At 40.2% G+C, this 144,179-nt stretch overlaps 1 protein-coding gene across 1 annotated transcript; it reads left to right on the top strand.

Moving 5' to 3' along the window:
• The first annotated feature begins 27,222 nt into the window (after window positions 1-27,222).
• LOC146520412 (protein shisa-8) lies at window positions 27,223-143,441 on the top strand. The gene is made up of 5 exons (XM_085156369.1): window positions 27,223-29,811; window positions 30,235-30,874; window positions 70,619-70,734; window positions 122,667-122,783; window positions 134,425-143,441. The coding sequence occupies exons 2-5, from the start codon at window positions 30,309-30,311 to the stop codon at window positions 134,919-134,921; spliced, it is 1,296 nt and encodes a 431-aa protein (XP_085012495.1). The 5' UTR covers window positions 27,223-29,811; window positions 30,235-30,308; the 3' UTR covers window positions 134,922-143,441.
• The last annotated feature ends 738 nt before the right edge of the window (window positions 143,442-144,179 follow it).

Raw genomic sequence — 144,179 nt, 5'->3', positions numbered from 1 at the left:
TGGTCCACCATACCATCACTATATATCTTTGCCCTTTAGTGAAACATATCTGTCCCGTGTCTTTAAATGATTTGTGGCATTCAATATATCCAATACCCTACTGTTAATACTGGAGGTCACACATTTCAACTATCAAGCCAAACATTCTGTGTTTCAAGTGTCCATCACATGTTCACTGCTTCACTGCCGCTTGTCAAGTGGTTTATGAGTGGTTGCAGACAAGCCAGCATGCCAGAAGGTGACAGCAGCAACCAGCTAGCGACCAAAGCAATCACAAGGAGGTTTTTTGGTGCAGCACTGTATACCTCTCTATGAGCAATTTCACGCTAGAAACTATCAGCAACATCCTGCAACCAGTGGCAACCTTTTTGCCTTTCTTGACTGGTGGTTGCCCGGTGGTTGCTAAGCTCTAGGTTTTTGTTACTATGGCCTTATACAGCTCAAAAAATAAAGATATATATTTGGAAAATCCTTTTGTTATAGCAGTTGAAAATATGTTCACAGTCCAGTTTGCAGCCAATCACAGAGCCAGCCTTCCTGATCAGTTTTCCAATTCAATCAGGTTGTTTTCACTGCTAGTCTCAATGTGTTTTTCTTTTAAGCTTTTTAATTGATTTCATGTTTTTTTAATATAATAAATTAGGACTTATTGGCCTTTATCGTAACCAGGCTATGCCAGTGATGTTCCTATTTACCACACCTGAGTCTTCCTCGGCCCTGTCCCTGTAGGTTCATCTTTTGTTGATCATTCATTCTCAAAATGAAATAAATGTAGCCAGTCAAGTGAGCCTCTCAGTCTTGCTAAACTTCTCAAAGTACAGAAAACTTTGAAACTGAATTAAGCTCCCCAGGCAAATCCCAGGGCAGCAAATAAGGAACAGTCAAGAAACAGTGGAGACGTGATGAATACCTCACTGAAGGCAGGATTTTCTGGTCGAGTGCATTAAATCCGATCACTGGCAAACAGGTGCAGTCAAACCAAAAGCTTCTTCTAGGAATTTTCCTCATTGTCACCTGCGTTATTTACTTGGGTTATTGTTTGTAATTTCCTCTTCTTACTCTGTACCAGTTGCAAAAGGTTTTTATTTTTGCTGTTTTGTTTGTTTGTTTTATTTTGAGATTTTCTTTGCTGTACTGTTTTAAGTGTAATACTTTCCTCTAAGGACTTTTAGTAATACACAAAATTATTCACACAAACAAATATTTTTATAGTCACAAGCTATAATTACAAAATTCTTTCATTTTGGTTCCTAGACTTGAGTTTCACAAATGAAGAGCACAAAAATTCAAGAATATTAAAAACATCTTTATCTTCAAGTTTTACAATATTAAGTGCACTGTATTAGATTTAATTACAAGTTTATATAAAAGCTCATCTGTCTGAGCTCATTTGGTGTGATGCAAAAAGACAGTAAATAGGCTGCTTAGACTGGCTTACAGGTAATATCATCCTATTACCTAACCTTAAGTAAAGCAAGTGAGAGCTTTAATATATTAATTTCAATTAAAAACTGCAGCGGCAGCAACATGCTCATGAGCTCTCACCACAGATAGGTGTGTACATTAAAATTAAAATTGGTAGCACTTTTTGCATGTGCTTCATGTCACGTAGTCAGTACTGAGACGAACATTTAAAGATATTTGACAGACACACACAGCAAAATGCAAATGACATGCAGCTGAATCAGTTTGCATCGACAAGCAATCAAACTGAACACGCTTCCACCTGTGCTTTCTCTGACACACACAAAAAGCTGACACAGCGTGTGCTGGGGGGAAGCCTGGTAATGGGGGCAGTGGGGTCGATAATAGAGCAACAAAAAAAACATGCATTAAAGCCGTTCGCATCAGTGTGACCCTAATGCATTAGAAAGCTGAGCTCACAGCTCAGCAATAGTATACAGAGGGTCAGGACATATCAGGACACACACAGTCAGTGAGACAGAAGAGGTTAGCGTGCTAGTAATTTGATTGTAATACACTAGCATGGCTATAGCGTGCGTCAATGCATGAGGTCAAGCACTTGGCAAAATGTACAATACAGTATAAAGCAGCCATAATCTATTTTTAAATGATAATGTATGACAACTTGACAGCAATATGTGCTGTGGGAGGTCAGCTGGTCTGACTACCCCTAGCACAGTTAGCAGCTAGCTAGGGAACCGAGCCATCTCCTGTATAATGCTTAAATGTTAGCAGAAAGAAAATTAAATTAAAATTTCACTCATTCCTCTCTAAATCCTAAAAACAAGTAAATGTTTGCTAATACTCTTATGCTAATGTTATGCAAACAGCTTGTTCCCATAGACAGTATAAAACACTCCAGGTTATAAAAACGAAGCCAGCGCAGAAGTGCCTTAAATTTGCATTCCATCTGACTGCCACCAGGGGGCGATAGCCGTGGTTGTAAAAATACTTCTCTCATTGCTGTAAACAGTTTCCTGAGGAGTCTTGGGCCCAGTCACTTATATTGAATAATATTTATTAAAAAATGGAATTTGTTTTGTAAATCTTGGTCATACCGTTTCAAAATAGAGGATGTGGTGTGTGGTATGAAACACACACACTCACTGGCTAAAACTTGAGACTGACAAGTTGTTAGCTAGTGAGTATGCAGTTTCACAGTCTCTTTCACAGTTTCCTCCCCCTTCCTGTAAATTCGAGTTTTTTACAATCAACTTAGCAACTGCAGAAACACTCAGTTTGTGGCTTCAGAAAAACTTCTCAAACCAGTGGGTGACAAGGGTCTGTCTTCTATGGTTATATGTCTGTGTAGGTTCTCAGTTATCCAGGTCATCATAGTAATCTAAGAAGCTTGAAAAGAAAAGCAACATACACACAGATGAGTACCAGTACTCTTTGACTCCCACAACCCTCTGAAACACAAACTTGGAGCAATCAGGATCCTGCAACACCGGGCAGAAAACATTCCCTCTAAGCCAGAAGCGAAAGAAAAGGAACACACATATGTAAAGAAAGCTCTTAAAACATGTGGTTATCCAAACTGGGCTTTCATCAAATCAGCAAAAATGCCTAGTAAAGAAGGTCAGACACCAACTAGGGGGTAACAGTAGGACAAACGGAAAAGCATTGTATTGCATCCCAGTGCACTTCAGACCCAGCCACACATTCTGACAAAAAACAGTTCATCCCAAAGGCAAAACTCCCAAACACAAGAGTGAAAAAAGTCATCTATGTTCACTGTGAACGACCATCTTTAAACAGAGGGGGTTGTTTTCGGCACCAACTGTCTGCCAACTACAATCCACTTTTGAGGTCCCTTCCCAGACGCCTTAACGCCCACTCACATCTCACATCAGTTGATCTCTATAAGTCACATGATAGAGTGAGGCAAGGTCTTGCTTTGGCAAGTGTGTACACTAAATTGGATTATGATACACAGAAGATTGACCCACACCCTTTTTCACACCTTGGCTCATGTGATGAGGCAAATGATCAAAAAATGGGTCAGCCATCTTCTTAAGGGACAACTCCCGCTATGGATTAAATACCTCGGAGTCTCCATGATTTGGATGAGAGGTGAGACGTCTTTCAGAAACTTAAAGAAGTCCAATTACTTTTTTTCCAAGCTCCTTATACTATGGCTGTTCCCCAACTGTTGCATTTGTATGTAATGTAATTGAGAATTCAAGGACAGTGAATGTTTATCATGGCCTCATAAAACGTCCTCAATCATATGATTATAAATTAACTATTACAAATGACTCTTGATTATTTTAAAAAGTAGTACTTTTTGAGGGTTTTAGTTATGAACTACAGTAGAATGTAAGAGAGCAGACAAGTCAGTGAATCACCACAGTCATCTGGATTGATCCCCATGTGACCGCAGAAGTCGAAACAAATTTCACAGCAATCCAAAAGGATCAAAGTGTTGGATTCAAACCGAGCGTCCCTGGAGCCATGCCTCCAGAAAAGCTAAAAGGATGTGAGATTTCAAGGAGGATGGATTGTGTTATATGTTAGAGAGATAAGAGAGTGTTAGAGAGAGGTGGGATGAAGAGAGAAAGAAGGGCGAGGTAAATTGCAGACGTTCTATATTTAGCAGAGGAGCTATTGTTTTCTGGCTACGGGGGCTGGAAAAGGCGGATGCCTTGCCAAACGGAGCTTTCTCACTAAACCTTTTTGCAGCGCACTGTTGCTCACATATAAATCCAACACATACAAACACCTACAACACATATACAAATGTCCCATACGCGCTGTGTAACAGCTCCACTCCAACAATTTTAGTCTCCAAAGGAAATGTCCACGGGCTCTGTCTCGTGGCTGGAACTCATTATTATGAACATTATTCAGATGCTGACCTTATCAGAGTGTGATTTATTGCTGACTCCAGTACAGTATTATTATCATCCCCTCCAATCTTACAGATTTGGTGGCCTGGCCTCTCTGCATCTCATCAAAATCTTCTAATGAGGATTCCATATTTCCATATTACTCCATATTACCCTTGCATGAAGATATGTTGTTTGTTTTTTATATAACTTTGTCGCGTATTTTCAGGACAAACAACTGTGGCTGGGACGATATAACCACTTATGGGTTTTTTTTCCAACCCTTGTGAAAAAGCCAGTAGCCTTGCTTCAGTCTACTGTAGCTCATAGCAATCTACTCGATGCTACTGTGAGTATGTTTACCTTTAAATCAAGATTTGTAGTTGCCACTGGCAACTTCTGAGTGACTTCTGGGTGACAATTGATAGAATTAGGAATAAGGAATGCAGAAAAATACCATCAGATTTTGATCCACAATGCAATACCATCTGGAAAGCTTCAGATTGGCAACAGCTTCATTTTTCAGTATGAAAATGACCACAAATGCACTGCCAATGGATACATGGATAGAAAAGCACACAATGGAACACTGTCAGTCATGGATTGGCCTCCCCAAGGCCCGGACGTCAACATTATTGAAGCAGTGTGGGATCATGTTGACAGAGAACAGAACAAAAGGCAGAAACATCCAGTGAAGAGCTTTGAATGTCCTACAAGAAGCCTGGAGAACTATTCCTGAAGACTACTTAAAGAAATTAGAAAAGCTAGCCCAAGAAATTTCAGACTGTGTTGAAGAATAAAATGTTCCCATATTTTTCAGTAAATCACCTGGTTGCTACGTTCCTGGCAAAACTTAAAGAAACGAGGGGTGGATCAAAACCTTTGCACACCAACACATTTAAATATACAACATACTGTATAGTGGTTGTGCAAAAGTTGTATCATGATTCATATGTAGTGTCATTAACATTGATGAGCGGCTGCAGTAGTCAATGGCCTGGTGGCAGTGGTGTGAGACTTCACAGCAGTCAGAGGAATCAATGGTCAGCCACAGCCTGATGCTACACAACCAGGCAGAGCTGTAGCAAGTACTCAGTGTTATCACTGGAGGGCTTTTATGTAATAGTGTTGTGTCTTAAAGCAGCACGTCTGATTTTGTTGACGAACCAATTAATGCCAACGGAGTCTCATTAACTCTGCTGTATCTTTCCATTTGACAGAGCAACCGAAACCAGCTGCTTTGTTGACAAGCTAGACGAACGTATGAGAGAAAGCCTGCTGACATTTTACAAATGTATGGCAAATGAGAAAAATTAACAAAAGCCACCAGCTTTCGACTGTTTTTGACTCCCAAATCATCAGTGAGTTGCCAGACTTGAAAGCAACAATACCGCAACTTCATGCCTTGAGGCAGAAATGCATTCCTAACATCCTGCTTAGTTAGCTCACTACCAGCATTTCCCTCTCATCTTGGAGCTGTCTACAACAAGAAGGCATGTAGCCTGAGGCTTTGGTGAGCTGCATGTTGGGGAGCTTGCTGCTGTTGCTTTGCTTTCCTCTTTTTTAATAACAATAATGATTTGAAGAGTGTTTGGAACAGGTGGCTCCTATAAATATACTTTTTCCATCTCTATCTTTTTGCTTAAATATTTTTTGGAAGCTATTTATACAGAAATAACATAAAGGGAAACATTCAAGTCAAAGGTTTCACGTATCATTTTATTTGTAATCAGTGCGTGTTACAAAAAACAAAAGACTAAAGCTGGACAACACATCTTCTTTCTTTTTTCTATTGTCTTGGTTTCCGTGGTTACCTGAAGGCCACCAATCATGTCTTGGCCTGGAGGGCAGAGGGTGCACTGCTTCCTCAGGTTGAGTCAGGAAGAGAGATGACAGATTCAGCTCACTGACCCAAACATGGAAGATACTTCAGCTGCGGTTTGCTCTGCAGAGCCACCTGGCAAAACTAGCGGCATTCCCATCAGGATCGTCTGTACTTTCTTAAATAACACAAACACTTCTTAAATATCAACCTCACATGTTAGCATTGCTACAGTCATGTTGGTATTTAGCCAGAGACAATAATCTTGAATAGGAAAAATTAATTACATAATGGCAAAGATGGCAATAATCTGTCTATTCCCCAAAACAGTCAAAACGAGAAAGCAGATCTTGTCCACAGGAGCGGGCTGTGGTGGTTTTTCTCTCTTACTCTGTGAGGATCATTTTTGCTCATTTGTGATGATGATAGCACTTGATTGTGTCGACTTTCGGGATTAAGCCGGTGACAAAGCCATATTGTCATGTAAGCCACAGAGGGAAGGTTCTCCATCCAACCCTTCCAAATAAGCCACAATGTTCAGTCTTTTTCTAAGTGTGCTGTCATGAATGTTAACATTTAACATGCTAACCGAGGCCTGTAGAGGCTACAGATTGCTGCTGATCACTCAATCAAGTGCATTTGATTGGAAAGCACCTGGCCGAGAGATTATAGAGAGAAGGACATGACTTTTTTTTATCCATTTTAAATATTCGTATTGAAATATTTTTATGTAAGCAATCTTTTAAATATTGAATGCTATGTCATAAACAAGAGAGAGAAGAAGAAATTGATAAGTGATACAAAGCCTACAAAACTCCCACTCTACTACTTCTATGAGACATGCCTATCAGTGTGGAGAGCCCCATGATCCTCCTTCAGTTCAATGAATCACATAAAACGATATGACTGAATTGAGTCCTCAGTATCAGTGCATTCGACACTGGGGTTCTTAATCTTTTTTTTTTCCAGAAAAGCAAAGCAGTAACCATTTTCTGAACCAGCCAATTCATTGTGCACTGACCCATTCATCTATATCAACCTGGTTATGCTGGCTGTAAAGCAGTCAGCAGAAAGTACCAGAGTGAGAGCACGGGGAATGAGATAGCTTTTAAAAATCAATGAGGATGTCAAGCAATATTCTGTTTCTTCGTCTTTTTCATTCCGGGTTTAATCTCGAGACAGAAATACTTAGAAAAAACCTTTGCAGCCTTGTTGGTCCTTAGAATGTCCTTAGGGGGGATAATTTGGGTGGATGCACAAAGAAGAGACATAAAACAGGATCCGTTAATAGCACAAATGGGCAACACAGTTCAATTACAAAATGTCTCTATCAATATCTATATCAAATTTCTTTTTCTTAGGTGCAATAAAGACAAAGCGCAGGCAAAAATTACAGAGAAAACACAGACAGAAATTGAGGGAAAGAAGGGTGCTAGAAGCATTTAATTGCTAATTAATAGGATAATGTTTGGGTTGCAACAAACTGTGAAGTCTTGTGGGACCTCTACAGTGGCTCCTTATGGCACTGCCTTTAAACTGCCAGTGGAACACTAATTAATTCACATCCTGCTGCTAATTAATTTGGCAACACTAATTAAACTGAAAGGCACCTTCTTTTCACCCAGTCCTTCCTCATCCCATAGCGCCTCTGTTCTTTTCTGTTTTCTCATCTCCGTGCCTTAGCCTCCATTGATTCAAGAGCTCTTCCACCAAGCTGAAAGCTTGCTTTCCCCCACAGTGTCTTCACGGCTGACAGCTGATGCTATTATTGTGTTATATGCCCCCAGCTTAAAGTGAAACATCTTGCTATTTGTACCTTTAAATGCTTTCACCACCAGGGGAATTGTTAGCAGGATGTCAAATACAATCACTCTCTAAGTCCCAACACCACACTCAGCTTATAGGATTCAGCCTCTTGTCTCCCACACTGACAGTCAGCAGCAACGCATGTGGGGAATGGCTCTCACAATTATGCAGTTATACAAGACATATTTTGCCCTAATGATGAGAAATGCTGCTAATTGCTATGCCAGAAACAAAGCTGTTTAACAGAAATGTCTTCTCACGTCTTGTGACTTTTATGGGAAGGAAAACCTTTACTTTTTGAGCCTGTAATTATTTTGTTGGACACCATCTCTGTAGTTAGCTGCAGCACACTGTGGTTCAACTGCAGACACCGAATGAAAGAAACCTACTGACAACAGCAGTCTTCAGTTTTGCACAAGAAAACCTAGATGCACGGTTGCTGATTTGTGAGAGTGCTGACTGGTGAGTCAGAAGACAGATGTAAGGGGATTGTCTGTGTTTCTGTGTGTGTTCACATTTTGGCTTCATGACTGTTGCATAGTTTCTCTTAAAAAGGTACAGTCAGTTGTTTTTTGCTGTTATTTGATTATTTTTTTTAAAGAGAACTTTGTACTCATAAATATAGATTGGTTTATGAGTAACTACATCTTCCAACAAACTGGTATTTCATAAACGTTTAATCCATTAAAAATACATAAGAGCAAGTATGGGTTTGTGGAAGCCACATGTTGCCCCCTTTTGAATAAGGTATCTGAGATGGCCATTGCCATTCTGCCCAATTGGGTTTATGTATGTGGCTAAAGACTGGACACATGCATAGTACATCTTATAAGTTATGTTATAAGATCACAGATGGCTCCTTCCAACGTTATATAACTATTGAGCATTTCTACTTGTATATTTTCATCCTCTGTTTCTCATTATGTCTTTCTCCTCCTCCTCTTCAAAACTACACCCTCTCCTCCCTCATTTCTTGCTCATCCTCTTCCTCCTCACCCCAAGCATCAAGTCCTGAACTGAAGTCAGGGCTCTAACACATGGAAGCATGCACAAACATGTATATTCATATTGCCACAATTAGATATTGTCAGGAGATTAGACATGTGACCCTCCAGTGTTCCTCAGATAACCAGTTTGATTACATTATCACATTGTATGACAGTTCAGTGTGTTCAACATGATATCCACTTCAAAGAAAGTTACACTAACTTGTGCTAACAGCTGCTAACAGCTGCTAATAGTGGCAAAAGCAGCAGCACTTACTAGCATAGCATGTGTCAAAAACTCAGCTCAGTTGCATTGTCATTAAACAAAAGTGAACACAGTCAGTGTGGGAGACAAGAAGTTACAGGGTAAGGAATGTACTGTACACACTGTAACTTGAATAGAAATGTACTGAATGCAAATTTGTACTGAATGCAAATTTGACTCATGTCCTATATTACACCCATCTATAGAAGTTCTCCTGGGCAAAACTTTTCTGTTTCAATATGAACTCAGACAAACTAAACTAAACTTGTCCATGTTTTAAAGATGTGCTTGTACATTTGGGTGGCTGTAACTCAGGAGGTAGAGCATGGCACCTAGGTTGGTGATTTGATCCCTTGCTGCTCCAGTCTGCATGCCAAATACCCTTCAGTAAGATACTAACCCCAAGTTGCTCTATGGTGCATCTATTGGAGTATGAATGTTGGACAGAAAGCACTTGCATTGAAAAGGATACAAAAAGGTGGTGGTTGTGTCAATTGGTGAAAGAGGCAAGTGGTTTAAAGCACTTTAAGTGCTCAGGTAGAGTAGAAAATAACTACGACTAGTTTACAACAACAAAAATATTTTAGAATAATGGGTTGAATGTACAGGGTGGGCCAATTATATGGATACACCGTAATTAAACAGGAATGGTTGGTGATATTAAAGTCCTGTTTGTGGAACATTAGTATATGTGAGGGGGCAAACTCCTCAAGATGGGTGGTGACCATGGTGGCCATTTAGAAGTCGGCCATCTTGGATACAACTTTTGTTTTTTCAATAGGAAGAGGGCCATGTGACACATCAAACTTATTGGTAATGTCACAAGAAAAACAATGGTGTGCTTGGTTTCAACATAACTTTATTCTTTCATGAGTTATTTACAAGTTTCTGACCACTTATAAAATGTGTTCAATGTGCTGCCCATTGTGTTGGATTGTCAATGCAACCCTCTTCTCCCACTCTTCACACACTGATAGCAACACCGCAAGAGAAATGCCAGCACAGGCATCCAGTATCCGTAGTTTCAGGTGCTGCACATCTCTTATCTTTACACCTTAGACAATTGCCTTCAGATGACCCCAAAAATAAAAGTCTAAGGGGGTCAGATTGGGAGACCTTGGGAGCCATTCAACTGGCCCACGACAACCAATCCACTTTCCATGAAACTGTTCATCTAGGAATGCTCGGACCTGGGGCACCCATAATGTGGCGGTGCACCATCTTGCTGGAAAAACTCAGGGAACGTGCCAGCTTCAGTGCATAAAGAGGGAAACACATCATCATGTAGCAATTTCAAATATCCAGTGGCCTTGAGGTTTCCATTGATGAAGAATGGACCCACTATCGTTGTACCCCATATACCACACCAAACCATCACTTTTGTTGCTCCAACAGTCTTGGGGGGATCCATCCAATGTGGGTTAGTGTCAGACCAATAGCGGTGGTTTTGCTTGTTAACTTCACCATTCACATAAAAGTTTGCCTCATCACTGAACAAAATCTTCTGCGTGAACTGAGGGTCCTGTTCCAATTTTTGTTTTGCCCATTCTGCAAATTCTGTGCACCGATCTGGGTCATCCTCGTTGAGATGCTGCAGTAGCTGGAGTTTGTGAGGGTGCCATTTGTGAGTAGCTAATATCGGCCGAAGGGATGTTCGACTAATGCCACTCTCCAGTGACATGCGACGAGTGCTACGCTGTGGGCTCTTGCTGAATGAAGCTAGGACAGCCACTGATGTTTCTCTATTAGTGACAGTTTTCTTGCGTCCACATTTTGGCAAATCCAACACTGAACCAGTTTCACGAAACTTAGCAAGCAGTTTGCTAACTGTAGCATGGGAGATGGGTGGTCTCGTAGGGTGTCTTGCATTGAAATCTGCTGCAATGACCCGGTTACTGCGTTCACCAGATATCAACACAATTTCGATCCACTCCTCATGTGTTAACCTCTTCAACATGTCAATGGCTGTGAACAAAGAGAAACTTGTAAATAACTTATAAAAGAATAAAGTTAGATTGAAACCAAGCACACCATTGTTTTTCTTGTGACATTACCAATAAGTTTGATGTGTCACATGGGCCTCTTCCTATTGGAAAAACAAAAGTTGTATCCAAGATGGCCGACTTCTAAATGGCCACTATGGTCACCACCCATCTTGAGGAGTTTGCCCCCTCACATATACTAATGTGCCACAAACAGGACTTTAATATCACCAACCATTCCCATTTTATTACGGTGTATCAATATAAATGGCCCACCCTGTACTTATATGGAGATCACTTATAGAACTTTTGATATAATCAAGCACAGTGGCCTGGTTAGCAGCTCAGAAGGAGACTACTGCAAAAGCACAGAAGCCACCAGTGAAGTCTTCGAGGCATACTGCAAGCAGGGTCTGCAACTATGAGGTTAGTGAAGTGAAAATATGATTCAGGACAGGATGCAGGGAACACAGGAGGCTGAAAATCAGCGCAGTTGAACATCTGATGGGTCGTAGCATTCTGGAACAGGTCAGATGTTGGTTGGGAAGGCAGATTCTGGTCGTGTCCAAATTCATGGGCTGCATCCTCCTGAGGCCACATTTGTAGACCGATTACGTCACAGCGACGCGCCGAAGGCTGTCCAAATTCGTAGACTCCTCTGAATGCAGCCGACAAATGCGTCCTCCTTTTCCCCGAATTTGAAGGATGGGTCAGGTGTGTCCTTCGTGGCCTACCATATCCCAGAATTCATAGCGCGGCCCAGCCAAACTCCAGTTTCCAACAATGGCGGCCGCTACGATTACTACTAAGTTTTAAAATTACTCTTACTAATCTTTCTGGGTCACAAAATAAACTTTTAACATATTTTCAGGCGAGAAAGTAGCTGTGTAAACATCAAATATCTGCTCGCTTTATCAAGATATCGCATATTTGCAAAAGTGCTTCGACGTTTTCGGAGACGTCTGCTACCCACCAACTCGATAGCTAGCCAGGAGCTCGAGGGTCACTGAAGCCGCCGAGAACGGCACAACTCCCGGCACATCATTTTCAGATCACCGCGGACTTTCGCTACTCGGGTTAAACGTAATATATAAGTCAATTAGACAACCTAAAAATGTTATTGTTGGGCTTTTTTCAGTGTTTTGTTTGTTCGTGAGTAAATCGGTTTGGCTGAGATTAAAGTTATTAGATTAGATTAGATAAAATAAAACTTTATTAATCCCCCGGGTGGGTTCCTCCTTGGTTTTTACACAGCTGACTAAACGTCAAACAGAAAACTGATTAAACAGAAGTGTGAGACGGTCGAGAATTTACGCCAGTTTCCTGTTACAGTGGGGCAAAAAAGTATTTAGTCAGCCACCGATTGTGCAAGTTCCCCCACTTAAAATGATGACAGAGGTCAGTAATTTGCACCAGAGGTACACTTCAACTGTGAGAGACAGAATGTGAAAAAAAAATCCATGAATTCACATGGTAGGATTTGTAAAGAATTTATTCGTAAATCAGGGTGGAAAATAAGTATTTGGTCACCTCAAACAAGGAAAATCCCTGGCTCTCACAGACCTGTAACGTCTTCTGTAAGAAGCTTTTCTGTCCCCCACTCGTTACCTGTATGAATGGCACCTGTTTGACCTCATCATCTGTATAAAAGACACCTGTCCACAGCCTCAACCAGTCAGACTCCAAACTCCGCCATGGCCAAGACCAAAGAGCTTTCGAAGGACACCAGGAAAAGAATTGTAGACCTGCACCAGACTGGGAAGAGTGAATCTACAATAGGCAAGCAGCTTGGTGTGAAAAAATCAGCTGTGGGAGCAATCATCAGAAAATGGAAGACATACAAGACCACTGATAATCTCCCTCGATCTGGGGCTCCACGCAAGATCTCATCCCGTGGGGTCAAAATGATCATGAGAACGGTGAGCAAAGATCCCAGAACCACACGGGGGGACCTGGTGAATGACCTGCAGAGAGCTGGGACCAAAGTAACAAAGGTCACCATCAGTAACACACTACAACGGCAGGGAATCAAATCCCGCAGTGCCAGACGTTGTTCCGCTGCTGAAGCCAGTGCATGTCCAGGCCCGTCTGAAGTTTGCCAGAGAGCACATGGATGATACAGCAGAGGATTGGGAGAATGTCATGTGGTCAGATGAAACCAAAGTAGAACTTTTTGGTATAAACTCAACTCGTCGTGTTTGGAGGAAGAAGAATACTGAGTTGCATCCCAAGAACACCATACCTACTGTGAAGCATGGGGGTGGAAACATCATGCTATGGGGCTGTTTTTCTGCCAAGGGGACAGGACGACTGATCCGTGTTAAGGACAGAATGAATGGGGCCAAGTATCGTGAGATTTTGAGCCAAAACCTCCTTCCATCAGTGAGAACTTTGAAGATGAAACGAGGCTGGGTCTTCCAACATGACAATGATCCAAAACACACCGCCCGGGCAACAAAGGAGTGGCTCCGTAAGAAGCATTTGAAAGTCCTGGAGTGGCCTAGCCAGTCTCCAGACCTCAACCCCATAGAAAATCTGTGGCGGGAGTTGAAAGTCCGTGTTGCTCGGCGACAGCCCCAAAACATCACTGCTCTTGAGAAGATCTGCATGGAGGAATGGGCCAAAATACCAGCTACTGTGTGTGCAAACCTGGTAAAGACCTATAGTAAACGTTTGACCTCTGTTATTGCCAACAAAGGTTATGTTACAAAGTATTGAGTTGTATTTTTGTTATTGACCAAATACTTATTTTCCACCCTGATTTACGAATAAATTCTTTACAAATCCTACCATGTGAATTCATGGATTTTTTTTTCACATTCTGTCTCTCACAGTTGAAGTGTACCTCTGGTGCAAATTACTGACCTCTGTCATCATTTTAAGTGGGGGAACTTGCACAATCGGTGGCTGACTAAATACTTTTTTGCCCCACTGTATATTTTAGATAGCAAGGAGCAGACGGCTGAGTTTATTAAACTCCACCGAGACAGCGGTGACGCTAATCAGAAGGCTAGACCGTCCAATTTCCCCAGCCATTTACTTCCGGCCTACCCGACCTTCTGAGGACCACGTAGACCTCAGGAGGATGCAGCCCATGAATTTGGACACGACCTCTAAATACTTGGAGGTCAGCTAACTCAGTTACAAGATTACTAACTCTTGGAAGTAATTTGTTGAAATCATCCAGCTCAATGGCAAGCTTGGTCAACTCTTGGGTATGGGGGACAGCAAAATCAGTCACTCATGGCTTTGGTGAGCTAGAAAGTTCACTGGCAGATGAGGATGCTGATAGTTAGTCTCAGACTTTTGTCAGAAAACTGCAGAGAGTTACCTCTAAGTTACCTCAGAGGGTTACCTCTGATGACCCGTAATTGTCATAAATGAGCTTTGATGATAATTGTCACTTGACTTAAGGCACACGTGTCCAGCTTGTGCTCAGTGTCCTTACATTTTTTAAAATTCCAGTAAAACAGGTCTCTCTACAGCAAGTTTCTTTTACAACTTTTTTCTTTTAGAATATCCAAAGTTTTGAATAATCAAGCTGTCCAGTTCAAACCTACTGAAATAGGTTTATTTCACACATAAAATCCAGAAAGCACTTATAGCCATGTCAGGTTTAATCTTTATATAAGACACCAGCAGAGTCTGTTCAGTACTGTAATTGGAATATTACAGTTTTCACAACGTATCCTCCCACCAAATGATCTTCCAGAAGATGAGTGCTGCGCTGTGCTTTAAATATCCATCCACTCACATCAATAACAATTACGACGATGATTATGATGATAAAGGATTGTGCTACAGTCCTCTCGGGCTATCGTGTGATTACATTAGCAATGACAAAGATAATGAAATTCATACACAATTGATTATATTTCCGATAAACCTTTATGGTGATGATGTCAAATTCAGATCATTATTCTGTATGAGAGAAAGTTTATGTGTGCTTTGGCTGACTGCGTCTCTGCATCAAATGTCACTACAGATATAACAATGGCCCGCTAAGGACTAATAATGATTGTATAAGTTAAGGGCTCGCAGCATGCAAAACGAGCTCTTCATTTGTGCATGCATCTGCTTATTTAATGCATTTTGAACTTCCTGTTAACGAAAGCTGGTGAAATATGACACATCCCATTCACAGCATTACACCAGCATCATACTGTACACTGTACAGACATGACATATGGTGGAAGCGTCTCTGTGTGAAGCTGTGTTTGGGTGTGAAAACTACCAGAAGTATGTGTGATAGGAATAATGAGAATTGCTATTTAAAGATGTCTCAAGTATAAAGTCAAGCAAATATTATTGTAAAGAAATACTATTTTTCATGTTCAGTTACATTCAGCCCTTTATGATGTGTCTGCACTGAGCCCGCTGGGAGATGTTAAGTCTGCATATAAAAAAAAAGCATCTGCCTTTCTATCGCAGATGTGGCCTGGATAATTTTTCTCTGTCTTCATTTTCAAAACACTGCAATCCTTTGGGGAGGCCTCATTAGCAATCTCACAAAAAATATCCTCAAAAGTTAAATAAGTGTCATCTGTGTTAAACATTTCTTTCACACACTCAGTTCAGATGTTATAAGACAACAATTGTTCTTCATAATTTGGTCTCAGTTTCATACATGTCAGGGGTAGATTGAGATATAACCAGTCGGCTGCAATCATCCATTGTAATCAGTAATAAACACATCCCGAGCCAGATGTTGTAAAAGAAAAAACCCTGTTGTGTTACATGTCTTATCAGGCAATCGTGGCTCAAGAGTTGGGAGTTCATCTTGTAATCGGAAGGTTGCCGGTTCGAGCCCCTGCTTGGGCAGTCTTGGTCATTGTGTCCTTGGGCAAGACACTTCACCCATTGCCTACTGGTGGTGGTCAGAGGGCCTGGTGGTGCCGGCAGCCTCACCTCTGTCAGTGCTCCCCAGGGTGGCTGTGGCTACAATGTAGCTTGCCATCACCAGTGTGTGGATGACTGGTTGTGTAAAGCACTTTGGGGTCCTTAGGGACTAGTAAAGCGCTATACAGGCCATTTACCATTTATTAGGGTAGCAAATACTTCTTTGAAACATGCTTTTTACATTTAACATTTTGAATTTTAGCCTATGATCTTTAAACCTCACCTAGTTCCTTTAGAGCCTAATGACCCATTCACTCTAGAGTAAAAGTAAAATAGGTGATTGCACTCAATTTATTATTTGTGATTGGCAAGTGTTTGCAAGTAGTTACAGCAGCTATGTTGTCCAGAGATTGAGTGTGCAACACCTTCAACTCTGGGTGACCATGTTTGATTATGAAGCAATCGTACAGGTCACCTGGTGGGAGGCTCCTGTCTCTAAACATTTGGACTCAGTTTAATAATTCTCTGACAGATTGGTGAGGGTTTTCAAATAATCACTAACTTGCAAATGCAGACAGATTGCCAGCATGTTGCAATCTCTCAATGTGTCTCTTTGCAACTGGGGATTCAACTCAACTGGTTTTATTCTGGTTGTAATTCTATTTAAAAGTAAGATTGTTGAGCAACTATGATACAGTAAAATGTTAAATGGCCTGTATTTGTATAGCGCTTTACTTGGTCCCTAAAGACCTCAAAGCGCTTTACACATTCAGTCATCCACCCATTCACACAGTGGTGATGGCAAGCTACATTGTAGCCACAGCCACCCTGGGGTGCACTGACAGAGGCGAGGCTGCCAGACACTGGCGCCACCGGGCCCTCTGACCACAACCAGTAGGCAATGGGATAAGTGTCACACAAAAGCCAAGACTGTCGGAGCCGGGGCTCGAACCGGCAACCTTCCAATTACAAGACGAACTGCCAACTCTTGAGCCACAATCGCCCACGTAATTCAATTATCATGCCTATAAGGGTTTGAGATAAAATAGTAGTTGTTGTTGCAGTTGCCTCAGAAGCCGTTCAATAAACAACACTTTTGAGATATGGGAGATGTTTACAGACACTGAAATGAAGAGGACTAACACTGAAGTCTGTTTATTCTTGATTGTGTCATTGCTTTGCTGTTTTGGTGCACATTGTTGGTCTGTGTCTTTGGCTGGCTTTTCCTGTGCTTCATAACAAACATCCTTTAAATTTTCTTCAGTTTTATTTATATAGCACCAAATCACAACGACAGCCACCCCAACGTGCTTTATACTGTCAGGTAAAGATGCTACAGTATTAAAGAGAAAACCCCAGCAATGAGATGACCCCCTATGAGCAAGCACTAGGTAACGGTGGGAAGAAAGAACTTCCTTATAACAAGGAACCTTGCTGAGAACCATTCCAATGGACAGTCGGGCATCTGACTGTCCATTGATCGGGCTGGGGTGTGAAAGAAAGAAGGAAAAAGAAGCGCTTTGTCAACCTGTGCATCACTGGTGACCTTTTATTTTTATAAATCTGGGTTTATCTGTCTATTCTCTATCTGCAACAATAAACTGATTGACTAATACAACCTGATATGCTGTCACCCTACTACCAGATAAATGGACTTGTGCACTGCTAACATAAATGACTCCAACTCAGGGCTAAACTGAAGTGTCAGTAGTACAGCTGAAGCAAGCGTCTGTGGTGAAATTTGCAGCTGCAATCTCAGGAAAAATTCATGTGGGTCATTTTAAGTGTTTCACAGTTATTCTGCTTGTTTAAGGAATAACTGTAACGGTCAGTAAACCTATTCCAGCATATTTACAGGGAATTAAACTGAAATGTAATAATGATGCAATTTTTTCTCCCTTAGCTGCGATTCAGATATTCCTGTTCGCTACACATGAGGACATAATTTTGATTCAGATTTTTATGCTAGGTCGAGATAGTTCTTGCGATGAACCCATTACAGAAGAGCTTTGAAACTTGAGTGGGATAATGAGGTCACTGCAGCAGGCTTTGATGACGACAGAGAAAACCTTTCTGTCGCTGTTTCTAGCTCTGAAGGATAATGAGTTCGCAATATGAAACACCAAAAGGAGACTTCACCTTGTAGGACTTTAATCCACTTTGACACAAGCTGGTTTGACTGTAGCCTAACTGTTTTCAAAGCTTTCCATCTGTCGGGAAAATGTGTTGTCAACATCAGGGGTTTATCAGAACTATTGTTCCAAGAAAGCTCTGATGCACTCAATGTGCTGCCAGACTGTTGGTAAAAAAAAAAAAACACAAAAAAAAAAATCTTTTTAAGGAAATGAATAAAACTCTTGGTTAAGTAGCTGTATTTGCTTCTCTTTAGCATTTGAGAGCAATAAGAAGCAGACATGCTTCGACTCCTACTGCTCACTGACATCAGATGTATGCAAAATATGTTGCCTAGAACTGTTAATTACACATATATCGTGACTAAATCGGGTCTGTCTCATTAAATTATATATGTTGGACCTCTCTGAATGAATATTTGAATGGATACATTAAATTATTTGGGGGTAATTTTGAATATTCCAGTGTACAGCTCAACCATTAAGCATCCTCTGATCTAACCTCTCTTACGGAGAAGGGGAAAAAAGTAACTCAGGCATTGCCATGAGCCTACTTCACTCTAGTTTCCCTTTGAAGAAGTTTAAAGAAGAGGAAGCCCTGACTTTAATAGTGCTATCTCAGCATGAACATTTTAGATTAGATCAGGAAAAATATCCCCTCAGAGGCAATTTGTTTTCCAATATGCTACATATTTACACACTATATGGGATTTGGTCTGGTTTACCCTCCTTCATGAAAGCTTCCAGGTGCTCATGTGCTGTTTATGGCATGTATGTAACAGACTGCACAAGAGCGGGAATGCGTTTCTGGAAGTGTGGCGAGATGATAAATATAGAGTTGGATAAACAGCTCTGAGGAGAAGCGCTGTGAGATGCATGGTGATGTCATAAGCGGTTCTTTTAGTTTAGGAGCCTGGGTGATGAAAACATCAGCCCTAAACTAGGCTAATCCACCGAAAGCCACAAATTCACTCACATACAAAGCACAGACGTTCTCTCAAATCAAACGAGTGCCTGCACAGATCCTTTCAAATTCGTTAGAGATTTTTTTTCACATGTGCTAATGCATGTGATTTACAGTCCTGACACTGCATAGCTTATCAAACATGCTAATTTAATGACTTTACACCTCCAGCCATGTGCGTGTGCGTGCACACATCACTAAGCTGCAATGAAAGTCTAGTGGATTTCACAAATCCGCTTTGTGTCACAAAAGTTTAACAGAAACAGAGAGCCGAGGAGCAGGGAGAGCAAGTCGGGGAGCGTCGACATTAGCTCCATCCAAAACGAAAAGATTCAAAATAAATGCGAGGGCGTTACGAAGACATGAAAAACGACCACAAAGAAATGCAAAATGACATGGGTGGATGTAGAAAGCACACATGCACACAAACCCTGGAGGTCTTTTATGAGATGCATAATGAAAACGAAGACACATAAAATGACAACATGCACAAAATAAGAGACTAAATTGTCTTGAAGAAAAGCACATTAAAACATTAACACATAGGTGGAAATCAATTTCACTCAAAGTCTAAAAACTGTGAACCTGATTAAGATGGATGGAAGTTTAACTATTTAAAGTCTGTTGGGGGTCTCTTCTGACATTTGTGCATCAACTCTTCTTTATTTCAGCCTCTCCTGCCTTATTAGTTTCCTTAACGTCTTTGTTCATCTGTAGGTGACCTTATTATCTTTTTCGCACACACACACACACACACAAACACACACACACATACAGATTCTTTCAACACCCCTCTTTACTCTAACCCCTTTATGAGGCACAAGCGAAGACAGATCACATCTCTGACTGGGTGATTGAGTTACTGTGTTTGTCCCCATTGACACATACACAAACACACACAAACACACACCCACACACTGTGGATGTGTGTGTGTGTGTGTGGATGGCTGTCCGGGGGATTCAGACTGCATTAGGAGGAAACAGGCAGACAGCTAATAATGACCTAGACCTCCTGTAGCGACGCAGCAGGATAATCCTCTCTGTACTGGCTGACTTCACAACTAGCTCTCGACCCTCGGTGCTCGTGTTGGATGATTAGGAGTTCTCAGTTCGTTCATTATTGATCACTGAGCAGCCGTCCAGTCATCCATTATCAACTAGAAGAGTCCAACTCACGAGGCATTCTTGCTGTGAAGGGCCAGTGCACGCTCAATACTTATGCTTTCAATCATTACTTTTGTAGTTATTGCAGAAACAAGCAAAGTTCAAGTTGCTGCTGCTCAGTCAAGAGTTAAGCTTGTATATTGCATCTGGTTTGAGTGAATGTAGAGTGGTGTTCAGTTAGCAGAACACCGGATCATTGATTATCAGCTATAACATCCAAATTTAGTTAATGCTACCACAAATAGTCAGAAAGTGATCTTTTATTATGGAATTCACTATAGTTCTCATAACTCCACGCTACTAGTTAACTGCATTGGAGCCAAGCATTCATGTTTTATTTGAGCTTGTTGTTGTCTCCATATTTGCCAGTAATATCTTTTGCCTTGTTCATTGTACATCCAGTGACTTTTAGGTTCAGAGGTCTTGATGCAGCTGTTTTGGTCTGTTAATGAATTAGAGTTTGAATGAAAGGGATTAAACACCACAAGTGTGAAAACACTGTAAGAGTAAGAAATCTTGTTAGGACGTTGAAACATTTTCACCGCAGGGGAACAGGGCTGGGAATTTATCTTTGTATCACATACGTCAGGGTATGAGGTGCCGTACAAGCCAAAATTCATTCTTTCACTCTCACACACATACATTCTTCATAACATACATGCACAAATAATAATTTGTGAGATTAAATGCATATTGAATGCATGTAAATGAGAGCAAAATGTAGGAATGCATAAATGAAAATGCATGTATGTTAGAGTGAAAATTTGTACATATGTACATTAAAATACATGTATAAGAGAGCACAATATTGCAATGTGTGTGTTAAATATGTGTAAACATGAGAATAACAATATCTAAATATAAAAATTTAAATAAAACTATGTGAGAGTGAAAGTATATGTGTGTGAAAGAAGAATGTATGTGTGTGAGAGTGAAAGAATGAATTTTGGCTTGTACGACCCCTCACAGTCAGGCAGTCAGTGTCGATACCTCTATAGTTAGCATGTTGCTAGACAATGCTTTCATAGTTGTGGGATGATGTTTATACAAAACCTATAGTTTAATAGATGAAGCATCTGTTTATTGCCATTTCTAAAAAAGTGCTGTTAACTAGAACCTTGTTGGCCCGAAGGATGACTGTGGTTTTACTGGAAGCCAGACAGGATGATGTTAATCTGCAAATCTTACAAAAACTGAACTGCGTCAAAAGGTAAATATACGGAAGAAGATAAGACTTAATGAATACATGAAACTGGGTCAGAGTGTATACTTTTGTGTGCTGGTTTAAAATGTTTTGCATTTCTCGAAAAAAAAAAATCAGCAAATATAGCATATACTCTGTGTGTGTATGTGTGTGTGTGTGTGTGTGTGTGTGTGTGAGAAACTGATCCACATTGTTACTGTGAGTTTAGCACAGGGCTCTCCTTACAGCGCAGACAGACAGGGCGAGCTCTCCACACAATTAGACCCAGCTGGTCCACGTGGGGGATTCTTCAACTAAAAAAAAAGAAGGAAAAAAAATACTTTCGGCTGCTCTCTTATTCACGAGGAGTCGCCACAGTGGGTAATTCCGTATATTTGATTTGGCAGATTTTTACATCGGATTCCCTTCCTGATGCAACCCCCAGAGGGATCTGAGACGCATTCTGCAAATAAAAATTTTATTCAAAGAGAACTGCAATGATGAGAGCAGAGAAAGACATTTAAACGTCCAGCGAGACAGTCTAAAATGTCTTATTTTTGATATTAAAAACTGTGAAGAAAAAAAAAAAAAACAGTAGAAAACTAGCTGTAATAGTAAACTGAAGAAAACTGAGTTTGTTAGCTCAGGCCGAATAACTGCTTATGGTGGTTTCAATTTGTGTAACTTGGAGTATCTGTTTTTCCGTGCATCCTCTCATGGCCTGGCCTGACTTGCTGTCATGTATCTCCATCCATTTACTCTGCCCTGAAATAATCCTTTGGGAGTGACAGTCAGTGACAGTGAGAGACTAAAGGAAGGATGCCTAGCTATAGCAAGCAAAAGAGGAGTGACACAGTGCCAAAAGAATGCTACATTACAAGGAAAAACAGAGTGGAACTGACAGGAGTGGCGTGGTGCTGCACATGCACTGGAATCTGAGAGACACGGGAGACAGTTTGATGAGAGGATAAGAAAGAAAGTGAGGTGAGAGATGGAGACAGACTCAGGAAAGGACAAAGTAAAAGTAAAGAGACGTGGTTTGAAGTGGCAGCGGAGATGGCAGGTGACAGAGATGAAAACCGAGGTTAGCTTTGAGGAAACGCTTCTATCCTCCTTAAATTTGAAATTAAATTTTGCAAAGGGTGAAGACAAGGGAAGGAAGAGAAAGTAAAGAACGGAAGTGAATGATGAGGAACGTAAGGGAGAAAAAGAGGGGATGAAAAGATAGAGGCAAAGAGAAAAGTGAGAAGAGATGACATTTCTGCTGTCTTTGAAAATGATGCTTCTGATGGACTTAAGTTCATTTCACTATAGCAGCAGTTCCTGTTTATACAATGCAAACCGGAGCTACCAGTAACAAAAAAACTTTGAACCAGATGTTATGAATTCTTTCAAAAATATGTGACTTTCATTGTGGACTGCACTCATGTCTAATTTTATTGACCACCAACAAACAAACCGACAAACAAATGAGCATTTGGAGCAATAATGAAAATGTGTGCTCTGCTGATTAAAACCCAAAATAAAAGCAAATCGAGTGCTCCCTAAACCGGGACCTGCCACCAGAGATGGGCAGTAACACGTTACTTGTAATGCGTTACTGTAATCTGAGTAAAGTAAGGGATTACTATCGCAAAAACGGTAATTAGATTACCGTTACTTTCCCGTAGGAACTCTGCGTTACTGCGTTACTAAAACTGTGATTTTTTCTGTAAGAATGTCTCATGACAGTGACGTAAGCGAGTGCGACGTTCCTGACAACAGCTGTGTGCAGATCAACAATGGATAATATATCGAGTACGGGAGAGAGTATGAGCGTGCAGCGTTTAAAGCGTGGAAGTACTGACCTTATTTTGAGCTTGATTCCATAAAAAGTGACAAAAACATTAGTGTCCGTTGTGCGTGGGAAGAAAACTTCTTTTACAGCGAAAAAAAACCCTAAACAAGCACCGAGTGCGCTACGACGTAATGGGAAATTCACAGAGAAACTGCCGTATCCTTCCACTGACCGCTGCGGCACACCTGCACCAGGACAAACCTCCGCCTACCCTACTCCTGCTTTACAGGTGAAAATAGAGCAACAGGACCGCTAGTCTTTGACTTTATTTATTTTCTGCTGTGTTTTACTTGCATTTATTTGAAAGACTGAGTGTAAACACAAAAGTTTTTTTATTTTATGAGCTGGAATGTGCAGAAAATAAGTTTAAATGTTAAACTAATTTCTTCAAGTCAGAGAATGTTGCATATAATTTAATTTTTACTTGATGCATGAAGTTAAAAGATTAAAACTAATAAAAACAAGTTTAAAAAAATAGACTTTTCCATTTGATTACATTTTGTATGATGAATTATGCAGAAAAAGTAGAATTGGGCTGAAAGATCTATTGCTTTATTACCTATTCAGGTTGTAAATCGTGTTTTTAAAAAAGTAACTAAGTAACTAAGTAATTAATTACTTTTGAAAATAAGTAATCAGTAAAGTGATTACTTTTTAGGGGAAATAATCAGTAATTAGTTCCTGATTACTTTTTTCAAGTAACTTGACCAACACTGCCTGCCACATGCCTGCATGTGCCGGTCACAGCTCTTCTCTACACTGTGCAGCTTGAAGTTTCCTGGAATTTTCTGGATAAGTAACACTATGCAAAAAGGCAGACATGCAACAAAAATCAAACGCCTGACACAACAGGTGAAGCGCTTGTCCCTCGAAGCAGATCATCATCTGTTGTCTGCAAATACTTTGGATTTAGCACAAATGAGGTTCACTAAGAAGAAATCATCTGCAAAGAGTGCTGCATGTGTGCTGCAGTGACATCGACTCAGACACCCATGAAAGCGAGCCTGTACAGCATGTCAGCGTATTCATCCAGCTCACAAAGACGGCTGTTGATTATTTTGCTTCCAGTTTCAATCACATCCATCATGCAGACACAATGAAATGAGTGAAAGACTTTATATTATTTGTCTGCAAAGACTATTTTACAAATTTTGCAAAGAGTATTTTAAGGAATTTAAGATACAAAGTAAAGGTGACAGAAGACTGAAGACGCTGCATTCTTTTTGGTAGCACTTTATAATAATGTCACACTTTTAAGCATTAGTAAGGTACTAGTAAATGTGGAGGGCGTGGTCTGCAGCGCGGCTGCGGGGAAGGTGGACGCACCTGAGCGGCATCCACAATCACGCTGGCTTAAAACAAGAATGAAGGTCTTGTGTTGTTGCTGATGTGTGCGCGGCTGGTGACTCTGTACAACTGGCTTGGGATTGAAAGTGTTCGCTCTGAGCTTGTGGGTGTTGCACTATCAACCAGTTGGTCCCACTCTCTCTTAACTCCTTCCAATTAAGAAAAACCAACACAATCACTGGGCAACCTTTGTTTCCAGTAATCACAAGGACATTGCCATCCTGTTTCTACTCTAGTGTAACTGAACGAAGCAGCTTATTTATACGATTGGAAACAATCAGGCTGCAAATTTTCCTAAGGTCTGACAGGTTTGCATTAAGCTAACTGTCTCCAATCAAAAGCTGATTTCCATGTTTTACACAAACTGCCCTGATTACTGTTCGCTGTGAAACAGTGTAAACAAAAAGAGCTGTTGGTTGGAAGGGAAAGAGAGGTTTCAAGCAGTGAGCAATGAGTGAGTTTGCATGAATGAATAAGGTTAAGTGATTAAATAAAAATTGCTGTTATTTGACTAAATCACTGTGCTTGCTTTCACAGCACGGTGAACTTAGTTTACATACACTGCTAGATCTAATTAATGCTAAGGAGATTTTTAGTTCACCGACCTGAACCGATGGTCTGTCCACTTAACACATATCTGTATGGTAGTTGATAATTAAACCCAAAAGTCCATGCGGTTACAAAAAATTGGCATCTTCAGCAGAGATGTGTTCAAGTTGTTCAATCAACACATTCATGCTGTTGACTTTCGTGCCATGTTACTTTCTGTAAATCAAATGTCTTTTGTAGAGCACTTAATTCTGAAAAACAGTTATTGTCCTGTAGCAAATGTGTGCGCTGGCATTCTCAGTATCTGACACAAAGGTCCTTAAATGTTACTGTAAGGCTGTCCTTGTAATAATACATGTCCTTGCAATAATACATGCGTATGCATCCTAGGTAACGTCACCAAAGAGCAAAACTATGCAATTCAGAAATGGGAGTCTGCATGCTGTCAGACCACAGCCATGCAGAAAAGGAGAGAGAAAGTGAAGTGATTTAAGATCTCCCATTCAATCTGTTCTCTGCCCTCCATCGTTCCCCTGGGGCCATCTTTGTACCTCTTCATCCATTTTCATCCCTGTTTGCCTCCTGTCCTGTTCTTCAGCCAACACGCTGTGCACCTATGTCTCACTGCCTTTCTGACCACTGAAAAGCAGCATCTTGCCTATCTGAAAGCAGACCAAGCTTTCAATCACATTGACTTTGAATTTTTTTCTTTCCTTTTAATTAATGACCTTCTTTAAATGAGAGAAAATATGCTGAGGACACTGCCAGACAGGAGGATGGAGGAGGAGGATTAGCTGATTTGTGCCACGTAGCGGTGGTGTGAAGTCACCGGAGCGTGCGTGTCGGCATGAATGTTTTCGTGTACCTTTGAAGTATGCACATGTGTGTTTCTTTGACATAACTCCTGACGCGCTTTGCCAGAGATTTTAAGCGAATATAGGCCGAGAGGGTTGGACAGAGTACACACAGCAAGAGAACATGAGCCTTGGGCTTGCAGGGGCAAAAAAAGAGAAAAAAAACAAAAGATAGCATGACTCAAACACAAGAGTCTGTAGTGAATGTGTGAGAGAGGGGGAAAGAAAATGGATGATAAGAAGATAAACAAAGATAAAATAGAGAGGGGGTGAGAAGGAAATTATAGGAAAGCTTTAAAGCTTTTATGCAAAAATGATGATGCTTGGCCCCTTCAAAGCCAGACCCAAAGGCACTACTTCTTTTACTTCTTTAAAAATCTGGCTCACATTCCGCATTAAATCTGTAAGTATTCAAAATTCATAATCGTCTGCTTCGCCATCTATCTTTGGTTCATCCTGAAAATTTTCTTGGAGACTGTCCGTCCCTGTTCCTCTCCTGCCTTTCCTGTTTCTTTCTCTCCACGCCCAATGTCACCTTCCCTTGAGATGGTTTTCCTCCTACCTGTCTGCTCCCTTCCTATGTATATCTTTCGTTCCCTCCCTCACTCCTACTATCCCTCTGTCAGTTCCTATTCCACTAGCTTTCTCCGTGTTTCTTAATCCCCCTCCCTTTCCTATGATAATTCCTCTTCTCTTTCCCTCCCCCTGCTCTATTCTGTCAAGCCACCCTCTTTCTTTGGCAGCCGCTGTCCTCTTCTCTCCTCCCCTCTTTTCTCTCTCTTCCTGCCTCCTCCTTCTCCTTCCTCTCTGTTTATCTAAGTCTTGTTTCCTCTTCCTTCCTTCCTTCCTTTCTTTCTTCCTTACTTCTCTTGCTCACTTCAACCACCGCTCGCTCTTTCCCTAAATCAGCCCTAATAGACTGCAGTGCCACGCATGGTCCAAACATGCTCACACAAAGACGAACTGTGCAGAGGTATTAGCGCAGTAATTACGCTGAGGCACAAACACGCACACATTGCAGATGAACACACCAGCATTCCTGCACATTACAACCTGCTGCTCAGTCAGCATCAATTCTGCCTATATGTTGAACTGTGGCATTTTGGAAAAAGGAAAACAGCACAGAGGAGGGAGAACCATGGAAAAATGGGCAAAGAGAGTGGATAAAGCATAGGAACAATGGAAGATTGAGAAAACCCAGGCACGGGACACCAGACATGGATAAAAGAAACTGAAAAGGTTAGAAAGACAAAAGGCAAACGGAGATGAAAAAGGACAGAAATAGAGGTAACCTGAAACAAAAGGGACAAAGAGTGAGTGTTGACGAGGCCGAGACAAAAACACAGGAAAAACCAGGAGGAGGGAAAAAGAGAGAGGGAGAGAGTGTCAGTGACACATAATGAGGGAGGGAGGAGGAGAGTGAAAGGGAGAGTCAGCAAGCGGGAGCTGTGTTCATTTGCGCACAAAAGATATCAGTGAGTATGGATGTGTGTGTGTGCATGTGTGTGTGTGTATGAGAGAGAGAGAGAGAGAGAGAGAGAGAGAGAGAAAGATGCTGAGAAGGAGGGGAGGAGTGAGCGAAAGAGGGAGGAGTGACTTGGGAGAGGGAGGAGTGAGAGAGAGAGTGCGCGGGATATTGTCATCCGGTCCTGCCAGAGCAGCAGCAGCAGCAGCATTGCGAGCATCACCAGTGGACGGGATACACGCGCTGCAAGCAGAGTGAGGCGACGAGGAAATGATGGAATACACGCTGATGAGGAAGCAGCAGCAACAACAACGGGGAAACATGGAATAAAAAGAGCATTTATAGCGTCTCCTTTGCTCTTCACTTCTGTTTGGAGCATCCCACAAGCAGATCACCAGTGAAAACACATACATATGATATATATATAAAATTCCTATACATATATATCAAATTATGCCTGTTTTCAAAGAAGCTGCAGCCGGACAAAGGACTTAATTGACAGCAAAATGCATGAAAATTGGGGGATAATGTGCAACATTTGCTTAAAAACTGTTGCATATTAATGCTTTAAGCTTTTTTTGTAATTCATTCTTTTTTTTTTTGTTCTCAGTGGGGGAAAAAGACAAATTTAAAAAATATATATATACATTGATGCTAACGGAAAAATAGAAAAACCTGCCAACTGAATAGTTGAACCAGCAAGAGCGAAGCTCTTCTGCTGCACGCAGCTCTATATTTCCAAAAGGGGGCTTCTTTTGAAAACAGGATATTTTTTGATCTGCCCTCGGTGCCACTCTGCTGTTTGGCTGTCGCATCTCCACTTGTCTTTGTCATCCAGCTGGGCTGCGGGAATATTTATTCCAGCAAGGCTCGTGCAAGTGCGCTGGCTGAAAGTGCAAAGGGCAGTCCACGGGCTCTCTGACCTCACAGTGATATTTCCTCAGCAACAACAAACAGCCCTACTTAAAGGCTGTGGGGAAACAGTAAGGTAAGTTGTGGAAGAGACAGAAAGAGGGAAAATGATAAAATAGAGAAGATAGAGAGAGATCAGAGCGTAAAGAAAGAAAAGAAAAGACTGAGCCAAACACAGGAGCAGACACAGCCATTAAAGAACAAACCACTCCACTCCTGGTCAAGTATTTCCGACAGGTTTATCTTTCTCACGGCTTCTCCAGAGTCTCGGCTGCAGCAGCACCAAGACATTAAGATCACAACATCAGCCCTCCCCTCTCTCCCCCCCTCTCTCTCATCTCTCCTCGCCTAAGCACTTGAAGGGCAGGATTGAGCGGGCTGATAGACAGAGTACCCAGCTGGTGTCCTGGGTCTGTTAGAGACCCTGGGATCCACGGAGAGGAGGGGTTTCAGTGGAGCACACACAGAGCAGCAGCAACAGGAGCCCGGTGCCCGCAGAGCACGAAAAACCACTGGACTCTTGTGGGTCGCTTAAAAGAGACTGACACTGACAGTGTGCTATCACCAGGAGGATTGGAGCTGTATGTGTTCACAAAGTGAATGTGAGATTACGTGTACGCGAAAACACGCCTCAGGTGCAAGAGGGACGCTTTTGGACTGTAATCACCACAGGATTTTAGCTTGACGAGAGCCTGGAGTACTTTCCCCCGAAAAACAGAACAGCTGTTGTTACCTGTTGGCTCTGACTGGAAATAGAAAGGAACTATCCAATACTGTCTTTAGTCATAAAAGCTGAATATTTAACATCACAAAAACTTCAGTGGATGAAAGACTGGAGCTGCGCTTCTAAGAGAGGAAGTAAACACCCACCAAAGTGGACTCAGGTGACAGCAAAAAGATGCCCACTACAAAAATAAAAAAGCTTTCTGTGAGCGCCGACGGTGAGAGTAAGAGGATGATGGATGCAAGTTAAATCTCAAGAGGGAGTAGTGGGTGACGAAGACAACTTAAGTGAAAAACTATTGATCAGAGTTTTTTTTTTATTCCCTTTTCTTTCTTTTTAATGATATCGCAACTGATTTGGCTCCATTGCTGAGCATTAGAGTTTTTTTCCCACACTGGAATATGAGTCCATCTTTGGAGTGAAAAGTTTTCCACGTGGGAACCCATGACTGCCTGCAGGTTTCAGAGATATCTGCCTTTACAGCTAGCAACATCAGGACCCCAGACTTTCCACTTTTTGCGGATTATTCGTTCACTCTGCGGGGGAGCTTACTGTCAGAAATGCCAGAGGCGAGTTCATCCGTAGGTAACGCGGCCTTCTAAACTGGATTGCCTCCAAGCCACCAGCTTTGGATTTGTCTACAACCGCCTCTGCTGTCTGCCGATGACATATGGCTTTGTAAAAGGTGACAGAAAATTTAGAATGCGCTTTGACACACACACCTACACGCATTTAACTGCCGAGGACTATCGTGTGTCTCTGCATGTGAGTTTCCGCTCACAAGGGCCCACGTTTACTTTAGCTAGGAGCATGTTAAAATGGGAGATCCTTTTGTCTCACTTGTTCTGCTCCCACGGTGACAGTTTAGTTTTCTGTAAATCGTAATTTTAATAACTAGTTAATGAATGCTTTTTTTTTAATGCTTCTTCAGATTATCACTCTGGGAAAAAACTCTTGATTTCTCCTCTTCAGCTTCCTGTTTCACTGATACTGTATCTCATTAAGTTGCACTGCTTGCACAGCAAAAAGATTCATTTATTTGCTGTAACTAAAAGCTCTGGGCAAGGAGGATATTTAACTCTCTATTTCTTTTATTTCTAACACCTAGGTGCTTTCAGTTGGAACTGTCATTAACTCTTACACATCAGGACTAACATCACAAGATACTGGAGTAAGACCAAGATGGCTGCCATCATTCATCCACTCTTGGTGAACTTATCTTTAGCCGTCCTCCTGGGTTTGATCTCTCTGGGAGGTCTGAACTTTCAGCCGTCAGGTCAGGCTTTGGCGCAGTTCTCTTCCAACAACCAGACAACAGAACCATCTACGTCACCAGAAGCAGCGCTAATAACCCCGACACCAGACACAGAGGAGCAAGCAGGTCCGACTGGGGATAACCGCTGTTGGGGTTACTATGATGTGATGGGCCAGTGGGACCCACCTTTTAACTGTAACGCAGGTATCTACCTGTTCTGTTGCGGTTCCTGCTTCTACCGCTTCTGCTGCCAGTTCAAAATCCACAGTTTGGATCAGACATCCTGTTCAAATTATGACACACCTGTGTGGGCAAACACGGGACGACCGGCGGCACCTGTTACAGAAGCCCAGGAGGAACCGGACCGGGATCGGACCCACATGATTGTGTATATTATCTGTGGAGTGGTGGCCATCATGGTGCTGGTGGGGATTTTCACCAAACTTGGGCTGGAGAAGAGTCAAGGAGGGCAGACCGACATGACCAACTCTAGGTAGGAACTGAGAAAAGTAAAACAATGAATGAAGTGATATGCAATAGATGAATGATACTGGGCATCGACTAAAGAGTTAAGTGAAAATATTTTTGAGGAAATTAAGTTTTTTGCCAAATGAGAGATAAATGTCTTTAAAGTTGCTAAAGCTAGCAGCCAGTTAACAAAGCTGCTTTTCTGGGTAGTATTCTCTATGTGAAGCTAAGCTAACATTCTACTGGCCACACCTACATATTCATACAATAAGTTGGTTCTGATTTTAGCAGACTATAGGGCTAGCATGCAACTCCAACAGAACCAAAGTAGCAGTGCAACCAAATTTTATTAGACTCATTTTGGTCATTTCCAGCTCTACATTTTATCCACTAAATCTACTAGCGTAGCTTTGCATGACTGGGTATTTGTGCAACTCCCTACCTAGTATCCTCTCTCTTTTAGACAGCACTCCCTTTAAGCCAGCTTTTTCCTGATTGGTTGCTTCTTGCAAACAAAGATTTTGATGATGGGTGGGGGTTCCTGTGCTCTCAGCCAGAGAGAAATGTCAAAATATCGAGTTGTATCACAGAAAAAGAAGAAAGTTTCTTTTTTGTGAGAATAACCCTGCTCATTTGCAAACATGTCTTTGAAACTCATTTCAATTCACAGCCATAACATCCCATCTCCGTGTTCAAGTCATTCTCTGAATGTTCAAGTATTTATTCTCAACATATGTGAAATGGGAAAACACATGGCTGAGAAGGTCACCAGCTTGGTAATGAATAAAGTGAGTGAATCACAGTGAGGTGATAATGGGTGTGAAGTTTGCAACCACGAGGGAGCAATGGATATGGTGATAGGGTGGGAAAGAGCGAAAGACCACAGGATGGAGGTCAGGCAGCAGGATGGAGATTCCAAAGGACAGATGATTTTGGAGGAAATGACAGTGAGGTTGCATTGTGTTTTCTCTGCATCAGTGTAGCTGTTTCACATTGATGGGTGATTGATTGCTGTGACACAACTATGACTGTGGCAATGTGTGGCCTCCAGAGAGCAATGAGAAGAGAGAGGGTTGTTTTTTTTTTTGGAAGGGTGGAATATTGAGCGGATCTGACTGGAATGCAGCCAGTGGCTAATTCTAGTGCAGAGAACGGGTGGGGGTGTGGGTGGGTGTATGTGCGTGGATGTGTGGGTGTGTGAGAGAGAGGGAGTAAGATAGAGAGAGAGAGGGAGTGCTTGGTTTGACCGGATAGCCTGTTGGGTGTTAAGAGTAAGAGCTTCTTTAAAATCCTGTCATCGCCGCATTTCCTCTCAACCTCCCCAAAGCATGATGAAGAGGAGAAGAGGAGGAGGAGAAGGAAGAAGCAGTAGACATCAGCACTTGTTAATGTTAAACTGCACCATGCCACCAATAACACAATGAAAGATGGCATCGCTTGGCACATTTTATTCCCCGAATCAAACAACTGCGTGGATTTGAATTCTTTAGTCCAAGGATTATTTGAGAAATCCTTCAGAAATCTGGTTGACTGTCTTCACCACATTCAGGTCATAATGTGAAAATAAATGTTCAGAAATGTTACGTGTATGCCTTTAATCGGCAGGATAGAAGTGACATAGGTTGATCGCATGGTATTTAACTGTCCATCCTATAATAAAGCAAACAGCTTCATGGTAATAGTGCAAATTTTTCATGTAATGCAAAATTTATTAAAAAAAAAAAAATTAAGTCAATTTTCTAAGTCTAAGCAAATATCACCCCAGATTAAAATACTTAATATTCATTTTCAGCATTTTTATTAACAAACAAAAAAACCACTTACTCCCTCCAAAATCAGAGAAGTGCCAATTAGATTGTTCATTATTGTAGGCTCATTATAAAATAAAATATCTCATTTTGTTAGTTTAGGGTTTTGCTTCCTATGTTATGCCAGGAGATGGAAACATACTCATTATAAAAGTAATTTAACTGTTTTAAAGTATTTCTACTTTTCGTCACAGTTTTGCCAGACATAAATCAACGCAGCAGATAAACATCAAACAAAGCTAATATCAGCCAAGACCAGTACTGCATACAGTATATATGTATTGTTACATAGACAACCAACAGAAGATTTTTAGATACTACAGCAACATCTCATTATCTCCTCTAATGCTTCAGTCCCTTTAAGAGTAAACATAGGATAACCTCCTTGAGACCAGCAAAAATAAAGGGTTGCCGGTAATTGCTGTGAATTGTTTTGCATTCGCCAACCCATTTGAAGTAGTTATGGTGACCAACTGTACATTTGCAAAGGCAAAGCCATTGCCCAGGTTGTCTAGTCTGACCAATCACGTTTTGACTTGGAGTGACTGGAATCACTCTCACACCGATTGCTAACATGGTGCAATAAATCTGAGTCAGTCTGTGTGGATGAGCTCAATGTGTTTCTATGCGGTCCCCAACCCTCAGGCCATCAACCGGTACCGGTCCGTGAGTTGTTTGATACCAAGTTATGAGAGTTGAGGCTCGGCTGTGAAATTTATGGTTTTCGGGGTTTTTATCGGTTTTTATCGTTAACTTGGTTTCCCTGGGTCTTTTCCCTTGTGTTATGGATAAATCTTCTCTTATTTCTGATTAATGTGAATTTATGTTTATGTGGATGGCCACAGATTTGCAACAGAAAGCAACAGATCTGAAGTTTTTGCACATTTATCACAGTTAATAGCTGTATCATAGCAAATACTGATTCTGTTGGTACTGTCAGGCTATCAGGTTGTTTCTATGATGAGATACAGTATATAGTTTCCAGTTCACAGCAAGTCAGTGAACATGTCACATCTTCTTCTTTTATCAGATATTTTATATGACATAATGTATTTATTTATCTTAGAGACAATACTGTATACCTTTTTCTTAAATGAAATATATTTTTATGTCATAATATGCATTTTCTGAACCGAATAATAATTATCCAATATTTTGCCTGTGTACTTCAACTTATCATCCTTATATTGAAATAGAAAAGTTCAGGAAATGTAATCAAGTATTTTATTAAGCTATTGTAGTGAGACAGTGTGCACAGTACTGAAGAAGATCTAAATGTAACTGTAATAAACTTTGTTGTTTTTTTGTTATGATGTTTGCTGTAGGCCCATGTTACTTGCATCTTTGCATTTTGGAATGAGGGCTTGTTGTTTGGTTGTAACTTTATGCTCAGAATGTAAAACCTTCAAGGGTTGTACATGATGATAGAGACAACTGAAAAAGACAGGAAAAGATATTCTTGTTTAAATGTCACATGAGTCTGACAGTCAGCGAGGAGATAAAATTTCCATAATAGCGACACAAGGTGAACATTTGATTTGCTTTCTTTAACAGATTCAATAGTTTTAAAGTTTCACACTATTGTAAAAACAAATCTGTCTTCATGTGTTTTTTGAAGCACCTGTTCATTCACCTTGAACATGCTTGCCTTTAATGGAAGCACAAAATGAATGCAGACGTCATGGATTCAAGCAAAGGTCTCCAAGCAAGCTTGTTATTAACTCAAAGGATGGGAAAAAGGTCAGAGACAGAGTGATGACCACTGCAGGAGAGGGACAAAACCAGGAGTGAGAAGATATCCAGAGGGAACAGAGGGATGATATTAAGTCACACCGGGGACTCACTCATTTTACTATCCCATTGTTAAACGCAGCTGTTTACCTCATATCTGCCAAAGTGTGTGTGTGAGTGTGTGTTGGTATAAGAGAAAGAGGAGAACCCGAGATATGACACATGAGCTGATGTGACCAAAGACCAGTAATGAAAGGACAGTCTGTAGTAGCATTACAATGGGGTGGATGGAAGAATGAGAGGAACAAGCCATGAGAAAGGAAGCTTTTCCGATGAGTGAAAGATTAATCCAGAGGGATTCCAAGACATTTTCACTCACAATGTGCCACAGAGAAACACCATATTTTAACACACAGGTACCTCTTTAATATCGACGTCCAGCTTGAGGTGGCATCTCCTACGATTTCACAAACCTACCATTCTTTTTCAGTTCTATAATTTCTATCACTGTTTGCTTTTCTGACATTAACTTGTTTACCATGACACTCTTTGGTTAGCGCTCCCTTATTGATGACACCAGCAGACCACTTTCCCCTGCGGTCAGATGTTAAGGGACTCCTATCGAACCCTATTGAAAAATGACACTGAAAGGGAACTCACTGTGTTACATTGTAAAGGAAACAGATGTGATAGTATGTGATAGTTTGGGAGTGTGAACAGGCTATGAGTCCTGCTGACAGTAGTAGCCACTATAGTATACCTTGCTAGCATCATGTTGGACTGTCATTTGCCTTTTAAGCTAATGATGTATTCAACAAGGTGCTGGAAACATTTCTCAGAGATTTCAGCCTGTGTTGACATGATCCCATCACACGGTTGCTGCAGGTTTGTTAGCTGCACATCAATGTGAATCTCCCGTTCCACCACAAGGTGCTCTATTGGAGTGTGCTGAGGCCATTTAAGTACAGTGAACTCAGGTTCAAGAAACCAGTTTAAAAATTATTGGAGCTTTATGACATGACATGTTATCCTGCAGGAAGCAGCCATCAGAAGATGGGTACACTGTGGTCATAAAAGGATGGACATATTCAGCAAAAATGTTTAGGCAGACTGCGGCATTAAACCGCTGCCACAAGGCAGTGCCAGATTCTGACCTTATCATCTGAATGTTGAGACCATACAACATTTTTCCAATCTTCTATTGTCCAATTGTTGACCATTCTGTTGCTCGTCTGTTAGCACAAAGCTCTCTGGCTTCTGACCTTGGGCATCAGCAAGGTGTTTCTGCCTGATAAACTAGAACTACTTACTGGGCCATTCTCTGTAAACCCTAGAGATGGTCATGCAGGAAAATCCCAGTAGATCAGCAGTTTCTGAAATACTCAGCCCAGTCCATTTGGCATCAACAACAATGTCACATTTAAAGGCACTTACATCACGTCTCTTCCACATTCTTAGACTCAATTTAAACTTCAGGTTGTGTCGAACATGTCTACAAGCCTAAATGCATGTAGAGATAGTTATTGGCTGATTAGATATCTGCATTAATTGCACTTGAACACTTGTACCCAATGAAGTAGCCAGTGAGTGTAGTGTCTGTTTTGTCTGTAAAAAACACTTTTCTGCCAGGAAAGGCTGCGCCTCTGTGAAACTGTTTATCACATCGATTGCATGTCCATCAACAACTGAAAATTCATATTCAGCCTGCATACATTTGACCGAGAGACACCTTCACCTGGTTGCAGGAGACAAATCTATGCGTGTATGTGAGTTTGGGTGCATGTGTGTGTGCAGTCAACGAATAACTCCAGCCACAAAGCTGTTAAGGTGGTAATGCGCTGAAACCCTGGGTCAAGCAATCACAACAGCCAGTGGTGCAATGATAGAGCAGAAGACACACATGTGCACCTGGGCATGCACACACACAAACCTCTCATTACGACCCTACAGTGAGCTCTCTCCCCCTCCTCTTTTGCATAGCTTCTCGCCCCCCCAGTGGTTCTTGGTATTTTTGTTTTGCCCTCAGTCTGTCTGTGTCTGCACCTGTTGTGTGGGAACTGCTGCAAAGCAAAATTAAAAATGAATTGTATCTTTTGATACGTGATTCATCTGAGGGAATTAAAATACCACATTAATAAGAGCTCAGCTTGTGATTTTGTGGACTGCAGCAGCCCTGAAGGCGCTGGAGGAAAATAAGTAGCTGTAGATAAGGGCCATTCATACCTGTACAAGATCACATTACCAAAAAAAAAAAAAAAACGCCTAAAGATATGTCTCCAAATAATCTATGCAGAAAGCACATTGGCTAACATGCTGATAGTGCCAAAATTTAGGAGGCACTTGTATTGGGAATGCCTTGTTGTAAGCCCACCTCGCACACTATAGTCAGTTTATTTGTACAGCATTAATCAAAACACAGTGGCGCATTAAGCAATTATCATAAAACAATACTTAACAAGCAACAGCATTAATAATCCGAGTGCATGTTGTGAATTAATGGCAGAGTTAGCAGGATAAGCACAGCATGAAAACAGGTCAAATAAAGTGTATTCAAACTCATAGACTCTCTCAACAATTAATACTGTTTCACAGATTTTTTTATACATATCAAGTTTGCTGGGACATTTATACTGGCACCACTGTTTCTGCCAATTGATACAACCTCACTGGTCTAGTAGTACAATTTTTCTTTTACTGACATCAAACACTACGTTTGATGTCAGTAAATTAAGATTTACTGAAACATGTTCCTGCTTCCTGTTCAGTAGCTTTTCTGCCAGTGCTGATTGGATGCAACGAAAAACCATTCATAACATTTCTGTGCCAATTTCGGTGAATGCTGGAAACAAACCAAAATAGAACTATTCTTATAACCTTTCTATAAAGTCCAAGTTGTAGTTGCATTAAGTAAGTGGGCTCTGGTCTGAATATCATTTAATGTTAATTTTAGCGAATATTAGAAATAAAATGAATCAACCGGTGTTTCATGTCATATGGTTATAAAGTTACAGGCACAAGAGTACGTGAAGTGCACACATGAAGCAACATGTTGCCCCCAATTTGTAAGGATGATAGATGTACTTACACACACACACACACACAGGGCACAATGCACCACTTATCGGAAATTGTTCCACTGGAGGGCTGCGTGTTCAAGGTTACAGGTGATTGAATGACACACTGGGGATCTAAACAACCGTTTCCGTCGGCCATTCTCCTCCTTTACAGTATTGTGTTTCATCAACAGTGCTTTCAATTTCAGTTATTGTTCAGGCACAGTGCCACTTTTTATCATTGCCTGACAGGTGTTTAGAGCCACTGGATAAATATGTGCACACAGCTCCAATTTGTTTTTCTGCTTTTCCTGAAATAGTTAAAGCAATAACCTGATGAAACGACACTTAGTGGGTTGTGGAGTGCAATTAGTGTAATTGGTTTGTTTCTTAGACTATAGGGTGATGATGAGACTTAAATTTGTTAAAATAACAAGATATATATTTTATTTATCCCCAAACTTAGGGCACTACAGTGTTACAGCAGCCAAAACATAAACTTTCATAGAAAAAAGCTCAAAAAGGTTTAAAAAAAAAGAGAGAGAGAGATTAATGAATACAAACCTAAATATAATATAATAAGGGGATCTTAAATCTCAAATTAATGCAGTTTTTGTTGTATGAGATGGTGAAGCTTGTGTGTATCTGTCCTTGTCAAAGCACTGCTGTCTTCATCCCCTCACCAACAGCCAGTCATAGCAGATGGCTGCTCTTCTATTGTAGGGTGACTGTTGTTGGCGCCATAGACATAAAACTGAATTGAACTGAATACTGGAGAAAGTGATCAGCTGCACATCCAGTAATTAGAATAGGGGGTAGTCAGGTGGATAAGCCACTAATCATGGCTACAGTCAGTTTGATGATTGCTGCATCAGCTGATGGAGGAATCCAAACCATGTGTTTATTCAAAGATGCGTCCTGTGTGGAGAAACTAGTTGCATGCATTGCTCAGGTTTAATTTTGGCTTCAAATCCTGAAGGTTCCTTCTGGGACAAGTTTTAGTTCTGCCTATAGATTTTCAATTGGATTCAGTTCAGGTGATTGGCTGGGTCACTCTAGCAGCTTCTTTTTCTTTCTCTGAAACCACTTGAGAGTTTCCTTGGCTGTGTTTGGGATTATTGTCTTGCTGAAATGTCTTCCCTGGTTTCATCTTCATCATCCTGGTACATGGGAGCAGATATTTATCAAGAAAGTCTGGGTACATTTTTCCATTAATCCTTCATTCAATTAGATGAAGTGCGCCAATGCTGTATGTTTAAAAACAGCCCCGCACCATGACGTTCCTGCCTCCAAACTTCACTGTTGGTATGGTGTGTTTGGGGTTATATGCAGTGCCATTTGAACTCCAAACATGATGTGTATTCTGGCATTCAAAGAGTTCAATCTTGGTCAAATCTGACAGACTATATTCTCACAGTATTTCCTAGGTTTGTCTAAATGTTGTTCAGCAAACTTTAAACACACTTTTTTAAGATTTTTACTTACTGATTCCACCTGGTCGATTTATAGTGAAATAATGTTCTTTCCACTTCTGGGTTATGACCCCAACAGTGCCATAATCCAGAACCTGCAGTAGTTTAAAATTCTTCTCTAATCAATGCCATCAGTATGGTTCGCAACAACACAGTTTTGAATGTCTTGGTTTTAACCATCATGAGCGGTTTCTTGTGTGACACCTTGGTAATAAGACACGTTTTTATAGGCCATCAGTTGGGACTGAACCAGCTAATAGGCACCTCCCTTTCTTCATGTGTTCAATACTGTTTCCCTGTGTGATTTCTCATTATTGTACATGAATTTATTTATGGGCATCTACAGCTTGGTTTCTCTGGATGTGTGGATTGGATGTGTTGTTACCGGGAGCTGGTGAGAATGTCATGTCAATAGCACCTTTAGAAATATACTTACTTAGAAAATTGGTGACGTGTTCAATACTAATTTTACTCACCGTATGTCTGGAATAACACCACTTTTCAATCACAACCGCTGCAATCCCTCCATATTTCTTTTTAGATTAACATCCCTGTCTTTCCAAAAGGTCCTGAAGCTATGTAAGGTCACACTGTGGTCTGAGAAGTGTGAATGTGACAATGTCTCGCCAATGCTCTATGACACTTCATGAAGCTCCATGATAAAGTCATTATAAATAAAACAACCACAATGGAAGCTGCTGCAACAGGCAGAACAACACCAGGAAAAAAACAACTTGATAACAAAATAATGTGTAAAGTAGTTACCATGAAGGCTTTTAGTGACGAAACCTGACAAACAAAGGGAATGCCTTAAAACCAGGTCCTTCCAATTGACGTGTCTGTAACTCATCACTGATGTAAAGCATGCAGCAGTGCTAATATCGCCTTTGTTGTCAGTGCTGTTGTTATTCTCACCTTTCATTAACATAAGCGTGTTTTGACTTCTATCTCAAAAACGCAGCAAGGCTCAGTTAGCTCATTAAATGCACGTCTCCCTCAAAGCTTAATCTGAAAATAAATTCTTTGATGCTGCTGCGGTATGAAAAATAGACTTTGCCTTTCCCAAAGAGCACAGCTAACTCAAACCAGCAAGGAATTATTGTTTATCCGTTTTATCGGCTTCTTTAAGGAGATGCTTACGGTTGTGAATATTTTCTACCTCAGTCTTGTTTGTGCCATCAAAGTCCATTACTGACTTCACTTTATGTTTCTGTTCTTCACTTTGCCACTAAATCCACAGTTTAAAACACATAACAATGCCAAAGTTATCACCAGCAGCTCAACTCTAAAAGCGGTGAGAATATGCAAACATAAAAAGCACTAAAGCACACGTTTTGCTTTTAGCTGACTCTGACTTTTATGTGCCAGCATTAAAAATTTCTTTCATGTGTTTCAGTTATTGAAATGCTGCTCTGGAGGATATCAGGTCCATGTGTTTTATCCACAAACTAGACTGACACATTCAGTTTTCTGGATATCACTTCTTTATGTGCTTATATTTCCATAAAATTATGTATGAATATCTTTTACTTGTAATAGAGTACTGTTTTGTTTTAATCATTGCTACTCTTGGTTGATGCATCCTTCTGGAAATGCTTATCAATACTTTGCATTTCTGCTTATATGGTGTGACTTTTTTACCTATTAGAGGCGGCTGTATCAGTTGCATTGTGATTGTAACTCCACACCACACCTCAGTGCAGCAGTGAGACAGACTGCTGCAGAGCCCTGAAGTTCTTAAGCTCAACTGTTGCTGCAGTGGCTGTGAACCACATCAGCCGATCGCCAGACTTTCTCCGAATCTTAAACGTCCCCCTTCCTTTCTCTTTCACTATTTCTAATTTCCTGTTTGTCTTCCCATTTTTTTCCTGTATTTCCTCCTTCTGCCTGGTTCCCCTCTCATGTTTCATGCACAACATCAACACTCTTTGTGCTAAAAAACTGGGCAGTAAAATGTGCATGATAATTGATATACAGTACTGGTGTGTACATTATGCACACTGTTAAAATACTGGAAACTGTTGAAAGAGTTTTAAGAAACGTATTTAATTGATTAGCAACAAAATATGTGAGATAATAAGATGATATGCAAATTCTGTACATCTTCAAAGGTGTAATTTCCACATTTTACTTTAGGTTGATCTTCATGCATCTTAAGTTTCAAGATGATACAATCTTTGTATACTAATTTCTGTTGCACTCAGTTATTTATGCCCTTTCTCCCTGGGTGTCGAGTTTTAGATTGTGTACAGACTGCTCTTTCTGATTGGTCAAGGTTTCTGGTAGATTAAAACAAAAACACTTTATCTATGTATGTTTCAGCAAACACCTATATCAAAAAACATCAATCCTACAGACTTATTTTCATTTAAATACGTGCACCAACATTACGAGAGTTTACAGCACGTTTACCATAAAGAGCTAAAGCACCACAGTTCACTGTCTGTTCAAAGAGAAACCACAATACAGATAAATGGAGTGTGATCGCTTCATAATGAGAGGTTTATTTTTGAGCCTAGCTGTGGGCTGTTAACAACAATCTGTGTCACTTTTGACTTTGCAATTTGGAGGCTCTGTAGGAGGTTTGTGAAGGCACAATTGCAAGTGGATATACTTACGTCTATATTTTCTCTGAAAGTACTTCAGTTAAACTCCGCTGACTGTGTGAGTCGCATTGTGTGTCTCTGAGCTTCTTTGTGACTGTATATTTGTGTGGGTATAAGTCTGTGTACAGTCTACATGGAGTTGGGAACATGCCGTCCAGCATGGGCTCTATTTTCACTCCAGTGATCCTAGTAATGGTCTTGTCCCACTGTAGACTGATGCTGGCTACAAGTCAACCTGACAGAATATCAACTGCTTACATGTAGCTGTTTGCTGAAGCGCACACAATAGAAAGCATTATTACTGCACCCTGTGCTCTATCTATCTATCTATCTATCTATCTGGGTTTATAGAATATTTACGAACTAACTACGGCATTTACAAGCATATTGCAACATGTATTTTTCAATGAAATAAATATGTGTGTTATCCTCAGTCTCATATTTCCCTCTTCGGCTGCTTCAAACAAATGTAACAGTACAAACAGCTTAATTAAAAGCTCCTTCCACTTGGCCAGCTATGATATTTAACTTCAACACTTAAGGTTTCAAATTGCAAAAGCCCAAATGCTGTCAATTTAAAATAATAAATAAGTATTCATCTATAACGCAGCTACTAAAGATTCCTATAAAGCAGAGTTCAGTATGCTTCGATTATGCACTTGTTTCAGCTTTCTGCAGGGCAAATCTCCATAAAGGGAAGGAAGCAACTCTGTTACATCGACTGAACTCAGCATCAGACCCTTTCAAACGCTAATAGTTCTACAACATCTTGGACCTCAGTTTTAAATACTAGCTGCACAATAACTGGCAATGGCCTTCATAACTGTAGGATGTCACAAAACACAGCCTGGGCATTTACCTGCAATTTAACAAATTGAAGGAAGAGGCTTCACAGCCTGAATGCAGTTAATTTCTTTTTTATTTAGTTAATGGTAGTTTCCACTGAAACAGCTGTTCATGGTGGTTTAATGAAAAGTTGGAAAGGAAGGCATCTGGATCCTTTGTGATAAATACTGCTACTAAACCACGTATGGTGATATTTAGGTCACTTTAGCTAACAGAAAAAAAAAACAGCCATTCATTTCTAAATGGTTAAAGGACAAAATCTGTATCATCCAGTTAGTTTTCTTCATGGGAGCTCTGTATTCGCAACTAGCTCACTACTGTGAAAATAGCCATCTGTAAACAGAGCAAATTTGAGTTGAAAAATTAAGCTCATCGAATGTTTACCAGTTGATGAGGCCCACATAGGTGATTAATTAGCATATTATAATGTCCTTGTTATAGGGCTGTGCGATATGACCAAAATCTCATATCCCGAAGAATTGTATCGTCCCAATAACTATATAAATCACAAAAATGTAACATTTTCTGTAAATTCTGTGAATCTCGGGCAGCTCGACTTGCGTGAAGTGTTTCCAGCTGGGCGTCATGTAGCTGGAGTCGAGTGTTTTAACCGATGCTTGAAACTACACATTTTTAGACATAAGTTGTAAAGGCCGCCGTTTTCTTTGTGAGTATTTATTACACGGCGTGCTGCGGGGAAAAGCCTGTTCTAACGTTTGAGTCTAAGGTTTATTTTTTAGCACCTGATGGGCCTTTTTTGCTTCCCATCAGTAAACACTGCATACTCTTTCACGTGATTCAGTTTATTTTGAAAAGCCTCAACAGGATCTTGAGCTTTATTGTGAGAGGTTTATGTGGAAAATAAACAAGCGGACACGCGATGGTTTTACCATCGTTGCTGCTAACAACAATGCATAAAAACAGGCGCTTGTCCGTCCGTAGTGTGGTTATATAAAATATAAGAGAAAGATAGAACTTTAAGAAATTAATATAGCCACTACAGTGACCATCAAAACGATGAAAAAATATTGCCGTAAACAGTTTATCTCTCAACACCATGAAACAAACGATAGCGTAAAATGAAACGATAGATGTTTTTATATCATCATCCGATATATCATTATATCGAACAGCCCTACCTTGTTACTATATCATCAATCAATAACACAGGAACTTCAAACACTTTTATCACTGTCCTAATTATCCTACGTGCATGTCTGTGTGGTTACTAATAACAAGCAATAGGGATATACACCTTATGCTACACAATTATTTCATTCAAGGTGTTGTATTCTAATACAAACTTTAATTTTCTTTACTTTTCCGTTATAAATTGTGAGATCCCAGCCACTATTTGGTGTTTGGGATGTCCAAGTGTTTTTCCCGTTCTTTTATCCATCTTTTGATTTCTTCCATGGCCCTTGTCCTTCTCAGTAGTCACCTTTCAGCTCTTATCTTACAGCCACTATCAAGCTTACACATCACAGAGGATAAAATAATCGAGAAGGACCTGTTCTCTGTGAAATTTATCGTTTCCCCTTCATCATTCTCCCACATAAACTTCCCACTGTTCCATTTCTATCTGTCCGTTTGCTTTATAGTCCCAAAAATACCTTCCTTCAAATCTTTGTGCAGTTTCAACATTGTGCAGGAACAGAGATGAAATAAAGAGGAAGATGAGTGGCACGGAGGGGAACCACAAAAGGAGGAATGGGATAACACAGCAGGGAGGAATTCACTTCTTTGCTTTGCTATCTACATTCATCCCCTTCTTGTTCAGCTTCCATTTGCTTTTCTTTTGTGTGCTCATCTCATTCCATTGTCCTCTCTTCGTCTCAATCTTTATCCTTTTCACTTTTGACTTTCTTTCTTCCGCTCATTCCCATTTATTCTTATTGCAAATAAAGACACCAATGCAATCATCATCTACTAGTGATTCTCTTAGCATTGTAGCAGAATCAAAAGACACAAATTAGTCCCATCTAACTGGCACGCCTCGCTTTAGAGAGCAGTATTGTATTGCTGCCATCTGTATTATACATGTGTTTTTTACACATGTTAATGAATGTGCTTTATCGTAACCGTGTTTGTTTCTTGTCAGCAGTAGCAAACACTTACATACTCACCCATTCCTAATCTTTATAACGTTGTTATATATTTAATGCAGACAAAGTGAGCATGCAAATCGATTAATTTCCCCACAGCATGAGTTATGCAAGTGCACCTGCCTACAACACACAAATATCTTGTTAGAGACCATAGAGAACGGCACCTATATATGTTCTGACCAATCTATCCAGTAGTTTCTCACATTTTTGACTGAAAAGCTGGGTTGTCCATCTTCCTCCCACAGAAGCTCAAATTCAGAGAAAGAGAGAGAGTGCGAGAAAGGGGGAGGGAGAAGTGGAAAGTTCCTACATTTTTCCAGTGCGGCAGTTTTCCTGGTATTTACTGCAGCTCAAGAAAACATGGTGTAACTATCAGTAAGATATGAATAAATCTGTGTAATATCCGCTTCAGACTGCTTCATTGCTGTAATCAGAAACAAAACACTGCGGCTGCCTAAATCACGGAGAACTGACCTAGAATGCAGAAATGAATGGACTGAAAGTGCTGACTGAGACTGTGTCTCACAGAAAATAATGACACGCCTCAGTCTGATTTTTAAAGTACATTTTTGTGCGAGATGCCAAATGCTGGTGCACTTTTGATTGTCGTTATGAGTTTGTGCAAAGCTAGATGGTTGGATATCTTTATAAAAAAAAGGACAGCATCATCTTTAACCTCCTAGGACCTGGCATCAACATATGTGGACATCACATGCTTTTGCTCTACAGGAGCCTGATATCCACCTACCAGAACATTATAGCTGCCACTGTTCTATCAAAATTTAAAACGAATGTTCTCATATGTGGATCTCATTTTTCTCAGAAACAAAAATCAGGTAAAAAAACCCAAAACAAAACAGGTAATTCTTTGTTTTTACATCCATCAGGTCCCAATTAGCCCAAATAACAAAGAGAAATTGTAGATCTATTCCATGAAAAAGTTCAGATCTTAGGAGGTTGAAAAGAGAAAAATGTTAATCATAATACTCTAAGAAAGAAGTCTCTTCGCCTGGAAGCCATGTTGGCAACAGAGCTTTGCAGTTATTCCAACAGTTAAGGAGAGAACCATTAGATTAATTGGTCACGCAAAGACAATGTAGAACCACCAGATACAAGTGTGATGTCTCTTTCTTAAAATATCTTTTAAAAAACATCACCAAAACCTTTCAATGTTGTGAAAACCTTAGAGATGATACAAAATTGAAAGAAAGGAAACTAAACAGGGAACTGCAGGTGACCTGTCTGCCCCCTGAGATCCTCTGCGGCTCTTATAATATATCAGAATATTTTCAGCTCCCCCGAAACAGGAAGCCTTGTTAGTGCTGATCCTAAAGAAAAGCTCTTCCTGCTTTGTCTATTAATAAAGCCTAAACCTTGCCACAGCAACACCTGCGCCCTGATATTCTTACTTTAAAAAGGAGTGCTTAGGGGGTTGAGATCAGCTTGACTCTGCTCAGGCTGAGGGAGAGTAAAATGTATGAATACAAAATGAGCTACATACATAAATACACGTCATACAGAATAATCAGTGTATTAATCAGACACATAATCACTTCTACGTCAAGCAAAGGTTATGAATCTGTTCAATTACCGTTAAGCAGCTTAATAAGAATTCAGCTAGAGGTTACTGGTGTGTTAAATAGCCATTCAGTGATGCAATGGAACTAAAAGAGATACAGTGTGAGGTCAGAATCATGTGAGAGCTGTTCAGGCTGGTTTTTCTTCCTACAGCGTGTTATTTTTCTGTGCTTTACTCTGTATATCAGAGGCGCAACATGCCGTATGATCAATGAGTCCGCAGAGTTTCGGGGCTTACAGTCGATACCACTCCTATATCATTTCTGTCTTTGGCTCCACTCCCTTTAACCTCTCCCTTCTTCCTCACACCCATTCACACTCATAAGAAAACAGCAGCGATCTACAGTAGCACAGACAGCACAGAGCTGTGTTTACCATTTGCACACTTGCCGTCTCCAAATAGAAGTTTCCTGTTTTACTAAAGGAAGCACTTTGTTCCTAAAAAAAAAGGAAAGAAAGAAACCAGGCTGGAAGAATACAAGCTGTTTTCCAGGGAACTGATACCTTTGCAAACTAGCAAACATGTATCTGATTAGCTCACACACTCAACCTTACTTTCTCGCTCTCTCTGCCTCTCTAACAAACACACACGCGCACAAACACACAAGTATGCTCAGCCTTTAAAAATGCCTTGAAAATGAATTTGTTTTTAAAAAAAGCCAAGATATAACATCTACCCCCGCCTCTTATTGTTTGTCACGCCCCACTTCTGTCACACATGCATACACAAACGCACCAAAGCACAAATGCCAGGAAGAACACTGGTTCAGTTTATGCTGAATTTTCATACAAAAATTTAAAAATGTACAAAAGTCTTCCACCAGACTTCAGCCAGCATTTTTTTTTACAAGACGTCAAAAACACCTTACAAACAAACAAGTGTGAGAAAGCGTCGCTGCCCTGCCCTGACCGGGGCTGCATGTTTTTTTGCACTCAGGAACAATAACACTGTGTCTGCGCTATAATGAAAATCAATCAGGACCGTGCCCTGCAGTTACAGCACATGACGACACTGTCATAATCCGCAAGAGCCCCTGTGAGCAGGAGCTGCCGTGTCTCTTGCTCCGGCTAATGAGCCAAGTATTAAATTCAGTATGTTACCTGGCTATTTGGAAGTCTCCCATCATCTCTGGAGACATGCCCAGTTCTCTAAAACGCTGTCATCTCTCCCTCAGTTTTTACAGCTATTTTGGTAGGCTAATGATAGCCAAGCTTGCAAAAAGCACAAGTGTGATAAATTTATCCCTTAAGCGAACAACTACTTTGAAAAGTATCGCATAAAAATTGCTGTTGACTTAATATGACTGTTCTGCAGATGTGAAAAAGCATACAATCGCACAGTCATATTTGGCAGCGGTGAAACGATTGATATACGTGTTCTAATTATACTGATGTTGTATCAACATTTCAATGTCAGCATGACGCAACACTGGTGCTGCCGGCCAAGGGAAACCTGGCACTGTGGGTAGAGCTGGGAGTGGAGTACAGTGGGAGACACAGAGAGTGAGAGAGAAAGTGCATATTGGCATTTAGATAGACAAGGGAAGAATGAGAGAGGAAAAGAGATTATGATGTCTTGCCCTTGAGCTGGAGTGAAAACAATATAATACTCCCCATGGGCAACAGTGAAATAACACAAAGTCAATGGAAAATGACAGGGGAACTGAGAATTGTCGTCCCTACACGACAGCCCTGATGGTCAAAATATAATTCACCTTATCCATCCGCTGAACTCGTTCTCCAGTCATCTCTTTTTCCATTCATCACCTTCTTCCACGTTTTATGCTTCTTCGTTCCCTCCTTTCCTCCCCGCCTCCTCTGTTATCTTTCTCATAAACTGTCTGGCCCTCTCAGGTGTCTGAGCCTGTATTACTTGCTAAAATGTCAACATTGAACTCGCACGATGCTCGGTAATCTTTAAATCTACAGCTGCAGCTGTGCCTCCGAGTCAGTGGCCATCCCGTGTCCGTGTGTTTTAACACGTTTTCGTCTTAGACGCCTGAATAAAGAGGATTTTTCACAGACTTTACTTAAAAATACGCAGATCAACACATTCTAAAGTCAAATATATAACTAAATGCACTTAATACACATACATTTAGCCTTGAGTTTAGCCACAGGAGCACAGACTGCAGACTGTAAAGTCATCCATCTGCACAGGACTCTCAGTCGTGGTGGCCTGTTGACAACTTAATTATGAGTTTCTTCCTTAACCCTAAGCCTTGTTCTTACCCATATGCTGATGACATCGCGTATCCACAAGAATCAGAATTTAAACATTAATCAGTCGCTGCACTCTCTCATGTCAAATTTATCCATACTCAGAAAACCTAAGTAGTTGTTAGGTGAAACAAGTATGCAGGCAAAAGTGCAGGTGACTCAGACTAAGCAGGCTGAGTTTAAATGTTTAAATTAATGGCATTAATTTAATGTAACTAAGGGCAATATTTGCATTTACACCCTTTCAACATTATATTAAGTACACCTTGCTAAGTACTGTGGAGGACCCCCTTAATGCTTGTGATGGAAATTTTAGTCCATATTTATACGACAGCATCACACACTGGCTGCAGATTTTTATGGATGCACAACCATGATGTGACTTCTCTGTACCATAGCTGCTCTATTGGACTGAGCTCTGGTGACTGAGGAGGCCATTAAAGTACAGAGAAGTCACCGTCATGTTCAAGAAACCAGCTTAAGATGATCTGAGATTTGTGACGTGCTGCTGGAAGCATCCACCTGAAGATGTCTACACTGTGGTCATAAAGGGAGCGACATGGTCAGAAACAATACTCAGGTAGACTAATGTGTGGAAGTAATGCATGATTACTTAGTGTTAAAGGCCCTGACCCTGCCATCAAAAGGTCAAAACAGAAATTGATGCTCATCAGACCAGTTTCATATTCCTGTACTTAGCTGACAACATTGCCACCTGGTGTGGTCTTCTGCTGCTGTGGCCCATCTGCTTCAAGTTTAAAGTTCTGTCTGTTCAGAGATGCTCTTCTGCAAATACCTCGGTTGGTTACTGCTGCCTCTCTCTCAGCTCAAAGAAGTCAGACCATTCTCATCCTCTGAAATCAACAAGTCATTGTCAGTTAAAGAACTGCTGCAGACCACTACAGATGGCCGTGTGTGCTGATCCCAGCAGATTAGCAATTCCTAAAATACGCAGGTGAGCCTGTCTGGCACTAACAACCGTGTTAAAGACAGTTAAATTACCTCTCTTCTCCATTCTGACACACATTTTGAACTTCAGCATCTCATGAGATGCTGATACCTAAATGTATTGCATTCCTGCCATATGGTTGGCCAATTAGATGTTTGCGTTAACAAGCAACTGAACAGGCTTACCTAACAAAGTGGCAGTTAAAAGTGTATATTGCAGCTGTATATAGCTAACTAAAATTGGAGCCCGCTGAGTAGAAAAAACACTTTTACCAGATCATTAACAAGCATTACTGGGCGCAGGCTCTCTGGCAGGCTCTGCTGAGGGCTGGAAACACAGATTTGAAATGCTTTCTCTGTTCCAGGTTCTGGTAACATCCAAAAATGCTGGAGGACAGAATGAGGTGCATACGCCTAAAAAGCATGTCTGGGACATACTCAGGCTGCTGTGTGTTAAGCCATTTGAAAGGAATTGGCAAGCAGAGAGGAAAATATTTGTCCAGATAGGGGATGCTATTTCTAATAAAAAGAAGAATTTTTTTAATGAAATTTTCTACATGATGGATCCAAAAATACTAAAATTGGCACAACTGTGTGTTTGAGAAATAATTAACAGTTTGCTCTCCATTTTATTTTCCATTTACTATGAGTAAAATAAAGCCCAACAGTGCGTCACAACTATTATACCACTCTACTGTGATGGGAATCTTGGCAGGCGCTACACAAAATCCACAAAGGTATGATATCTACGAAAAAAGCCCTTAATGTTATGACTGTCTTCTGGGTTTTGCAGAAACTAATGTGTGAAAAGCACTCTTGAGTGCAACTGCAATTCTCCAGCAAACAAAGACACTTCATCCAGCCTGCTTTGTCTTCAGGGAATGAATAAATACAGCTAAAGAAAGCTGCTAGACCCATAACCAATAAACCCTCCCCTCATTCCCAGTATTTAGCTTCACTGTTAAAACATACAGGGTCTTTATTATCTTGGTGGAAGTGGAGCACGAAGGCGAAGAAACACAGTTACATAACCCAGGACAGCCGACAGGGTGTAAGAGAGTGAGAGACTTTGGGGAAAACACAAACAGGAGGGTTTATAGGGAATAGAGAGATCAGCAACAGAGCAATGAGATCAGTGGGAGGAGAATTTAGGAACGAGCGAGCTGATTAGTAAAAGTGGCAGAGAGCATTTTGGTAAGGATCTGATATCTAGTAAATACAGGGCTGGTGTTAGCGATATCCAGGGTAGTACTTGGGTATTTATTTTTCTGACACCTTTTTTATTTCACACTAATACCTGTACTTTCTACAACTTCCATTTTCAAAACAGGCTCGTTCAAACATCAAACTTAATTTGAGCCTAAACAGTGAAAAAGGAAAGTCAGTCCTAATGCTGAATCACCAGAGTTATCAGAGTAAGGTTTTCTAAGTAGCAGGTCAAACACACAAATGGTTTGTGTGCAGTCTGCAACACACTGTGTCTGCTAGCTAAAGGTCCAGCTGCAAAAAAGAGAGCTAACCTCACACTGAGATAGAGAAAGATAAGACAGGAGAGGAAGAAAATAGGTTATATTGAAAGATAAGGACTGCTCAGTGGCATTTGATGAAGTGCGTGTATGAAATTTGCCCAAAAAAACATTGATTTGCCAAATTGTGTCTTTTGTTATACTGTAACTATCAAACATGGCCTGTCCAGCCTTTTTTTGACAAGAGGCGCGGTACATCCTGCAGAGCTTGTTAGTCAACAAAATGCAAGTGAGCGCAGGGTGCATGTTGCTCAGGAAGATGAGCGAGTCATCTACTAATCGGAAAGCAAGATACTGAATCCCAAACTGCACCATCAGGGTGTGAGTGTGAGGGTGTGCATGATAGAGCTTAAAGGGACAGAATAAATTGTTATGAATGGACGAATGAGGTTGTAGTAAAAAGTCCTTTGAGGTCTCTGTTAGAGTACAAAAATATTGGCAGCAGCAAATGCTACCCATCAGCCTCCTAGTAGATCCACTTATGGCATTAATCAAAATCCTAGATCAACCAAGGATAAGCGGAAGCGAATGGATGGATGGATGAACCCGGTTCTCAAGTTGTTGCAGTCAGGACATTTGACCTCTGACCTTGACCTTGACGTCACTGATTCTGGCATCAGTCCACTAGTCATCCAACATGCTGCAAGTTAAATAAGAAGCTTTTTCAAATCATAAATGATTATAAATCATAAATCATAAAATCGTCAATAAAAATGAACAGGCAACCTGAAGTGACTCTCCTGTCATCTCCAGCTCTTTCGCATCTACATCTTTCTACTCCCCCCCCTCTTTCAGAGCGTTTTCTCCTCTGCTCACGTTTTTTGCACATCTTCCGTTCACTCCCTCGGTCACTCCGTGTTTGTCAGTGGGAAATGTGCTGAGACATTGACATTCCACTTACGTTCCCACTCCTCTTCACTTTGGGACAAATGAATGCGATAAATCTTAAGAGAGAGAGGAGTGATATGTGTGCTGCATATGTAAAAAAAAAGGTATTAGAAAGCTTTGTTTTTCTTCCCGTAGGAAACAAAAATGAAAAACTGCAACCTTCATTGGGTCAAAGGATGCATACATATTCTCTCAGTGTTCTCTCTGTTGAGACTCTAAATACAAGACTGGGTTAAATTATCTTGAATCAATGTTTTTTCTTCAATATTTGCTGTTAGTTTTAAGTGTTTGAGTCGTGGATTAAAAAAAAGGTGCCCAGTCACTTGCCTTGCTCGCTGCATGTAAAAACTGATATTTGACTTGAATATTGTTAATGGGAAATGTCTGAAATGACTCACTGAATGCAACTGTCACCTCTCTGCCTCCCTGACTTGCCTTTTCCTCTTCCATCTCCAAGATACTTAAAAAAGAGGCCATTTCAAAAGGCACGTCCACCCTGTTGACAAACCTCCAATGCTTCTAAGAGCTTGGAGATGAAAAGAGCAGGCCAGCCAGCAAGATACACGACACTCAAAACATTATAAATTGTCAGTGCAAGAAAAAAAAAACAAACGCAACAAATGTCCAAAGCCATAATTACTCAGGGATTTGCAATTTTAAAGCACATTTAACCACAGTATGTTTGTGCATTGCTATGAACATTTTTCTACACCTCTAGCTCAGTGGAGACATCCACTACATCGGGCACGCCCCCTCACCTGCCTGTTAACATTAAAAAGTCTAATCAGCTGATCACAGCAACACAATGCAATTAGATGTGTAGACATGGCAGGGAGGAAAGGGGACTTGGAAAGTTTAATGACTACTGGAATTTTCCCACACAGCCATCTCTGTGGTTTACAAAAATGGTCTGAAAAAGAGAAACTATGCAGGGAGAGGCAGTTCTCTCAGTTAAGATACCTGGTTGTTATCCTGTCAGAGGACAGGAATGGCCAGTCAATAACTCAAATAACCAACCAAGGTATGCAGAAGAGCATTGAGGGACTGACTTTAACTGAGGCAAGCGATGGCTACAGCTCTTTACATGTTGTTTTGGGTTTTCTTGTGCCCTTCTTCATGAGTTGTCGTTGCACTCTTGGTGTCATTTTAGTATGCTCTTTAGGACGCCAATCCTGGTGCACTAATGCTCCACGTTTTCTCCATTTCTGTATTAAAGTACTGAAAATTTTGGTTTTAAACAGACCAAAGTAAAGTAAATACAGGACCGACAACAAAACTGATACCAACACTTGTAACGTCTTGATGCATTCTCAATCATCCAGGAAAATAAATCTCCAAAAGTTGATTCTGTTCATCTGGACATAGCGTTTTCTGGGAGAAACGTTTCGTCCATTTTTGCATAATTATGATTAAGGAACTGACCTCACAGCCCATTGTTCTTTCAGTGGGCTGGTTTCAGTCATTATGCAAATGTACTGTTTATAAGATTTGGGGAAACCTGCAGTCAGCTGAGACTGAAGAAGTCACTTGGATGAGTGACGAAACGTTTCTCGCAGAAAACGCTACGTCCAGATGAACAGAATCAACTTTTGGAGATTTATTTTCCTGGATGATTGAGAATGCATCAAGACGTTACAAGTGTTGGTATCGGTTTTGTTGTCGGTCCTGTATTTACTTTACTTTGGTCTGTTTAAAACCAAAATTTTCAGTACTTTAATACAGAAATGGAGAAAACGTGAACAGAATCAACTTTTGGAGACAACACTTGTAACCTGTCAAGGCTCTCGTCCTTATAAATTGGGAGACCAATGGGTCATGACTTATGAGATGAATCATCATTAATTTGAAAATTCTGTACAATAAATCACCCTGATTTTTATTTTCCAATATAACTACTAACACAACAAAATAAACTTCCAGCTTTTGATGTTTTTTTTCTTGGATACTGACCGTAAATGTGCCTGCGTCTTTAAAGGACTTTAAAGCTCAACTTCGGTTATGGGCTATAAATATGTAATAGACATGACAGTCAATGCAAAAAGGGTCAGATGTTTTTCATAGTGCATGTTTGAGGTATATTTTTTCATTATAAAACATTAATAATTTAACATAATTCAGCGAGCTACATACTAAACTTGGAGCTTAGAAACAAAATACCTATTGCGCTGCTATCAATCCTTTACCAATACCAGCACTGGTATCGATACGATCAGTATTTAGATTGTCCTCTAATGAACTTTTAGGACCAGGTAGGCTTGCAGAGGTTTTTTTTCCCCAATAAAACAAATCATCATTTATACTTTAAAAATTGTTTTTCACAGCACTGCAGTTGCTGGCTGATGTCATGGTTGGAAAAATTCACATTATGTTAATAAGTGTCCTCATAAAGGCGTTTCTCTGTCTATCAAATCTATCTTCCTTCACTCATCTCTACTTCTGTATAAGAGATAAGCATTTCAGACGGTTAGCTCATGCTAAAAGCTTCAGCCATTAAGGGGATTTATATCCGCCCTTTGCTCTGCCAGCTATAGGAACTTTACTACTACTAATCAATCCATTTCCCCTGCATATACGGCATGTAGGCTGTTTTGAGAGAAGAGCAACCATTAATGGGGTGAGCACAGCACAATCCCACATACACCCAGAAATGCTGACTTGACTCACTTCAATATAAATTGTTTAATTAAATAAATGATTTATTTTAATGAACACAATGATTAAATAAATGGAAATTGTTCCAAAGACTGAACAAAGGATCTGAAAGATTTTTATAATATGAACAAAGACAGAGGAGATTAAAAGGAGAGTAAAAAAGATTCATAAATGAGTTGTGATGGTGTGTGAAGCTGTAAAACAGACAAACAAGCTCCAGGACACTCACTCAGAACACAAGAATAGGTAACATCAGCGTACTATATGAAGTCTGCTTATAGCGACACAGCTGTACAACGGTACTACAAGAGCACTTCTTTCAATTTACTGTTTCAGGGGCAGTAACCTCAAATTTCTCAAGAGTAATTCATAAAGCAGACTCTAAAGGTGCCACTAGAAGTAGGCTGGAAATTGTGCGTCACATTATTATTGTGTGTATGTGTGTTTATCTGTGCATCATCAAATAAACGCAGGGAGCGAGAGGTGGTTAGGTCAGAGTTTGAGTCTGAGAAGACGCTGCATGCGTGTGCGCTTATATGCTCGTGTCTGTGTGTGCATCTGTGTGTTTGTATAAGTGAATCAGAGGGCAGTTTGTCATGTTGCTGCTCCAGAGCCTTGATCCAAGCTGACAGGTGAAGCTAAGCGCAGAGAGAGAGAGAGAGAGAGAGAGAGAGGCAGCAGGAAAGTCCAACAAGCAAATAAATGGAGAATTGGACAGAGAGTGTGGGAGATGAGGAAAGAGGGATGACAATAAAGTAAGTGTGAGAAACAGAGGAATAGTCGTCAGGGTTAGAGAGCCAGAAAAAAAGAAAACGAAGAAGTGGGAGATGGAGAGTGAACTGGGGCAGAACAGAAAACTTGGAAGGAAAAGGCTGGAACTGAGATTAACTGGTGAAAGAGATTGGTTAATTGGCATTTCATCAAAAGAAAGAACTGGGCGAGTTAATTTTTCATCCCCTCGCTCCATTAATCTGGCTCCCTACCTCTCCTTTTGAATGTTTTCCTCCTTTCCTCTCCTCTATTGTAAATGTAGGAGCAGATTCATTAACTGGTAAGCATTAATGTGATTTTTAATCAGCATTTTTTTAAATGAAAAAGAAAATGAGAAACTCATAAATAAGTCCAGAGGAGCTTTGACCATGCAATGCAGGTTACAAAATGTTTTAAGGTTAGAAAAATTGGTTTTTTTTTAAACCAGGAGAAGTGAGGTAGAGTGGTCTTCCAGGTTATCTTCCATAGTATGAGAGAGGGGAGAATTGGTAAATAAGGTGTAAGGGCAGAAGCAGCTTTAGCGAAATGGAGCACCTCAATGAAATTGTGAGACAAAGACGGGTTGGGTACAGAGGTACGCAGAGAAAGCAAGAAAGGGAGATGTGTGTGGATGGAATTAAAAGCAGTCAAGCTGGACAGGTTGATAGATTAGACTCATTGATGTGACCCACCCTGCAGGACGGCACTCAGTCATGTGAAGGGAAAAGTCAAGATCATACTCACAGACATGTTTGTGTCTATGCGTGTATGTGTGTGTGAGTGAGTGAGTGTTTGATTAATGACGAATTAGGGGCAAGTACTGGCTGTGAGAGCTGCTAATCCATTAGTATATTATACAACACTGTCAGAGTGCCCTTGCACTGTTTGTAGGTGTGTCCGTAAACCCTGTGACAAACTACGTAGTGCGCATAGCCTTGCCACACATGTGTTTGTGCGCGCGCACAAGGCTGAACTTTGAGTTGTGAAGGAAATATCTCTGCATGTGTGAATGCACTATGAGCAAAACATAGGTTGACTGCTGACTCCTGTTTCTGTTGTGCCGCTCTGCAAAGCTTTTTGTTGATTTCTGGTGTATTACAGCGCATTGCATCAAATATATTGAACAGCATCAAACAGAGCACTTAGTTTGTTTTTCAGTGTGTGAGCAACCCGGCTGCAGTCATCAGACGAGGTTAATTTAGTCTTTGGGGACTGAAGGCAACAAACCAGGAGAAGGTAGTTCATGTAGGTGTTATAACAAGATTACTAGGGAGATATCTGGTACACAGTTCAGGTTTTCCAGGGTGTGTAAAGCTTAGTCCATAAGCAATAAGAGTACGAGTCCAATAAACAGATGCTAGTTCGTGGAAACTAAAAGACTAGTAAAATATTAGAAGTTGATTGCTGAGGTTTTCCCTATATTATTGTGCTTTAAGGTTGACTGCTGTTGCAATTTGCCGTTATATACTGTAAATAAATTAAGGCTGGCAGCCGGCAGCGACATCTGTAACAGACTGTATAGAAGTCTTACACAATAAACTGAGTGGCAGGCAGTGTTCATGTGCTTCTACATGTAGAAAAAGTACATTTCGTGTCCAAGAAGAGAAATCAATCTATTAAATTTTATGATTACTTCACAAACTACCATGTGACTGTGCTGTCCTTGGCAGCAGCATTGTATTTATCATTAGCTGAGAGATTTCTTAATTATTGTTAATTGAAAAAGCATTTCTGAGAGGGTACGAATCTGGAACAAGCATCTGTGCATCTGGATCCAAGCATCAAGCATGTCGATTAGATCAGAGTGTGCTGCGTGCATGTCCATTGACAGCTCGCACTCCTGGCTAACCAGCTGCATCCCCTCACCCACAAATAGCGCCCATCTGGGAGGCGCGGCGCTGCTGCATCTCATTGCTCATGCAAAGTGCGTTCACAACGAGCAGAGTTAAGATTTGCCATTCATCCATCCGTCCTGTTGTGTTCTTTGAATTGTGCGTATCTCACCTTCATGAGCAGAGCACACAGCGCTCTGGGCAAACTGGCCATGCCAGTGCCATGTGTCCGTGCCTGAGGTTGCAATCCAAGGTCACTTAACTCCTCGGTTCACACGCATTTACTACAGCCTGTCACTGTGGACAGACGAGGGAGTGCTGTGGTGTTTCTAATTAGTCAGTGCTGCCTTAGCCGTGTCATATTCACAGTACATACCATGAACAGATGGGGCACTGCATTCATAGAATGGATAAAGGAAGACTTTATCCAATTTTAAAGGGTGGGTAGTAAACTCAAATGGCAGTTTTGCACAACTGCAAGTTGAATGTGCAGTTTAATTCAACCCTTACAATCGTATTAAAACCTCTTCATATGAGATATAACTGAACCATGCATGCAAATCTAAATATTATATAAGAGATTAAAAAAAACAGTACTGAATGCATATGTTAGAAGCTCCTGCAGTGAGTGGTTCAAGATGTTTAGACAGAAATGTGGCAGAAAAGATCAATACCATCCAGTCTATGTCCACACAAAGATGGCCGGCGCTGAGTCGATAGCACGCTAAGTACCTGCGTATCGTCGGAAATATTAAGGCTTCACAGGACGATAGGTGTTCTGCTGACAAACTGATGTGTGTGGATGTGTATTCATGCGTGGGTTATGTGTGCGTCACACTGATGAATGTTTGAGAACAAATCCCTTGAGGAGAGTGAATCTTTGTGTGTGCATGCGTGTGTGCGTACGTGTGTGTGCATGCGTGTGTGCGTTTTGTTGTTTCTAAAATAAAGATGGCCCAAAATAATGAGTGCAGGCAGTGACTCAGAGGCTGACATATGGTATTTTTCTGTGACATCATCTTTAGCAACACCACAGCCTCAGCATTGAGATGCTGCCAGCAACTGGTTCATGCAGCTTGAAGCAAGAGGGCTTGGATTTGATTCCTTTTTCAGTTTTTGTACTTAGTTTTTTTTATTGCCTTATCAAAGCACTTTAGCACATTCAAATTTAATTGTCAATAATCATATGTAGCTACCAGGAATATCTATATATATATGATGAACTGTATTTAAAGGCACCTCACATGAGAACTTCAAATTGTTGTTAATCAAAAACAAACTCTACTGTTTGTGGGTCACCACTCAGATAAAGAGGATAAATTACCAGCTCTATCAGATAAAGCTACTTGCTTCAGTTTAAAATTCAAACATTTCATTCAGCTCCTCCAACATTTCCTTGGTTACCATAGTTAGTGCCCTGCAGTTACCGCAGTTACTCGTTCCACCACAGGGATGACCCCTGCAGAGCACTTTTGCACTCTGGCTCATCACATCTGCTTCAAGCATTCAGGGACTCGTACTGAACTCTATCAGCTGGACCCACAAGTTGACAAATGATACTAATAATCTGAAGCTGACAGATTCTGACCAACACACACCATCTGGTGTTAGAGTGTTAGGGGTTCTGTCTGCGGTAACAGCATCAGCTTTGCCATTTCTTCCTGAAATTTAACAGTCTGAAGCTATATCTGACTATAAGACAGGCCTGAGCTTACTTAACTAGATGTGAAGCTCATGTTGATTAAGTAAGATGCGAGTTTATGTTTTTGAGTTATTTCATTCAGCTCATTTCTTTTCCTCTCGCTTTAGCTCTTCATTCAGAAAGTTTTCAGTTTATTCTCAAGTTTGTGTGTGCGTCTCCGCACTGTGGCCCCCAATAAGCTAAATTCCTGATTAAATAGATGTTTTTATTCAAAATATGATACTCATTAAAAAAAAAATCTAAGTGGACCAATGACCAGTGTGTGGTCGTCCAAATCTACGCACGCGCTCATGTAAGCGGATGAGAGCGCGCATGAATGCAAACAGGCCCTGGCACAGCAGGCACTCAGCCATGCCAAGGGACATTATTTGGCAGCTGTCAGCTCTAATAGGAATATAGCAGGGTGGGAGACAGATCCAGGCTCTGTACCAAGCCTACAACGGCGCACTATCTGGCAGCAACGGCATGTTTGTGTGTCTGCTGTGCGCGTGTATATCTGCTGTGCGCCTGTATACGTGCATGCATCCGTGGCTGTTTATGTGTCAAAGGTACTGGGTTATCAAACACCCCTGTGATAGGATACATGCTACCACTTATCCCACTGCAGTGGCCTTTATGTGGGGGATCTTGTCCTCCTGCGTGTGTGTGTGTGTGTGTGTGTTGTCTTCCTCTGACAGCAATAGTGGGATGAAGTGCTGTGAAAAACTGATGAAAAGAGACTTCAAGTGTTGACTCTGTCATTTCATAATGCTCCGAGACAAAGAGAAGGAAGGGTAGATGAAGAGGCAGATAAATTCATGCAGCGCGCGCGCACACACACACACACACGCACACACACAGAGCTAGGTTTGAACTCCAGTAAATCTAAATTTCTGCCTCCTCCTGTTAGTTTCAAAGGTATCATTTTGCATTTTTTGCTTTAAACAGCCGGTTCAAAGGCAACACTTTAGAAACAATAACTCTGAACTTTATTTACATAACAATCAGCTGCTTTAAAAAAACCTACCACTACAGCAAATGTGAAGGAGTGTGTACTGTAATCAATTTGAAGTTATTTTTCCCCGGACATAAAAAAACAAGCAAAAAATACACAAGCACATTATGTAATATTCATTATGAAGCTGGGAAATGATTGAGAAGTGGTTTGTTTTGTTTATTTTGAGGTCTTAATTAATAATGACTTGTGGTCATAAACCTGAGTAAACTCTCTTTTGTTCCGTTTTTAAATCTGTTTTCTGCCCCCCTGAAAGATTTCGTTTTTTGGGTTTTTTTTGTGAAATCATTGCTAACTACACACTTCCACTCGTACAATTCCCGCCTACTGTAACCTCGCTAAATTACCACCCCTGGGAATTAAGGGATGAGTCACATTTCTATGTGGCATCAATTAACTCCCCCTAGGCACAACTGTAGGTAGGAGACTGGCAGCTGCGCGCGTGTGTGTGTTTGTGTCTATCTGCATGTGCACAAGTGGACACAAATCAGTGTTTGTGTAGGTTAGTCAAATGGCACAACTGTAGGTGGCAAGCGCCATCACACACAATTATACAGCATACAGTCGTTAGAAACAGCAGGGCTTCAGCTCCATGCTCTGTTTCATGCTAGGTTACTGGCCCCTGGAATCATCCACAGGGAGGGGGGGCCTTGTAATATAAACTAACCTGCTGTGACAGTGTAGAGTGATTCAGCCACAAAATGCTGTGGTAAAGACCCAGGGGAGTAAATGCGTGCGTGTGTGTGGAACAATACTGAATGTCTTATTACATGACCGCGGGGTATTTTTCTCACTTTATTTTTAGCATCAAACGCTCTTTGACAATTGAAAACAATAGTGCGGATTTAGTTATACAACAAGGACTGGGCCACGGCAGGGTTGTGAAAAACAACTGTACAGATGCAGTGAATTAGTTTCACAGTGTTTGACTCTATGGCCCTGTTTCATATGCAATTTGACCATGAAAAAACAAAATTGGCCTTCTTCCTCTCGGTGGAGGGAAAACTGTTTTCCTGGAAGCGAGAGCCGTGGCGTTTTGCTGAAATTGCCTACAGAAAGAGTGCGTCTTCAATATTTCTTTTCTTTAAAGGTGGCAAATTGCACTCCATCGCAAACCACTTGTTAAGCTGATGCTACAAATGCCCACGTGCGTGCAGCTGAGTGATTGAGACAAGCAAGTCAGTTGTGGCTTGATCATTTTGGACTTTCTGTCATGACACAACAGCGAAAGAATAATTGCTTACAAGATAGGGCTGGGCGATATGACCCAAAATTCATATCTCGATATTTTTTACCTGGACGGCGATATAAGATATATATCTCGATATATTTTTTTAAAGCCATAAAGTAAGAACAAAAAGAGAGTTCTTAGTCAAAGCTGTGTCCCAGATGTCACACAGGCACTTTTATTAACATAGAGCGTAGATGTACATAAAATTTACTCAAAAATAAATTATCAGCATTTATTAAATAATAATGCTCCATAAATAAAAGAAAACAATGTTGTTTTTGTGCATAACAAAAAGCTCACAATTGTGCAGTCAAAATGTAAACTAACAGACGATGAGCATAGTAACAAAGACAGATTTCACAGCTGCTCTGTTCCCAAGTTCTACTGCGTGACTGACAGCCTTGAGTTTGAAATCCTCTTCGTAACCACGTCTCTTAACAGGTGCCATTTATGGTCCTTATACACAGTAGGGTAATATTACGTTGAAGCACAGTACGTATCACTCCGCGAGGCTCCTCGGTAGCCGTAATGCTCCGACAATCCATCAACCGGTGCAGCACCGTAGCTTACCAAAGTCGTACTAAAACATTTTTTGTCAGATTGCTGAGCGCTGTGTACCACATAAAATCGGTTCGCGGCCGTCAAGCACAACCAGAATTCATACATAAGGCGCGCTGTCAGCTTTTGAGAAAATGAAAGGATTTTAGGCTGTGCAGCGCCTCTGGGCTGCATGGCGTTAGCGTGGTTAGCTCGTTAGCGTGGTTAGCTAGCTAACACATTGATGGCGTCCAGCCCCACGAACGGGGCGATGCGCAGTAACTCGTTAACGGAGATTTGCCGTGTCCATCTTGTCTCTGCCTGCAGGTGAAGCGATGGGGGAGGAGGGGGAGTTGTGTTCAGTGAAGGAGAGGCGAGGCCGAGTAATGTTGTGTAAAGAGAAAAGTGGACGAAAGAGAGGCAAATTTGCGGCTCCACAAGTATAATTATAACGTAACATAGACTATATCGATATAAAGGATATTGTCACATCTTATATCTCGTATAAAAATATATCGATATTTTTTAAAAACTCGATATATCGCCCAGCTCTATTACAAGAGCGTATAAAGATAGCCTTTAGCCGCTCTGCTGCTTCATAACTGTACAAAAGTCTTGAGCTGCACATTGTTTCTTCATATTTTGTTGGAAAAATGGGAAAGAGATGCAGCAATTTATTAAAATATGTACACATGCACACAAAAGAGTGTTCAGGAATAGTTCTCCAGGCTTCTTAAAGGTAATTCAAAGCTCTTCTTTGGATGCTGGCTGCCTTTTATTCTGTTCTCTCTCTAGATGATCCCACACTGCTTTAATGCGTCATGATAAGGCTGATTACAGACCCAGTGAGCAGACCTGAACAGCAGACAGTTTTTGAAAGTTTACTAAAAAAACAACAAGAGCAGCAATGAGAGGGCACCGGAGAAACCACAGTTTTACAGATTTACATAAGGTGAATCTGTCAGACAGGAAACAGGGAGGTAACAGGCGATCAGAGGGAAACAGGCACAATGTGGTCAGTGTAATGATAGTCGCCTTTCCTAAGAGAAATGTGTGGGGAGAAAGGTCTGGGTGGCCCAGTGTGAGAGTGGGCAGGCCGGGACACAGAGAGGGAATACTGGTCAACTAGCAGAAGCAAGGAGAGACAAAGTTACTTTCAGAAAAGTTCTGGATGTAATTGAGTACACCTTAAGGATGATGACAATCTGACAGGGAACCACTGCAACGTCTCCAGAATGAGAAACGGGTGCAAAGGTGTTACTCCAGGATAGCCCTGCCCACAGGTGGACTCAGCAGAAGGACTCATCCTTTCCACCTGAGACTACAAAAAACAAAACGCAAGACCACCAGTCGCACCACAACACATTAATGTTGAGTTCTGGGCTCTGGGGAGGTCAATCCATGACTGCTCCCCTGTGTGTTTTTCTATCCAGGTATATTTTTCTTCTGGATTAGAAGTGTATTTGGGATCATTGATCATAATGCTGAAAAATTAAGCCAGTGCCATTAAGATGCTTTCCACATAGTGTTGTATGGTGGATCAATATCTGATGGTACTTTTCTGCATTCATAATGTTGTTGACAAGATCTCCAACACCACTGGCTGAAACACAGCCTCAAACCAAACACAGAGCTTCCACTGTGTTTTACTGGTCGCTAAAGACACTCAGTGCTGACCTCCTTGGTTAAGATTTGACCTAAAAATGTAAATTTAAAAAAATCAAATAGAATAGTTGAGTAGATAGTAGATAGTTTGTTGGTTTTTTTTTAGAACTGACACTTCTTTTTTGCCCTCCACTTGTCCAGTTTCCTTAATTTTTTAAGTGCACACTGTACACCACGCTGAGATGTGGCACACTTTTCAGTTAATATCTCTTAAAGAGTCACCGTGTTGGTGCAAAAATGCTATTTTATTTCCATCAAACTGTGTTATCTTTGGCGTTTTTATAGACTACAAAAATTCGAACAAGTACCAAAAATTCCATTTAAAATTGGTCTATTTGTAGGCAGGCAAACAATTGTAGACATGACACTAGTTAATATCTTGAATTGGTCCCTTTTTTATGCTTTAATGATTCAAAGCATTCCTCTGAAATGAGTCAAGTACAAGGACTGCGCAGAAAACGAGTGAAAAAGCAGCCAAGGTTCAAAGAAAACCTTTGAACTGACAGAACTTCAGAGATCAAAGAGCACTATCGCTCACTTTTAAAAAAGTGCCAATAAAGTCTGGCATTATATAAAGAAATTAGCGGTGCTCAGGATGTTTCACAGTATTATTAAACACACTGATATTTTAAACCCCTTTTAACACAAATCACATTTTATATTAAATCCAAATGTTTCTAATTCAACACATCCTGTGGGTTTGTTTGTCTTCATGTTTTGAGGATTTTAAGTTTTTTTACAGTTGAAGACCGACTGCAGGAGCGAATAGAGTAAAGGCAAGGCTGAGGGACAGTTAATCTCAAAATATTAAAAAATCTGGAGGATAAGTGGAGTTCCATCAACAGTAGTTTAATGCCATTTCAGGTAAAAAGCAAAGTGGAACACCTTTCATAACTGTTTCCTGATGAAATTACAGCTGTGAAAATGAATATCGCAGGGACATGAAAATTAATTCTCTCTGCCAGTGAGGTAAAATAAGGCTACTATTTGAGAGTGGGTTTTTTTCTTGGAAACTTCACCCACACACCCATGTGCTGCTTTAATTTAATAACTGAATATTGTGACACATCAACAGTGATGACCTAATAAAAATATACATGTTTTTATAAACTCGTGTGGCTTTCAATGCAAACCTCTTATCAGCCTGTCAGTGTGTCTCACACCAAGATGTGATTGGGTTTAGCTTTCAGTAAAACAACGATCTCTTTCTATAAGAAATTACTCACATCACACACTCCTTGGTGTTGTGAGGTCTCCTTGATTCTAAAGAACAATACCCTATAAAAATCACAGTACACATTATTCTATATATTTTTTTAAAGGCAGCTTTGTCAGTCTCCTCTGCTTTCATGTGTGTAAAATTAAAGAGAAAAACATTGTCAAACACACTGACTAATCAAGCGCCACATGTTTCACCCTTGAGAGGGTTCACGCTGCGTGAATATCAGCGCAATTTCCAGAGACTAATCCTTTTCCCTGCAAACGTCTGAATGATCACTAATTGCGCACGACTGAAAGGATTCTACGACGGTAGATGGCTGACTCCATTTGAAGCAATTACCGCACATATTATAATGCTTGACTGGAAAACACACTCGTGCTTGGTTGGTGGGCTCATAAGGGCTTTTAATTTGTCCCTGTTATCAGTCTCAACAGATCCACGCCTGCTAGCTTTTTAAAGTTGATTATGTTTTATCAAATATAATTTTGGGAGATATCAGGAGCAGCTTTTGTGATTTCTTACTCTGCGGTGTTCAGGAAGTCCTGTTAGGGAACAAACTGGGCATGTGGTGCTTTGAGCCTATCAGACTGCCTGGAGATGTTTCTTTGGAGTTTTCCAGAAGTTCTTCCAAACCTCACTGGAATAATCTGTATTATCTGTAGCAGATATTTTTGTGCATTCTGCTATTTTTTAAATAGCATGTGCATGAACTTTTATTTATTATTCAGGTTATATAACATCATGTGTTGCAGCGGAAGTCCATTTGGAGTGTATATTTGATAGCATAAAGTCCTGTATGGCTGTGTATGTAAGAGTAGAAGAGCACTATATAAACACAAATCCATTTACCAACGCCATGCCTCCAGAAGGACTCACAGCTCTAGAAAATGAATGAATGAAGGAGTTTAAAGCTCACATTTCACAGAGAATATTGGTTAACCTCCAAAATGCTGACTTTGGAAAAATAACCTTAATTGTTCTTATTCAATTACAAACTTAGGCAGGCACAGGATATAGTGTGTACTTAATGTGTGTCATGTGTGTAGGCCTACCCACATGCATATACCCAACTCTTACCGCTCTTCCCCTTATCACAAAAGGGCCAGATTTCCCTCAGCATACAAACTGGGGGGATGCTCTTCTGATTGGAGGTTTACATGGTATCTGAATTTTTTTTCCACAATTTAAGCATTTTTCCTCTACATTTTAGCCGTGCTGCTGTGACGTACCTCATACAGCAATGTAGAGGTAGTAAGAAGCAGTCCGATCAGTGTTTGAGCCCTTTTGTGAATCTGAATATGCAGCTCCGATGTCCTCGCATCACTCAGTCTCATTTCAAGAGTGCTAATATCGCAAGTTGGAATAGTTTGTGACAGGTTCCTCGGGGAGGGGAAGAAAAGCAAGGGAAGAAGGGCTGAGGATGCTAAAGGGAAAGAAAAGGCTGGAAAAGAAAGTGGGCCAAAGGGTGAGAGACTGAGAGACGGAGCAGACACAACGGTGAGAGAGTGCAAGACAGGCAGAATCAGAGGGCCGCGAGGAGAAGGAAGACAGAGACGATGGGTTGAGGAAGTGATACAGGGAGAGATAAAAGGCTCATAGCAATGAAAATAAAGATGTGGGAGAGATAACGGGTGTGTGTGTTGGGGGGAGGGGGGGGCAAAGTCAGACCCAGAAAGTTGGGGAGATAAAACAGAATTAGAAGAGAAGCGAAAGAAAGAGAGGATGTTTCCAGGGAGATAGGGGGTGCAGTGAACAACAAGTGCTCAACAATAGCCCTCATAAGCATTCTGCAGGGGGCTGAAGAAAATCAAGAGACAGTGTGAGTGGGGGTGGAGGGATGAAAGAGGAAGACAAATGGAGTAATGGATTGGAAGTGGACACATATTAATGAGAAAATGTATTAGCTAGCAAGCGGAAAATCAAAGGGCAATTGAGATGCATGTGTGGATACATTATGTGCACACACCATCCAGTCTGTGGGTACTGCTTATGCTTCCATGTCCCTTTAAGCCATCAGTTACACAATATCCCTGTGGGAATCTCATTCCTGTTCTCTAATTTCAAACTTTGTGTTTTTAGCCATGCTAGTTTCAACCAAATAATGCTAGAGATAAAGGTGTAAGCTAATAGTCATGATAAATGATGACAATTTAAGCAATAATTTCTAATAAAACTGCTGAGTTGCTCATTTCTTTCCTTTGTTGACAGTATGCTCAACCTAATCACATTCAGCCCAGAGAGCATGTGTCATATGTGAAATTCCACTAAGTTGAATTTAAAAAAAAGAAAGAAAGAAAAAGAAAAACAGAAAAGAAAAGAAACAAAAAGTTATTCGGATAGAAAATTGTCCAGGGGAGGTTTGCTGAGCTGGGTGCTTTACAGCAGCACCTCCCTTCATATTCACACCTGGGAGTTGCTGTCGTAGGCAGCCATCTTTAAACAACACAAAAAAAAGCCAAAATGTAAAAATTGACAGCTCTCACCTCTCTGTTCTAAGCTCCTCCCACCAAACAAGATTTGAGATGCTGTTCAAGGCTCAAGGACTGCATCTAACCTGTTAAGCCACCACAATATACTGCTTTAAATGCTTTTCTGGCATATCTGTCATAGTCTCATCTGGTCTGGTCCTGAGAGTCCTGTGATTGGCTAAAGTGTGCGAAACATCAAAGGTGAAGAGCAAGTTTTTAGGGTGATTTGCATATTAAAAGCTAATGAATAAATTTCAATTTAGATCACATTTCTGTGAAGTTAGTATTTTTGTTTGATTGAAATAGATTTTGCTTAAGATAAATAAACAGAAAAGTGAAGAATGTATTTCCTCAAGGGAAAGATGTAGGACTATCAGTTTTATAGATGTTCACTGTATGGCAGAATCAACATTACTGGTGACTGCTGACTCACTCCGACAGACCACAAACTTCCAAAAGAAAAAACAAAACTACTGATCCACAAATTTTATCAGTACAGTTACAACATAATGTCAAGTGTCAGATAATAATAAGCTACAGTATAGCTAATTTTATGCCAAGTCTCATAAAGGATTCAGGATCAAAGTCAGGATGTTTAAACAAACAGAATAAAACTGACCAGAGTTTCACAAAATCTGGAAAAGAAGTTGGGTTGAATTAAAAAAATCAGTAAAACATTCAACCAAAATAAATGTGAAAGGAAAAACAGGATACAAATTCTAAAGGAATAACTAAACTCTGTCACTTGCTATTGAAGACTTTTGCTATTACTTCTATACTTTGAAATTCTCTTTTGAGTACATAAGCGTGTTCTCTCTGTCAAGTGCCCAAGAGCACTCATAACAGCTGAGTGGAGCTGAGTTGTGAAAGCTCCATGTTTACTCTCTCAGTCCTCAGTTCCCCTCTCTCTGATAGCAGCAAAGACTTTGAAGGAACGTTAGCACTGATAATGCTAGCGAGCTAACAGCAGATTTTCTTCAGGCATTGCAGGCAAAGCAACACACTTTATGTGCTGTAGCATTAATTAGGTTTTCGTGTAAATGAATTTACATTCACAACACGCTGCAAGTGTTCCTAAAATGCAGTAGCACCACAATCACAGCCAACATTGCAAATGTTGCTGGTAAGTGCACAGTTTGCTAAGAACAACCAGCGACAGTAGGGTTGCCAAGTTTTTAGCTATCAAATAAAGGACACTGCGGCATGCCAGAAGCACAATGCACAACCAGCTGGGCATAATACAAATATGTACTGTGTGTTCATATTTTTATAATAAAAATGCAGTAAAATGTTGGTATTCAGTTAAATCAATACCTCATTTAAAACAATCAATATGGCATTTCCTTTGAAAAATAAGCAAAAAAGAAAAAATGTTTAAATAAAATACTGTAAATGGGGGATTCAGGTACCCTGGTTATTATGCTACACCAACCAAACGGCACCATATTTTCACAAATGACATATTATTTCACACATCTGGTGCACATGACCGGTGTCACTGAGGGCTGTGACACAAGTACTCGTCCAGGTAACGGTCAATATAAAAGGAATATTTAAGTTAGAATAAGGGACGAACCAATTTTACTCATTAGACGAGGACATCCTGGCTAAAACGGGACAGTTGTCAACCCCAAGTGACAGTAATGTTTAAATTCAAATAGGCAGGTAAGTAACTAGTGTGGGCTACTAGTTATAAGACTGATATACTGCATATACATGAACAGTGGATAAAGAAATAAGACACAGGTCACAGTAATGATGGTGGACCAGATAAACAAAAAAAGCAGGAAAAATTTATAAACACATAGTCATCACTCCATGTAAATGATAAATGGAGAATAGCCTCCTTCTAATATAGTGTTAAAAGCATTTTATACAACAGGTCGGTTCACCAGACACTTTCCACCTGACTATCTGAGATTTGCCTGAGAATAATTTGTTTATATTGAAGCTTTTATATCTCATTTGAATTGATTTTAAAGAACATTACGTGTACTGTATATGTAAAACTGCTTTACATAATATTTTTACAGGCCTCCAAATCTGCTACCAGAGATCAAACAAGTATTTCAGGGACTTTAAGCATCCACCAATCTGTGTCAACTGCTCAATTCAGATTCATAGAACTAAGTAAGTTTTCTGGATAATGGAATTTCAAAATCTCCACAAAAATGATGCATGAAAAAAATAATAACAGACATTAAAATTTTGCATAATTCCTATTAAGAAGTGCATCTTTCCATGTGACTGTCACATAAGAGTTTCCTTTTTTAATTAATAGAATTTAAATTTGATGAATTGAGTTTGAATGACCCGCAAAGACACACAAAGCTGGGTGCGTTCATTGCCTCTTGCACGTGTATTGTGTTTGATTGCACTATATTGTGCTGATGTTAATGTTTTCATGCTCACTGCTCTCATGACCACAGGCAACCATTTCACAGCAGGCTAATAAAAAGACAATTGCTTTAATGCATTTTGGGAGGCTGTGTGAAGGTTTCAACAGTGAGATTAACAGTGAGGAAATATTTATGGGTCTTTTGAAAGCAGCTCTGAGGTCACAGCTGATTTGTTGACTATGTCACAGTAATTTCCTTGTCAAAAACGACACGTTGATGGCGCGCTTTCTCCTGTCATGTACACAAAACACTAGAAAGTTTGTAAGAACCAATTATAGACGCCTAAGTCAGCAGTGGCATAGTGTATAATTCAGTGAGTGTTTCTTTTTCTTTGGCCTTATTAAAAGCAAATAGTGGATTTTAGCAATTAACGGTGATCAAGCGGGGCAGGAATTGCAGTTTTGAAACCAACATTTTCCATCTTCTCCGTCATTTTTCCATCTTCTCTGCCATTGCTTCTCCAAAAATCTTTGCTTAGCTCTTTCAGCCTGTTTGTTCCATGTGACTTATTCTGGACTAAACCTGTAAAACCCTCATTCTTGCAGACATTACATCACATAAGGTCCATTAATTTAAGTTAAAGTTACAAGTGGGATATTTAGAATCTGGTTAGGCTTAGCATTTTTAATGAATTAAATGTATGCACACCACTGAGAACAGTCTTCACGTATAATATACTGCATGTAAACCCTATAAACAGTAGTATACACGAAGCCCTGCCTGTCATAGCTGACTCAAGATGTTTTTTTCCAAATCAGCTGTGCATTTCAACAATTTTTACATACAGCACATCCTGAAGCAAGTAAGGAAGTACCCCCACGATGTAGTACACCCACATGGCCATTATCCAGTGTCTTTAAAACATTTAAAGTAGAGTAACGTCATAATGTGCATCAGATATAACACTCAGCCCAAGTCTCTGTTTGCAGCTGAAGTTCCCAAAGAGTTAAATCTGCAGGCCTTTTCCTGCCCGTGTTCCAGTTTTCAAGCGGCATCAGAACTTGTTCAAAGGCATCAAACAGTAAAAGACAGCAAGAGGGGAAGCTGTCTTATTTCTTATAAATGATTGACGCTCCCAGCTGGCAAACAACCAGAGACTCATCCTTTTTATCTTCACTTCCACTGTCTTGAATTGAATTCAGAGCATTTTGTGTTTTATTGATGTAAATAATCTTTATCCGCAGGTAAAGCTGTTGAGATAAAGTTGTTTTGCTAAAAAAAAAAAAAAGGCAGTTTATATTATATGCACATCCATGTTTTGCTTTGTTTTTTCCAATTTTTATTATCTTTCTGACAGTCCCAGCTAAGCAATCTTTCAAACATTCTCCCTCTGGTCCTCTTTGTTTCAGCGCTCTCTCTCTCTCCTTCTTCTATCTTTGCCTCATATCACACTTTTCTCCTCTCTTCTTCCCTTTTTGTGGATGTGCGTGAGTGCACTTGTGAAAGCTCGTTAGGCAATTTGTTTGTCTACTGTCTCAGATTGTGTGCAGGATGCTCAAAGTGTGTAAATGTTGTTTTTCTTCTTCCCTCCAGGACTTTGACAGAGCTTCTGAAGCAACCCGGGGAGGGCGGAGCAGTGGATGGTACTGGTGTTCATCATCCTATAGGCACAAACGGCATCTCTGCCAGAGCACTGCGCTCCAACAACGGCAAGTTTTGTTTTTTGGCATGTATGAGTTACCATACAAGCAAACTGAGCTGACAGAAAATGGCTGATAACATGATAACATGGCGCTACCTAACTCTTAGCGCTAGCTAAAATTTTCACCAATTCAATTTTTAACTATTTAGCTGCAATTTCTAGATTTACTTTGTTTTAAAGATTTGTACACACTTTGAGTTACTATTGATTTAGTGTTACGATTTCATTACCAGATGGAGACCCCAAAGAATTAACTACTAAAACTACTAAAAAAAACTACTAAACACAAAAACTACTAAAAGTTTTTTTTTCACTTACAATAGTGGATGCAAATAATAAATATGGCCATAGTTTTAAATAATGAGATGAGAATTTCTGTAATTGCTAAAGTCTGAAAGCTAAGATAAGATTTTTGCTAAATTTGGCTCTGCACACGGCAAAAATCCCTCCCACCGTCATCACTACTTTGTTATAAATTATCTGACACCAGAAACAATAAAAGTTGATAGGCAACACATTATAATAGAAATGGCAGATACCTTAGTTTTTTGGTAATGATACCTAAACCACACTGACTGGTTATGAAGTGTTAATACTGCTTGCCAGCAAGTGTAGCTAACTAGCTACAGTAACAAGTGGATTGCCGGTATTGTGTCACTGACTCCTGGATGAGCATGCTCAGTTAGGTCATACTCCAGCTAGCAGAGCTGAACACACTTCCTGCTCGGCTAGCTAACTTAACTAATGCTAAATGCCAGAATAATTTACATGAAATAATGTGATTCTAGGGGAAGTTGCATTATTACATCCTGTCTTTCTCCCATAGTTAAGACTAGACTCGCAGCATTTAGTTATTTAGCATTAATTTAATCATTATTATCTGCTCCACTCACTAGTTGGGCTAGGTTAGGCTAGGCTAGGTTGCTTTATTTGTACTGTAGGTAGATTTTTTTTCTACAGCAAGTAAGGTTATTTCATCCTCACATGCACATTTTAAAACAAACACAGACAATGAACAAAAGATAAACACGATGTAACATACTGAAGAAATAAATAGCAAATAATAACAGAGAACCCTCACAGCATCATGCGGGAGAGCAAAACCGTGATTTCTTTTCTCTCCCTGAAGTATAAATCTTTCATCATTGTCATTAGGTGTGTTTAAACTGGACTATGCTTGCCACTTGAAAACAGAGTGAGCGGAGTCAGGCAAAGTCCCCTTAGTGAGGTCAGGTCTCTCCTACTGTCATTGTAAACTTTGCACATTGCCTTTGCTGAAGTTTGAAGTTTGTCAGCCCTCAGGGTCTCCCGTATTGACCTGGGGCCCCAAGTTGTTTGTCTGGTGGCAAGCAGTGCTTCTGGCTCTGCATAATGTCAAAAAGACCAGAAATCTTCAGGGAATCTTAGTCCTTCTCTGACTGCTGTTCAACAGCAAGGGTCAACCAATCAGGTAACAGAAACTGTTTCAGCCAGTGGATAAACTAAATGTGGATTATTCTGAACCATGAACAGTACAAAGCTGCTAACTACAACTAATACAGAGATGGAAATGAGCATAGTATGTTTGCACTTCTTTTTCTTATGTTGTGTCCAGAGCCATACAGTATATCTAGATCGATCAGATGTTTTATTCAAATGTTATCCTTTTTTTAGCTAATCATTGTTATTCAAGTATATTGCCTAACAAGTTCCCTCTAAATTACAAGTATGTCCAGGGGATTCAGAAACAAGGGGCTGGATCAACTGGAAGGATTTGAACAAAGTTTAACACTGACTGTGGCACTCATCATCCTCAAACACACAACAAGCTCAGGAGACACTGAAGTTCATCCTTTAAGCACAAAGTTCATGGAAGCATAAGTATACAGATACACACACACATGTTTACATTTCTGTGCTGCTCTTAATTTCAAACTAGTGAACAAGAAAAGACACTTTACTCTTATACTCGCACTCTCAGCTGGTGCGTCTTCATCACACACATAAACACATACATGTCTTTCATGGGCGGGGACGTGCAGGGACAGACAGGTCATATTTAATTAAGATTTAATTAGCTGTTCCAGCTCCAGACCCACAGAGGGAAAACTGTGTGACCCATCTGTCTGCCTTCTTCTCTAGACACTTGGATCACACACAAACACACACACACAAAACCACACAGTATACATGCTTAATATAACCCTCTGCTTCTTCAGTGGGTTGAGACCTAAATTAGTGGACATATTTCCTGAGGGCTCATTTGTGACAAGACTGATGGCGTGTTTAAAGGACAAAGGTCCCTGTTGGCTCACAGTTCTGCTCTCACTGTCGAACACAAAGAGAAAAATTTGCCTTTTTGTCCAGTTGTATTTATATGCAGGTTGGCTCTCTGTCGTGTAGTTTTGCACCAGAGGCAGATGTGAAGCCATATGATGATAATAAACACAACTCACTAATGATGGCTGCTTCATTGGATGTAAAAGCGTCTATAGGATGTCCCAGATGTTCCTCTCTGCTCTAGTTCCCATCAATTATTTGCATTTCAGAGTAAAAGTCTGTTTGTTTCTCTCACAAACCATAGAGGCAATATTCATCCACACAGCTACAAAGGGGAATTAGTGGGACTTCTCCCTTTACTTTCATCTTCCCACCACTGATGTAAACAAGTTTTAGCCATCTTTTTCACCACATACTGTGCTTATTAACTCTCAGCTTTATTCTGTCACCATCGCCTCCTTCTGTGACTGTACTCTAATACAACGAGAGACAAGCAAATGAACAAACACAAATACAGGAAAGCACTGGATCACCTTGAGAACACCTACTGGTTTTGTAGACTCTAATATTTATATTTTAATCTAAATGAGATCTGAATTCAAAAAGTGGACATCATGCTGTCTTAAACCAGTGATCAAGACTATAAAGGCATCAAGACAGCATCTACTAAGATCATAAATCCTGTAAGCAGTAGGCAGTAGGACTTCACTCTACAGTGGGATTTCTTTTAGTAACAAGACAGTTTGCCCCTTTTTGCTATTTTTAAAACAATCCAGGTTTATAAGGTACTTCTGTACTGATATCAATCTTCTTTTATGTAACCTGTGAGATAAATACAACCATACAACCAACTAAATGACTTAAAGACAGAGTGCAGGTGTGAGCATAAACCAACTTTAAACCACATGACAGAAGAGATGTCAAACATCTACACAGGCATTTTGACATTCGCCCGCTCATATTAGCCACACTCTTTTAATATTTCATGTGTGCAACATCACGCACAGCACCACATGTTTTAGCAGCATTTAAAACATCATTTGATTATCAAGGAATAACAAATACACATACAATATGTAGAGCACCAGTGTTTAACTTCGCGTATTGCACTGGTCTCAGTTTTAACTGTTTTCTGAGTGTTTTTGCTAACTGGTAACAAAGCACACACTTTCAAATCAACCCAAAGTGGTTGACTCTTAAGGGAGTGAGAAATCATGTAGGAAAAAGGACAAACCAGTGAATCAGAGTTTAAATTAGACAGCAAGCTAACAAGGGGAAGGGAAAGAGAGGTGTGAAATAAGCACAGACATGTGGAGACATGGTGTATATCATCTAGAATGGGGTACAATAAAATAAAGCCTTCCTGATCCTGCTGGGTCAGCTGTCACATAATCACCTCTTAATTAAACACTTTTAATCCTCCCGGCCACTTAGACAGGGACAGCGACAAAGACAGAGAGAGAGAAGGGGGCATGAAGGAGACAGAGAGAAACTGGGACCGGATGCTTAACAGAGGTGTGAAAATTCATAAGAAATTACTGGAAGTTTGAGTAAAAGAGCTTTCATGTATAATAAAGCTATTTTGTTTCATGGTTTGAATTTTGTGGAACATTAATAGAGATTTTCATTCCAATATTATTCAATCTGCTCCTTTTTCACTGTTATAAAGAGCCAATCACCACTCACACAAACAGAAAATAAACACAAAGTTTATTTGTAATCAAATCTAATCAAATTCATTAGAATGTCATCTGTATCCAGCCATTGAAGCATTTTAGCAATGACAGCAGTCTGTAATGTTGATTCATTGAGTGGGTCTATCACTTTGCACCAGAGTGAAATAACTTGACAGCTTTTTTGTCCCCCGTGGGCTCCACTATAACCTTTTTGTGACCTTTGCTGTAGTGCGTTTACTATACTCACATATCAACTTGCACAACTAACAAAATCCTGTGTCAACATTTATATCTGCATGGAACTGCAGATTTTGAACTTTGACAGAAATTTAAACTTGACACAATGAATAAATAAATAAACTACTGTGAAAAAAGTCTCAAACCACCCCAAAATTCTTTATATTTTGCTTCCAAGTAGTCTGACTTTCTTGTGATTTCTCCAGGCTCTCTGAACTTCTTTTGCAGGCTTTTGTCATGATCCTGGGCCATTTGACCCAGTGTTTTGAGTTTTAATATATTTTGATGTTTATATTTTGGTTTATGTTTAGGCTCATTAGGTTCTCTAAGTTCATTTCTGTTATGCCTAAGTTGCCGTTATTTTTCATTCATTGTTTCTTAGATTCCCCTTGTGTCTTGACCCTCTGTGTTTAAGTCTCCATCGCCCTTCGTGTGTTGTCATGTCTGCATCTCATTATGTTTCCTGTTTTATTTTGAAGAGGTCTGCTGTCCCATGTTCGTTGTGTTTAGTTTCGCTTCCCCTGTTATGTAATTATGTTCATTTCAGTCTGCTGTTTCCCCATGTGTTTCCACTTTCCCTTATCACCTCCTGTGTGTATTTAGTCTGTGTGTTTTCATTCATTCCTTCATCTGTTGTTTCACACCATGTTTCCAGGTCTCATGTATTCATGTCCAGGTTTGTTCACGTTTACGTTCACTTTCATCTTCATGTCAGGGTTCTTCATGTTGTATTTTAGTTCACCCAGTTTAGATTAATATTTAGTTTTGCATGAGTGTGCGTTGCCCTTTGTTTGTACCTTTTTATCAGCCTTTTTAAAGGGCTCGCCTTCTGTTAATTCGAGGTACGTTCCACGGTCTGCGTCTGCGTTTAGGTCCATTATTCACACTCCACACAGTCCACTTCCACACACTGTGACAGTTTTCTTTGGACACTGGTTACGTTTTCAATAATGAGAAATTATTTTTGTTTTTTATTGATACACCAGTCAACACTTACCTACGAATCATACAGTTATAAAAAAGACACTTAAATCAAGACATGAACCAATATCATATCTACATATAACAGACAACTTAGAAAAAACAAACAATTTAAAAATGTTTCTTTACACGCTTTGTTTAATAGCAGCTTATTATAATCATTTGTAATTAGAATAATGTAAAATAATACAACGTGGCCCCATTGCTTTCACTCTTGACATGTTGTGCATCGTGTCTTAAACAAATTGAGGAAAACGAAAAAAGGAAAAAATCCTCCAAAGACCTGACGCTGATCCGGAGAGATGCATCTGGACCTCAACTGGATCCATCTGCTGTTCGGTGAAGCTTCAGCACTGATGTATTGTGGCTGTACTTTCAGAGTGCACCTGAATACAATGCTAATGCAGCTAAATCATGTTTTCTCCTCTACGCTTCCTCATTTTCAATACAGTATAGTTTTAATACCATATAAGTCATGAAGTAAGACATAAAAGTGTCAAGATGTAAAGTGAAAGGCTGCTATATTTGAAAGGAAAGAGGAAGGGGAGGGGGAGAGGAGTGTCACGGTCTGTTTTCAACGATTGAATGAGTGAAAGTGCAGAGTAAAGAGTTCCTGTGGGGTTACCAATGACAGCTGATATTGCGGAGGGAAAAGAACAAGAAACTGCTGTCACTTCTTTAATTTATTATAGCAACACTGTGCTATAAAAAAAAAAACACAGTATTGTAACATGTATTATAGCATTCAGCAATAAAAAGTCAGGATTATGGTGCAGTATAGAAGTTTAGTTTGCCAGTAATAGACCACAGTTGTTCTGCATCGACGCTTCAGTTTTCAATAAGACTGCATCTGAGAAAGAGTTCTTCACATTAATGTTAATAAAACTATCTGAAAACTGCAGCGATGTGCTATAAATAACAATGGGTACTTAATAGTAATGGTCCACTGTTAATGTCTAAAGATTCTCCTCACTACAGTTTCAGTAATGAATAAAATATAACAAAGTCTACGCCCTGTCTCAAAGTATCATCGTAGGCGTTTAATGGTAATATCCTGAGCTGCCTCCCAAACCAAATGAGACTAAACATGTGAAACTAATTGAAATTAGAAAAAAAAACGGATGACGTGAAAAAAAAACCCGTCTTTGGATTTGGTTTCTCTTTTCTACCTTTTTGCTTTTTCTCCAACATAATCCCAGTGAAGCACCTACAGCACGTAACTCCACTTAAAATCGCCTGAACTTTCAAATATCATTGAAGTCACCTTGCTACAGTTAAAAAAAACATGCTTGGATTGTGATATCTCACAAAACAATCTCAGGGTCTGATATAATCAGAGCGTATGGTGGGGGGGCTCAGAAGCGACTGTTATCATGGTTTACAATGCAAGTGGAGCAAAGGGAGTTTGTTTACCAAACCCATTTAATATTAACGTACTGAACACAAAACAGAGCTGTGCAGGTTTATGAAAATAGGGTTTGCAACATTTAGACATGCTCTGCAAGCTGCTTGCACAGATCACACCAATTACAGTCAGCAGAAGGGAAACTTAGATCTTAATAATCTTAATCTGAATGTTACCGGCCTCTTCAATTGATATTATTTTTCCAGTAATATGTAGCATCTCTTTCCACTCCTGCAAGCAATACAGTCACCTGTTGTGTGTGTGTGTATTTAGCTCGAAAAGCATCATTACTTCCTCCATTCAGAAAGGGTGTTACATTAGTGTTAGTATGTGTAGTTTTTGAATGTACTGAATGAGATTAAGAGAGGTCTAAATTAGTGTTAGCATCACCGTGACAGAAGAAGAAAGGAGGATGAACACTAAATGAAAGCGAGAGGTTAGAAAATTTTGACAATGAGAGGTGTGTGTGTGTGTGTGTGTGTGTGTGTGTGTGTGTGTGTGTGTGTGTGTGTGTGTGTGTGTGTGTGTGTTTGATAATGAGAAACAAAGCCTTGGAGTGGAGAAACTAACAGCTCTGTGGAGAATAAGGAACTATCCAGTGTACAGTTGGGTCAGAACAAGAGTGAGAGCAGAGGCTAGTAAGAATAAGACGGTGAGAGGTAAAGGTAAAGAAAGGTAGAGGAAGGAAGGATGAACACAGTGGTACATAGAGAGAACAGATAGAAGAGACAACATGCTGATAGCTGCGAGGGGGACAGCTGGTCAGCTGCTGTTCTGCTCTGTTCTGGTGTGGAGAGCTGCCCTGAGGACAGTCACCCTATTCTGCACACACACACACACACACACACACACAGGGCATGCACAGGCAAAGCACATACATGGCTTTGCACGTCATTACAAACGTGCGTACAGTCTGTGCCAACTGAGCATATACCGATGTACCCACTGTGGTATGAACTTTCATGGAAATTGTTGGTTGGAAATTCATTGTTCATTGGAAATTTTCTTTGTATTTACTGTAGAGATGATGAGCTGACTTGGAGGGAAGACGGTGGTTAACAAATTGGGAAAAGAAAGCGAAGAAATAATGAGTGAAGTGTTGAAGAAATGAGGGAGAGGACAAAAAAAAGTGGGGAAAGTAAAATGAAAACATAAGGTGCGTGTAAGTGAGCCAGTGAGTGATTATATAAGAGTGAGAACCAGAGTGGAGAGGGTATCAGGCGATGGAATGTGAATAAGAAAGTGTGGCAGGGGAGGAGGAGTGAAACAGGAGCAGATGGCAGGGAAGAAAAGGAGGGAAGGAAGATGGAAAGCTGGGAATGTGCGTACACTCCCTGATCACTTATAGCTGCTGTCAGCCATGCAAATGTTGCCTAACTGTAACAGTGACTGCAGCACAAAGAAGTAGAGATGCTTCTTTTTTTTTTCTTTCTTTTGTTCATCAAATTGCAATCAGCTGAATTCAGCACCACTTAAAACAGCATGAAGCAGGAACCAGTCAGCTTCAATCTAAAGCATTTAAACATATTATACATTTAGACTTTAATTTACAGCATGTCTAAGAATTTTACAGAGTGGAGTTTATTGTGTTTATTGTATTTTGCATGTACTATATTTTCTGGCTTTAACAACAGAACTTATCCATGAGAAGTAAAAGACTGGCCCATAATAGCAACAGATACGGTTTTAAGCACTCGTTTTAGCCCCCATATTTCTTCCAATAATAGCATGACTGACATAAAATTTGAGTCAGCAAATGTCAGCCTAAGAAGGCGAACATCATTTCTGCTTAGAATTGCATTTTCAGAAACCTACCCATACAAATGGATTGTTGCGCCATTATAATAGAAACATGTGATTTGTTACAGCTACAGCACTGTACAAGGTCTTTAGCAAGGTCTTTTCTTTCTATTTTGCTAGGAAAAATAGAAAATGGGTCCACTGATTTCCTAAAACATGCAAACATATATAGACTTATATAAGGCTAAACAAAGTTTGCACAGTTCTGTGCTTGAAAGTCAACATTTGGTATGACCACCTTTATTCTTCTACACAGTCTGAACTGTCTTACGCAGCTTTCTTGTTGTTTCTTTAAGTGGTCCTCAGGTGAGTGTAACAGGACACAAATCATTCAGAGAGTTCAACTTTTATATAATCATAATATTTTCCCAGAAGTCTTGGAGATCATCAAGATGTTTTTTGGCAAATGTGAAACGAGCCTTTGTTTTGTTTTGTAAATATAAGGAAATGAGGGGCGACTCAAGACTTTTGCACAATATTGTACATATCTGTAATGTTACACCTGCTTTACAATAATTATGTCCTACAATTTCAGACTTTGGATGACTGATGAATCTGTGCAAACACACAAAAAAAGCCACATATGTCTGTGCTCTACTTAATATTCCAACACGCTTTTAAAACACATTAAATAATCATGCTTTGTTCCGTCTCAGTAATTCAAATGCACACATGTGATTTTTTATTCAGAAGTTCTCACAGGTAACCTTGTAACAAAAAAACTCCCTGTGCTATAAAAGGGGAAATATCTAAGCTCTTCTTCTCCACTGGAGGTCTCTTCTGACATGGGTAAGGTTTTGCATTTGTGGGGCATAATTTGCATGTCAGTAGCCTTCAAGAGAGGCCCCGAAAAAAAAGGGAGGGGGAGGCATAGATAGGGAAATAAAAACATTAGAGGGAAAGAGGAAGAGAAGAAGAGTGAGAGAAAACTGAGAGAAACAAATGGAGCAGGAAGAGAAGGATTGTGCTTTTGATGCAGAGGGAGTGGGAGAGCAAGAGAGAGTGGAGGAGGGAGAGATGGGATCAGCCTGACATTGAAATCAAAATAAGGAAATGGTTATCACTGCAGCCTGCAGGATGGGTGCTAAGTGAAAACACATCCTATAGAGGCAGGGGGATCGTGTGTGTGTGTTAGCATCTGTGTGGGTGTTTGTTTACTTGTGTGTGCCCTTGATTTCTGTGGATCGTCACTACAGTGCCACATGGGGATGGTGCCAATTATAACCGCGCTGAGCGTCAGCAACACACCACCAGAGACGGAGCGAACGAGAGAGGGGGGTTAAACACAGGAAAAATGAATTAAGGCTATATTAAGAAGTACATGCGTCTGTATGAGTCAATATTCATACAATCACAGAAACGCGCACTCGTGCATGAGTGTAATGTACCCCGTGTAGATCAGGTGGAGTTTTCTTTTAAATTAATTTGAAATATAACTCCTGTCAGGCGTTGTGTTCAAACACCTGACAGGATGTGCACGTGAACCACAAAGTTCCTTGCTGACCTTTTGATGACTGCTGTAACCTTTGACCGGCCTTCAAGTTCGGACCTCATGCAACCAGATTTAATCCTGAAGAGTAACACATTTTATGAGATCTGGAATATGTCTAATCAGGCTTGGCAGCAATAATACAGGAACAGAAACGGCAACCCACTAAATATTGCTGAGGCCTGTGCACAACAAGTTAAAAGGATCTAGTGTAAATTTGCATTCATCTGCCACTTCATTAGGTTATCTGGAGAGCTCCTCATTAATGCAAATATCTAAATAGTCATATAGCAACAAGGTGGACATTGTCAAAATAATCCGATAAAGTTTAAAGTGAGTGTCAGGATGGAGAAGAAAGGTGATTTTAAACATGGCATGGTTGTTGGTGCCAGAACGGGCCAGTCTGAGTATTTCTGAAACTGCTCACCCTCTTGCATTTTCATGTGTCGTGCATCTCTGAATGCACAACACAAGCAAATGGATCTTTGTCAGCTAAGAACAGATAACATAGGCTACAATTTGCATAAAAGTAATAGTACAATCAATACAAGGTTGAATAAATTTTACCTGGTCTGATGAGCCTTAAAAATTTGAATTTGGCATAAAAAAACAGCATAAAAACATGGATCCATCATGCCTTCCACAGTTCAGGCTGGTGGCGGTGCTAGAATAATGTGGGCACCTTAGCACCACCTGAGCATTGCTTAAACGCCTATCATGTGATTGCTGGTGACCGTGTCCATACCTTTATGACAACAGTGTACCCATCTACTCATGGTTGCTTAAAATAGGACATGTGGATGTCTAGAAGTTCAAATCACCGCTGGGATGTGGTGAGAATATGACATTTTGGATCAACTATATGATGCTGTCATGTTGCTATAATGGACCAAATCTCTGAGGAATGTTTTCAGCACCTTGTTGAATCGATGCTGTGAAGAACTGGGTCACTTGTGTGGAGTGTGCACTGTGTTGCATCAGGTTCAAGTCAAAATCTGAACTAAAAAATTCCTTACATCCTCAGCTGTGCAGTTTATGAATAAGTAACTTGATAAATAATGTGATAAAATTATGAATATCACGTTTTAAAAGTGAAAGGAATCAAATATTAAAATGAATTTTTGATTCCAAAACCTGCAGCAGGAACACAGCACAAGCCTTTTGCTGTATTATCCATGTCAAACCTGTTTATTCCTATATCTGTATATGAATATACTATTTTCTTTAGTCATCTTCATTCTCCCAGTTTTGCTTTCGCTCCTTCTTACAGCTTATTCATTCTTCTCAGTTTTTCTTTCTTTCTCTCGACCTTCACATGGTCGAGAGAAAGAAAGCAATGATCTATTATTGTCTGCAGAGAAAGAGGGTTAGGGAATGTGATTCTGCATTTCCCTTATACAGAAACTTCGAACGCCTCATTTTCTCTCCCCTCGGGCAAAATTTTTTTATCTTCCCCTCAAGCTGAAATTATACCGATGCTGACAAAACTGCCCGTAATGAAGTACTTGAAAAGAAAAATCCCAGTTATATTTTCAGGTTGCAGGTGGTTTCATGAATTTATTGAACATATTGACTTGAATGTCTTTTACACTGACTTTCACTGTTTTGTGAAGAAGAACTTTCCCTTCTTGGCTGTTTCAAAAGTGTTACTTATCAGTCTCTGACTTATTTTGTTAAAAGGTGCACAGCAGAATTAAGATATCCTCCCTGATTGCTGGGCAAATCAGGTGTAAATCAGGCTAATAATGCAATAGTGCTTCAGTCGCTCTGCTCTTCCACTGCAGTATCATTTTATCTATCTCAGTATTTCCAGTTCCCTCTCATTAGTTGCCAATCTTCTCTGATCTCCCGCCTTCTTTGTGCTCGCAGTCCCACTTCCCTCAAGGCCTCTCTTTCTTTTTTGGTATTTTCCGTCACTTCTCTGTCCTCTTCGCCTTTATCTCATTCCTCTCCCTGCTTCGCTCTTTTGCTCTCTAAATCATAGCCTCGGTGTCTGCAGACTGAGCTGTGTTATCCGTCATTTTCTCACTGAATTCTAAAGTCACCCAGAAATGATCACAGAGCTTCAATAAATAGATCTGATATCCCCTCTGGTGATTTCAGATGTTCTGGAGTTGAGTTGCATGGAGTTGAAAGCAAATTTGTTGGGGGGGGGGGGGGGGGGGGGGATTACAGGGCCAGAACCTGAAGGTAACAGTAGCAAAGCACTGGGATAAAGCAGAAGAAAAGCCATGAGTTTGTAGGAAACATGTAGTATTTTTGGTTTATCTCATTTAAAAGGAATATTGTTTAAAGTGGTAAAGTGTAAAATTAATATATCTAATGAAATGAACTCATATAGCAAACATATGAACAGGTTCAGTAGCCTTATTCTATCCATTCTAGTTCTGTGTTGATCTGTCCGCTGACACTGCTGAAAGTCAACCAACTCACAGAGGAGAAATATCCAGAATAAGCTTATTAACAAGCCAGGGTAGCAGCAAATTACAGCTTTAGCGAACGGCCAAAACAATGACACAAAACTGACAAACAAAGTCACACAGTCGGATAGACAGAAACCCGTCCGGAGGGTCAGTGGTCTGAAGGGAGAAATGAATACTGTGTGGTGGAATTCAAATCTAAAGTTAAAGTTTTATAACTATAAATAACAACAAAATGTATCCTACATTTATTTCTTCATTCTGTATTTCTAGTTGCTACTAACACATTTGGAACTTTTTATGGCATCCTGTTTTAATCTTCTGCACAGGTTAGGTTTTACGTTGCCCACAAGATAATTAACAGTAATTCAGTATATGCATCTCTAATGACTTCTGATGTGCAAAGCCACCATATAATGGGGAGAACTCAGCTAATGAAGTTTTAGTTTCAACTCAAAATTTCTATCCAACAACGAATTCATCGATTTTCTTTACTGGTTATCCAACGTAGGGTTGCAGGGAGGGTGGAGCCTATCCCAATCCCTATTGCCAATATATGGTGAGTTTGTGCAGCCACAGTCTTTACACACAGATGAATTTGAGTGAGTTATCTAGATTAATACAAAGGCATTCCCGAAATGTTCGGCCTGTTCACGCTGCTGGAAAACTGTTATACTTGTTGCACTGAAAAATATGTGCTTTAGATGTGGTTTATATGCTAAATTGATTATTTAGCTCATCACTAGGTAGCTGCTACGCAGTGTAATGGTGGCCAAAATATATCATGCCTTTAAAACATATAAATGATATGATGCTGTCAACATGATGACATCATAATCTCTGATATTAGTATGATCCTTAAGGGGCCTTGCATCTATCTGTGTGCCAAGTTTTGGTACTTAGCACTCAGTGGTCTAGGAGACGTTCTCGAACAAAGGAACAAACACACAGACGGGTTTTGTGTATTATTGTAAGGTGTTTCCCACAAAACTTTCACATAGGTGGTGTTTTGAACTACATACATGCAAAGATTTGCAGACTAACATAGTGGAGATGTTATCGGGCATGTTGACTGTTTTCACTATCTTAGGTTAGCATGTTAGTATGATAGCATTAGCGAATTAACACTGTTGTGTGCTCGCTGACCAGGTGACTTTAACTTTGGACTTCTGACAACCAAAGTTGGGTTAAGTGAATAAGGCCCGAGTCACACAGGATTAGAGACCAGTCTGCAGCCAATGGCAACCACGTGGTTGTGAGGAAGAAATGGGTATTCAATAATCAGTTGAATATTCATGACATTTAAATCAAGTTGGCATCTTCCATCGAAACTATGGGCAACCAGAACAACTTTTTAGCAACCAAAATAATCATAAAGAAGTTTTTTGTGCAGTGTCCTCTTTGGACATGTTTTGAAACACTTGGTAACCAGTTGGGTAATACACATGTATCCCTAGCAACCACTGGTTGCATCACGTCGAGTATGAAAGACATCGCATGTTAAACCTCATATGATGATTAAGGACGCTGTGAAAAAGCTAGAACAAAATTTAAAGGTTCACAGGAGCCGTTATTCGTTAAGACATTTTACACATTACCAACATGTTACCCTCAGAAAAGAACAAGTTCACTCCTTGATATTTAACCATACAGGAAACCAAAAAGTGCTTATGATGTCCAAACAGCCACATTTGAAGCTGGAGTAAAATTCAGCTGCCACAAAAAGAGCAGAGACACAATATCATTTAAATCAAATGATAAAACATTTTTCAGTATTTGCTGACATACACACTGTAAGTGTTGTTGTACTAAAATTCTATTACACTCAGTTGTTTATGTAAAAAAAAAAACAAGTAGTAGTTACGCAATGAATGAAAAAAAAGATCCCGGGTTATTTTCCCACCTTAGTTGTGTGCAAATGGGTGGAAATTACAGGTTATCATTTTCAAAAATAAAGAGAAATTGCTTTGTGTTGAGTGGTGGTTTTAGAGGCTTTTCAACCCTGAAGCAGAGGTCCGTACAGCTTTATAGTGGCACAAAAGAAAACATCTGTAGGACGCATGCTCTTGGACGCCATCAGTGTCTGTACAAAACTTCATGTTAATGTAACGTGAGTGGTTTTCTGTGTTCTCTGCTTTGAGTACGGTGTTCAGGCCTCTGTAGCTGCTGCAGAGGACATGTGAATATAGAAATGTATATAGCACAGGTGGGGGGGTTGGGGGGGGGGGTAATGTATCTTTAGACACATCTCTATTTTCCCATGTGTGTGAAGAGTGAAGATGCTTGTTTGTGTGAGTGTGTGCAGCTGTGTGGACTGCTCCAGTGTTGTGCAGTGGACTTTTTTTTTCATCTCTGTCATTTGAAGGACACAAGAGTCCACTCTTAGCCACCACACACCGAGCAATCATAACAGCCCCCTTCCACACGCAGACACAGCAAGGCCAAGCATCGTGGGTAGCGTGGACAGACGTTCTTATAAATTGGAGCTCAATGGAGACAAATGACAACACCTTGCCAGTGTGTGCTGTCTTAATGTGCAGTTTATCGTGCATGAGTGTGTGTTGAGTATCAGAAATGTCAAGAGAGGCTTAGGGAGGCTTTGTTATGTCTGTCACCACCTGCCTCGAGCCATCCCTGGGGTTAACCATTATGATTTGAAACATTTTTACACATTTGACCTTAGAAGAAGCGCAGCAGTGTGAGTTAGCAGTGCTGCATGTGATGACTTGTGGTTGTGTTGTCCGTATTTGTCTTAACATTTTTCAGTATTCAGTGGATGTAAAATCGTCTGTCTGGTTTAAGTGAAACAAAGCAATCGTCATGACATCATTTTTGGAAGGCTATTAAATATCAGCAAACCTTACCATTGAAGAAATTGTGAGAATTGTAACGTCTTTGTGTTTCTAGGTTTTATTTGCTCAGTGAGCGTGCATGCAAAGACACCTACTGTAGCTCTTCTTTGTAAGCAAGAAGTGGCTGTTTTCTATGTGTTAGGTGCAGTGGGGAGTAAGGCAGATCAAAGAGGGATGCATGCATTTCATGGATGCAAAGAGCTTGTGAATGTGTGTGCATGTGAGTATTTGTGTGTGTGTCTGTTGGATACTGATATGAGCCTCTGCTGAGCCCCTGAGTGAGGTGCAGTGTGTGGCTATACATTAAATAGCCAGGATTAGCCGTGACTGCTGCAGGCTCACTGATAGCATTACTGTTATGTAGCGACTGGAAGGAATCGGACTCCATTTTGGCTCTGTTATTCTGTCATAATGAGGCATAACCCCTGTCAAAGAGGACTCAGTGGCTTCCTGGTTAATGCATTAGGGCCAAGTGCAGCTCTGGAGCTGGCTACCAGAATAGGAGACGACACACGCTGAAAATATTCCAGCAAAAAGAAATGAAAAATTACAGGAAGCAAATATATATGCTATTGATGGTCCTTATAATTGGAAAATAATTTTAGTAATTTCCAAGTGTGTTAAATTAAACTAAAATACAATATATACACACTAAAAAAAGCAGGCTAAATACTGAATTTGGACACTGGTGCACAATCAAACTTAAGACAAAATACAGTGTCTGTCCACACCTCTGCAGTGAGACACAGAACTACTTCTTCTGTTAAGTGGAAAACCAATACAAATTAGTTACAGTTCATTAACACGAGCAGTTGTGCTCAACATCCTCCTTATGCAAACTTTGTCTCTCTTGCATTGGGCACAGGAAGTGTAGCATCACCTGCTACTTTTTATGGAAGACTTTACTGAAAGGTTCAGATTTGGAAGATTGGCCATCTTTATTTGTTTTTTGTTCTTTTTATTGGACATGACAACAATTGTGCAACGAGGGCAGCACTGAGGACTTACACGGGCTGCTTTGGAAATAAAATATGTTTAAACAGTTGAATATTAATCACAAATTATGAACTGATGTCTTCTCAGCTGTTTATCATCACTTCATATGTTAATATTTTAAGCCTGATTATATTACAATTTTAAAAATCTATGGAGAGAAAATTAAACATGAAACTGAAAAGCATAGTTTCTCCTCCTTAATTCCTCTAAAAACTGCACAACATTATTATTAAGGGCCCAATGTGCAGCAAGACCAAGATTTTTCTAGGTTGGATGTTGAAACACACAATTTCATAAATTATACAGAATACACAGGATACTATGATGACAAAGATATGTTGGTTTCATCACTTGGTTCCATATCTATCTATGGATGTTCCCACAACCAAATGTATTTATTATTTAACAATGGAGGGCACCAAAAGTAGAAAAGCAAAAGTTACAAAAAGTTGTTTATTCTCTAGAGCAGGAATATCTTCATACAGTATACACGCTATCAGGACTTGGGTTTGAAGCGCCTTGAGGCGACATTTGTTGTGATTTGGCGCTATATAAATAAAATTGAATTGAATTGAATTGAACATATCAGGAGAGAATTTAGAAAATAAAATATTTAGCTTTAAAATTGGGCAAATACAACCTCACATGAATGACAAAACATGTTATTATTTCTTTAACAAAGTCAAAATGCAGAAGTCGTGTGAAAAGCTAATTACAGCCCGTGATTCGGTAGCTTGTAGAACCACCTTAAGCAGCATTAACTTCTTTATTAATCGCTCACATCGTTCAGGGTATTTTGGGACACTCTTCTTTACAACTATGCTTCAGTTCGTCAAGGTTTGTTTCTTAAGGTCCCACTGCAGCATTGCATTCAGGCTGAGGTCTGGACTGCCACTGCACCACCTTGATTCTTTTCTTTTTAAGTCATTCTGGTGGAGATTTGCTGCTCCTGTTGCATGACCTAATTTGGGCCAAGCTTTAGCTGTCAGACAGATGGCCTCACACCTGACTTTAGAATATTTTAGTATACAGAGGAGCTCATGGTCAACGTAATGACTGCCAAGTCCCCAGGTACTGCTGCAAACTTCCACCACTGTGCTCAAGTTGTGGATGTATACTATGATGAGCTAATATTTTTTCGTTTTTTTTTTTTTTTTTCAAACATGGTGATGTGCATTATTGTCGCAGGACATGCAGTTTCTCTGAGCATTGCACAAAATTGCAGATTCCCTGCTACTAGGAAGATAAATTCCGAGTTAAATGGTAAATGGACTGATTCTTATATAGCGCTTTTCTACTCTACCTGAGCACCTAAAACAACATGGCCAATTCACACAAGCACTTTTTTTATAGATGTAAGTGCTTTGAACTTAACATTCACACTCCGATTGATGTATCATAGAGCAACTGTGGGTTAGTATCTTGCCCGAGGATATCTGACATGCAGACTGGAGCAGTCAAGGTTCAAACCACCAACCTGCTGATTAGTAGATAACATGCTCTACCACTTGAGCTGCTCCACAGAGTAGAGGTCAAAATGCAAAACACAGATAGCATCACTGATTCCAGTTCAAACAAACTAACACACACACACACACCCGACAGTCACTAGAAATGGTGTTGTAGGTGAGCTAGCAGTGTTGGGAAGGTTACTTTTAAAATGTATTCCATTACAGAATACAGAATACATGCCCCAAAATGTATTCTGTAACGTATTCTGTTACGTTACTCAACGAGAGTAACGTATTCTGAATACTTTGGATTACTTAATATATTATCATGCTGTTTACAACTACATGAATGTACTATTGCTGTGATTTATTACTGTTACTGAAGGTCCGCGGCTCTTAACCGTAGTAAAGGGACCTCTGGCTAATACGTCAGGTTCGTGGCGGGTTCGTAGCCGAAAACTAGCTTTACTTTGTTGTCTGGGTCAACTTTGCTAGCGAGAGACAGAGAGAGGCGTTGAAAGGCTGCTCCAACGGAACTTATTGTTTCGGAGGAAAACACGAACACGGTGTACAGTCGAGTCTTAATAGCTTACTTACAACTGGGCTTGTCAGGCACTCTTCTTGGCTGCAGTGGTTATTATTATATTTACATGCTTCCAGCTCCCGTTTTTGCTCGATGACAGCTCGTACCTTTCCTTTTTCTCCCTCCCTCGCTCACAGACACTTAACAGGTATGGCAGTCCATTCTCCCTGCAGCACGGACTACACTGCCCATGATGCTACATTCTTTAGAGGTATACTGGTAGCATTCTGCCTATTAGCTTAGCACAACAACAACAACAAAAAGGCCTCTCTCACCCAGGAAACACGCAGAGAGAGAGCATTGCCCTGTAACCATGGCAACCGTAACGCTGCCACCTGGAACAACAGAACGTAGCTGTCAGACAAAACCCAAACAGGCCTGACCCGCCACAATATGAAACAGGGAAGTACCGCCGTGTAATCCATTTATTTCAACAAAGTAACTGTATTCTAAATACCACCTTTTTAAACCGTAACTGTAACGGAATACAGTTACTCATATTTTGTATTTTAAATACGTAACGGCGGTACATGTATTCCGTTACTCCCCAACACTGTGAGCTAGCTACCACCAGATGCTCTAAGGTGTTTGTGGAAGAGTGTGAGTATATTACTTTATTCCTGCTGGCCCTGATAATGCTTTAATTATCTTAAATATAAGAACACTGGTAGGGTCACCAATAAGAAGGTTGGTGAATCGATGTGTGGCTCCTTCTGTCCAGATGTTGAGGTACCCGTGGGCAAGATACTGACGCATCCATCAGTGTGCGTGTGTGAATGTTAGCTTTTATTAATCTATATGCAAACAGGTAAAAGACACTTGCAGTACACAGTGCTCCCTCGCTCTAACGCAGTTCACCTTTCACAGACTCGCTGTTTCGCAGATTTCTTTGTGTGCAATTTTGCATGTCTTTTTTTTTCTACAGCGCATTGTGTTGTGCATCCTGATTGGCTGTAGACCATTGTCAATCAATCTTGTGCCGTGTCTCCTTGTCATATTTACATAAATCTTCGATTGCTAGCAGTGTGACTCTGAAGTGCAGTACCGTATGTTTGTACGTTTTCTCCCCAACAGACACAACAATGTTGATGAAACGTTTTGCACCATCAAAGGCAACCGTGCCTTTGGTTTCATTCTATAATACTGGACTTATTTTTCCACGAAGGTTTGAACTTTGAAAGTGTTTAAACGAGAGAGAAAAGTGTGAACACATTCATGCCTGTCTGAGAAAAGTGTATAAAGTGTGTAGTGAGAGGTTTTAAGCCTTAAAACATCTATAATTACTGTAAAAAATAAATGACCTACAATGACTACAATGACCTGGATGACTGAGAACCTTCACAGATGTAAAAAATAAAGTTGGCTACTTCGCGGATTTCACCTATCGCGGGTTATTTTTAGAACGTAACTCCCGCGATAAACGAGGGAACACTGTAAAATGTTTTCTGGGCTCAACTTGCATAGAAAGGCATAATTTAAGTACCAGATGATTAACATTCACCCACCATTCATTCAGAGTGACAGAGGGGCCACAACATTTGGCTGAACTAATCTTTCAGATGCAATCCCACCCTTTCATATTACACAGAAACATATTAAAATGTAAAAGCATTACAGTACATAAACAAAATTACACCTTTTGTTTTGTAGGGTTTTCTACCAGTGCATTCAGGGTTTTTACCCTGAAGCACATGTGCAAACTGTTAAACACCAAGCATACTCATTACGATTATGATTCTGATAGGATGGCGACTATAGACGCATCTACTCATCTGCCATACAGCCAGTTAATTTCCTTTGTTCCACATCTCTCAGAAAATCTCTACATGCATTCCTGTCATGTTCGCTGCCAACAAGAGTAATTTTTTCCTAGTCAACCAGCAATTTTGTACAAGCTCGAAATGTTGATTACAAGCTCAAAGATAAGATCAGACGAAAGGACAACCTTGTATCTCGATTCAGCGCCACCATACATCATTTGGCTTAGTGCTGTAGCTATATCGCATTTTGACGGAAAAGAAATTGTTACAGCAAGATTAAAGGTGTCATTTTTTTTTCCACAGGACACGACTGATTCATAAGTAGAAGTACGCAAACAAAACCAATAAGAAGTAACACGGGGGGTGTTTCACCGATAACAATGTCTCCTGTCTGTGAAGGTTGCTCCCACTGTGAGCTTAAATTGCCGTAGTTATCACTAAAGAAACAGTGGCTGATCTGAACTCTACATGGTGGCTCTGTGTCTGCATGTGTGTGTGTCTGTTTGTGTGCATTAGTGTGTATGTGTGCCTGTGTGTTTAAGCTAAGCCAAACAATGCTGTAACATAGCTGATTGAAATCAGTCTCACACCCGAAACCCAGAGCTCTTGGAAACATGGGAGCCCTTGGACCACACACACACACACACACACACACACACACACACACACACACACACACAGAACAAGAGTGAGGAATCACAATCAGAAAAACACACTTTAAGGGCCTAAAGACACACAAACCCCTCTTTGCACACGTGAGTCCATCACATGAAAATGACAGCACACATTAATGACACATACTCTTTCTCTCACACACACAGGCTCACGCACACACACACACACACACACAGTGCCACATCCCATCAAGTCATTTCAGAGAGCGTGTTTAACCTAATCACACTCAACCATGCGTGATCCTCAGAGGGAGAGTCAGGTCTGTTATGACAGCCGATGTGCTGTGTGACAGCCACAGGGTTTAGAGAGCACCGACCAGCAGCCTGTCTTCAATACACACACTGGCACAGTGGCTTTACATACACATGGCAAAGGCCTGTGCAGGATGACAGCAGAGGCGGACATGTGGACGGACAAAGAAGAAAGCTGAACAGACAGGACTGCAAGGCAACACTGAGTGACTAATTGTACGCTTCATTTCAATATCACTAACCTGCGAGCAGACAGACATCAGGGCAGCAGCTCTTACGTCTGATCAGATTTGTCCCGTGGAACTTCACAGGGGTTTCAGTGGATTCTGTGTGTTTACCTGTGGGGGAGATAATGGGAATGAGACAGGAGCATGCATGTCTTACATTGTAGTCTATCTGATGTGCTATTTCCTGATGATTTCAATCATGAAAACAAGTCCTGAGATGAACAATATAAAAAAATAAAAAAAATAGATAAATACCCAGAGATTCTGCTGTAGATGAGAGCGAAGTAAATACAGAATGTGTCCAGACCACTTTTAGATCAATCAGCTGCATTATTAACGACAGCCTGTGATGTGACTGACGATTGATGTCAGAGGGACACACAACCTCCACTCAAAGCCAAATGACACCCGTTTCAAAAATATAAAGAAACCCATTCATACCACTGACGTATGACTGTGGTGTAAGTTATGTCCCCGTCACATCATGAGCTTGTTTGTATGGGCCTCTGGTCTGTCACAGTGCATAACAATCATCCCGCTGACGGTTCAATAGAAGCACTATAATGCTGGACCGAATATGTTTAATGCAACAGCTGGTTCACCTTGTTAGGAACCTTGTTAAGGTCAAACGTACAGTCACTGCGTGGTACATTCTGTTATTGTTCACTCTGTATTTAAACATTTACCCATTAAAACAACAGCTGGGCATCTACTACACTTAAACTTTAGAATAAAGTTTAACCCTGTCATGCCAAGTGCTTCATATTTGATACTTGATTTTTTTGTGATCACTACATCATCAGTGATTTCTTTCTCTTTTTTTCCTGAAAAACCTGATGTGTGTTCAGACTAATGCGGCGCTACTGCAAGCAATAAATGTCAGAGGTAGAAAAATGACACGAATTAAAGCTCAGAAATGTACATTTATATTTAATAAAATTTTCTCCTAAATTTTCTCAGCAGGTTCAACAAACACTCTATTTTTTTAAAAATAGAATTTTCTGCCAATTATTTCATGGATCAGCCGTTAGAGGGTTAACAAGATTTAAACCAGACGTCTAAGAAAACTGCTCTTTGGCTCTTTGTTAAACTTACAGAAAATCTATGTTTTGCCAGGATGATTTTTTTCCTCGAGCATGCAGCTGCTGCTCATCCTTATTTTATTACGTTTGTGTAACGTCAGTAATATTGACTTATTAAACTAGCATTAAGTTATTTTTTGGTCACTTGAGAGCAGCAGAGACATGAACAAAACACCTACACACGATTGTCTTTTGAGATGATACAGCGATACAGCAGCACAAGCATTCATTCGAGGTGAACGCATCACAACATTCATTAATTTTCTATTTTCTTAGTTATTTTTTGTTTGTTTATTTATGAGCACAGTTTTTGAAGCCTGTTTCCTTTCTACTGCTGCGCTGTGTTGTTGTTTTTGTTTGGGTTTTTTTTTTTTTCCAGGGAGTCCTCTCTGTCTCTATAAAGCCGTATTGACTAGTTGGGTTCAGTAGTGTCACAGATACTACAATAGTTACATCAATCACTGGACTGAACCTTCGCAGTACACATGCGTGTCTGTGTATAACAAGCAAGGTGAGACTGTCATATAACAAAGTGAAGCCATACAGCACTGCCAGTATACTGCTGTGTAAATGACAGATATCATTTATCTCCCAGCAGCCGACGGCGAGATGTTCGCTCTCTCGCGTTCTCTCTTCCCTGTCACAAACACAGACTCGTAAACACTCATATTTTCACATCCTTATTAAAATTAAATCTCTCTCTTAATGGATATGCTAATTAACTACCATTAACTTAAAGCAACATTCTCATCCCAACACAATCACCATATGTCAGAGTACACTGCTGCAATCCCAGCGTGCCAGTTACAGATCTGCAGCACAAGGACAAATCACTACATCGCTTATTTTATGCCCCAAACAGAAAAGTGTTCTACATCTGGGTGCAATTTTGATAATTAGCTATTAAAAAGTCATCCTTGTGTTCACACCTGGAAATTATATGCAGATGATACCTGCTACCCTGTGTTTGCTGTTTTTGCTTGAATCCAGATGACAGTACGGTAAAACTAAAGCTGTTGAGATAAGATTGTTACTTTATTGCTGCAGCCATTACTGATCAGCCATCTGCTCCAAAACAAAGATATAGTTGTCCTTCTATTAGCACCACGCTGTCACTGTCATTGTAATTCCTGTTATCAATCATCAGGTCTGTTTTGTTGGCTCTAGTCAAAGAAATTTCTTAGCAGTGTTTAAACACTCACGGTATTTGGTGCCACGGTTACCCATGGCACCAAAATACTTTTGTCCATTCACGAAACTAGTGCAGCCACTTCAAAGATTAGGTGATGCACTTCTACAGTCTGTTTCTAGAAAAATGTGGCATTCTGACTGTGTGTGCAGCCTTTAAACTGTATTGGACTGAGATGGACACGAAAGACTCTGTGGCATTAAGTGTTATGTGTTACTGTAACACTTTACTGTAATCGTGTCGATTTTTTTTTCTGTAATTCAATACAATAAGATCAATCATAGAGTCACAGAGTAATCATGTATAGAGAAATGGATATGGGTAGTGCAGGTTTTTCTGCCCACTTGCACTACTACTAGCTTAACTTTGATCAGGTATGAACAGTACTTTAATTTTTATTGCACAAGAACAGGAACATGACAGCAAAATGCAAAGAGTGATCATGCCAGGAACATCTATATATAATTTGACAGGCATAAAATTGTATTTTTGCACCAACAAGCTAATTCAAAAACAGCTGTTAGCTGAAATTTAGCCTTGGTGTGCAGTGTGTGCTGAAAAAATTTGAGGAAAATGGAAAAGTGGAGGACAAAAGAAGGATCTGCCTTTCAGATGAACAGATGATCTGAAAGACACATCTTTAAGATAGGTCTTTGATGGCTTTTTTCCCCTAACACTCGACTTTAGAGATATATCTGGCCCTTCAGCTGATTCATCTTCAGCTGAAGATGAATCAGCTGAAGCTGATGAAACAGAAGCTGATTCATCTTCTGTTTACTGAAGCCTTATCAGTCACAGAGTAATCAGAAGCCTTATCAGAACTAGTATCAGTGGAAGGGTGGCTGTCACGAAGCAATTATTTAAGAAGAGTAACAAGGAGCAAAGGCAAAGGATGCTAAATTACACACAAACTTCACTGAAAATCAGTGGCAACAGGTCTGATGGAGTGTACAGAGAAGGTCAGAAGAGAGGTGCAACAGTGAGTGTCTACAGTGGAGGCTCTGTATACCATGTCCATCTGTCACCTATCAAACCAGCATTTTGCTAACATTTGCATTAACACATCCAGTAGAGATGGAAGTACTCTTTCAAAGTCTTAAAACATGACTTACTCTGTTCTATTAGCATGTCATATATTTTCTGAATATATATTATATTAAGTTAAATAGTAAACCATTCATAACCAGTGAAATTACTGCATGTCTCACAGTTCAATCACAAACTGGTGTGTTGTGGGATTTGTTCATCCATTGCTGATCTCACTTGAATTTTGTTTACTTGTTTTGGTCTCTTTCTATATGCATAGACATGCAAATATGGTAAGATTTTAGAATATCGACTTACTACATTGCCAAATATTTATATCTGCACTCTTTTTAACAGCATTGCTTTTGTCATCGGCTGTCAAAAAAATTTTGTTCACATCAGCTTGGCCTTTCCATGGACACAAAATCAATTTTTAGAAGTGCTTCACTCCGGCAAAGAAATTACCACTTCCCCAATATCGAGAGTATTTTGGAGCTTTTTCTCCCCGTTTTGTAAAATAGAAGCGAACAATCTGCACTAACCCAATGCAGTCACACAGAAGAAAACCGCAGTGGATATTTAATGTGCACTGAGGCGCTCCTGCTTGGGAGTGTGTGCCGGGAAAGAGTGGGAAGCAAAAAGAAAAAGACAATAAATAAATCACAGAAGAGCAGATGACAAGATAGCAAGAGAAGGCACAGTGTGGGGTTGAGAAGGTTGTTAAAAGTGACAGAAAGATAACACAGATATAGACAGAAAGAACAATGACGGCGAGGAATAGTGAGAGAATGAGATAATCGGACAGGCAGAGAAAGCAGAAAGAAACGGTTCCCTGGTGACACCTCACAATTGATCTTAGCTTGTTGCTCTGAGAGAGAGGCTTCTCTGACATCAGGCTGAGCACTGACACAGCCATCAGAGTGCATTATGGGGGATCAGACAGAGGCCAGCGTTGGCCGCTGTGCATGAGCTGATGCTTGAGGGGGGGCAGAGAAAGTGGGAAAAAGAGAGGCGGAGAGGAAAGGGGTGCGAAAGCGAGGAGGAGACAACGCTCTGTGCTAAACAGGATTTCCAATCACTGTCTGTCATTTGCTTGGCATCTCAGTCGTTACCATCTTAAAGCAGAGAGATGGAAGGCAAGAAGGGTGAGGTAAAAAACAACAACATGGAAGCAGCGAGTAAAGGAGTGGTCACAAGGAACCTGAAAATAAAAAAACATATGGAAGAGAGCGTGTAAAATAGCAACATGGTGTGTATCTGTGAGTGCAGATGACATGAGTGTGTGCATCTGTGTGTGACAGTTGGAGACAATAGGGTGACAATGAGGTGAGAAACATGATGGGGCTCAGGGAGTGAGACTTAAAAGAGGAGAGATGGATAAGGCTGCAGTTACGAGGAAACAAGTGTTTATGTGTGGCAGTAAAACTACTTTAGACCTGTCCATTTCTGCTTTCATTTATTCGATTCTACTATCTGTCACCATGTCCGTCCCTCCAACTGCTGTGTGAAATGTCACTGGACAGCTCACATGCACTGGTTGCAGAGTGAGAGAAATGTCAAGCATTGTAAAAGCCGCTGACTTGTGTGACTACATGAGAGTGCGCTATATAAAGTGTCAGGATGCAAGTCGTGCTCAAGCAATGTTGCATGTAGCATGTGGGCAAAATGATAAAATCATACGGCATTAATGTCATCTTTAATTTTCCTGTCTCGTTGGTTATCTTGGACAAGTGGTTAGTGGTGGTTAGGAGCCATGGAGGAGAAAGTATGGTTGTAGTAACATTAGATAATATCTTTAATATCTATGAATCCAGTCAAAAACACTAAGCTTAGTGCAGCTATGTGGCCCTCTGTGAGTGTGTTTTATAATGTACCCTGAGGTGGTACACTTCACCCAGCCTGTCTCCATCAATAACAGGCTGAATCACATGTTACAAATGTCAAACTCCTGACCTTGGCATATGAAGTCACGATTCTTCCTTATAGAGTCTGTTTTTTTTTTTTTTTAAAAAAAACATATGTTTCATGTTAAATTTAAAATTGAAAAATATGCACAGAAAAGGAACTTGGAAATAGTCCAACATCTAATCTTAGACCAGTGGAGAAAGTCCATGAAGGTACAGTTGGAAACATACAGTGTGGAAAACCTGACCTCTGCTTGTTCCAGTGGAGCTGATCTCTGACCACACAGTTTGTACATCTCGCAGGAGTGGCTGGAGAATAAAAATGAGCAAAATGCTAGTAAAGTTACTGCAGTTACAGTTGATGTGTTAGAAGCTCTTGGTTCGAAGGTGTCAGTGTGGATCGACATGGAAGCTGTAAGTTAGATGACCATTTTATGTTATGTACGCACTGCATCTATTGAGTGAGTGGGACACAGCCGTCATTATTGCTATAAATTACACCAGTTCTTTTTTTTCTGTGATGAGAACCATAATGTCTGCTGTAAAGAGGTTTACTTTATCCCTTTAAATGAATTGGATAGGCAGCACGGTGGTTAGCACTGTTGCCGCACAGCAAGAAGGTCCTGACTTCAATCCCACCATCAGGCTTTCTGTGTGGAGTTTGCATGTTCTCCCCGTGTTTGCGTGGGTTCCCTGCGGGTACTCCGGCTTCCTCCCACCGTCCAAATACATACAGCTTGTGAGGATAGGTTAATTGATTAATCCAAATTGCCCATAGGTGTGAATGTGAGCGCAAATGGTTGTCTGTCTCTGTGTGTTAACCCTGCGACAGACTGGCAACCTGTCAAGGGTGTATGCCGCCTCTCGCCCTATGACAGCTGGGATAGGCTCCAGCACCCCCCGCTACCCTGAAAAGGATAGGCGAATGGATGGATGAATTGGATATGACATTGATGAAAGGCAGTAAAATTACATTACATTAGTAAGTGTTTAACAGTGTAGCTTAAAGGCTCTGCACACCCTTATGTGGGTGTGATTGTCTGATTTGCCCTCTAACCCAAACTGAACTGACCTCTGCACAGGATTTTTAGGAAACTCCTTTCAGTATAAACAAGTACTAAGAGGTCTAATTAGATGCATCTGTAATTTTAACTGGTGTAAAGACAGGATAAGGTTAATTACTAATTAAGAGAGCTGGCATTTACTCACCTTTAGATATAACCTGACAGGATGACAGGTCACAAGGAGAATCTTTTTATAGTAGACATTTTAGCACATCATCTGAAGTGTTCATTAACTTTTTTTCAGAAAGTGTTTTAAAAATCCTCTAATGCCAGGGCCATTCACACTACCTATTGTGCTAACAGTAAGTGTTTGCCTGCTGTAATTCTAAAGTCTACGCTAAAGTATTTTGACAGGATTCAGCTTGTGTTGTTGTAGCTTGCTAAAACATAGCTAACATTCTCACGGCTAACTAGGCTGTAGGTGCTAAAATAATCATGTGGCATAGCAAGCTAATGTTTAAGCTAGGTTTAATAATTTCAGTAGTTTAAATAGTTTCCATCCTTAGTTGCTATTTTAGTGCTAACTGATTTTACCTGTAGCAATTTCTCATGTGATGTCATGGACACATTACCATATTGGACATTCGAAGTGAAAAATGCATATTCCCTATCTAGTTTGCCATGGGTTTGCATATATTGTTGGAAATCATTTGCAAAGATTGTCACGCCATAAACCTTGTTCTTATTGCTTTAGCTGCTAGCAGATTGCTACGGTCACCCCTAAATTTGCATGGAAGACGCCAACTTGTCTGCAAACACATTACAAAGTGGCAGTGAAACTGAAAAAGTGCAACACAAACCAGAGAATGTTTGTCTCAGCACTGCAATCAACACATTTCAACAGCTGCAACTTGTACTATGAAGGCAAACTGTCTGTGTTAGCGTTGCAGTTTCCTACTCCTCTGAGAGTAGCTGGCGAGTGTTCAGAAACATGTCCATGTGTCCCATGCCAACTATGGGTGCTTGTGGCAATCTGCTAGCAACCGAGCAATTGCAATTAGATTTTTTTGCCAAACTGTAGGTGAATACAAATTTTGCTTTAGCAAACAGTGACTGTCCTTGGGTTTTCTAGCCCTGTTTGTCTGAGGCAATTGATTTAGCAATTGATTTCAAAGCAGCTGCTATCAGCCACTCACCAACCAATCTGGGAATAGACTGGGAATACCCTTTTTTTTCCCTTTGGTGCCAGAAGGTGTATAGGCCTGTGTGACTGGAAATATTGACCACACTGTGACCTAAGCGGAGAGAATATGCCCTCTCTCAAAGTCCTTCTAGAAACAAGTCTTGCTAAATGAAATCCAAGTCATTTATCCCTGTCTACTAACGTATAATGTTATAATGGAAAAGATTTTTCTGATGTATCAAAATGTCTTTGGTGAAAAAGTCCTTTTTCCATTTTTTCCTAATTTGGGGGAGTGGGCGAACACTTGACAAACTGTAACTGGCAATCTCGATTTCAATTTTGCATTTGCAAGATCAGCACGACCTGCCAAATTGACCCTCTTGGATCCAAACCGTCAATCGCATTTGAAAAAGTATTTCAATTAAACACTGGAATCATAAAAGGATTGAAGCGTTCCTTGAATATGACCATGGTTTCATAGAAAAGAATAGCCCGATCTTTTTAACAATTGCAAAGTCATTCATAAAAGTGAGAGCAAATCTTCTCAACACTTTGTATTATTTTTAGTATGGTGGCCCACATTTCACGCTACCTAAAGGATGATAGCACATGGACAGAGGGGATGTGTAATTATTCAGAGCCAGACCCTTTAAGTCCCTTTTATACCCTCTCTCTTTCTCTTTCCTTATCTCTGCCTCGGTCTCCTTCTCCCCTCTCTTAGGGGGACAGAAAAAGGATCCAGCTGCCAAAGTATGACAGAATCCACAAATCACTGCCTTGGGGGCAAAAAAGGGGGGAGAGTAGAAATAGATAGAGTGGAGGAGGAGGAATATGCAGGATGAGGAACTGGCGGCCAACATTGGCAGATTAGTAAATAACAGGATTAAAATTACTGATTTTAAATGTGATCATTTTCGAAACATTTTAAGGATATGTAATACATGGGTTGATTTTCATCTTTATAACGTGATACGAGGACTTAAAGACAATGTGGCAACATTGAAAACATGAGAAGAACACGACAGACTGCTTCACTGCGAGACAAGACAGCATCTGGATGCAGTGATGTCGTTTCCTGTTCTTTTGTCACCCTCATGTCATCCGTTCCACATTCGAAGCCATCTGCTCCCTCTGTTTCTCTTCATGTGGTGCTACTCTCTCTTCTTTATCTTTCTATCTCTTTGCTGTCACACCTCTATCCCAGGATAAATCGCAGTCTTTCTCTCTTTCTTTCCCTCAGGCCTCTCTATACTTCCCATTGTATAGCCTAAATCCCAACTCTAGCCAATTAACAGACTGTGCAGAACACACTAATAACCTTCTACATCCATCCCCAACACGACAACACCAACTCCCTCCCAGGTGGCCTTTGCTGCACCAACCCATTGCACCGTGTTAACTGGGTGTTGGTCAGAGCATACCATGACAGAGACACAAATAGGGAGGTTGGGAGACGGAGGTGTTGGTGGTAATACTGGGATGGAGGGGGACCTGAAGGTCAAACACAGGCATGCACACACGTGCACTCAGACTCACCCAAATGTACAGAGTCTGTCTGGGGGTGCGTCTGTGGAGCATCAATCACTGTTAGACATGGTGGGTGAGCACACTGGCAAGAGATTCATGCTTTAGGAAACACAGAGTAGCTGATCCAACAAGACAAAGGGAGAGAGGAAGGAGTGGCTTAGTGTGTGTGTGTCTCTGTGTGAATGTAGGACCATATAAATGTGTGTGTACATATATAGCTTCTGCATGTTGTGCATTTGTATGCAGTCCTCACAGGCAGTCAGCGTGACCAAGCGGGAAGCATGTTTGTTTGCCTTGCTTCTAAAGCAGTCTGTATGGCCGACGAGTAAAAGAGGAGCTCAAACATGTTTCAAACATTTTCTTGCCGTCTGCCTCCTCAGCCACATGTCGAACATTTGTTATGTCAGTTATTTTAACGTAATGTGACATATTACATCAAAAATCTAGTGTCTGTATATGTATAATATCTATATATGTCTGAGTGGACAAAACAACAATATATTATTGAATTTAGTTTAATATCGCAGAGGCAAATAAACACGTGTTCAAGTTTGGAGAAATCTCTGGAAACTGGCCTGAGCACTACAAATACCCATTTTGAAGTATTGGTGTCGCATTAAAAACGGCATCTCAAATTAACACGACTTCATTCAAACAAACTAAAAAGCACATCGTGTGATGCTGTCAACCAGCGATTAAATAATGAGTGGGGCTAATTAAATGATTGCTTTGTTCAAATTATGAAAGAAGGCTCGTTATCACTGCAGACACTTTTAAAGAAATGGTCTGACCTTAGGAGAAATGTGTCTCATTGGTTTCTGTCTAAAAGTTAGTTGGGGAATGGATGCCGCTTTCATGTCCTGCTTGTTGAAAATAGCAAGAAGGATTCTCCTACCAGCAGCACTAAAGCCTGGTTATCTCTTGGTTAAGAGAAATGTCTTTCTGAACTAGTCACAATAGTGGAACCAGTAGTGTAGTTACACCAACAGTCATATAGAGGAAAGACAGAGGGTAGGCTATCAGAGTAGCTGTTTAGCTAGTTAGCCAGCTCTTTGAGCTAGCCTGTAGCCTGTGTAGCGGTAACAGGGAGCTCTGCTCAGCCAACTCCTGGCTAAAAAATGTGCTTTTTATTATTATTAGCTGGCACGATGGTGTGCTGGTTACTGGTACTGGAAGAGAAGATGAACAGATGCTTTAAGTGTGTTTGGAAATGCTTTGAGCACCACAAATAAAATCCCTTTTACCTGTTTTAGTTATTATTAATCTCTGGCTCTCTTACACAGTGTCTCTTTTGCCCTGTCTCCCTCCCCTAAGTTCAGTCATGGCAAATGATCGCCTCTCCCTAAGCCTAGTTCCTGTTCTGGGGGGTGTTTTCTGTTAAAAGGATGTTTTTCCTTCCCACTGTTACCAAGTGCTTGCTCATAGAGGGTCGTCTGATTGTTGGGATTTTCTCTGGATTTATTCATTGTCTTTACATTACAATACAAACAACCTCGAGACGACTGTTGTTGCGATTTGGCGTGATATAAAAAAAAATTTAACTAAAATTGAATTTACTGTTTTGTAACAGAGGAGAGATCCCTGTGTCTCCAAGTCCACACCCAACTCTACTAAGATGCCACTCGGTGATATTTAGACTGAAGCAGTCTGTGGCTATATCAAGATTTAAATGAACAGGTGTCACTAACATGGTTAGCACAGATCTGATGTTAAGTTTCTTTTACTGCTGCATTTACATTAAACAGGATAAGTGTCACCTTGAGAGTTAAAACGAAAAGAGGAGATAGAATCTGTTTCTCATGTTTGAGGTTTTTGGATCTGTGCTAGAGTCATTATTCACCCTTACTTCCATCAGTCCACGTCCCCATCCGAGGATACAAGCTGCCCGGGGAAGATACATATTAGCGCCTATCCACAAAATATATAGGGATTACAGAAGCTTCATCACTCCTTACTAGCTGTCAAATACATGCGTTATACGTTATATGCTTGCAGAAACTGCTGCTTCAGGTGTCCTGCCTTCTGAAGAGTAAATAAAAGTGAAACATGTGTATCAGAATCAGGGTAAATGCTGGTTGCATGGCTTCCCTCTAATGGCTGCCTGTGTGGAAGATTTAAGAAGAGATTCGTGTGATTTAGCAGTGAAGAGAGAAGAGTGTATGCAGAGATGAAAAATGCGCAGCATTTTCCACCCTTTTGTTACTGACTTGGGTGTAATTTTAAGAGGCTGGATGAGTGTTTTTTCCCCACTAAAGGTTTGCATTTAATATTCTTAAACAGTCACTCCTTGCCGAGTGTTGTAATGGGAGCTGTTTAGTGAAGGACGACGCTGGCTGCTGAGTTTTTATGGTGCTGCATGAAGTCAGTGAGCTGAGTGATTTCAGCGCTGCTGCTGCTGCTGCTGCTGCTGCCGGGAGAATATGGATGAGATCATTCCTACTCCTGCACACACACAGACAGTACACACGAGACCCGGCCGCACAAACAAATGGTCTCAGACGCACCTGTATATATAAATGTGTCCTTATACACACCCAGAGAGAAAAGGGCTTGGGTTTGACACAAATGCAAATGCACAATCAAGCACAAGCACACACAAGGGAATTAACATGATGAAGTATGTGGCTGAGTGGTTAGAGAGAGTAGCAAGGCATATCGCCTCTACAATCACATTACAGGCCTGCCACAATTAGTCAGGAAGCACCAGCACTCCACGGAGCCGAGGGGAGGCAGAGCCAGCAGGACGAGACACATCCTCACATATATGCCCACACGCTCTTTGACAAGCAACTAAAGCAGCTAACCAGTTATCAGAATGGATGGAATAGTCGTTTGTTTGTCAATAACTGATCAATCAGCTGGTAAGTCTCCATTTTTCTCAAAGACATTTTTTTTTTCTGCCGAATGAAATCGCCCATGGAGGTGTTCCCAAAATGACACAGGAGTGTTCCCACTTTCAAAGAGCAAAACGAATCTGTGTTCGGGCACAGGAGATGAGCAGAGGAGGCACAAACACAATTACACTGTTGCATAATGACTAAAGTCTAAACCTAGTTTGATGTTTACTTTAGGTTTCTTTTGCAATTTGCTTAAGATTAGGGAAAACAACTACTTGTTTGGTAGGTGTTTGGATTGGCTTTTATCATGTTGAACACACGTTTTCTACATTACAAAGCTGCTATCGTCAGTCCGATCGGGGTCACGTGATTTTTAACCACAGGAAAGAACAACAGCTTGTGCTTGGGAGCACAGTTTTGCTTTTCTTTCCTCTGATTTTATCATCAATTTCCATTAAATTGCAGAATATTTTGGCTTTATTGCTGTCAGACTCACATTCATTCTAAATCTAAATATCTTAGACGTGCAAATTAGAAAATGTCTGGTTGTTAATTTCCATGTCAGTGTAAGTGTGTATTTTTGCAATGTGTGCCGGAGCATGACTGGGTCATGGAGTCATTCGTGTGTGTGGCTGCGCGTTCTCGAATCTTTACGTGTATGAACGTATTTGATGGCCGTCCAGTAAACGAGCAGCAGAACAAACAGGAGCTCACTCAGCTCTCTGTAACAGGCTCACCCACAGACACGCTGAGAGAAAAGCACACATGGACACACGCGTTTGTGTATCTCTGTCATCAACCATTATATATCAAATTAGATCAAACGAGAGATTGTGCCCATTTCAGTAGCCGAAGTTATCAAAGTGACAGAGAGAACTGAGCTCTTGTGTAATAATGGCCTTGCAGCATGGACAACAATCTACTGTATACACACAAACTCCTACAGGCACACATGTATAAATATAAGTGCAGTGCATGCTCTTTCATCAAACCTGCGTGTGACTCTCACGTCAGTCTTTAGCTCTTAACCCACCTTTGAAGTCAGCTAATGTATGAATTTTCCCGCTGCTTTCTTTTATGTTCTTGTTGTTGTTATTTTTAACTTTTTCTTTTATTTAAGCTGAGCAGCAAACTTATTAAACATCATATCACTTTCTTTTACTCCCTCCATGCTCTCGCTCTCTCTTAGCGCTCCCTCTTTTCCTGTGTATCTCTTTATTGCCTTCCTTTGGCTGCATCAAAGGTCTGTTCGGTAATATTTCATAGAGAGACTAATATGCATAGCCCATGCCCTTTCTTCCTGTCTGGATGCATACATAAATAATGAAGTCCGCGTGTGATGCGCAGGACCTTTCAATGAGTCTTCTCACTGACCTTGATAGTTGCTCATTATGCTAAATAACCAAGAAAAGAAAAGCATTCTTTAAATCGACCCTGATGATCTCATAAGTATTTAAAATGAGCCTACTGTGGTCACTTATGATGCTTCTTTTTCTTTTATCAATCTCACAAACCTCAACGTTGCATTTTAAATCCAGACTGGTCACGCATGTCTGTAATAACAATAACAAATTCCAGCCTGCAGCTAGCAAACCAAACCATTAAAATCACTCATAGATGTGCTTCCTTCACGGTGAATAAAACCTGTTAAAAAAAACCATTCAATTTATAGACTATATGTCCTAATTAATTTTCTTCCTCCCCTCTTTTTATTGCTACAACATTAGCTGTAGCAATTAAGTTGAAATGCACTAAATCTCTCGTATCCACGCTGGCATTGGTTGTGATTTATATTGCTGGACAAAATATGACAGAACAGTAAATTACAAAGCAGATCCTTTTTAACAATTTACCAATTAAGTCAAAATTACCATTGGCGCTCTTGTTACTTGTGTTTCTGGACAATTATGAGTTCAGAGACACTGTCCTCTGTGTTATTACTCTGTAAGTACAGATGGAGGATACTCTAATAAAGCGGTGTGAAACATAAGGTCTGGGGGCCAGAATTGGCCTGGCAAAGACTCCAATCTGGCCCACTGGACAGATGCGTTGTGGGTTTACAATTTTTTAAAAAAGGATATTTTTCTGTAAATTCACACATTTATTTCTTACTCTTTAAATCATGCTGACACTTTTCTTTCATTTTCTACAGCAGCATTTCTTTATCATGTAGAAAACTAAGAAATACTGTTGGCCATCTTTTTCTTTTTTTAAATGTGTAGTTAAACTTCTTTATGCTGAAAGAAAGGGACTGGACTGGGTGCATTTTACATGCTGGCGGTTATGTGCCCCAGCATGTACAGTGAGTTTGACATACCTTCTCTAATAAAACTCTGACTGTTGAAGATGCTTTCAGGTTCTCTTATGGTAGGAAGGTTAAATCAAATACTATGTATATATGATAGAGTTGATTTTTATATTATTTTAATCAAAAAGAAACACAAAAAAACAATTTACACTAGACCTGCAAGCAGGTATGCAAGGATTCAGCCCCAAGGTGCAACTGAACTACAAACTCAGGTCAATGAGGAGGACGCCAGTGCTAAATAGGACATAAAAACAGCTGAAAGTAACACATCTGAGGTGAAGAGGAGAGAAACCCAGGTGGTCTTATAAGGATCCTCCCCGAGGAGCACTGTACATGGAAGCAGTAAGGGGGAAAAACAAGTAACAGGAAAGCACAAAAAGAAAGGAAAGCATTGCAATCTGTATGCCTTTTTTTGGTTTATGGCAACCTCATGAAGTGTAGCTGCAATGTGGCAATCGTGCAACTTTATTGACAGTAGATTGAAAGATGCTAAACTAGAAGAACAGCATGTGTAACAATAATGAGTCTTTCAATACTTCAGAGATTCCTGAGTTTAAAGTGAAGCCGTTGGCATGTTTGGGAGTTTGTTTGGGAGCATGCAGCAGTGAGCTTGCATGACTTTAACATCTTTGTCCTGTGCGGAATTGCTGATAATGAAGTGATAGGAAGTTAGAATATGAGTTTCTAAAGGTTTATAAAGTCTTGATTTTGTATTTACAGTTAAATAGATGATTTTCCCCAGCCGCCACTTTGTCCTCCACACTAGTTAGTGTAGTATGTACACTTCATGTACCATTGCAGTGGTAATAAGTATTACCTTTGACCTGTACTGGCCCCTTCAGTAGTTAAATCTTGATATTATTGAGTTGAACCTTTTATTTTTCCAATTTCCTGTTGGTAGCTGACAGCAGTGGTGCAGCAGTGTGGTCCTTTGCTGCTACTGCACATCTTCTTTAAGGTTCAACATATGCATTCAGAGATGACCTTCAGCATACCTTGGTTGCAACAAGTGGCTATTAAAGTTACTGTTGAATTGCTATCAGGTCAAAGCAATCTACAATTACCCCAAAAGCAAAAAAGCATTTTTGCACAGTAAAGTGCTGCTCAGCGGATATTTTCTCCTTTTTGGACCATTCTCTGTAGCCCTGTGGTTATGTGGGAAATTCCCAGCAGTTTTAAAATACCGAGGCCAGCCAGTCTGGCAACAGCTGCCATGCTACATTCAAGCTCTTTGGGGCACTATTAAAATGCTAAAAAGTTGCCTATAAAGACTTACAGTCAGCCTCACTTTCGAGACAAAGACGACCTGATTTTGGGAGTCATATTAAAGTACGCCTTTAAGTTCAAAGGAGTGAGCTAGGTTGTCGATTATTTGTCTTTCATTAATCAACATAAAGTCAGAAAGGATGCTGAACGACCTCTGTCCTGCAATATATTTTTCATAAAAGACTAAAACCGAGAAATTATCTCCTTGTATGAGACCCACATTGTGAGCCCTGTTGCATAACAAGGGTTTGTCTACCTCTCCTAATTTCTGCCGAAGAAGCTGCAGGTGATTATGCAACACACTTATACTGGCGCACACACATAAATCACATTTTATAAACGCAGACATAAGATGAGAGAATAAGGCTGCAACATCAGTAAATTTCTGTGGGTAGGCGACTTAGCTTTAGATAACAGTTCAGTACAATTACCTCTTCTGAATAATTGAATCTTCTGAAGTTAAGAAGTGGTGACAAGGGGGTTTGCTTTGTTGTTCCTTGAAGAACAATTAGAGAGAGAGAGAGAGAGAAGGCGTGAGGGAGAGCAAGAATGAGTCATGGTGACTTTGGGCGTGAAGGGGCTGGGGGGAGTAGTCGGACTTCAGACGCTTGAGTTGAAGCGCTTCTTTGTAGATAATGAATAAAAAATAATGGAATAAAGAGATTCACTCACACTGTTTGTTTCACTGTTACATAACGCACAAATGCAACCGAAAAAAATAAGGAAAAGAAACACACATACCCCCTCTTGCATGCATACAAGTACTAACTATCATGCCCAGAAACCGTCACAGCAACTGCAAAGAAAAGCAAAGTATAATGCTTTAATAAAAGGCTTTTAATTAATATTCAGCTGTTTTACCCTTTGTTGCTGCACAACTTTTAATGTTTTGCTTGACAGGTTAGCCAGCCAGACTGAATTAATAACATTTACATAAAATGAAAATCTGGCCTGTTTTCATGAGTAAATGAAGGGAAACGGGAAATGAAAGGGTGTGTTTGGAGGAGGGGGTAAATTAAAACAAGATGAGAAGTTTGACTTCAGTTAAATCGGAGTCTTTCCCCCTGTGCTGCTCTTTCCAGCCAAAACTCTACAACAAAGTCCAAGCAGTGATGGGTCAGATTAAGTCTTGTTCTGTATGGATAATGATGCTGTCCATGGTGCTGAAAAGACAAATCCGATCTCAGTGGGATATTTAATGGCTCTGTCCAGCTGAAAAACAGTCTGGGAGAGAGGCTGCAAACCAAGAGGGACGTTCGCAGCCCTCGTCTGTTCTCTTTCCTGTATCCTGTTTGCCATCTGTTCATCTTTCCTTTCCTCTCCCTGTCAATTGTTCCCATTTACCTTCCACCAGCTTTTTTCATTCCTGCTATCTTTTTAATTGCTTTTTTCTGTACATGTAGAGCTTTATAAGTTAATAATAGAATTATTTAAGTGGATTCTGAATTTGACTGGAAGCCAGTGAAGGAAAGTATCGGTGATCTGACCTCTTTGTCCAAGTATTCAGCTAACTGAAAGTTAATCAATGGAAGTGAATCTCAAACCTACCAGTCAAACTGTGACTGCGTATTTACTGTTGTTTTGGTTGCCGTGATTTGTTCTTTGATTCATACATTTTTCATACGTTCAGCCATTTCTTATATAATTTCTGCTATACTGCTGTTTGGAAAGCAGTATGTTGCTGTGAGTATGTCTGGAAGTGGATGGTTGCAGCACCAGCTGACACGAGGAAGACTTTTCTGGGCTCAGCTTTTAGTTTGGAGTGCTTTTGAATAAAGGCTGACTGGGAGCTGGATTAAATGTGATTAAAAACTTGAAATGCTCTATCCTGTTAATTATCAGTTTTATTTGCCGGTCAAGGTGCTTTATACTGTAAGATAGACCCTACAATAATACATACAGAGAAAAATCCGACAATCACATGACCCTTCTATGAGCAAGTACTTTGGCAACAGTGGGAAGGAAAAACTCAGTTTTAACAGGAAGAAACCTCCGGCAGAACCAGGCTCAGGGAGAGGTGGCCATCTGCTGCAACTGGTTAGGGTGAGAGAAGGAAGACAGGATGAAGACAGAATAAAAGACATGTGCAGAGAGGTCTAGTAACACATACTGAGGCTGGATGACACTATCGAATCTTTTAGGAGGCATTTAAATTGGAATTAAATGTGTTATAGTTAGCACGTTTATATATATATATATATATATATATATATATATATATATATATATATATATATATATTTTAATATATATTTTATAGATAGATAGATAGATAGATAGATAGATAGATAGATAGATAGATAGATAGATAGATAGATAGATAGATCGATCGAAGTACTTCTGACATCTGCAGCTGTTACAGTAGTGATGTTTTAATGAACCTTACATGATTGAAGACTGCATTTCAAGTCTTGTTTAAGTGATGTGACATCATCGTTTGTCAACACACATTAGATAATCTTTACCTCACCTCTAATTTACTTCCATTTCTTTCATCCTTTCTTCTTTCACTTTGCTTTCACTTTGCTCTATTTATTATTTGGACTCTGTAGTCAACATGCTTTCCACAGCTAATTCTATTTATTTATATAAACCGCTCTGTCCATGCATGAGCATGTCAGTGTGTGTGTGTGTGTGTGTGTTATGCATAGATGTGTTCACTGCATTATGTAAAGCAATGAGCAGCAACGTTCAGCACATTCATTGTCTGTGCTAAAGGCAGAAAATAATGGTGTTATCCTGGGATAAGCCCTCATTCATCCTGCAAATAGAGTGTGAGGGGTAGAAAAGGGGGGTTGGGGGGTTGGCGTGCGGAGCAGTTTTTAAAGAGACTTCAACATTGATATTAGTGTGCTGAAATGACTCCATTTACTCTATTTAACACAGAGGAACAAGAATAAGAGTACAAAAAAATTAAGAGAAAAGCAGTGATTTGCTGGGCAAAGCAGGGCGCGGGTACTCCCAGTCATTTATCAGTCTCTCTTGACGTTCCTCTTAGTATTAAGAGAGTTTAGAAGTATGGCCACTGGACAGTCAGCAGGTCAGTGAGGCAAAAATTATTTCATCATTGAATATTCACTGAAGTGTTTTGCTCATAATGATAGTACTCATCAGTACAACAGTATTGCCGTAGATTATATGCTGTTAAAGAAAAGAGTGAAATGTAGAGAAACACTGAGCACCCACTTCACTAAAACTCACGGCAGAGAAAAAGAGGCAGGAAAATCAAAAAGAAAACATGAAGGTAGATGAGTCTTTCTCACATATTGGTTTCACTGCTTCGTTCCATCGCAACAGATGTTCTACCGTCACAACAAAAGAGTTAGGCAAGACATGGGTTGCAGAGAAAACAAGGTGTATGAGGAAGGAAGGAGGAAGGATAGGTGGGAAGAGGCAGGTGCAGAAGTAGAAAGAGGCGCTTGAAAAGAAATGTAACAGAGGAAAAGTGACAGAAAAAGATTTTTAAAAAGATAAAAGCGTCGGAGAATCAGAGGAAGAAAGAGAGGACACGCAGAAAGCTTTGCTAAGCAACAACTCAAAGTAATGCTTGTGTGTATTTTTTCCAACACACTGAGACAGGAAGGGATATTAATGAAGGAGGCCCATATGCTGCACACATGGTACCCACTCAAAGGTTTAACATGTAAACAGCATCCAGTTATCTAACCTATTCTTGCCTAGAGTTACTGAAGAAGACTGTAAGTACCATGAAATGTTTTTTCTGCCATTTGCAGTATATGTTAAAGGTTACCTGGTGCAATCAAATATCTTAAATGTGAATATGATGCCATGGGAGGCAAATGGTTAGCTTAGCATAGCAATAAAATAACCAGCTACCAGTCCAGCACATAACCCACATTACCCACTGATAAAACAACAAATTATAGTTTCTACATATTTTTGTACTGATTAAACAGTACATATTTTTGTACTGTTTAATTAGATTAGCTTAACCCTTTAAAGCCGGTTGGAGCAGGCACGCTCCATTTTGCCTAACTATTTTTAAATCACGGTAGCACTGCAACCACGTAAGCTAGCGCAATAATTTTTTTTGCATATGAAACCAGAGGAGTTGTACTTACATCTTATGCCATCAGCTTGTCCTAGGTCACGGGTTCCTTCCACATATAGCTTTGCAAAAACTGCATAAAAAGCACTTGCAGCAACAAAAAATATTCCAGAAACATGCTTTGCTGATCCGATCAGCTGTTTGCAACACTTCCTAGTCCATCAGCACGAACTATCGCATGTCCGCCATGTCCTGCCCGAAACCGGAAGTGACGTCATTTTGCAGAAATGTAGTTTTTTACCATCAAGGCCTCATGAGCTTATACTGGTGTTTTTAAAAGTTATGTTTGACTTTATGACTTTCTGTGTCGTTTCGGGGATGCTTAGGACTCATATTGCACTGCTGGAAATAGTTTATTTTGATGCATATGCTGCTTTTTTGCAAATTTGCATTATAATATTTCTTTTTGTTTTTCCTGCAGTGTATAAAAATTGGTGTATTTCAAAAATAAAACTATGAAGACACTCAAAATAAATTTTCTGTGGTGGGAAACTATTTTGTGCAACTTTTTTGTATTTACAGTTTTGAGGGATAAGCCTCTTAAATTTCTCTAAATTTCTTGCAATTTATGTAATTACTATGCACTTAATGCAGACATATTATTAAAATTTGGGCTATAATGGTTGTATTGATGTATAGCAACTTAAAATGCTCCCAAAAATGGCACTACAGCACGTAAAAATATAATATAAGCTCTGGCGGACTTGCTTCTATGGTAGGTCTTAAAGGGTTAAAACAACCCTTCAGACGAAAGCAGACAAAAATAACTGATGTTTTCGATGTGTGTGACAGTCTGTGTTTGGAAGGATTTGTGGCTTGAGAGAGACCTCGCTCAAAAAAGGGGAAAAATGAGAAAACTTCTGTCTAATTGCAGCAGGAGCACAAGAAGGACAGTGCACATAATTATACAGTCAAACAGTTAAACCCATACAGCGGGCTGAGTCACTCACTGGAACAAAAATCTATATAAATGAGGACTTCACAGATGCAAAAGAAGGAAAAGAAAGGAGCTGATGCAGAGTTTAATCCGGAGCTGATAGCTGCGGCGGTGAGGGGGAAATTTCATATGTTCAAACTGATCACAACAACAAAAAACTCATAGACTTGTAATGACCAATCTACAATCTACAAAAGTTTGCTGTAAAATATGATCTAGCGATGACCACTTCTCATTACACTAAACATCATCCACATGAACTGGAAAATCACACTGATAACAGCTTTTTCCTCAGCACCACTACCTGTCACACCGATGAGCAGTTTAACAGTATTACAGCTAGACATGAAGAAGTTATAGATGGTGTTAATAAATGGAAAAAGAAAACATCAAGTGACTGTAATGACACAGATGTAAAACTTGTAAAGGCAATTTCCAAACCACTAACTCAAAACTTCAACTTACCACACCAAACTGGACAATGTCCTGACAGCATGAAAACAGCAAAACTCAAAACTGGTGACAAAATGCCACCTCACAAATTACAGGACTGGGTCTCTGCTCACACTCATAGAATTCATTTATATAGCGCACAAAAACAGCTGCCTAAAGGCGCTTTATATTAAAAGGTTAAGACCCTACAATAATACAGAGAAACCCCAACCATCACTCAGCCCTGTGTGAGTAAACTTGTTGGTGACAGTGAGAAGGAAAAACTCCCTTTTTAACAGGAAGAACCAGTGAGGGGCAGCCATCGCCGCAAATGGTTGAGGTGAAGGAAGGGTGACAGGACAAAAGACATAGAACAAAGTACTAACGCCAAAAAGAATTTTAAAAAATTTGCAGTTGGGATATTCCTTTGAACTAAAAACGATAAATCAAAAAATAAATCAAACACCATGAAAACATTCTGCAAATGTGCAGATCAAAACGGATCTTAGCAGAGTGAAGCCAGCAGCATCTTGTCTGCCATGCTAAACGTCCATGAGTTTCCCATCAAACACCAGAGGTTTATGCGGTCATTAACAAGACACCCCCCAATGTAATCGAGACACACTAGATTTCAGTGGAATCAAAGTAAAGTGTGCACCGTTGTCCTGTGCCAACAGCTATCTTTCATGACCACAAGGTGGCAGTAATGCTTGCAAACAGCCTTAATGAAAGGAGAGGAATCGCATTCACTTTAGTTTTAATTGGTGTTTATTTTCAGATTTCATTAAGCAACTGCTAATCACTGCTCACCTTCTTTGTCCTGACAGAAGGCCACTGATCCAAGTGGCCTGCAGTATGTGAGGCCACATATATGATTTTGTACCTTCTGCTCTAATAAACTAATATGCACATCAGCATACATACAAACCAGTCGCTTGAACAGCTGATGCGTTACATGTGCTGTACACAAAGTATATGAGACAAAGCTTTAAGCCTCCTCTGCACTGTCCTACCTCTGAATCCTCTTTTTTTGTCTTTGCTTTCCTTCTCTCACATAAAATGAAACAACCACAAACACATCCAGAGTGCTCTGCTGTTCCACAGATGATCTTATATCACCCTGCACATCACTCAAACTGCGCCCTGCTAGTGCGCTGCACTGTGAAACATCAGACAGTAAATTTAACATAAATATATTTATAAACATTGTATTTTCAAGTTATGGTATAAAGGCTGAAGTTGAGACAGCTTCTGTTTCATGACGAGTCTTTGCCATTAAACAACACCGAGCTGTCCTCGTCTCTCTCCATCCCACTCTGCTGTTCTTACATTTATTCCCCTTTCTTCCTCCCTCCCTCTCTCGCTCTCTGTCTCTCATTAGCTCTGTGTGTGTGTGTGCGTGTGTGTGTGACAGTAGTCATTTCAGAGTAAGACTGGCTGAAGCCCTTGCAGCAGTCAACCTCTTTGATGTTGAGCCCTGCTGAATTAGGCCATCACCCAGCGGTGCTCTCCTGCCTGCCTGCCTGGCTGCACACACACACTCTAGTCACAAACACAAACAAGGTATGCTTCAAAGTACACACATACAAATCAAAACAAATACACGCTGGAGGGAAGCGTGCACATGCCAAACAGGCATTATTTGCTATAGCTGCTCACAAAGGTATTGGACACACACACACACACAGGTCCACATACATTTCATCACTCTCACAGTTTTCGCCTCTACACACTGTGAATTACATTCATGTACGGTAAAGTCCTCATTTTCTCATCTGCTTCCATTTAATAAACATAAATTTGAATTCTTATCAGCGCTTTTCGTCCGAGGCCTCCATACTACAGTACATCAAAAACCGCGCGCAGCCTCGTGAACACACATGCAGAGGAAATGTGGGACATTCAGAGAGAATTTATTCACGAATACAAACTGCAGGAAATAATTTGTTCCTTTTCAATCTCTCTCACACTTTTTTTTGCGGCAGTATGAATCGTATCGCGACAGCTGAGGGGTAACATTTCGTAAATCATTAATGAAAACAGACTAGAGACCTGATATTTCATAAATGTGAAAATGAAAGGATAGCAGAAATACTTTTGTTTGAAAAAAGGTGAATAAAGAGGGATGATGCAAACACAGGACACTTACAGAAGCAGACAGGTTACAGAGAGAGAGGGGGAAAAAACCCTCAAAAGCAACTCAGTTTAAAAGTGTGTCAAGTGGAACCCAGGAACTGGATGGAGCAAGTGATGTCCAAAAAATATTTTAAAAATACAGCAACTGAGAAAAAACAACAAATATGCCCTAGGGCCAAGAACACAAACAAACACAAAGAGAAAGGGAGAACATGGGGGTTGCAGATGAATAGTCAAAAAAAAGAAAATCCTCCTGTGACTTCTCCTAAAAACTCTCTCTTTACCTCAGTGGAAAAACATAAACTCAAAGAAACATGTGAAGGAGGATCTGTAAGGAGTTACATGCTCAGAGAACCGAGCTGAACTACATGTTGACAACATGTTTGATCAAATCAAACAGCGGATGAAATCAATTCAGTCAACATGCTGTGCATATTACAGGATAGAAAATATAAAAAAAACAATTGAAAAAAAATACAAACCGTGTAATTTTTCTTAAAAGTAAAGCAAAATAGGACAAAAGAGACCATAGTGACCAGTTGGCGATCGCCTGGTAACCACCAATTCTTGGAAAAAATAACAGGTATTTGCTGACCGGTTATCGAGCAGTCGTAGGATTTTTTACTCTGAAGGTGTCGCAGTCTTTCGAGTTTCACTGCCACTCTGTGGTTTGTTAGTGGGTGTTAGCGGACAGCTACTCACAACAAGGATTTGGGAGCAACAACCTCTGCGAATGGTTTCACCTAGTTAACAACTCAGGGAATACATATTTTTCACTCACAACGCGAGAAATCTCTTTGGGCAGCAAGTTATGCAACTGAGGGTGGAAACTATATCAAAATGATAGCAGCTAGCTAAAACATTAGCTTTTGCTATGTCACATGAGTATTTTAGCAACTAAAGTCTAGTTAGCCACTAGAACATTTCCTATATTTTAGCATGCTACAACAACAGCTATGACCAAGTGTCCAAAGTATGTGGTACAGCCTGTCTGTGGGCTACTCTTGTTTGTGCTGCCGTTTGTGTATCGGCCATGAAAAGTATTGATGTGTCGTTCACGAACGAAACGGCTCTTAGAGCCGACTCTTTGAAGTGAACGACGCGAGCCGGCTCCTTATTGACTATGTGCACGTTAGCATATGCTACTTCCGGTGCGGAAACTCCTGTGGGGAGCTTTGTTTCCGGTGTCCTATTCGCGCCCTGTTTACGGTCCAAAACAAGTTAAGCAAATAAATAAATAAAGCGGCGATTTACATTTCTATAGATGTCTCGGGCATTTACCCAGTATATCTGTAAATGATGTTCATCGACTTGTCGATATTTTTCCCCCACGCCTCAGGGGAAAAGAGAAAATGGATTCAAATGTTATATTTCTCAGCTGTCCCTCATTTATCGCGGGTGTTATGTTCTAAAAATAACCAGTGATAGGTGAAATCAAGTAGCCAATTTTATTTTTTGACAGTGCAAAACGTTTCGTGTACGTCGTGGACATACAGCACTGCACTTCAGAGTCACACTGCTAGCGATAGATGCAGCGATTCTGTACTGTACAGGAGAGACGGAGGAGATCGTCTGCAGCGATCAGGACGCAGGACGTAAAAAAGCATGCAAACTTGCACTAAAAAATCTGTGAAACAGCAAGGTGAAAGGTGAACCGCGTTATAGCGAAGGACCGCTGTAATTTTGAAGGTAAGTCACAACATACCCTTCGTAAATACTAATGTATAGAAACCGTTACCAGCAATCATTAATTTTTTGTGTGGCTTTTTTTCACGGTTTGTTAACATGCTGTGTAGGTGTGTACTTGACTAGCTGATATCGACATAAGGGGAAAACATCTGGTTTGACTATTGTTCACCTGTAGTTTGAATGCTGAACATTTGCCTGTTATTTAAACAGGCAAATGTTCAGCATTCAAACTACAGGTGAACAATAGTCAAGGGCGACATAAGACCAGTCACTATACAGAGATGTGCTTCTGAATGTGGACGATGTGTCTTCTGCTGCAGTGATGTAGTTCTGCTTGTGTTTAGTGATGTAAACAACTGATCGATCTAAACTCTTTAAACGTCAAAATTGATCATTAGATTTTTATGACACAACAGTGGTGAGTGTTCCCACCTTCTCCTCTTTGTAACTTAACGCGATCGTTCCGTTTTCGAGTTTTGGACATCAATTTTGGAGTATATCTTCGCAGTAGCGATTGACCGCAAAGTAAAGCTACCGGAAATGTACAACCCCACATCCGGTCTCAAACCAGGAAGTTAGCATTTTCTCGTGCACAGGGTCAATTGGGAGCCTTGAGGGTTTTTTTTTTTTTCTTTCTCTCACCCTCTCTCTCGCCCTTTTTTTCCGCTAAACTCCACACGCGCGGCCTGTACTTTGCGCTGGGAAGAGGGGGGAGGGGCGTTAGTTACACTTGCAGTAGCACAGGAACAGAGCCAGAGAGAAAGAGAGCGAGGGACAACAATGTCTCATTAGAAAGGTATAGTAATCATCCACTATTTTCAGTTGCAGATGATAAAGGATTCAGAAATCATGCAGGCCCATATGACAGAGAATGTGCATCTTCTTTTTGTTTTAATATTTTAATTTATATTTAATTGTGTTGTGGTTTGTAGTGTTTTGTGTTGTTTCACGTTAAATTTGTTTAAAAGGAAAAAGCTGAAAATTTAAATAGTTAAAAGTTTAAAATGTAAATAGTTGTTTTTTGTATTATATGATTTATTTATTACATTTTATGTGGAGTGAATAAATAAAGTATATTTATGGTGGCCCTTAGAGACAAAGCACGTACAAACTCCAAAACACGTACAAACTCCAAAACACATATGAACTCCAAAACACATACAAACTCCTAAGCATGTACAAACCCTGAAGCACGTAAAAACTCCAAAACACGTAAAAACTCCAAAACGAGTAAAAACTCAGACGCACTTACAAACCCGAAGCATGTACAAACTCCAAAACACATAAAAATTCCAAAACACGTACAAACCCCGAAGCACGTACAAACTTCAAAACACGTGAAAACTCAGAAGCACGTACAAAAGACAACAGAAGTGCTCCAGGATGCTAGGGCGCAGTGTTGAGCTTTTGTTACCTAGTGGCTACACAAGCCAGGAAGTATCAACAACCGGATTTGGTGTGTGGTAGTAACAGGTAAATTAACTTTTTTTTTAAAAAATTATTTGAATAAATATGAGTGCTTGTCTATAAATACACAAATAATACACACATGCTTTCAATTGTGTAATTTAGGTGATCTGGGTAGCTCTGTTTTGGAAGTTCAGTTAACGCTAGAAATGTGTTTTGGAGTTCGTACGTGCTTTTTGGAGTTTGTATATGGTTTAGAGTTTGTACATGCTTTGTCTCTAGGGGCCATATACATATATAAATAAAACCACTTTTTTTTACATTAGTAATTCCTTTTCTGCATAATTTTATATTATTGTTAATGATAAATTAATTAAAGCAACAAAACAACCTGAAGAGCTGGTTCGGAGCCGAAAGAGCCGGTTCTTTTTAGTGAGCCGACCCGAAAGAGCCGGTTCTCTAGAAAGAGCCGGAAATCCCATCACTAATGAAAAGTGTGCACTGCAGCCACTGACTGTACTTTTCATGCTGCCTGTCACTCCCTCCCCTTTTTGCCAGCCAATCAGCATTACCCACAGCTGAGCTACCTGCCTTTAGGATGTTTGAGGGCTGCACAATAGCATGAACAGACACAACAAGAGTAGCATAAAACAAGCATTAGATACTTTTCTTTGTTTGTTTGTTTGTTTTTTTGTCTTTTTTTGATGTGCTGCTTCCTGTGTGCTATGTAAATGTCAAAAACCTTGATTTCCAAGGCTGGGTTTTAAAAAATTAGTGATTGTCAGACTGAAAATGATGTTCACCCTTCTGCGACTGCCCCCTCATATTTTTTTGTCTTGTTCAATTAACGAGTTTAACTCCTGCTTTTAGTAAGGTAATAATCATCTGTGACTGATGCAAAATTAATTAACAATTATTCTAAAGGCCAACAATGAAGCAATGCTTAAAATGAGGACACAGCTAATCCAAAGTGAGTTAAGCTACAATGTTAGATTCGCTTTAATCATTTTAATAGGGCTAATAATGTTTATTTATAGACCACTTCTCTAAACCCTTTTATTACAAGCAGATTTTTACTATAGCAGTGTGACACATGACATAAAACTGAAGGCGTAATAGAAAAGGTGTGGCACTGTGGACAATATGGACCCGGCTTTTACAGCTTTTAAAAGGCTCCGCTGCTTTCTGTTTTGCTCACTATTACTTATTACTTATCTTCACTGTTTCTTTTGGTGAAAAATGTGCAAGAGAGAAAAAAAGAAAGGAAACAAATCCACTGCATTGCACGGATGCAGATACACTGATTTCTATGGCTTTTGTTGCTCCACGCTTGCTTGATGTTTAGTTGTTGCTGAAAAATTGTATAAACTCTATATATGGTTAATAATCTAATGGTTAAGCAATGGCAATGCTCCTGAAGTGCTTTTTCAAATGTCATTTGTAATGTGTGACATGTTGTTTTTGTGCCCTTCCTTATCACTGAAGGGCAAATGGTTTTTTACTCCAGTCAGGTCAGCAGCTATTTACTATCTCTAAGGACATACATGTTCATAAATCTCGCTCTAAATATAAACATATGCATCAAAAACTATTTGAGAATAATAACACTAATGCTAAGCTAAACTTGTCTAACCCATATCCTGCATTTCGTCCTCTGTCCTGTGCCTCAGCATATTACCATGTCTGTCATAACGTTGCTGAAGGAGGATGCTAAAAACTCACTGAGCAGAAAAAGGACAAAAGTAGTGTTTGCGCACTGTTACATGTTATTCTGGCGTAAAACAACAAAATATTTCAAAAAGTAAACCTCTTTGTCTCACTCTCTAACTCTCTTTCTGGTGGCCGGGAACAGCCCTGTGGTCAAACTGGAGAGTGGCCAGGGATCTTTCCATCAATTAGCTGTGTCTGCCTTCAACTCCCTGTCTTTCTGTCTGACCCTCTCATTATTTCCACTGTTGTTGGTTCACAAAAGGAGTGCTTGAGAACAAGGGATCCAAATGTAGGACACTTAAAGAGCAGGAGCAATTGCTTTGAATGTTGTGCAATCGCTCACAATTCCTGCATAAATTAAATAACTAAAGCAATTTTAAGTGTAGGTGGGTTTTTGTTTATTGGTTGATTGACGGATGTGCTCCTTTTAACTCTAGGTAGGCGAATGAGTGATGAGAGAGGCGGCATACGTGGTTCACACAAGATATTTTACATACACACACAGCTATACAACGCATACACACGACTGGGCTTCCCTGCACTCTGTGCTACACAGCGTGTCATTACTGCATATCAATTACAAGGGGAAGTGAAGATCTATTTCTAATTCAATCAGTCAGCGCTGGTGTCACATCCCTCGCTCTCTGGTTTCTCTCCCTGCGTCTCCCGCGCTCTCCGCCTCGCTCTCCTGTTTCCCCCTCGCTTGATTCCCATCGATGCGTTTCAGCTATTGTGTGGGGCTGGTGGATCCAGGAGTCAGGTGTGTGTGTGTGTGTGTGTGTGTGTGTGTGTGTGTGTGTGTGTGTGTGTGTGTGTGTGTGTGTGCGTCATCCTCTTCAGGAAACAGTTTTAGCTAAGTTTTGTACTTCTGGAAAGATGACACTTTCAGAGAAGGGAGGTAATCCTGGCCTGACCTTGTTTCTCCAGAAGGCTTGCAGAGTCTTTGAGAGGCTGTGTTGTTATTGTCAAAGATGAGTGCAGTTGCTTTTATGTTGTTTTGAAAAATGGATTCCATTGATTCCAATGATTAATTGCAGAAACAGGTACCTTTGGGGATTAGAGTTGGGATTCTGTCACTCATTTTCCTCTAAGATTATTTTTTAATAACAAAAAATGTCATTTTTAAAACCCAGGATAACTCGTGAACAGAAGGAATTAATGACAAAGAACAGATAACGAATGAATAGTCACAGAGTGAACACTGGAGAGATCACACAAGGTACAGGTGGATTCAATCAGACACTAACACAGGAAGTAAAATCACCGAAAACCACATGAGAAACTAACCTTCAACATAAAACAAGAAGTCAATTTTCTACCTTTAAATTCAGACTTATTCAGGTTATTGCACATTGCCCTAAAATCATCAGAAACATGATATCGAACCAATATTTACCCTGGATGGCATTAGCTTGACCTCCAGTAAAACTGTGAGAAATAACCAGAATATGTCCCTCAACATGCACATATCATGCACTACATTCTGTCATCTGTGTAGTGTCACTTAAATCACAAATAGACTCTCAGAGTGATGCCAAATTACTAGTTTGAGCCTTTCTTACTTACAGGCTGAAGTATTGTAATTTCTTGTTATCAGCCATTTCTAAAAGCTCCCTGAGAAGTTAATCTAAAATGCTGCAGCAAGAGTAGAAGAGGGACCCGGGAGATCATATTTCTCTCATCTTAGCTTCTCTTTAGTGGCTCCCTGCTAAATCCAGAATTGAATTTAAAAATCCATCTCATATATGAGGTCTTGAATAATCAGGTGCCAACATATCTTAAAGACCTAATAGTATCATATTACCCTAACAGAGCACTCTGATTGGTGGTTTAATTGTGGTTCGTCCTGTGGAACCAGCATCCCCAGGTTAATTTGGGGGATAGAAACCATGTCTAGTTTTAAGATTAGAATCAAGACGTTTTATTTTATTTTTTTTAATGCTTATAGTTAGAGCAAGATCAGGTGATGCTAAACCATGTCTTAATTATGCTGCTGATCGTTTCTCCTCCACTTCCCTATTTGCAGTCCCATAATGCAAAGAGGGGGTAAGACGAATGAGACGAATGGTTTATACTACAGTGGCCTAGAGGTTATAACACGTGATTTCAGTGGAAGTGAATGAGACACTTCTGGCCATGAAGGTGTCAGGAGGGAGCATCTGTTATCAGATTTTGCTGACTCAGCGATGCCCCATCCCCCGACTATTTATAATATGGGAAATAATTTTTTCTTTTTTGTTTTGTTTTTTAAAAAAATGAATAATTAAACTTGCATTTAAAGAGTTAGAAATCCTGAATGTTTTGATCATTTTATAAAGGCTTAAGCTGGTTAAGTGAAAAAAGGCAGATTTTGTGTGTGTACATTTTGGTCCACCAAAGTGTCAAAAGGGTAAAAATTTGAAGCGGGCATAAGGGTTAAATAAAAATATACATGACCATTCAATCGTCATAATAAAATACCAAAACTAAATAAGATGGAGGTTGTGGTTGGGTGATGAGTGCCTCAGCTGAGTAGCTGTCAAGTTACAGTTGAATGCTTAGCTGTATGCCTGCAGGACTGTGGGCGGGCATTTTCAGTTAGCCGATAGTGATGCAGGTGTGAATGTGCAAGTTCATCCGACTTTAAGCGCTGTAAACAAATCTGTCAACTTTTCTGCAAGGTGTGTTTGTGTAATTCAGCTTGAGTTTTGAGTGCTCAATTTCCTCGTCAGCTGTCCTTGTTTTCACTCAAACAGAGGCCTATGGTAAGTGGTGTTTTCTCGTGTCCTTGTTGACCTGCAGATGTAAAAATAACAAAAAATTAAATTAAATTAAAAAACAGCTCTTTGAATATATTTGTTATGGACATTTTGTAATGTGGCCTGAAAGAAGTGTACAAATCACGCCCGCAGCTAATTAGTTCTTGCATTCCCGACTAAAGAGCTTAAAGAGCTTTTGCATCACTTTCTGGAAATGGAAACATAAAAAAAACATTTAAAAATCATCCCCATCCATTCATAAAAAAAATGTCAGCCAAATAAGGTTATAGAGTTATAGAGAGGAGAGCTGCTTTTCTCTCTTTGTATGGTTTAATGCTCTTATTCCTCCTGAGAATATTCTCCCAATTAGCATTTTCTTTGATCAACTTTTAGATATTTGTTTGATATTTGCTTCTCTCTCTGTCTTTCATAGATCACAACCATTTAAACAATGCGGCTTTATCTCCTCTGGGTCCAGCCATGGCTTTGTCTCACCCTCACAACAACCTGGGAATTGGCTTCAACAAGTATGCCTCACTCAAGGCTGTGGGTGAGTAACACAACCTGACTACATGCATACATGTTTACAGCTTTATGTTTGTATGCTTGCTCATGGATGCGGCTGCTGGTGTGCACATAACTTGCAGTCACTTGCAGAACACAGACTTACTGTACAAAGGTCAGAAAGCCAAATGTGTACGGTAGTAGAAAATGATGGGTTTTTTGTATCTGTCTGACTCTTATCCAGACATTCTGAGTTATGAATCATGTTTGAGTGCTGTGGTAGAGTCTAGAGTTACCCTGTTACACCAGATTACAGCAGCTGTGATGTAAATATTATGAACATATGAGCCCACCACCATGATTTAAATAATCACCCATTCTCAGATATTGTTCTACCAGTTTGATATTACAAGGATTTAATGTTGGAAAAATACTGCAGGCACTTACACAAGAGAAGAAAATTGCCTAAAAAAAAAAGAAAAAAATTACCACAATATCCTCACCACCATGATGCATAAATCAGAGCTGCAACAGAAATTGAAGAAGCTACTTTCTTCTATTGAGTTTTCGAGGAAAACAATGTTAGCAAGGCTCTTTCATGCACCGTAGCACCATCCAGCTTAAACTTTCATTTTGGTCTCTGCAGCTAAATATTAGACACATTATACCGGGAAGCTGTCACTGGCGAGCAGGAGATTAGAAGCAAGGTGCACAGATGCGCACACAAGGCTGATAGCAAAGCTTGGGTTGGTTTGCGCTGTCATCAATAATACACACATAACACACATAACTTGTCCAAATATACAGCAAAAACCAGTGGAAAACCCATCAATATGCATGCTGGATTTACAGAGACAAAACATAAAAGTCAGTTAAATTAAAGAAGACAGAAAACGCACTGTGTGCAATGGGTGAGTTCAACCAGTATAATACTGGCAGGTCCTTCCTGGAAATACTGATCATAACTCAGCAGTTTGAGACTGGTAAAACCAGTAATGATGATGTACTTGTACTTTTACTTGTAGTGGAATGGTAACTCAGCTGGTTCACATTATAAAACCAAAGCTGTAACATACGCGTGCACACACGACAGAGACTGGCTGAGTGACAGTAGAGTCTGGCCAACAGCAGGGTGAAGAATCTAGTTCACGCCTCAAGCTTGCCCTGTGAAAATACATGAATAAACCAACATATCGCACACTCGTACACACGCAGGATGTTGTTCATCCAAATGCAAATGCACACTTGAGGGAGGGAAGTGTAAACGTGTAGATGCGAACAGGGACATGCACACAAACGCGCACACATGCACCTTCTTCATGTGATCACTTCAGACAGATAAGGACACTGTGACAAAGATGAGGAACAGCAGCTTGGCACATGTGCATGCATTGTTTATTGACATGTAAACGCAGATGTTATTGCAGTAGTTAATGTGTGGATTAAAGTAACTAAACAATGTGGCAACGGATTGACTGGTATCATTATGCAACTTTTTAGTGTTTAGGAAATCAAAATAAATGAATTAAATGATTTTGCCATCACTGGCTGCAGATTTGAACTGATTATTAAGTATAAAACATTTGGAATAATGCTATGGTGTAGGACTTCAGGCTTCTGCACACTCACACTGCTGATTCTAGATTGGATCAGCTGGTGGGATGATCTACTGTGATTGGTTCTTGTGTTGTTTAGCTGCATACACTGGGAGTGATTTGAATTGACGTAATAGCAAAAATTGTAGAAAGTGGTATTTGGGGACTTTAAGTGGGCAGGACCTGCAAAACACTCTTAAGTGAGTGACTGAAGAGACTACCAATCAGAATGAAGAATACCTTTAATTGACGTATGACCATCTAGTAAATATATTAGAGGGTCACCTAGGCAACTGAAGCCCTGCAAGTGACCAACTGTTAGCTTTGAAGTCATGTGTGACTTCTAGTGTGTGTGCGATTTTAGGCATTATGGCAGCCACACTGCTCTGTTGTTAGCCATATCTGGCTACTCATTTACCTAATCCCCAGTCAAAAGCAAACTAGAAACGCAGACCTTTCATGAAGTATGAGTTCATACTTGGGGATAATCAAAAGTCCAAAGTTAGGCTACCTGTTAGCAACAAATTGGCAGACTGATAAAACATTAAACGAACAACTAAGCCAAGTTAACAACTGCAGCTTTTAGCATCATCACTTGCCGAACAGAAGGCAATCAAACCGTTTGGACTTGATCTAATCTAGCTCCAGTCCAACCTTGGAAACTTACACAACTAATGTTCAAACTGAAGTCTGAACATTTGTTGAGTAAAGGTAATTCTGTCTCGGGTAACACTACAAGGTTGTCAAAAATGTGAATAATACATAGTGGCTGTAGTCTGCCTAAGTCATACATATGCATATACACAGACAGTAGTTGTCTATAATAATGTGCCTGTTGGTAAGGCTAAAATAAGACACCTCACTCCAAACTCTCATATATAATTCAGAAAACTAGGCCTGTTGTTAAATTATAGTACATTTATTGGTCAGTTCACTCAACAGCACTTTCAGGAGCTAAAATGTTGCTTTGAACATGAGAGAAATATTTACTTAATACTTTACTTAATATTACAAGATTTCTAATTGCAGCCATCAAAACATGTGATTCCTTGCAGCAGAGCCCACGTGGTGCTGACTACTGTTTTCAAGAATGAAGAAAAAGTTGATAGTTTATATTAAACACATAGAATTAGGACACTAAGCTCGCAAAAACTGAGGCCAGCAAAATGTGGTGTGACTGTGGAAAATGACTGAAGAGAAAAAGAGCAAGAATGAGACAATCTCATCTCATTATTCTGCTCAGTGACTGGGAGACAAAGGCCGACTGCAGCAGCAGCAATCCCCTATCCGCAATGAGCGTCAGCCACATTTGCCTGAAAAATACTTCAAAGTATCACATCCTTCACAGACGGAGGTGCAATAACCTCCTCTCTCACTCGATGTCTAGGTATTGAGTTAAGACTGTTTGATGACCCATGGGCTCTTCTCTGTTTTGTAACTGCTTTATTCCTGTCTCTCTCTCTCACACACACACACACACACACACACACACACACACACACACACACACACACACACACACACACACACAGAGTTTTAGAGTGCTCTGCATTTTGTCATCAGCGATGCTGATCATCCACGCTCTTTAACTATGTACCTAAAAGCTTACACAACACCAGAACAACCTACGACCTCTGACAATGCCCTCTATATCTTCTCCAAAAGCCCTGTGAGCACATCTGCTTTAAAAAGAAATCTGTTTCTGTGACAACATTCATGTGAGACATGAAAACTGTGTGTGTGAAAGACTTGCATATGTTATAATGCTCTCATCATCACATTGTGTCAGAGCAATTTGCAATTTCGAGCAATTTGTTTCTTTTCAATTCATTCCTCCACACTGGATGTGGCGCATAATTTGGGAATGAATAATTTGACAAATATGGAAATATGATTTTTTGTCTTCTTGCCAACAATCTAATGAGATTCACGTCTTTCAGACATTTCAGCAGATTGTGTTTTATTCGGACAAAGCCAGGCTAGCTGTTTCCTCCTTATTTCATTCTTCACACAATCCTATCAGCTTGTGCTGCTTCACTTTCAGAAGCTTGTTCTCTTAGAGTTTTCTATTTCTTTTCATTTCTTTAAGTAGTCTTCAGGAATAGTTCTCCAGACTTCTTGAAGGACTTTCAAAGCTCTTCTTTGGATTTTGGCTCCTTTTTATTCTGTTCTCTTCAAAATGATCCCACACTGCTTCAATGATGTTGAGGTCCGCGCTCTGGGGAGGCCAATCCATGACTGACAGTGTAACATTGTGTGTTTTTCTATCCAGGTATGCTTTTACTGCATTGGCAGTGTGTTTGGGATCATTGCTGAAAAGTTAAGCCTACGCCAATCAGAAGCTTTCCAGATGGTATTGCATAGTGGATCAAAATATGCTTTTCTGTGTTTACACGTTCTGTCGCCCCAACATGACTGCCTGAGATGCAGCCCCAAACCACGACAGAGCCTCCCCCGTGTTTTATTTATGGCTCTAGACACTCGCTGCCTCTTTCCTGACCTCCTCTGTATGTACTGACAAAGATTTGAACCAAAGATTTCAAATTTAGATTCGTCACCCCGTCAGACCTGTTACCACTGATCTTCTGACCACTGACAGTTCTAGTGTAATTTGGCATACCTCAGCTTTTCTCTGTTTTCCTTCCTTAAGGATCGCTTCTTGACAGCCTCACATCCACTGAGATCATTTTTGATGAGGCTACAGTGAACAGTAAACTTCATCTCTCAGGTCTGGTGTCAGGTCTTTGCTCATTTTTATCCTATTTCTTAAGCACATGACTTTTAAATCCATCTGTTGTAGATACTTTTTTTTAAGACTTGCAACTATTTATTTTGTCCTCCACTGGTCCAATTTTCTCATTTGTTTTAAGGACACACTGCCACCAGGCCAAGATCTGCCAAGTTTTGCCTATAGCTGTGTGGGTTTCATCTTGTTGATATATAGATACTTATTTATGCCTGTCAAACTGTTATCTTTGGTGTTTTTCATAGATACAACCAAAGAAATGGGAACTATAGCCTGTTGCTGCTAGTGACAAAGTGGCTTGAGATACAAGCTCGACAGTGCACAGTGGTATGCAGTAAATGTACTCAGACCAATCATCTTTTCTCACATGCTTATCACTTCTCTTACTGTGCAATAAACAAGCCAGTGGGTCCAGAAATCCTTCCTGTGTGGGCAAAGTCATAGCTAGGACACCCAACAATTTGGACGGGACAGCTGACCATCAGCCAGGTGAAACAGCATGTATCTGAACTAAGCTTTGAAATCTTTATTAACACACTAGGACTTCCTGCAGCAGGTAAAACCTCACTTCTGCTTTTTAAAATTTATCCTGCAAAGCAAGACGCAAAAGGTGATGTTAAAAAAAAAAGGGAAAAAATTTAGATTTTAAAATTTGTGTGTAAAAGTGAAACATGTCAAAGAGGTCAGGAAACTCTATGACGTCAAACCGTTGCCAGGTGTAGCAGCAGGACTGAGGATCAAGCAGCTCTGATAACTTAATTAAAGTAGTGGAGGAAGTAAGGGTGGACTGGCAGGGAGAGCACGGGACAAAGATGCTAAAGGTGAGAGAGGGAGAACGTGATTGGACAGACACCAGATGAACATGTACAGGAGACGCTCAGAATCGAGTGTGAAGGCAAGGATTTTTTTGTTTTGAATTTTTTATAAACAATTACAAACCTATGTGTGACTGACAGAGTTAAATCCAAGTCAGTGACCAGTGAGCGTCAGGTTTACAGCACAAAAAAAAACACAAGACAGAAGGTGGAGGGATTTTCTCAAAGAGGCTGTGAAGGACTGTTTGCCAAACCCCTCGGTCTCCAAACTGTGGGCCAAGACTGCCTGAAGTTTTTAATTACATTTTAACAATCCTGCAGTATTAAAGGGGAGTACAGACAAAATGCTGTCAATCTGAATTTTGTTTTGCTATCCAAGTTACAACACTTGTATATACTGGAATGAATTTATTATCCAGTGAATGCAGAATTAGGGTGGAAACAGGAAAATCTGCTTTCTGAGAAGAACAGCATAAGATTACGATTTGGATTTTTTTTTTTCTCTTTGTGGTTGTTAAAATTTTCAGTATATGCTTCAGGACACATAATGTAAATAATAATGAAAAAAAGGTTTTGTGAATTTTTAGACACGTGAACTGGAGGGATCTCAAAGTCTGGCTTTGAAGATGAATCAGCTCCTCTGGTTTAGCTTTTTTTAAATTTTTTTTACGTTTTGCACTTCATGATGCAATTTCTCTACAGGCAGCGATCAGTGAACAACCTGTAGAGACTAATGAGGAAAAGCATAGCAATCTAGTTTTAACATTTTCTTCAGCAATTTTTCTATAAAGGGGAAACCTTCTGATTCAAAACAAATGGACCATCTGAGCTATGATGTTCTGCAGGGGGGATTTTTTTATTTCTTGTAGCTTATTCAGTTTTACCACCTCAGCTCTGCTGGACTTTCCTGGTGTTAAATAATTAAAAGCTGAACACTCTTAAGGAAAGTATTGCTTAAAATCTACAGAACACTGCTTTGGAGAGCCAGAACTGAAATATAACTTACATGGTGAAAAGGGACAAGCATGATATTTCCATTTGATGTCATGTTATTAAAAATAAATATATATATATAAAAATATGAGATTTTAAATAGTTAATTTAATGCAAGGCAACTCATCAAACCATGAAGCAGATTGGCTAGAGCAGCAGAGGTCCGCAGGCTCTACTGTCCATAAGCAAAGAATAGGAAACTGAGACTACAGAATTTTTGTTCTTGCTGTAACACTTAGATGGGCAGAAACATGAAACCACGAATCCATCCAGCCATCTGTCAACAGTTCAGGGTGGTGGTGGTTTAATGGTGAAGGGGGATATTTTCTTGGTACGCTTTCGGCCTCTTAATACTAACTGAACTTGTGTAAATGCCACAGACTACCTGAGCTTTGTTGCTGACCGTGTCCATGCCTTTATGTTGACAGTGTACCCATCTTCTTCCAGCAGGATAGCACACCATTTCACAAAGTTCAAATAATCTCAAACTGTTTTCTTGAACATGACACTGAGTTTTCTGTACTCAAATGGCCTCCACAGTCACCAGATCTCACTCCAATAATGCATCTTTGGGATGTGTTGGGAATGAAGATTAACATCGTGGATGTGCAGCCGACAAATCTCCAGGGATCTCACCCCAAAATGAAACTGTGGCATTTTTCAGTACACTTGTATTATTATTTATCCAGGTAGATTAATTTGGTGTGAGTTGCCTAAATTTGCAGTTACCTACCATATCTGCCCTTTTTCTGTGTAACTGGTCTAAATGGCACTTGCTTTGTAGTGCTTGGAGCGTTTACTCCACAGGTAAGCGTATAAACTTAGTAGCATTGTAATATGATATCACAACCCTTACAAACCTTGTGGTGAGAAGTTTCATCTAGAAACTGTCATGTCTCTTTTACCCTACAACACTTGCCAGCCACACCACACAATAATTATCTGAATAATCCATCTGACTTTGACAAGGGGTTTGTGCTACAGGTAGCAAAACACCCCCATCCTAAACCTCACCCTGTGTAAAAATGCTCACAATAACATTTCTAGGTTTAGGTTTTAGATATGTTTGGTTGGTTTGTTGGTTGGTTGATTGTGTTATGGGGTCATCTCTACTGGATAAAGACAGGGCTGCAGAGTTGTTTTTTATGTATATTAAAATATTTTTTGTTTTTAGAAACAACAAGCAAACACAATTGAGTTCTATTACATCAGAGAGAAGACATCTCTAAAGCTTCTATCTCCAAAAACTAGGCAAAGTTCTCTATATTCATGAAACTAGAGGACAACTAGATGTATCTGACTTTAGGAAATATCCCTTTATTTTGGCATATGTGCTTAGTGGGGTTCTTTTAAAATGAGCTTTAAAATTATGAATTGCATAGTGGAAATATGTGTGTGTGTCTAGAAATAACTGGATCTTGGATCTTTCCTTCCCACAATGTCAATATGTTAATAAGCCCTTTATGAAGCAGAAATAACTGTGTAAACATAATGAAACGACATTGAAATAGACCACACAAAATGCAGCACAATGTCAAACTGAAATCATTTGGAGGCTCCAATTTATGCAGTTATAATGCAGTGGCCCAGATTGGGCCCGTGGGCATCACTTCAAGCTGCCACTGGATAGAGAGCAAAAGCTTATGTTGTTGAAGAGTGTGGAATAAATGAAACAGAGAACGGGAAACAAGCAGATGAGAAAGAGAGAGAGCAGATGGAGAGTGTGTGGAACGGACAAGATGGTGGGTAATACTGCCACAGAGGACCCTGCTGTCAGGTGCTTCTTCTGGTAACATGTGTGGAAACACTCAAATGGACAGTAACAGCAGTTGTTGTGAGAAGCAAGGGTGTGTTTAATTCATTGTGTCCCAGTATTTTCCCCTTTGTGTGCAACATTTGTTTTATACCAAGGGCAGGGATACTGTGATTATAATCAAGAATCAAGAAATTGAGTATTCAAGGAGGCGTGTCATTTTTAAAAATCTACAATCAAGAGACGCCCTCATGAATGTAAATACAGAGGGTTTATAAATGGTTACATTCACACAGGAAGGCAAGGTTAGACTTTGCCAAAAAAAAACAAACCATCTAAAAGAGCCTGCATAGTCCTGGAATAATTTTCTTTGGACAGGTGAAACCAAAATGAATGATGAGTAGGGAAAAGTCTGGATAAGGAGAGAAACGGCTAATTATCCAATCACATTATCTGTCTAGCATGGTGGAGGTAGTGTTATGGCATGGGTATGTAAGGCTGCCAGTGGAACCGCATCACCAGCGTTTATTGAAGATATGACTGCTGATAGAAGCACCAGAAGTTTCGTCAAAGGGCGTGGCCGTGGCACCAGAGTAAATTTTGGTCATTTTGGTTCATTTTTTTACTTGTTCCACATACATGGTCCAATCTGGACCATACGTCTCTTTAACTGCAATATTTGACAACGGCCACAGTGCCACCTAGTGGGAACAGGAAATGTCATGTTTTACACTTTGAGATGCTGTTTCATAGAATTATAATTCAAAGACAAATTGTTCATACTCTCACTTCACAGACATGATCAGAGTCTGGACCTGAACAGGTTAACATGCTTAGTCAGCAATAGTTAGAATGCCACCTAGTGGAAGGAGGTAATATTCAGTAGGATATAATCATCATCCAATCTAGATGAAACTTTAATAGGTTGTTCCACATATGACATACATCAGTGTGACATACGGTTAACTGGGATACTCAATTCCCAGTGGGTATAGGAGATGTTCAGCGAGGCTGGACCACACCAGAGAAAAAGGGGCCCTCTCGTGGCTGCTTGCAGCTTTAATTAAATATGAAATTGAATACAGACAAACCAAACAGGTCCAACAAATTATTGAGCTAAGTCTGTGAATCCACACATACAGTTCACACTTGTGCATATTTGCAGACAGAGACACAAAAATGCAGACTAATCCTCAATTGTATCGTGCCAAAGTTAAATAAAAGCAGAAATCGTCTGCTAATCATTTGTTATAAATAGCCCCCAGTGCCTGTACTTTACTCATTTCTTGTTCCTGAAGTATTTTCTGTTCCTCTACAGAATTAACAGACTCAAAATGGCTGTAGTGCTGTTGGAATACTTGATGGTGCACTGAGAAATGCTAGAACCTGCTTAAATCCTTGAGCCAGCATGGAGAATTTTTCTGAGGGAGTAGATAATTTCCTGTAACTCTGTCTCCGTTGCCAACAGCTGCTGTTGAAGTACCCTAGAGTTACACAATGGACACACAAAAGGGTTCAATAAGCAATTACAGCACTGTGATAGTGCTGGACAGCTTCCTGACATGTGTGAATGTGAGACTCGCCCTCTAGGTGTTTTTCTGGAAAGGCAAACATAAGGAAATGGTTTTAGTCATCTTGGCTAGAATATATTATTGAAATTGACAGATTTAGCTATGGAGCAGAAAAGTGGCCCTTGGCTAAACTTTTCATACAGTAAATAAATCAATACATTTGGGGTCTGCAGCCACAAACCCACACACAGCCATCCACTGTCAAATTCAACAGTATAACGAGAAAAACAGATGCACAAGACTAACTTGATACAACAGGGGCTGAAAGCATGATGTTACGTCACGAGGAAAAGAAATGTACATTTAAGAGAGGCTGATTTAGAATGAAGTCAGAAAAGGTGAAGGGGCAAGAAAAAATAACAAAAATCATACAGCAGAATATTTAACAAATGTTTTTTCTCTCCAGGAAAAGAGACCGATAAAATAGGGCCAAGCAAACAAGGTTGTAAGTGTCTTTAGGGCAGAGCATGTATGAGGGAAGTGGTGGTGGTGGTGGTGGTGGTGTTGGGGGCGGTGGTGATGACCAAACAGCAGAGTCGAGTTCCACTCAGAGAGCTCACACTAATCTGACTCGACATGCTGAACCCGGTCTATTTTTATTCCTTACAAATCACTCCTTTTGCTCGGGACTCGCTCATGCCACTTTTCCCCCGTAGTTTGTTGCTTGTATTTTTATTTGTCTCTTCTGCCTTACATCTATGGTCAGCGGGCACACAGATCAAAGAGAAAATAGCAATCATACAAATGCTCACAAATTCTCTCTTTTTGTTGGCTTACCTGTTAATTTATCTGGAATTTGGTGACTGATAATAAAATGATATTCTCTGACATTACAAACCATATAGCTTCTTTAAAAAAAATTGCAAAAAATGAATAAATATTTGAATGCTCAAAGTGTAAAGGGTGGGTGGTGGTCTGGTGGTGGGGGTGGAGGTCCACATTCATATATCAAACCAAAAACAGTCTATATTTGACAATTAAAATCCAAAGATGTATAAAGTTCATTGTTAGGACCAACTTTGAATCATCTATATCCACACATGAATAATCACTATATTTACTGGAAAATTATATGTTGTTACATGGGCACAGTTACATAGTGATGATCCCCTTGCAAAGAGTCTGAAGAGAAACTTGATGACAATCAGGGTTAATTTGATCATTTCCATATGTCCATGTCCACTTTTGCACATAGTGAAGTGACTGTAATAAAGCGCCTTGTAAACAGTATAGATCAGTAATGAATGTATCGGTCTTTGATTTACTGTTGTTGCCATTACTGATCAATTGGACAGCCTGATACAAATGTTTAGGATAGTACAGCACTATCCGGTCTTTAAGTCTAACATCTTTAGCCACGTCTGGGCCCAAACTCCGCTGCAGGTCTCAAAGTCAAACAATCACTGCGGCATCACTGAGAGAAGAACTGTCTAAATTCTTTCATCTGTAATAAATAATACCAGGTGTAACAATTAAATTTAACATCCAGGCATCCAGGGAGTTAGAAGTTAGCAGGAAATTAGCTCGCTAGTTTCCACCTAACTGACTGAGGGATTTCAGAAAAATAATTAAGACATACAGCTCTGCTATCACACTTCTGACACAAATGAAGATAGAAAACTAAACAGCAGTGTCGTTTTGTAGGATTACTGAAATTTGGCTAGCTGGTATATAATGACGTGCTATGTGATCGCTAGCAACACAGCTATGTTAGCATAACATAAACACAGTGAAGCTGGAGGACGAACACTAACTTTTTCCACTAGATAAAAGTTGGGGGTTCCCAATGGTTAGGGACAAATGCAATTGCATGGCAGGATGCTGTAAACGGACCGAACTTCAGTCAGAAGAACAACTGAGATAATCCATCCACAATACGAGGTTAGCCATTAATATACTGCTGGCATGGGCTGGGCTGAAGTTACATCATAAGGTTTTAAAAACTGAGCTTTAAAATGAATAGCAGTAATAGAAACCAAGAGAGGCCGACAGTGATGACTGTTTTAGGGGCTTGTTGAGATTAAATAGAACAAGATACAAACCATTAAAACATGTTCAAAACACAACAGCCTTATTAAACGCAGAGTTGGTTGGGCCCGGAAGCAAGATCATGTCATCACTTAAAGACCGGATAGAACTGATTATGGTAATATTGTAATTATATAATATCAAAATATAACTACCTCTTTGTCTTGTTCTGTCCTTTTCATCTAGACACAACTCCAAGAGACTACTACAAGAGCTACCCAATGGTAGACTACACCCACCGCCAGTCTCCTCCCACCTTCCAGCCTATCAACTTCCACCCCAAGGACAAGCCCTTCCTCCCACCACCAGATGTCCATGCACCTTTAGCCATTACCATCAACGCCTCCCAGATCCCCAAACCTAAGATCTCCAAGACCAACACTCACCCACTCACCTCCAGCTCAGCCTTCAAAGCCTGGGACCCAAGTAAGAGCCACATTCAGCACCCGGCAGCCTCCCACATGGGCCTTGGCGGGCAACAGCATCACCCTATCCAACAGCAGCAGCACCAGACACTGCACCAACAGAACAGCAGGCGCCAGGCCTACTCCAACAAGAGGCAGTTCAGCATTGAAACGCTGCCCGAGCTCTTCTCGCAGCCGCTGGGCTACGGCCATTCGCCGCATATGCACCCCAAGCACAAGGGACTGGCCACTAACAGCAAAACAGAGGTCACTGTGTGAACATGGGGCAAGATTGATGAACAGACAGAAGACAAAAATGGAGCAGTTGAGGGGAAATGTTCTAATATCTTTTATATCCTCAGTTATAATGGTGTGCTGGAGCAAGCAAATATCGTATCTGGAATTTTTTTAACTCTGCATTTTCCTTGTCATTGTTACCAAGAATAACAATAATGTGAGTGATATTTGTGAACTTTTACGACCACTAGAGCAAAACAGATAAGTTGCAGATAAGCTGTGAAGGTGGTGGATTAGTGGATTATTTGCTTTGACTCTTTGAACCCAGCAGCGTCTCTAAATAATTGAGTGGCAGTTGGCACAGCGCTCTCCTCCATCTCCTCTCAAGCCCCTTGTACCTTGGTGACATTTTGCTCAGGTGCCGAGTGCCCTTCCACTATGTACAAATGTTCAAATTCAACTCATACACGCTTTACCCCTCAAACTGGCCCAGACTCTGACACTGACAGGAGAGGAGGGTAGAGGAGTGTGTCCCCCAAGACTCTAGCTTCCCATCAGTAGACACAATGCCATTGTGTTGTCACCATTGCCCTCCAGCCCTCCAAAGAATGAGATATCAGCCTTGCAATTCATACTAGAGTGGAGGGCAGGATAGTGTGGGAGGGTTTCATCTCATTCCAGGCGCAAGTGAGATGAGAAAGATAAGAAAAAATGAGGCATGCATACACATGCACATACTACACACTTGTCAAAAATTATACAAGGTTCCCAGCAGTGTCAAGAGACCACAGAAAACCCCACCTCCAGCCGAAAAACTGGGCAAATGAACAGGCCGGCCCTTTAGTTATTTGTGGCAGCATGTTGAACAGCAAATTTCAGTCACAGTCTCTTGTGACGTGGTGGATATTTTTACGTCTACATGAAGCCGAGGATGTGTTACAATACCTAGAAAAGGGGCAAAGGGATCATCCCGAAATGTCATTGCAAAGGCAGTGAAATCTTTCCATTTCACAAATGCATCACAGAAAAGTCAGCTAATCCTGCACATTAGTACAGACATGGATTTTCTCTGACCCCAGAAATCGGCTTTGTTATTTTTGGTGCCATACATTTGCAAAGATACATTTTCATAGTTAGACACTAATGATTAACATAATTCATAATTCAATAACATAAAGAGAGTGATGTGATGCATTCAGGAACCTTTTTCCCTGCTGTTTGATGCATGGAGATATTTCTGCAAAACTAACATAATCTGAAAGGCTGAAACCAACTGTACATGGTACACTGCAGTTTACTTCACTTCCTCTTAACGAAGTGCTCCAACACTATAAGTTAATAACTGCTTCCACGTGCATACACAGCAACGTAAATCAGTGGATTTCTGGGAGATAACGCTTCAAACTGTTGAATACTGACATAAAAAATTAGCCAGGTATCAATTTATACCAAGGGCTAAAAGTAGAAATTAATACCCATTGATAATCATACGTGGTAACTTAAACAACCCGTCGATGCTCATTCTACAGTTTAATAAATAAATTATATCTTTTAATCTTAGAAAAAATCCCTTTTTGTTTCAATTTGGTTAGCTGTCTCTCTATGTTTGGTGAACACGGGAGTTCTGCACCAGCTTATTGTTAATTTATCTTATTTATAGGTTGTGTCTTCTTAGCTAGCTTGCTAGCCACGAATAATAGCATTTAAAAAACATAATACATTAAACAAAACAAATGTTAGTTATCAGCTTTATCATGAGTGTAGCTAGCCATCAACTCTTATTTTCACTTTTAGTTAATCTTAGAAAAACCTTTTTGAAGATTTTCACCAAATTCTTGCAACAATGTCAGCTAGCATAAATTTGGCATGACCCTTACAGGCACAATAGCTAAACACAAGGAAATAATGGAAATTTGCCCATGTTAAAAGTTCCAACCATAAAAGGCACCTTTTGTATCTTTACCTAATTGCTATTCCAGAGGAGTAACTAGAAATACTGTTTTTTTAAAGTAGAATTTCTTGAGTAGTTTGCCAAATAGCAGTTTTTTGATAGCTTAAGTATAAAAAAAACGCAATAATGCTTTCATCCTTCAGAATCCCTTACCATCGCATCACTTATTTCCAATTCCTCCTCCTCAATATAGACCAATCCAACAGGCAGTCTGACTCACTGATTGAATTCACCTTCATTTGTTATCACTGGGACACCAGCTATTCCGCAGTGCATATGCCTGGCTCATGCTACAGCGCATCCGGCAGGTGGTGGAACCTCATCAAACAGCACCGCTTAACAGAGTCGCACATTATGTGGCACTTTTTCTCTCTTTCCCTCCCTTTCTGTCTCTCCATCTATCTCTCTTCTTTCACTCTGTATCTCACTTGCTTTCTCTTACTTGTAGTGTCCTAGCAGACTTTCTTCTACTGCCCGACCTCCCTTTGTGCATCCATATCCAGAAAGGGTTGAGCAGTGGGTACGAAGCACTCTCCCTGATGTTTGGTACCCACTGCTCCAAGCTGTTGTAAACGTGATAGCCTCACTGGGTCTTCATAGTGTGTTTGAGCATGTACAAGGAGAAAACTATAATTAATGACAGAGCCAGTCAAAGCATGGCAGGCTCCAGATTCATCCTCACTACACCACACCGCACAAGCGCTCACACAAAAACGATTACATTCATACGCACATGCGCAAGCTAGCATCCACAAACACAAGCTGTGGCATCAATGACCAAATGCTTTGCAATATATTATTCATATCTGGAGATTTGCTGATGCCAAGCTTAAAGAAGTAAAGTGGATTTTATGTAAGACAGATTTAAATTTTTGAGAAGATTTTGTTTGTTTGTTTTACTTGCCAGCAGAAATGTCAGTCAGCCAAATTCCCCAATTTGCATCTCAATTTTATTGGAGCTGTGAATGTACACAAGCAAATAAAATGAGCAGCAGGGTAAAACTTTAACGAGCGAGAATCAAGTAGCAGTATAATGCTCGCTTGTAATGCTGCAATGGCTTCTCCACTTTACCTCTCCAAGATGTGAAAAACCTGTTAGGCAAGCTGTTGGACTGGTGGTAGGGGATGGCATGCTTTTGTAATAGGGGATCAGCAGAGAATGGGGATCATGAATACAAAAGCATCAATGGGATATGCATGCTGTGAATATACATCAAACACATCTGTGCTTATGCTTTCGCATGCACTGCACAGTATTCAGTGCACCACAGTGCCGCAGCTTCTCTTGCGTGGCTTCACCATCTCTTTGACTTTTATTTTCTCGAGGTGCCACATTTTTTAGTGGGTCACTTCATATGAAAAGCTTTCTGGCCTCTAAAATCCCTACCAAACCGTTCTGTGGGCTCTCTCCCTAATCAGTCGGAATGCATAAGAGGTTGAGAATAAATAAGGAATGACAGCGAGTAAACAAGCAATATGCATCAGTGAAGCAATAAGCGCTAAACCTCCCTCGCCCTATCCCTATCTCTCTCTTTCTGTTTGCCTATTTGGAGCCCTCCTCAGAGTTTAAGGATGGGTGCTAATAAGGGCACGAGTGTCAAAAACGACGCAGAGCTGAGTGAAAGAATGAGCTGTGCAGAGGGCTTGAGACAAAAAATGAAGGCGATGAGATGAGAAAAGAGAAACGTGGCTGTACGAACACAGCCAATATCGCGATGGTTGTTTTTCATTCTGACTTGTCTGGGTGGTCTAAAAACATTCATTCTGGGTCTTATCTCTGTGCATTCAAGCAACCAGCTATCAAAAACGCTTTGTGACTGTAGCTTGGAGTCGAAGATGGTGTTTACTCTGATTTGCACAACAACAAAATCAGGAACTGGACTTTGTACTCACTGGCTGACCTCAGAGGGCGTGAAGCTTGTGCTACCCAACAACATGGAGGTTGAACAGAATGCCAACACAGGCTCCAGAATTTGCAATTAAGGAGCAGAGTTAGTCCTTCAGGACAAGCAAAGCCTGAGGACAGGCTACCAGCAAAGTGAAAGAGACTGGCAACTTGAAAGCTTTGCTCGGATTTTGTTAGCTGTCATGTCTCGCGGACATTGGCTGACAGCAAGCGCTGTGAACGGCTGCTTCTTGAATTGTTCATTTTGTGAGACCCGCATCACAGCTGCAATCTTGCTGATGTACTGGAAAACAATGGCACCTTTCAGTGTTAATTTCCCGATGGACAGCGAATGGACAGTGAAGGATGTGTTTTTACATCAACGATGGATGGACCTTAATGACTCCCTTGAAGCAAATGACATACATGTACCAACATCCACACACACCTGAAACAAGACACAAGAGCCACAGAGGTATAACACTACTTATATCCTAAACACAAAGTCTCCAACTTTGTGATATGAAGCAGGACCAAAAGCCTTGAATCAGGAGAAACTGAGTACACCTAACTGATGCTTAAACATCCAAAACGGTGAGAATGCTGGGACTGCTTTGGATCATCAGCTTAGAGTGAATTTACTCAATCTCTCCTGATTACGACAGACTGTGGCATTGCTCGCTCGAGTCAGAGCTAACTGACTGTTGTTTGTAAAACTTCCTCTCTATAAAAGAATCATCAAGTATTCTACGGCAGGTTATCTGAATGCAACCTGGTAGACATACTTGGGCTCCACGATCCCGAGCAATATATAGATTATGTTGTATGGTTCGATTGTTTCTTTGTTTTCTGTCCGTTTTTGTACGGTGTTTTTCAATGATTGACCAACGGAAAAATTTTGAAGAGCTTCCAGATTTCATGGCCGCACCCCTTGCCCCTGCCCCTCGCAATCACCTAGCACATGCCATACAATGTAACGTCAAGCAGATGAATTACATTATATGCCATGTGTTTGAAGCTTGTACGGTATACATGCACTCATATATTTAATGTTAAATGATATTGCATTGTATCCAAGTGCTTTGCCAACGCATTCGCTGAAAGTGAAAGGAAGACTCGGCGGTTTCTTGTACAGCTTTTGCATCTGCAAAAAAAAAAAGAAAAAGACAAAAAAAAAAAGTAATGCGTCGTCTCATAATAATTTGTAATAGGCAGCAATAGGCTGCCTTGGATTGCTATGTAATACTTGTGTTTATATGTATCCTATACCATTTGTCTGCTGTGAAATTCGTTGACTACTCAGCTTACATAAGGGCTTTTTATAGATATATAAAAGCAGACTGGGCAATCTGACGTCACTCTCTGCAACTCAAGACAAATTTCTCCAGATTATTTGTTTTTATGTTTGTTTTTTTTAGGGATGAAGGGATATGAACAGAATTTTCACGCATACAAAATGCTATATAATAAAGTTTTGACTGCCAAACTACAATGTCTATAGGCACTCATACTGCATTGGCCCATGTGTCTTGTTTGAATAAATCTTTCAAGAAATATAGCATTTGTTAATCGTACCTGTGTCTGCTGGCTGTTTCTTTCTAAGAGTCATGTTGCTTTAGCAAACGGTTTATCTCACACCTTTTAGCACCATTATTTGCCTAAATGATATAACAGGCATGGTAGACAGACAGTTAATTCTAAAGTTTTACCTATTGGGATGAAATAAAAATCATCTGGTCCTTAAAAAAAAGTACAACCTCTAATGAATTATAGACTTTCTAATACTTGAAAATGCCCATTTAACCTTTCCCAGATTGATGGGTAGTAGACTGCCTCACTAGGATCATTGCTAATTTCTTCCCTCCTTGGCATAAAGCTCAATGCTCCCGCAAACTGCCAAAACTTCTGCTTTTATAGACATGCTCACACTTGCTGATGATCAATTAATCAAGTGCACTTCACTAGCAGCATCTGGCTGCTACTTAGCCTCTAAATTCCTATGGAAGTAGTGAGGATATTCTTGGTTCTTTACACACTGATTCTACATCTTGATGACACAGTGTAATATGTTTTGTATTTACCTAATTTAGATGATTTCTTTTCTGTCCTTATACATAAAACTGAAAGAGCATGTCGTTTTCTTTTTTTAACTTTGACATATGGAGTATATACCATACAGTATAAAAAACTCAGCAGCAATTTAGCTTAACTTTGCATGAAGACAGGAAAAAGACTGCCTTTGCACAAAAGTTAGAAAATCCAATATCTACCACTGACCCTTAAGCATGTTTATTAGCAGTTATAGCATGTTTGTTTACTTGTACACACTTGTATGTTTGTAACATATAAAATCCTAATTTTTTACATTTCTTTTGGTACTGCAAATGATTGCACAGATAGTCCACCTTTCAAGAGTCCATGAAAGATACTGCGATGCCATCAAATAGTTGGTAGATTCCCATATTGTATCCTTGAGTTCGACATTTTGGCTGTCAGCACCTTGGGTTTTTGAAACCTGATGTATGAGGGGTGGATCCACTGCATATTCATCAGGCAGACACTGCTGACTCATCAGTATCAAAGCAGTCACACAAATTAAGTATACTTTTAGTAAGTAATTTTACCAAAATTTTGATCACAATTTTAAATTAAGCAATTAACTAAGAACACAGATTTATTAGGAATGTGTTTACTTATTTCACAGTGAGCAACACTGTTTTTTTTTTCTCATCAGCAAGAATGAAGATTGAAGATACGTCCACATTTTTCACAACCAGAGTCTACATCCATCTTTTGTTTGGTCAGAATAGAGCAGGAGCTTTCAAAAACTAATGTCCTAGTCTAACAGTATCTAAGGTAGCCCAGGCACAACAATCCATAAGGACACAGAATGTGCCAAAGATCAAAAAATAGCCACAGTAGCTTAAAACAGTAGCCTATCCCAGCTGTCTTAGGGCAAGAGGCAGGGTACACCCCGGACAGGTCGCCAATCTGTCGCAGGGCTATGCCATTAGACAGTTCCTGCAGTTTTGTAATTAAAATGGAACTTGCTTCTAGTACCTGTCAATTGACAGGATGAAGCATTTCACTAACGTCACACCTCAAACAGATCAGTAGCTGTGACCTTACTCCCCAGTTTAAGCTGGACAAGATAGATTGATTTGTGACTGTGATCTTGGAATTCTTGACAGAATCAGTACACTCATCAGGCAGCTCAAACTGACCAGCACCAGACTCTTGGTGTATAGCTTACTGTAACCATCCATCCATTTTCTTAACCACTTGTCCAATTCAAATATCAGGGTGGGCTAGAAGCTATCCCATCATAGGGCAAGAGACGGGCTACATCCTTGACTTGCTGCCAGCCTCCAGTCTATTGCAACTGCTGCAGCTAATCTATCGGAAAACTGCACAAGGTCATAGTTGGTGCAGGTGTCAGAAAACATCCTGGGATTTGCAAAAACTAAGTCACTTAAAGGAGAAAGGAGGGAAATGTGTTCAAGAGCAGGGTAAATTATAGCACTTCATCACCAGCGTAACCCTTATAAGCACTGAGTGTCATAAACTGATGATGAAAATAAGTACAGGATTACACAAGAATTAAGGTTTCCCCCTAAATTTCCTGCTTAATTAGTTTTGACAACAACACTCATGGCAGCTCTAGCAAGGAAACTGCCAAAAGATCTGCTTCAAGCTTTCATATGACCCAGTTTAGAGTTCCCAAGCATGAATCCCTGCAGAATATTCTCTCAGGTTTATTGGTAAATGACACACATTCAAACCTCCAAATACAGAAAGTCAGAAAATCTAACAAAAACACATACCAGCAGGACAGAATGAAAAAAAGAGTAAAAAATCTTTACCCCATCCTTTCACATATCTGTATTTTCTGCCTCTCTTCTCTGCTTTCTTGTCTCACACAACCTAAAGTCTGGGTCTCCCAAAGAAGCGTGTTGCCATTTAATTTGTTCTGACATTGTTAGGGATCTGACTATGTTTGCCGTGGGTTATAACCGAGCTGGCAGTGCTGTGTTTTAAGTGTGCAACGTCCTCTGACTGCATGTGAAGCCGTTTGCGTTGTCTCGTCTCTTTAAAAGATCAATTCTTTTTGAGAGCAAATCTTGATTTTTAATACAAACTACTCACTTAGGCCATTATCTTCAATTACTAAAAGCTAAGTATGGCTGTATGGGAAAAGCAAAAGGTAAAAAGCAGCTATTCAAGGTTGCGCCAGTGCTTTGGCTCACCTGGAGGTAATATCAATGTCTTTACCACATCAGGTCCTATTTCAGTTAGAGCTACTCGGATAGGATGACCTGTCACAGGGTTTAACACAAAAACAAACAGAACAAAAGAGACTTGCTGTCAAAACAGGAAAGCAACGCTGTTTCTGAGAAGAAGACAACAAAAAAACACATCTGTCACAGCAGGGGTGTCATGCAAACAGTTACAAACTAAGTTTTGCTCATAAAAGAGTTGTAGAAATATCCCAGGCAGGGCAAAAAAAAGGGGCATTACTAAATTAAGGGTTTATCTTTTCTTTAATTTATGGATTTAAATAAGGCTGACTACTGAGGAGTAGTGAACCGTTTGTTTTTAAACTACTGCTCTGTGATTGTTTTGAATCGTTAAATCAAGCAACACCCTGTTAAACATACAGTGTTTTCATTAAATGTGGAAGATGCCAACAAATTTAGAGCATTCCTGGAATTCACGTTTTCATTTTCAATATTTAATTGGAAATATTCATAAAAGAAGGTGTTTAATGCAAGTGAGGTGAACAGAAAATAATCCATGTATGCAAAAATAATCCAAGTCTGCACTTTGATCAACGATTCAAGATATTTTATTGTCATTATGCAGTTGCATTACAAAACTACATTACGAAAATATCAACTAAACACAATAAAAAAAATATACACAATAATGGTAAATGACCTGTATTTGTATAGCGTTTTACTAGTCTCTAAGGACCCCAAAGCGCTTTACACATCCAGTCATCCACCCATTCACACACACATTCACACACTGGTGATGGCAAGCTACATTGTAGCCACAGCCACCCTGGGGTGCACTGACAGAGGCGAGGCTGCCGGACACTGGCGCCACCGGGCCCTCTGACCACCACCAGTAGGCAACGGGTGAAGTGTCTTGCCCAAGGACACAACAACCAAGACTGTCCAAGCCGGGGCTCAACCGGCAACCTTCCAATTACAAGGCGAACTCCCAACTCTTGAGCCACGATCGCCCAATAAGGAAATCAATTAAAAAGGTTGTATTGCATTAAGCACTGTAGAGTGAAGCTCTCAGCATACGCTGAGTCCACTCCTGGAAGAGGACATCCCACAATCCCCTGTGCTGTGACCGGCATATTTAAGCCTCCTGTGGGAACGAGCCTTTGCTGGGCCTTCTTTACCAGGTGAGATTAGCTGTGATATGCCTGCCCAAGAACTTAATGTTCAGC

Source organism: Neolamprologus multifasciatus, chromosome 4 (assembly GCF_963576455.1).
Source record: "Neolamprologus multifasciatus chromosome 4, fNeoMul1.2, whole genome shotgun sequence".
Taxonomy (NCBI): domain Eukaryota; kingdom Metazoa; phylum Chordata; class Actinopteri; order Cichliformes; family Cichlidae; genus Neolamprologus; species Neolamprologus multifasciatus.
Note: the sequence above shows the minus strand (reverse complement) of the source record. Positions and strands in the feature narration are given on the sequence as shown.

Bases quoted from the DNA above. Each gene is read 5' to 3' on its own strand.
- LOC146520412 (XM_085156369.1), top strand. From the start codon at position 30,309: ATGGCTGCCATCATTCATCCACTCTTGGTGAACTTATCTTTAGCCGTC. The intron at 30,875-70,618 runs GTAGGAACTGAG...TCTTCCCTCCAG, and splicing joins ACCGACATGACCAACTCTAG to GACTTTGACAGAGCTTCTGA. The intron at 70,735-122,666 runs GCAAGTTTTGTT...TGTCTTTCATAG, and splicing joins AGCACTGCGCTCCAACAACG to ATCACAACCATTTAAACAAT.